At 29.6% G+C, this 127,743-nt stretch overlaps 2 protein-coding genes across 3 annotated transcripts; one reads left to right on the top strand and one right to left on the bottom strand.

Annotated features, from left to right (window-relative positions):
• The first annotated feature begins 587 nt into the window (after positions 1–587).
• LOC136973470 (laminin subunit alpha-1-like) lies at positions 588–24,488 on the top strand. Its single transcript, XM_067268203.1, is given in 13 exon segments — positions 588–857; positions 2,067–2,231; positions 2,304–2,342; positions 2,689–2,828; positions 4,633–4,821; positions 6,893–7,111; positions 9,732–9,918; positions 13,749–13,895; positions 17,755–17,905; positions 19,907–20,040; positions 21,483–21,682; positions 21,684–21,709; positions 23,898–24,488. Coding segments are annotated over 13 exon segments (2,010 nt in total). The 3' UTR covers positions 24,041–24,488.
• Positions 24,489–27,795: 3,307 nt separating this feature from the next.
• LOC136973468 (serine/threonine-protein phosphatase 6 regulatory ankyrin repeat subunit B-like) lies at positions 27,796–85,713 on the bottom strand. 2 transcript variants are annotated; one of them, XM_067268201.1, is made up of 15 exons: positions 85,589–85,713; positions 80,293–80,496; positions 80,126–80,224; positions 79,023–79,431; positions 75,529–75,686; positions 71,562–71,762; positions 68,538–68,639; positions 63,346–63,496; positions 42,245–42,645; positions 37,637–37,716; positions 35,010–35,118; positions 34,516–34,875; positions 30,317–30,520; positions 29,580–29,681; positions 27,796–27,961 (listed from the first exon to the last, which is right to left on the bottom strand). In XM_067268201.1, the coding sequence occupies exons 2-15, from the start codon at positions 80,416–80,418 to the stop codon at positions 27,881–27,883; spliced, it is 2,583 nt and encodes an 860-aa protein (XP_067124302.1). In that variant the 5' UTR covers positions 80,419–80,496; positions 85,589–85,713; the 3' UTR covers positions 27,796–27,880. The 2 variants fall into 2 exon arrangements, with proteins under 2 accessions (XP_067124302.1, XP_067124303.1); XM_067268202.1 differs by having other exon boundaries at positions 79,038–79,431.
• Between the last annotated feature and the right edge of the window lie 42,030 nt (positions 85,714–127,743).

Genomic DNA, 127,743 nt, shown 5'->3' with positions numbered 1-127,743 from the left:
TTAACATGGGTACAGCAGTCCATGCAGCTTCAACTCTATACCAGAGTTTATCTATCATACTGGCTGGTGAGTGGTCGCGTGCCAGTTTCTCAGCAACTATTGACCAGATATTCTCAGTTTGGGACAGATCTGGAGAACATGTTGACTAGGGCAACAGTCAAGCACCCTTTGTATTCAGGAAGGTCAGGACAGCATGAGCAACATGTGGTTGTGCATTGTCCTCTTGAAAGGTAGCATGATGGTGGCCTTGAATATAGGGCACAGCAACGGGCCTTAACACATCAGAAATGTAATGGCAGCTGTCTAAATTACCAGCTATGCAAACAAGAGGTGACCAAGATGTGTACCCAATGGCACCCTGTACTATCACTCCAGGTGCTGGACCCATATGACAATGACGAGTGCAAACTGGCAATGATCGTTTCCCTTGGTGCCTCCACAGACAGATATGGTCATCGTGGTACTGTATGCAGAACCGGGCTTCATCTGAAAAGACAACACGATGCCATTCCTGCATCCATATTCATCGTTGAACACACCATTGTAGGCATACCTGTCTCTGCTGCAGCATCAAGGAAGCCATAGCAATGGTCACCGTGCTGATAATCCATGGTGCTGCAGACATTGTTGCACTTGCTCTCCTGAAAATGACCCAAGTTCCTGCCCAGGGTACAAGATGGCCTTGTGGCTGTATGATCTCACAAGGCCATGCAGACAAGATGTCTGTCTTCTCAGGCACTAGTGACCAGAGGCTGCTGAGATCCTGCATGATGTTCCACATGGCCCTCCTGGACCCAACAATTCCATATTCTCGTGAAAGTCATGGGATCATGACCAATGCAAACAGCAATAGCACAGTACAATAAACTGCAGTCCTGATAGGCTTCAATTTTACCATGATCAAACTCTGACACATGCTGGTAGGTGTTCCTCCTTCTTACACGAGGCATAACAAAATCTTTACACAAGCAACCAATGTGCAAATGCCTTTTCCATATGAGAAACCCACTTTATGATCTTCCTTTTTTTACAGACTGTAGGTGGCCTTACTCCTACCTGCTTTGTGAGCATGCATTGAAATGCTAATCATTTGCATATCCAAGCATGTTGTACCTTTCATGCAAATTTCACATTTGTTGTGTGCCACCTTCATGGTGTAGTAATTTTAATGGCCAGCAGTGTATTTAAATTCAAAATTAATTTTAAAGAAGAATTAAAACATACTTCATTACATATTTAACAGAATTAAAGTTAAAATTTTTAGAAATAATTTATTTCTAATCTATATTAAAGAAACATTCTTATAAATGGTAATATAAAATTAAAAGATATAAATGGAAAATGATTTTTTTTCTTTAGAATTATAATTATAATGAAAATTTCTTAGATTTAAATTTTTAGTTCATTTATTCAATTTAAGTATTACTTGTATAAACAGTAAAAAAGGGTTTGTAATGTGTATGGGGAAGAGGCTCCTAAGCTTCAAATATGCAAGTGTGGTTTGGAAAATTTTGAACTAATGGATAAACAATGTATGGGGCATTCAAAAGATGTCAACAAAGAAAAATTGCAAGAAGAAATTGTTAAAAATCTACAAAAAAAAACACAATATATACAGTATAACCTAAAGTACCAAAAAATAAAACAAAAAAAGTACTGAAAACATGCAAGCATATGTTTTTGGTGCATGCACAGTTTGAACTCTGAAGCATAGTTCAAAATCCAAGGCAAATTTTTGTCGAATTAAGTGTTCAAACTCTGAAGCATTCGAAGTATGAGTACCACTGTATGTGTATACTGTATATGAAGCTACTAAAATTGAAGAATAGAAAAAACACCAAAAATTAAAAAATGATGATATAACTTAAATCGAAATAATTTGAATCTGATTTTGAACTATAACTTCATCTTTTATAGCTAGTGTAGGCCTATTGTTATTTAGTTGCGACACAATAGTTAATACTTTAATTAAGTGCTACCAAAAATTTGACATTAATGATATTGTCCTTATAAAGTAATTTATATTGAACTAAAAGAAGTGTTAAATCTTTTGTTTTTTCTCTTAGGATACTAAAATAGTTAGTTTTAAAGGTACAGGATATGTAGAAGTAATTAGCCATCCTTTAACCGAAGAAGGAAATTTTGGATTTACATTTCAGTCAACACAAACCACATCTCTTTTAATGATATCTACCTTTGAGGGATTTAGTACTTCAATGGATAAAAAAATGGTAAGTTAACATTTGAATTAATATAAAAAGAAAATCTTTAAATATATTTTAAAATTTGTAACACCTGACTAGAGGAAATTATACTATCAAAAATGGAGTAGTAAATCAGAGGTAATCTTTACACTTTAATTTTTTTTTTAATTTCTGATGTTCAATTTTATGTTTTTACTTAAATTAAAAATTTTTTTCATAATCTATTGTGTGTTAATTAGGAGAATTGAAATTAAATATTTATCATAAAATATATAAATCAGTTCTTTCTTTATAAATTTTTAATATAAAAGATAACTGAAAATTCTTTTATAAATAATTTATTAATCAATTAAATTGTAAATATTTTAAAATTAAATGTTTTAGAAGCAAAATTTATCACGGTTCTTAAATATTTTCATTTTTGAAATTTATTATATGCTGTAGTAAAGAAATTAAATCTAACATAGAAATAATTATTTTATAGCATTATTATGCTGTAATGCTTTTAAATGGAAAATTGGAAGCTCGTTTTAATGCTAATGCCGGTGAAGTGAGGATAACGAGCGAACAGAAATTTAATGATGGAATTTATCATTCTCTTAAAGTGGTTAAGAGAAATAGAAAGTATGTATATAAATATTATAATTTCGTTTAATTTTAATGAACTTATAATGGTTTACTTTTATTAACGAATAATAAAATTAGCTAAAAAGATTGTCCTTCAGACAAAATTTTTTAAATTACATTGAAAAAATTCAAATATTAAACATGACAATTTTGTAATAGTATTCAAATACTTTGTAAAATTTTTGTAAAAATTTCATTTGAATGGAGAAACTTATATAAGGAATATGGACGTTATAGAATCTTTGATCAATAAGTAATATTCAGCAGTTATTTTTATATTGAAAGTGACTAGAAGACTATGAAAGATTTATTCCATTTGTCTATAATTGTTCTCAAGAAATGAATAACTCAATTCTATTAGACATTTTTGGATATTTTAGTAATTGTGAAAAGAAGGTTAAGACACTAATATGCTTTAAATATTTGCTGTGTCAATTAATTTTAGGTTTTATTTTTAAGGAATTTTCTCACTTGTATGTTTTAAGTATTTTCTAAAATTTATAATGATAATATCATAATTTTTTTTAAACGTAAAGTAATATTGTCATAGATAATTGCAAATTGCAATAGATATGAATTCATTCTTCGTGCAATTTGAAGTTTAAAAAATAAATCAAGGTGAGATTAATTCTAAAAGGAAGAAATAATTGGAAGAGGAATAAAGTTAGTGGAGGTTTTCATGTAAGGAATAAATTTATCCTTTCGTATCATCTCCATCAACTTTATTCCTCTTCAGACTCATATTTTATAAATTCATGTTTATCAATGACTCGGTATTTTTGTTTTGTTTGTTTGTTTGTATTAAGTTATGGCAATGTAACACTTGGGCAATCTGTCTAGGGGGATGCCTTCCGGGAGGTCTTTTTAAGGGTAACTGCCCCCTATTCAGGCGTTACAGATGTGGGAAAAATCCGGAAATCTCCACCTGGCCAGCCTGTCCTGGCAAGGTGCAAACTCACAACCAAACTACCAGTGTTCAGGGAAGAGAACCGTTTGGCCACTGTGGGCCCTCAATATTTTTGATTATAGTAATATAGACAAACCAAAGCACAAAAATTTAACAATAAGATCTTTAGATGAAATACTATAAGTTTGCCAGATGAAATATTTGTTTAATAGTGTGAAAATAACATATGGTTGAACAAATTCTGATATTTTTGAATTTTTGAATTGATTTCTTTTATTGATTTTTCTTTCAACATCCTGCATACCAATTAGTTCTGAAGTCTAACTCAGAATAGAATAAGACTTTTCGTTAAATTTCGACATTTGAACCACTTTGAACCAGACACTAATTGTCTACCAACTGTGTATCAATGATGCTCTCTCTTCCTATATACTATACATAGCAAAATTACAATTTACTACAAGATATTTGAGTTTGTGAAAATTCTCACCTAAATTTGGAATATTTTGACGAACCTCAAAAATCCTATGGGATGAATTTCTGATTGCCTATTGAAACTGTTAATTATTTACGACACATAAAATTGCTTATCATTATTTTATGCTTGAAAATATGAATACTGTATGAAGTCATTTAAATATCAAATATTTATGTTTGAATATATAAATTTTAGTAAAAAAATTTTGTAGTTATCAGTGTAAAATTTTGTAATAGAAAAAATTATTTTGCAATTAAAAAATAATATTTTATGGCAAATAACTAAGATTAAAAATGTTAAATATTTTACATTGAATAGCTTTTACATGAGATGTAGAAAAAACAGTTTAATTTAAATTGATTGCAACAAATTATTTTTTCAGAAATGTTAATGTGTTTTAAATTAAATTCTTTTAGAATTATAATGATTGTTGATGATAAAGAAGTTGGAAATATAAGAATGCCAAAAGGATCTAAAACCATTGAAGCTCCTGATGAAGGTGGATTGTTTTTTGGTGGTGTTCCTGAAGAAGTTTTTATTGGAAATAGAACTGCCACTCGTGAACCATTTAAAGGAGTAATTAAAGATGCCATTTTCAATGATAGGTTTGTTGTTTATTGATTTATATACTTTGCAAAGATTTCATATTTTAGTTTATTTAATATTTGTAACTTTACAAAACTTTATAAAATTACAAATGTTAAATATAACTAATAATTAATACTAAACTTAATGTAACTTAAATATATACTACAAATATAACTTATAAATAATACTAAACTAATAATTTAACGTAATATAAATAATAATATAGATTTTTGCTTTAATAGATTATAAAAATCTACATCATTTTTTATTGTATGTACTCTTATTAACCTTTATGGACAAATTTCACTGTATAATATACATTGACCTTAAGGTAGATTTAACCCTTGTACTACCATGGGATCAATGACAACTTTACTCTCTATTTCTGAGTTTTATATTTTTTACAAAACTGTTTGTAATTTTTTTCCTTTTATGACTTTTAATACTTTTTCTCAATTGACCCCGTCCAAAAAGGATTTTCTGCCAGAGGTTTTATTTTGCAAGTTACATTAAAACTCATATCTGTTACCATATGGTGAACTGTGACCCAAAGTTAATTTTTTTATTTTAATAGGTTTCAATAAATTTCGCATTGTGTGTGTCAACTTTTGTGTAGAATTGTTAAATATTCATTAATTATTGTTCTCTATTGTTCCTGAACTTTCCTGATTGTCTTCAGATGAATCATCATTTGACAAACTATAGCAATATTTACTTTCAACACTTGGTGGCAGAACCATTGCCATAAAAACTTTGCTAATATAAACAGTACCTCCACCACAATCCAAGTGCAAACATGAATAGGTCAAATTGTGGCAGTACGCCATGATTTTGTATATACGCGCTAGTTGTAAGCCTAATATTAATTCCTCAGTCTCTCAATCTTTTGTTCTTTATTTCCCCCATTTCTCGATCTTTCAATTCTTCACTCTCCTTATGAGTGGGGCAGACCTGTTCCAGAAACTAAAGGAAGAGACAATAGAGAGTGAAGACTCCGAGGCACATAGATAGGCAAATAACAGTCATTCTTGATAAGGAGTTCAGAGCGAGCAGACTGCAAAACGAGAGATCCGAATCGTTCGTTTAATGGAACGGAGATAGGACCGGGATCGTCTAGGAGTGTGAAGAAAGAACTCCGTATGCTAAGATTGAATACAAGGAACTCTTTGAATATTCTCAGATTATTGACTGGAAAAGAAGAAATATACTAACCAACAACTTGAACGTAGTTCCTCGACCCGAAGACCTCAAAGACATACGGTGTCTTGGGTACCCCTATACTTTCCTTTCTATACTCCTAAATATCTATATTATCTCTTTTTTTCTCTCTCTATAGTTTGTAAGTTAGTTTTAAGTCTTAGTTATAATATTTCGGGAAATATCCCATTGTAACCCATTATCATGAATTGTGTCTCCATTGTGTGACACCACGTGTTTTGTGCTGTCATTCCTAGTTTACATGTGTGCAAGGTGTGGAGTTGGAATCCAAAAACAATCCTGCACATCTTCATGCAAGAAGGAGAAAAAAGTTTTATTAATATTTTTTTATCTATAGAAAATAAATAAAGTTTTGTTTTAGTTGTGTATCCTGTCCTTTCGTTGGTCAAGCACGCTCGCGTGATCTAACAACATGATTAAAAATAATTTGGCAAGGTTTTATGTTTGATTTTTATGCTAGTAGACTCTTGACCTTAGACAGATTTAACTAGTAAAGAAATAAATTTTGAAGGTCTTTGAATATTTCATAATTTCTTCAATTTAAATGTATAAATAGAGAAAGTTATGAATGGAAATGTAAATGGAATTTTTTACAATGGATTATCTTTAAAAAAATAAGTGTAATTATCTTTTATTTCACAGTTAGTTTGCAATTCAAAGCAATTATTAATTCATATTTTTATTTAAAACTAATGTAAGTGATTAATTTTTTAGCTATCAATAATTGTAAAATCAAACATGCATTAGTTGATAAACACTAAAATGTTTTAGCACTGAATACTTTAATTTAAAAATTTTTTAATAAATGAATTGATTATAGATTTTATTAAATCTATTTTTCATAATTCTAGTTTTTAATCTTATTTGTAGATTAATACAATTCAACAATCCTATAAGATTTAAAGGAGTAGGAATTGGACACGGCAGAAAGTATTATAGTGCCTTTATGGGACCAAGTCTGCCATTTAAACCTTCAGAACATTGTGCAGAAATGTCATCCTATACATTAGAGAAACAAGCTTTGCAATTTGGAAATAAACCAAATAGCTATGCCAAAGTATTTATACGGAGGACAGATTTTGGAAAAGAGTATGTGTAATTTTTGTTAATTATTACTTATAACTTATTATTTAAATAATAAAGTACTTCATATAATATTCCACTAATATCAGAATGAGAAATGGTTAACCAATTTGTAATACTTTACAACAATTTTTAGAATGAAGAATGTTTGTCATTCAGTTTAAAGTATATTATTGTATCAGACATGAACATTATAGAAAAATTTATTTAGAAATTAAGAAGAGTAGTAATAAAATTTTTAAACAATTGATCACATGCTTCACTTTAAAATTATATATATGATTAATTAGATAAAAAAGCTTATTTTTTTGTTAATTGTTTATTAATTTACAAAATACAATTTTATAATTTTTATTTATTTTTAATTAATTAATATTCCTTTATAGTTTTGAATAATAATTCTAATGAAAAATTAATATATATCATTTAAAATAAAAAATAACTATATGATTAATGAAACATTATCACTTCATTTTTAATGAATTATGATTTATTCAAAATTTAATATTTAATTTCCTAACAGATGTGTAATGTCTGTTAACAAGTATTCATGCTCTCACATAACATAAAGTTTTTATATAAAATCGCTATTGAAAGGTTTAAATTTTTCCACCAATTTTTTAATTTTTTCTGTATATTTTTAGAAACTATTTTTGAACTAGTTATACTATATTTGTACTATAAATATGTGAGATTATATAAAGTACAAACGAGTAAACAAGGAGAACTTTAGTGATTTCTTCAATGGGACAAATTGATAACAAATCTGCTTGATAAAGCAGATGCTTAGAAGAGGGAATCCATTTATCTCAACATCAAGACAAAGACAACTATCCAAATTAACAAGATAACCCTTTAATTTTCCTTGGAACATACAATACATCTAGGGAAACACACAGGAACGTACGGAGCCCGACAGTCCAATCTACCGAATGGCTTTAACACACAATTCTCCCGACAATAATATTCTACAGAATTCCCGTAACGCACAGACATAAAACATACTGACAATGAGTTTAAAGTGTACCTCTTCTTTAACTTCTTATCAGACAGGAAACAGTTCGAAAACAAAATCTTCTCGCTGACCTGGTTGCACAGTCCTAGTCAGGAAGCAGGAAACTAAAACTTTCCTGCTTCCTGACTATTTTTTTCACACACTTTCACACACCACACTCTTCCCTACTAATTCTTCCTTTTCTCTCCACTTCTGTTCTAACTTCTCCCCAAGACACACCCTGCAATAAATCTTCCACCCTTGGTTACACACTCTGATTTACACAACTCCTCTCCACTGAGTTGGACCCACCATGTGGCGAAGGGAGGGCAGGAAAAGATGTAAGGCACAACTATATTTAAACTATTGTAAAAAGTATATTTTTACAAAATAAAGTTTTTCGTGATATAAATTGTATGATAAACTTTATATGTGAAAGAGCAATAAATCCCATTTTCCTTTCCTAAAATAAAATATTTTTATTCTGTTCTAAGAAATTGTAGGATATTTTGATTATGAATATAAATATTCAGTTATTAAGTAAGTCTTCTTGTCCTTTTTCATTATATGTTATTTATTAATATTAGTTTACTGTGACTATAATCTATTAATAGAACTTATTACACTGATGTAATGTCTGGATGAAAAAAAGAAATTGAACTATTCTATTGGTTTAAAGAAAAAAAAAACTGTTTATTTGCACCTGTATGCAATACTTTCTTGCATTTCTGGACTTTTTCGTCCCCCATCAACAGGTGTTTTATATATTATAATTCTAAAAATACAAACAAACATTAATTATTCAATAATAAAGTAATACTTTAGCTGACTTATTTGTAACCAATTCATAAGTCTTCCAAGTTTTTTGGTTAATTTATCCTTCTCCGACTAGATGACGACATTTTCTGTGATTTCAACTTAACTAATCATAAAAGCTTTCTTTAATTAATTAAAATATAAATAAGTTCTTCTCCAACTTCTTACTCACCTCTCTGTTTCTTTAAGGATGTCTCTTTTCTTTCCTTTATTATTTCTTTAACTCTAGTCATAAAATTAGCTAAACTTTCTTCTTCTTTTCTTATTTCCCTGTTGTTGCTGTATTTAAATACATGATTATTAAGATGCCCTCTATATGTATAATTGTTTCACACTGGACATAATTCTTTTCTATTATTATTATTAATTCTATTTCACCTTGTTTTATTATATTAATATGCTCAAAAAGATGTCTTTTAAACATGTTTCTCCCTTTCTTTAATATTTTAACTGGCTCTTTTATTATTTCACAACTTTCTATATTTGATTGTTTTGCTCTCGTACTAAACTTAGATTTTTTAATCCAGATTTTACATTAATGTAATTAGTCCTATTAATAGATTATATAGTAAACTAATATTAATAAATAAATACTCAGTTACTTGAACAATTCGCCTATATCAATCCCCACATATTGTTCAACTAATTAAACTGACCAAATTAGAATCTGAAGCTAAAGACTATTAGCCAAGTTTAAAAATGTGGATTTTTGTGTGTATCATGTAAAAATTATTAATCTATTCAGCATTATTAAAATTTTTATCATAAAAAAACATTGAATTTGATTGACTGATGATTTACTTTTTTTGTTTTTAGTTTTAATGTTACATTTGACTTCAGAACATTTTATTCAAATGGATTGATGGTACTTTTAAGAAATAAAAGAAGAAATTCTTATTTTGCGATAATTCTTAAGAGAAAATATATCGTCGTCGACGTAAGAGATAAGAAACACAGAAAACTTAAAAGTCAAGGATTTCTAAGTAACGGAGTTTGGCATAATGTACGTTAAAATTTAAAACGATTTATAAATTATTCGTATTTTTTAAATTTAATGTCTAAAATTATTTTTATATATAAAATTTTTTAATAAGAATTTCCTTATACACAAAATTTCAGAATTAAATTCCAATATTAAATAAATTTTCAATAATTGTAAACCTATACATTCTCACTGGCATTTGTCTGTCTTATCTAACTCTGTTCTCTAGACAAATCACATTTTAGAATAGAAAGTAGAAAAATTTTAATATTGTTAAAGTAATCATAAAATTTACATATTTTTGATTTATATAGAGAGCTTTTAGAAACTGATGAATAGATAAATTAATAATTAATTTTTTTAAAATCAAACTTGAATATTTTATATAGTAAAAAGTTTCACAAGTCTTTAGTCACACAAGTATTTTAATGAATTATTGATTAAAATTAAAAATTGGCTGACAGTATTTATATTAAAAAATATATATGTTACAGTCAAAACCCGTTTTTAGTTAGAACGTGTTTTAACTAGTTGAAACTAGTTTATACTGGATGTCTTTGTTAAAACCCGTTTTGTCTAGTTAAAACTAGTTTTAACTCAAATTCATTTTTGACTAGCAGTAAATTCTAGTTTTAACTAGACAAAACCCGTTTTGTCTAGTTAATTTACTGCTGTACATGTTTTGATTTTAGATAAAACTAATTTTAACTTTTAACATTAGTTAAAACTAATTTTAGCTACATAAATATGTTTGGGGGAAATAAATAAAGTTATGTATAGTGATTCGGGGGAAGATGCCTAACATTTTGCTTATGAAGGAAATTATAACGATAATTTGGGTTTTGGAGGCCTCTAACGAAAATATCATATTCTTGAGCATGTTTTTCAAATAAAACTTTGGAGTATATGAAAAATAATTGTATATTGTGTTTGCAATGACGACTTTTTTACTGTCTGGCATTTTAGGCATCTCACCCCAAGTATCCGGGTGAGATGCCAAATGCCATTAGGGTGAGATAACAAATATAATTGCATAAAATTAATTTTCGAATATTTTAAACAAATGTAATTTATTGCATATGTAGTACAAAGTACTTCATAATAAGTATAACAGCGCAGTATAAGTTTTGTTAAGTTTCCACCCGTTCTAACGTGCTGTATAGCTAGCTGAAAGCTTTTTTCAGTCCAAAAACCTTTTTGAGAAGTCCTTATATAATTTCTATGCATATCCTGCAATAAAATGAGAAAACAAAAATTTATTAAAAATAGGCATATTGGAATTCAATTAACAAAAAATAGGCATGTTACCCCAAGAAAAATGTGGCATCTTTCCCATTTGTCGGGGTAAGATGTCTAGTGCAGTTACATGTTCTAGCACGTCCGATCGGGATCGGCGGTAGCTCACAATGGAAACTTTAGAATCTTAACTACATCACACATTAATTGTTTTTCGCAATTTTTAATAAATTCTATTTTAAATTTTAGTTTTAAAATGATTCTAGAAACATTTCACAAGAAAAACTTCGTTCTTATCTTGCTTTTATTCTTCTCAGAAGTAGAAAATGAGGTAACGGTAGCCAACTACAGCTTTTTGCACTCAATATTGGCCCAACGATTCATCATACAAACACATGACAATATCTGGCGTCACCGTTTGAAAATATCAAAAAGTAGGCATTTTCCCCCGCTTACCATCTTACCCCGAATCACTCTATACGTTACAGTCAAAACCAGTTTTTAGTTATGATGCATTTTAACTAGTTGAAACTAGTTTATGCTTGATGTCTTTGTTAAAACCCGTTTTGTCTAGTTAAAACTAGAATTTACTGCTAGTCAAAAATGAATTTGAGTTAAAACTAGTTTTAACTAGACAAAACGGGTTTTAACAACGACATCCAGTATAAACTAGTTTCAACTAGTTAAAACGCATTCTAACTAAAAACGGGTTTTGACTGTAACATATACGTGGTACGATCCAAAAGTTCGGGGAATGCAGTAATCTACAACAACAAAAGCATGTATTTGAAGTTACAGCGTATGAAATGGATTCTACCAAACCACCTCTACGTGTTCAGGTTAATTTCACCCATGTCATGTGATTAAACCGCGAGCGCTGCTGTTTTTTTCCGGAGATAGTTACCTTTGTCCTGCGACGTAATCAAAGTGGAGTTTCAAGAACAACCTCCAACATTTCGACTTCACCGTGACCTTTCACCGTAGAATCACCGTACACCTTTCTTAGCAATTTTAAAATCCTCGTAGGTGTTTTACCTAAATGCTGACAAAATTTAATGTTGGAGGTTGTTCTTGAAACTCCACTTTGATTACGTTGCAGGACAAAGGTAACTATCTCTGGAAAAAAACAGCAGCGCTTGCGGTTTAATCACATGACATGGGTGAAATTAACCTGAACACGTAGAGGTGGTTTGGTAGAATCCATTTCATACGCTGTAACTTACATGCTTTTGTTGTCGTAGATTACTACATTCCCCGAACTTTTGGATCGTACCACGTATATATTAAAGCTGCAAACTTGTCTTCATCTTTCATCAGTTACAATCACTAGCAACAATCTGCTTTTTACTTACAATTTTTAATTTTAATCAACTATTGTTGTGAATTATGGCATTGGCATCATTTCCAGAGGACATTTTTATCTATTTTACAATTTTTTGTGGAGGTGCAGCCTCAAATATAAGGTCATCTCTATAAGTGAAAATTGTTTTTCGATTGTCTCCAGTGATCGATATAAGTTATATATCGAAAAATGTCAATGAAAAATAAAATTTATGACTGTTAGCCATCGAGCTCAGTCAAACTTATAATCTGAAAAGTAAAATAATTTTTGAATTTTGCATACACTTTTGGAAAAAGTAATCATTTAATGCACAAAAATAAATTTACTTTGTCAAATTTACTTTGTCAAACTGAAAGATATTGTTTCAAGCAATTTTTTTGTCATAATGCTCTCAAATTTAGTACTCTATACATCATACTTTTCCTGTTAATAATGGAGTCATATGGTCATCTATTTGACTTCATTTAGGAGAAAATTTTTGAATTGAAATAACATGATTTCTGATCCTAACTAGAAATTTGTATATAGTTAATTGGGGCTTCCTGCATCTAAGCTTTCTATATCTGGCCTGGATTTTTATCTAACTCTGTTCTCTAAATTAAGGAGGGCAAGACAGACAGACAAATGCCAGTGAGAATGTATAGGTTTACAATTATTTAAAATTGCAGTCCAATAATAATAATAATAATAATAATAATAATAATTTGAATATCAGTAGGATTACCAAAATGAATAAATATTTCTACAGAAAGTTAGTGTAATTTAATTGTTTTAAAAAAATTGCATTCTTCAATTAGTTTTTTCCATATTTTATATTGATAACAAAAATATTGAGTTTGAAAAATAGATAGGTTTAATTAAATTTGTTGATAATGATATAAATTAAAGCAAGTTAATAATGATAAGATCATTTTTACAATCTATTTTTTAAATGAGTTTCATCTCAACGGAAGTCTTTAATATTAGTAGAAAAGGAAATTGGTGGTTTTTTTTGTCAAGTTCGATTAGAAAACACAATAAGAAATGAGATTATAATCTATAAATATGTAATTTTAGACTTAATTATTTATTTTAGAACGAATAATTTGGTCTCTATCTTTGCCTCTTATTTATCTTCCGACATAATAATAAAAATGCTTATTTTTAATTTATATGTTAATTATAATTATTTAGATTAATCTTCATTAAACTTTTAATCTAAATATTAAATAAAAGTTTTAGTTGAAAAAGAAAACTCTTGTAATATTATTTTTACCTATTATTTTGCAAATAGGTAACAGTAACTAAAATTAATAGAAATTTGACACTTTCCGTCGACGAAAACAAAATCTTTCATATAAAAGTTCGAAGAAAATTAGCATTAAGGAGTCCTTTATATTTGGGTGGAATTCCAATGGATTTATTATTCAATCATTCAATGGTGAGAATTTTTAATTTTTTACTCTAAATTTATAAAATTTATTCTCAATTTTATATTTAATTTTAATCATATTTTTAGATTAATGTTATCATGTTCTTAAAGATCAAATACAGTGTGATAATTCAAATGTTTGCCTTTTTCTTATAATGTATATGATCTAAACCAGTGTTTCTCAAACTTTTTGATCTGCGACCCCCTTTTGCACCTAAAAATTTCAAAGGACCCCCCCCAAAGGATGACTACGTGCAGGAAAACATCCCGGAGGGAGGGGGTTAAGTACCCTCTCATAGTTGCTCCAGTGCTGCCAGCTAAAAACGCATACTAACTAAAATAATATTGGAGTAGCCCAAGACATAGCCAAATATTGTAACGCCACGGCACTAGCGGAAATTTAAATTTCCGCTAGTGCTGTGGCGTTAATTTAATTTAAAAGCTTTCGGTCGATCGGTTTTTGGATAATCGACGCTCTACTGTATTTCTAACTCGACTCGCCTACAGACGCAACGCTGCTGGCGAACACCGTTCCAAATGACAATAGTTTAGGCCGAGAGCGGAACTCTGGGGATTCCCCAATAGCGCACAAATTTATGAATATTAGGCTCGTATTAAAATATTCATATTGTTTTTATTATTTATATGTGCAATTTATTTAAGTAAAAATTATTTTATATATTTTTTATTTCTATTATTTCTAAACATGAATCCATAGTAAATTTATAAAATATTTGAAAAAAAATTGATTTGGCATCAATTTTTCAGCGACCCCCACTTTGAGAATCACTGATCTAAACAATGAATGCGACATGTAGATAGAAACGTTCTATAAATTGGCCAACTTACAGTAGAGTTGAAGATTTTAATTTATATTTATTTTTACTTATTAATATTTTCTTAAGTCTAACATCTAATTAATAAATATAAAGTTATTGATTAGAAATTTGTCTTAAAATGCAAAATATCTTAAAAATTTATCAGAACAAGTGAAAAATTCTTGTATTAATGGAATGGACAAAAGACAGTAAACAAGGATGAAGGACTTAGAAATGTCTTGAATGTAACCTACTATTATCATTTAGCAATTTTTAGTATTCCAGTATTTATTTTGGGTTATTCGTGATTCCAGAAAAGTTAAATATCTTGTAAATAAAATTATAGAAATGAATCTTTTTCGTGAAAATATTGGACTCCGTATCCATCTTGATTTAATTTCAGTGCTTCAAGAAAGAACATAGTTTATTGTAAGGCTGTGTTTGTACTGCTGACAACAATGACCACAGATCTTAAGTGATAATGAAAGTGTGTCTTTTTTGTCATATTTGTTCATCACCCAAAATGTTCACATTGTTTATTAGTTTTTGTGTTAGAGCATGTGCAGTTTACATTAAGCTTAACATTATTCCGTAAATTTCTGCATTTTGAAACCAGACTTGTCTCTGTTTAAAAATGGATATGCAGAGTAAAATATTAATTCTACAATATTGACAGCTAAATTTATTATATATTTCTGGATATGTCATAGAGCCAAGATCTTTCTTCAATGCACGAGATTAGCCGTTCCTCCGTCTTTTTCAAACAGAATTGTGGGACATTTGTGCTGATTGGCCAATACCATTATGACGACAACAAATGTCAAATCTTGGATAAGTTTTGAACGACGAATGACTAAGATGAAAATGCAAGAATAATGATTAGTGTGAACATTTTATGAACAAAGACAAACAATAAAAAGATTGGGTTTGTTGTTGTTGTCAGTAGTTTGAACATAGCCTAAATTGCTGCATTTCTAATTTCTGTTTTCATTTTACCAACCTCGCTTCATTAAATAGACACCTACAATTGCCGTACTCGTTTTGCGTTAAGCACCATCTCGTATTAAATTTAATACGAGATGGTGCCTAATGTCTCCCTCTAGTGCCAAATTTATTTGTAATTCATTTAATTCAATAATTAATATTTCCAAAATATAGCCCGATTATTTACAACAATTGTGGGTGTCTATTTGCTAAGCATCGGGTTTCGGTAGATGTTTATACTTGCTTCGTTATGTTTTAAACGAAGCTTCATCTTTCCTAATATGCATTAAGTATACTTTTTGATAAAAATAATTCAATTTATTGGTTTAAAGTAATTTTAAGAATGATTTCAAATGAAATACTTGAAATTGTTATTTTATGTGCAAGCATGCTTTTATGATTGCCACCAAATAATAGGAATTACAGTAGTAAATCTCTCAGTCATATGTAGTAAAATGAATGGCAGCCTTTTGGTTTTCATCAAAAATATCATTCGTCACTACATGATTTCAATCTCTCAATGTATACTAGAGAGGTTGCGACCCATTTGAAACTTTCACACTTGTGCAGCAAGCAGAGGTATACGTCTAACATCTGAACTCCACGTAAAACACATTGCAGTACACGTTTACATCACACAATGTATTGCGAGATTTGTTGTAATATGGCAGATGCACTCGAGAACAATGAAGGTAACCAGCAAAGGTAAAAAGCAAATTAAACTATTTTAAAATATATATAGGATGTTTAACAACACTAAATAATAATTTTTAACTTTAATAGCATTGTGATTCCTACCATGTTGAGGGAAGTGATTGCTATAAATCCATATGGAGATGACAATCTGAAAGAAGTTTGTGAAATTATTTCTAGAACTTTACAAACAAATTATGCTGTCAATGCTACATAGAAGATGCCGTGAAAGAACAAACCTATTTCTACAGTATTATTATAAGCTATTATGAATACAACTATAAAAATTCTATAGGCACTTCACATCACTTGCAAAAAATTGAATAATTAAATAATTTCTGAAATAAAATCATCTGTTTTTTTACAATGTTATTCATAAATACTTAAATAATCGTTACTTTAATAAAATATGTTGTAATTTTAACCCAAAACAGAAAAATGCAGACTTTTAAGCTTAACTTCTACTTGCCGTGTTCAACGTTCCAAACATCAATGCTGAACTTTTAGGCTTCTAAGATGGCAGTGCTAGACGTTCAAAGTTCGTGTTTTAGAGATGATAACTTTGGCCACCTCTCTACTATCTAAAAGTTGATTCTTGTCTATGTGAGCCCAAGAAGAAAAACACTTTAGTTGAAGAGACAGAAGGGTTGATTTACCAAAATTTTATACAAATAAAAATACAAGGACTAATTTTTAATTTACTATTACTGATAATTTGTAAAGATTTTTGCTTTCTCTGTCTGAACGTTTTTTATATTTTTCTCAAATTTCCACCACCGATTTGTCTGAATTTGGGACGACATTTTGTTCTCTTGTTTCCCCGATCCATACACCCCAGCTTGTCTAACATTTTGACTTAGCCTATGTTTTGGCCATTTTGATCTTATAGATTATTAAATTCACCTGTTTGATAAATACAGTATCTAGGTGGTTTGTTCACTGACATTAATCTTTTGCTCCTTTCAGTTTATTCCAGTCTTATCTTTATTGCCACTGTTGTATTTGTCGGGATAATGAACAAGGAAGGACCGAATTTACACTATGTTATTCACACTGTATAAATTCGGTCCTTTCTCGTTCGTTATTGTGTTAGCTTTATCACGTCGAGTGCTCGTACGACCGGTTTCGCATTTTTGCAGATACGGATTGTTATTCCGATTTTGTCGTCAAATAAAACGTAATCCTTTTAACGATCTTCAAAAATGATTAAAATGGATTATATTACATTTAAATTTAATGCTTTTTTATCATTTAGTACCTTTAATTGAATTTATTATTAATATTATAAAATTTAGATAGACTACTGTGATCTTCTATAGAATGAAATCTAATGTAATTTCAAACTTTTTTAATAATAATATTTTACATTTTAGAAATCTAAAGGTTTTAAAGGATGCATAAGAAAATTTAATATTAATGGAAGATATGTAGATCCTTCTGTTGAAGAATCAGTCAACATAGGGCATTGTTTCTCTCATATCGAACTAGGAGCATATTTTGGTGGAGATGCTTATGCATTATATGGTAAATAAGGTTATCTAAATTATTTTGTAAGATATATAATTTCACAGTATATTTTTATATATGTAGAATTAAGAAAAACTGCATTTTTGAAACAGATTTTAATTATAGAACATAAAACAAGAATGATAAATAATGTCTTCTGATATTAAAGAAAGTAGAATAAAAATAAACATACAAACAAATATTGTAATAGTCAGAAATTTCGTTATTTTAAAATAAACCGAAAGTTGCTAGATATAAAATAACAAATTAGAGTAAGTTCATGTTTGTCTGCCAACCATTTCTTGGTTTAATGTAAGTTGCACTTACATAAAACCAAGAAATAGTTGGCAGACGAATACATCATCATGCTGAAAGTGGATAAAAGCAGAGTCCTATTTCTATTAACCTTAAAATGTATGTTTAATATCACTAATTTTAAGTTTTTATTGATGGATTTGGATATTATTATTTATTATAGGAATAAATAAGAAAATTAAATGCACTTCATGCCAAGTGTTTATCTAGTGTAATGTTAAAATGTAATGTACACTAGAAAAATATGTTGTAAATTATCGAAAGTACTAGCAACTTTGAATAAAATGTTGATTTAAGGCTTCAAGACAGAGTACATTACTTTTTAACGTTACACTAGATTAGAATAAATATATTGTATTTTTGTATTTACAACTCATAATGGTGTACACTATCTGCAGTAGTGTATAACCGTGTACAAAATTGTTAGAACAAAAATAAAACTTTTACATAACCCACTTATATACTATTGTATACCACACACCTATTGAACAGCCATTATTCTGTAGGCTTTAGTTCATAATTGCAATTTAAAATTTGTTTATAACTTACTGCATTACATAAACTTCATCCCCTTTAAATTGTCTTTTAAACACAGATAACTTGCGGGTTGTGTATAAAAATACAATAACAGTAATTGAAGAGACATAGCATCTCTCGTCGAGTATATAAATTGATGTTTCGACGTAAATCCTCATAATATTGTGTGTCTAAAAAAAGAAATATTTTACTGTATGCACGAAGTAACTCGATCTCTAGTGATGTAATCATCATATAACTTTCTAACAGATACAGATCATTCCACTATGCATTTGAGGTAATTTATGCAAACGTGATTCGGAAACCAGTTAATTATAACACGTTTGTGTAACTGAATATTTATTATTTTGGGATAAAGAAGTGTTTTCAAACAGATATATCACACTTTTACTATTTCTGTCTTCATTACAAACGACTTTAAATTTTTTCGACGATGCCACCCGGAATGGTGCACGTTTGTAAAACTCGTGCACCATTCCGTCTAACCTATCCACAATGCACAATTGAAGAGCTCATTCACTACATCGTGCATTCTCTCGGGAGCTCAAGTTATTGTGTATATATAGTACATAAATATAATTGTAATTATTGCTCGGTGATTCTGAATTAATCATTTGCATGTATTAAATAATTTTCTTGTAATATATGAGCCACAAAACAAAAAGTATAAAAATTGATAATATAAATTATTTTTTAACATTCTCTTTAAACTTTAAATTTAAATAAACATTGCAGAATGTGTATTTATATATCGATATATAAAAATACATTCTGCAATGTTTATGCATTAAATGCAGTCACTACATCTCGATGTCACACTAGTTTCATTTTAAATCTTTTATTTTTTCATAAATATACAATTTTTGTTTATAAAATGTTGTAAATAAATTTTATAAACAAATCCATAAAAGCATTTTATTTTGAGAATTTGAAAGAGTGAGAAATATAAACTCTGAAAAAATACTTTAAGTAATAACATTATTATTTAAATTAAACACAAATTACTTTAAAATTTACAAAAATATTCTTTCATTTTTTGTATTTCTTCAGGATTTTCAAAGATTTAATTCATGTTTTTTTTACTTATTTCACTCTTATAATTAAATTAATATGGTAATTCTTATTAGTGATCTTTAATTTAATATGTATTATTTAATTCTTTTGTAGATAATAAATTCAACCTTGGATCAAGTTTGGAAATTCAGTTATTATTTAAAACGACGAAGAACGACGGAATTTTATTAAGTCTGAGTGATAATTCTAAAGGATCAATTTTTGGTATTGAGCTGCATAAAGGAAATGTATGTTTAAAATTTCGTGTACATTAAAATTTAAAATTATTCATTATTCTTAGTAAAATTAAATATAATGAAGATTGAAAAAAAACAAATATATTAAAGATATTAAATATATCTGCATTGTAAATTAAAAATTATTTTATGTTTACAATGAAGCTAATATATTTAATAATCAATTAAAAATATCAAACAAGCAATGAAGATTATATTCAGTAATGATTAAGAATGAAAAGATTTATAAATATTTTCTATATAATGCATTCTTTCCTAATTAATGAAAGAACCCCCCCAATAACAAACCCTTAGATGAAAACAAAACAGCAACACACAAACATGATAAAACAGCGAAGACTGTATTTAAAACATACGAAATAATGGTGTTAAAAAGCAACAGATTAAAATACAAAATAAAATTATCCAATAAAATATGTAAGAATACAAATACACGACAGTGAGAGAATATAATGTAACATAAGCAATTTGTACAAAAATATCATATATATTTACAAAACAGTACTGTAACAATAGACGAACAATCAGTAAGAATATATAAAATTCTACATGTCTTTTTAAAACAAAGGAGGTCTTCCAGATCAACCATTGAGGTAACCACATATGTAAAAAATGACCACTGACTTATATTTAATCAACACTTTCGAATGGAAGGATTACAAGTATTATGGCTAGTAATACAAAGGCGAATACTTTCGGGAGATTAAAAAAACCGTCGAAAAACTTAAAATATAAAATCTGATTGAAATATGCTATACAATTGTGTAAATCGGGAAACTCCACTCTAGTCTGAGCCATACTTGCAGAATTAGTGTAAGGCAGTTTAGCAAGCCTATTACGAAGAGATATGCCGACAACATTAAATTAACTAATAACGACTCTAAACGATGGCTTTGCAGTGAATACTAGTAAAACATTTGTTAGTGCTCCTTTTTTTATTGCATATATTTATAAGGAGCCGACTTTTAGGGGCAACGAGTTAATCGTGCGTCGGAGACGATCTCGGGTCCTTTCGGAACCGGATGGCGACGGAAACTTTTCTAGATGCACTACGAACGACGATTAGCAGAGAATTCAATGTGGACGGGCGTGGCGAGATTCGAGCCCGCGAACCGGATGCGTAGTTAATTGTGATATAATGCAGCTCTCTTTCTAATATCGATCAATGCGAGAGAGGTTTTTATTTTTTGAATCTAATTTATTGTTACAAGGAAAACGAAAAGCCAAGTTGATTTTTATCTAAAATAAAATTTTTTCGTACGAAAGAAAGTTTAATCGTATCTTAATTTTACTAACTAATTTTATCGAACATTATTAAATTTTCTATTCGATACATTTTAATGTATTTTCTTACGTTAATAAGTACGGAAATATATTAAATACATGTTCTTATACCTTTTATACTAATTTATATTTGACATTTGTTTTTCTAGATAATTGCATCAGTAAATACTGTGGGGATACCATTGCAAGCAATTAAAAAATTTGACAATAAATATAAAATGTGTGATGGTGAATGGCATTTGATCAGAGTACAGTTCTTAGGACAAGAAATAAATCTAAAAGTAGATAAATACGACGTAGTATACGGCGTCGTCGGAAATAATTTAACTCCGGAAATGTCTTACCGCCGTTCCTCTTTTTATCGGAGGCTTGCCGGGTAACGTAGTATTATTTTCTTATTTGTTTTAAAATAACAGGTGGTTTAATTTCTATATATTTATTTCAATACGTCACAATTCTGTATAGCGTAGACTATCTTAAAAGTTATTAATGATAAAACTTAAACTCATTATTATTTACAATCATTAAAGTACATTGAATGAACTGTAAACTGAGAAAATTAATATTCATACAAAAATATTGATTATAATAATCATACAAATGGCTTGATCCTTTCTATTTAAACAAAAAACAGCTTTTCAATGAAATGTTTAATATCTTTTTGATTCCGAAGAAATTTTAATCGTAGATTCTTCTCTATTCTTAACTAAAATTATATGACTTTCTATCGAACATTCAGTTATTTCTAATTTGGGGGCTAAAAAATGATTTATTGTTGACACACAAATTTCCGATTTAAATGGGAAATTTAGTGTTACCGTACTCTTATTAAATCTTTCGTCGAGAATTTACCCGACTCAAATTCCGACGTATCTCTTCTTTGACCTTGACTTTTAATCATCGTTTCAATTTGCTCCAGCCTATTTGCAAAATTCTTTATTCCTTCTCTAAATGGAGTAATTTTTTTGTTTTTTAAAAACTGTTTTTGATGGCACAAGATTTATATTAAAAACTGGGCACAAGATTTTTATAACTCGGGCATAAGCATTTACGAATTTTGCATTTTAATAAAGTTGCGACGTAACCGTTTGTGTTATTTTGCATCAGACTAAGAATTTAAATAATATTCTTAACAGATATTATCATTTTACATTTTCTATAACATAGAAAAACTTAACATTTTTAGGGTTTACGAATAATAAGTTACTGGTATTATTTTTGCTGTATTCCAGCCTGAATTAATAAACTTTTAATTAGCTTTAGGGGTAACACATTATTAAACGTATTTTATATTATTATCAATTAGTCTTTCGTGATTTCATTTGTTAATTTGTAACAATAACTTGTGTCGGAGCTCGGCAGAAAAGTCGCCGACACCTTCGAGAACTACCGGCTTCCCGTTTAGTATATTACTACTTTGTTCGCCGTTAAGTTTCTTTCCGTTTTCATCGCTACAACAATTAAATTACATATTAACTATTATAACAAGTAATTAAAAAAATGAAAATTATATCAATAACTTATTACTCTTAAAATATAAATTAGAAGTTGAAAACTAATAGTATTATAACTTAGAAGAATTTAGAATGATATTCATAAACCCTAAAAATTTTATGTCAGAAAATGCAAAGTTCTTAAATGCTTTATATTGAGATTTTTACACACGAGTTATAAAAATCTCGTACAGTTTATGTTTCAAAGTATTATAATTTAATTAAATAATTTAGACCGAACCGGAAGAAAAGAATCGGTCCGAAATGGGACTCGAACCCGCAACTCCCGCTTACCGCGACGTAATTTATAATTAATATAGCCATTTCCGGCCGATAATTTCGGCTTTGGTTGGTGGTAGCTTTATATGTTGGCTGTCGTTGATGATTTATATAAAAGATAATACCAATCATTAATAATCTAAAATTAAATAATTACATTCTGTTTTGTGAATTGTATGGGAACCAAAATAATCCAAAAAAAAATTTCTAAAAGAACAAATATTTTGGTTACTTTTAAGACATTTGAACACTGTACAAAGAATAAAACCAGGTGAATAATTATAAATAAATATTTATGAGTAGAAGACTTAAATTAATGAATTTTTTTAAAATGTTTTTTAAGTCTTCACGGTCATCCCGTTCACACCACAGGAAAATAAAATTACTAATCAGAACGAATCTTCTTTATTAGATTTTCTCTGTCTAAATTGTTAAAAACAAAAGTTGATTCCCATACACAATTTTGTATCCTTGTGTAAATTGGATGAACTGAAGACTTCAATAACTTTTCATACATGTCTCTAATTACAAATATTGATTGATACTTTAGCATTGTTAATTGAAGTCAATTATCACGTCTAATAATAACCGATTATAATTTTTTTTTTAAATGCAGCATTATCAAATAATTTAAACAATTGTTAAAAGTAATTTTCGACAGACGAGTCGTGCTATCGTTCAATTAACAGAAGTCGCGCGATTTTATTTTATTATTTTATTTTTCCAAAATATATATTTCTTTGTTTGTTGCTATCGTATTTACACTGACGATAATACGTTAAATTTTTTCAGACGAAGAACCGCTCGGCATTCTCAGTTCCAGAGATAACTTTAAAGGATGCATTAAAAACATCGCCGTCAATCACAAATTAAAAGATTGGATAAATATGCATCGTCTAGAAAATGTTTTACCAAATTCTTGTCCTGTATTTTGAAGTATATTTAATGTATTTATAAAGTAAAGTAATATATTTCACTCTCATATTTCAGATATTTATGACTACGGCGTTTAGATTATATTTGCTAATTATCCAATACCTATTGGCAAAAATAGGACTTCGAATTCTAAAGGAAACTATTTAATTTATATATTAAAGAAAATATATTAGTAATTTAATTTTCTCGACATATCTAATTATTGGTAATTTATTCGATATAAAACAAATAGCCCGCGCTATTCGTTTTTTAACGTAAATAGAATGTGGCCGTAACTTACTTCCCGTATAGACGAGAGTTTCGTTAAATTTTATCGAATAATTTTGTACATAAATATAGTTTCGAGAAATTTAATTTAATGACGATTATTATTTTTTCCAGAATGAAAGTATAAATAGAATTTTAATATACTTATTGTAAAAATTTCAATTGACTTTATGCAAAACGAAATTTATATGTACAAAATTAAATATAAATCCATTTTTTTAAAATAATATCGTTAATGATAATTTCTTCAAAATATATTTTAATTTAAGAAAAGTTTTTTATAATAATACAACTTTTATATATATAGATTTTTTTTATTTTGCAATTTTGAATTTAAATTGAATAGAAATAGAAATATATTGTGAATTAAATTTTCCTTTAAAGTATAAAAATATAATAAAAAATTAAGGATAGCTTGTAACAAAAAAAATTAAATTATGTTCATACCTTGCAAAATTTTGTAAATATGCAAAATATTATTTTTGTAAATTGTAAAACTTGTAAATATGTATTTATTATAAAATGTATATGAATTATCAATAAAAAATTTTCAACAAAATAATTATTATTATTAAAAAAATAACTTTTATTTTTACTAAAAGAATTTTAGAATTCTTCAGAATGTTAAAGAGGTATTATTAAGAGTCAAAGACATTCTGAAATTTGAAAGACTTCGTAAAAATTCGAGCGTCGAAACGGAATAAAAAAGTTTTTAATTGATTACAAAACAGCATTAATCATTGTGAGTACTAACCTTCTGTTTTATTATTTATTATAGATTAATTCATTTCATGAAATTCAATAATCAAAGGAATTGAAGCAGATTTTTTTTTTCTTAATGTATAAGTTTTAGAAAATAATCCTTCTTTAGAAGAGGACGTTTATTAATCTGTAACATTATTTTTATCTCTAGAGTTATTCATTCTATAAAATATTTGTTTTCAAAACATAATCAAAACATAACTTTTTATAATGTATCTTGTTTAAGTCACAGAAAATGTTAATGCGAATGATTTAATTTGAAAGAATATAAATGATGTTTGTGTATGTTTCTTCAAGTTAAATTGTTCTTTCTCTAATATAATTCCTAAGAATGTGTGTGTGTGTGTGTACACAAGTAAAATTAAGAAAAAATGCTAATTCTAGTAAAATGATAATTTAGAAACAAAATTTTACTAATAAAAATCAGTAATTCAAACTATAAACTATTATTTATATATATAATGATAAAGTAAATTTAAATATTCTCCACTTCTAATACACCGGGATGATATACTCGAACGTTTTCTCCAACCTATTAACCGGATTAATACTTTTCAATATTTGCTAACGCTTTCGATGCCCCTTCTGGGCTCTTCCTCGGGCATTCGATAAACGTCGTAGCGAGCCGGTCGTCGATCTTCGTACTTCCCCTTCCGACGGTGTTCGATTACGTAATACGTCGAATGCCCGAGGAAGAACCTAGAAGGGGCATCGAAAGCGTTAGCAAATATTGAAAAGTATTACTCCGGTTAATAGGTTGAAAAAAACGTAAAGTAAATTTAGATTTATCATTCGATCGTATAAAATTACTAGCATAAGTATACGTTATTTTGAAAAGATTTTAATTTAAAAATACATACAAGCATTCTCCTCCGTAGAACGTCTTCACAGTTATATTTTTCCAGTAGAACATAATAAGGTGGCGTACATTGGTTGCGATGACATTGAGGTGGGGAGGGTGTCGACGAATGCCGACACGGTGGAAGGGGAGGTCGTCCGAATGTTTTATTCAAACATTCGGATGACCTTCCTCTCCCCTTTAAGTACATGAATTATTTTGTTCATTTACTCATGTTCTGTTGTTAATTGACATTTATTGTATACTATGATTGTGCAAATGGGGATGGGGAGGCAGTGGTGATGACAAATTGTATACAGGAGGTGGGAATAAAAAATGAAGCAAAATCTGTTGTCGCAATATGTGCACACCACCTAACCAGTAACATCTTTTGGTTGTCGGTATCCAAGCTTCATTATATTAGCGATACGTACATTTTATGTTCATATTTATGTCAATATAACATTTTAAACAAAATGATATGTGCGATAAGACTCGAGATGCATTCCAAATACAATTGTGGGATGTCGGAATCACAAGAAAAATACACCGTATGTTGGCAAAGTAAGCGGCATCGCGGCATTGTATCGTACTAACATCTTCTATGACAGAAAATTATATATCGTTTGTGATGTCAATAAGCAATTCTGTGATCTACAGAAATGCCAGAAACATTAAAAGAATGTGTTGCAGTTTATTCCTTGATTTTTTTTTATTGTAATGTTTTGTTTGCTTTTTCTTTTTGTAGCATATCCCTTTATATCTGTGTGCTGTATCAAAGCATAAATGTAATGCTTATGGTATGTCATACACACTGTACGTGTTAATGCTTACAAAAAACAACTGTTGCTACAACATTAACTGTTTGCTGTGCAGAAAGTTGTATTTTTATCATATTATATAAATAAAAAACAAGTATATGTTATATGCATTATATTGTGTTTTAGTTAAAAAAAAATTTCAACTAATTTCTGAAAATTAACTCTTTCCATCCTGTGGGCACAAAACAGGGCCTTTTTCTGAGCCCATTTTGGGTTTGGACAAGTGCGTAATGGGACGGTCGAGTCGTGAAAGACGAGGCCATCCGGAACAGACCACCCCAAAAATTTCCGGGCTTTTTCGACCCATTCGGATTTGATCCCAAGTACCCTAGAGTAACGAGCCGACATTGTAAAGCATCATAATTTTTATAATTTAATGGGAAATAATCAAAAGTTCTCCGAGAGCCTTTTACGAAGACATTAAGGAGAGGATGCTTGTACAGTATTTTCATATTTTAGAAATATATAAATCTGTATAAAAATACATTTAAGGGATGTAGTAATGATAATTTGTTCATAATTTTGAATGAATAAATCTAAACTATCCTTAAACATTAATAGTTTATAAAAATTTGATTACTCTTGTATTTATTTGGATTCGTATAAAATAATAAACTTATTATTAAATATTTGTAAAATTCAATGTTACAAATTGAAATATTACATAAAAATATTTATTTTATTTAATAATTGAAATATATAAAGTATTAAAAAAGATCTTACAACTGTTTAAGAGTTGTGATACAACATTTTTATACACATGTAAAGATTTTATGTAGATAATGCATATTAGAGAACAATAAGTTTATCAAGAAAACTTAAAACTCTATTTGAATTTGAATCAAAAATAAAGTTTTTATGATTCAAATTATTTTCGTTGAATTTTAATGATTTATGAATAACATACACGTTTTTTGTTCATAAAATATAATGTGCATAGTGCACTTTTTATTTGCATTAAATATGACAATATATAAAATGATTTGTAAAATTGTATATTATTGTTGAATATACAATACATATAAATAAATAAATCTTAGTAAAGATGACATGAATTTGTTTTTCATTTGTTTTTCACAAACATGTTACATGTATATGGAATTTATATTTAGAAGTAAATTCCAAATTGGGAATTAGTCCAGTTTTAATTTTCAAACAAGTAACTTTTCTTCTTCTTGAAGTGCTAAGATCTCATGTTTGTAGATGAAGAAATAACTTGCTGTGCGCATCCTCTAAATAAATAAATATATGTAATATTTATTAAGTTCTTTCAGCAATATACATGGCTTGGTCTAGTAAATATGCTTAGTTATTTTATTTTAACATTGTTAAAATAAAACAAGTCCACAATGTAAAAGAAAGAAATAAAAACCGTCATAATGTTAAGTTAAGAAAGTAAGAAAAATTTAAGTTATGTATAGTGGTTGACTCATATTATAAACATACAAAAACCATTCTAACCAATTTAAGCAGGTATATAACTATGATATACAAATGAAGAGAAAAGATTTTCATTATTAACATTATCCAAACTGAAGAAAGATGAATTGAATTTAAGATGGTGTTTAAGAAATTTAAGCATTATTTTATTTTTAAGAAGCTTAAAACTATTTAGATTTAATCTAAATTTTAAGAAAATATGTATAATAATATTCTTGTATGATCATGTCACTATTAAAATTAAAATTTTGTTTTTCCTTATGATTTCCAAAATATACTGAAAGACAACTGATTTAAAGTATGCATTAAGTTTCAAGTATTCGCTAATTTTTTACTGTTTCTTGTCAATACGTCGAAGACTAATTTATTAAATAATATAGTACTATGGTCCGATAACAAGTTTGTTTCTTCAGACATTTTCTGCAAAATGGTAATAATGATCATTTAAGTTATAAATTTGGAGGTTTTTTAATCCTTCTCTAATAATTTATTTCTATAATCATACATTTTTGACAAAAAAGAAATTTTAGACATATACAATGATGATTACCTTTGTTTCACCCACTATATCAAGGTAATTGTAGTTATAACATCACAGTAAAGCATATACACCCAATTCTGTTTTACAAAAACTTTTTTTACATGATTTTGAATTAATACGATCATCCCATATTCTAAGAAAATTTTATATCATATTACAATATAGGCAATGCTTGCTTCACATTGTTCAGCTCTATGTTGTGTTTTCTTCCCAATTAGAACATATAATTAGGGAAATTTATGTGTAATTTCAATAGGGAATTTGTTTTGTCTGGTGTTTAAAGTGAAAAGTATTATTTTTTGGTAGTTAATTGTATAAAAAATTTAATTAATATTGAAATAAAATTTGTGCACATATTAATTTTGCTAAAAAGTCAATAAAGGCTACATTTATAAGTTATAATTTTCAAACTTTTGACTTATTAATTACAGCTGAAATATTTTTTGGTAGCCCTTACACCCATGGAGCAAGAAGACAATGACCAAGATATTCTAGAAGTATCAGTGGTATTGCTGTTTTACACAAACTTATGTATTTCTTATCAGAAAGTGACAATGAATAACATTTTACACGTAACTCATTATTTTGCATAACTTTTGTGTTTTTATGAATTAGCAACATGTAAAATAACATGTACAAGCACATAAAAATGATAAGATTCTAACATGATTTTTCATATGGTTTATTGTATTATTTTTATCAATTTTTTTTGTTTGGATTCAATATATTTTTTATACACATTCTTCAGAAACATATCTATCATGTAAAAACAGAATTAGGTGTACTCAAAATAGTGTAAAGAAAAAATCTAAAGATAAAATTATTATTTTTAAATTTAAGTCAAACTTTTATACTTATTTATAACCTACCACATCCCTTGCTGTTCTTATGGCTCCTGCTTTTATCAGTATTTTTCCAATTTCTTCTATACGAGGCATAGCCATGGCGTAATGAAGTGGAGTACGACCAAGCTGAAAACAAAACAAAAATAAATATATAAATCAGAGTCATTTTAATAACTTTTATTTTTATCAGAATCAAATATTTTATTTTTTCATATGCTGTTTACAATGTTAATATTGCTTATAAATGAAAAATTTCCTGACTTTGAATTTAGAAAGAGTTTAATACTCAATTTTCTCAAATATTTGTGACCATAAATTTCCTGTTATTAAGCCATTTCTCAAGAACCTGTTCATAGGATGATTATAAAATTATATACAGATTATGGCATTGTCAAGTTGCCCCTTGTGTTCCAATCAGAGCACCAGTAACATACTGTACAGTTAAAGGATGTTAGCGTGAAGTTGTAACGATGTGGTATTGTGTTTGCATTGAACTGTAGTGTTTGTTGATCTTAATTGTTTGTATTCACACAGTATATAAGAGGTAAAAGATCATGGTCTTATCAAAGAGCAGAAACTACATGGGGAAAATAGATTTGAATTAAAAAAACTGGCAATTTTGACTTAACTCAAAGTGATCAACTGATACTGGCACGGTTTATAGAATTTTCCAAATAATATGGTTGTATTAACATTGTTCAACTTAGCAAGGTTTTACTGTATTTTTAATGAACAAAATTATGTAATTTTTTTATACTTACATTATCAGGTACATGTACAGATGATGTATTTGCTTTTACTAACAATTGAATTATATTTATATTTCCAAAAAGAACTGCAATGTGAACTGAACATCTTCCTTTGTTGTTTTTTGATGTTATCAATGAATGATCCTTCTCAATTAATTTATTAATTCCTTCTTGATAATCATGACGCACAAAGGTATGCAGTTCTTCACGATTTTTCTAAATAAAAAATTTTATCGCTAATTAATTTTTATATATTACATTAACTAGCATCCTAAAATGATATATTGATATATCAATTATTATGAAAGCCTATTTTTAGATATACAAAGTTTCAATTACTCGTGATATAGTTGAAAAATAAAGACACTAAATGTAGAAACAAATTACAGTGATGTAGTTAAGCATAATCAATTAAAATCAATTAATCAGTAAAATTTTAAAAAATAGTTACTAATACTCTCATACTCATTTTTCGGGAATATTTTACATACCATTTTTGCTTGATTCTAAAACACATCATGAATTTTAAGATTTTTTTAAAAAATGAAAATCAAGTTATTTATTTAAAAACTTTAAGTTTTAAGTAACAAGTTAGTGTTTAGCTGCTCTATTTCCATTCTCTTCTGTACAGAATAATTATTTATTTTAATATTGTGTCATAATGTGGTCTTGAAAGCATTTTCAACATTGAAAAGTCATTTAAATAGAATGTTCATTAACAGCAAAATCTGCCTTGGAAGTGAGGAAATAGAGTATTTTAAACAGAGAAAGTGATTTGCAAAATTTTAAATATATGTGATAATTGCATTTTAAAATATATGATTTAATATTCTTATTTTTATAGTATTTAAATTAAACTAAACTTTTTATTAATATGACTTGTTGATATCCAAATTTACACTTTATTTTTTTAAAATACAAGGGTCGTTCAAGGTTAAACGAGACTTTTGGACCTATAATTTTGAAAAGTAGCTGTAGAAAATCCGAAGAAGGAGTAGCATTATCCATCCTAAGATTTCGATAGCAAGCATGATGTATTTTGTGCATGCATAGCAGTTTTAGCAATCATAGTGGAAAGTAATATTCTGCAACAGTGGAACAGCAGCAGTGCGTAATCAAATTTCTAGTGAAGGAAAAGGTTATATATGCTGCAATTTTGAGAAGATTGAATGCACAGTATGGGGAACAAATGCTATTGTAGGCAAGAGTGTATGAATGGTGTCAAAAATTTGGTGAAGGATGAGAGCTGGTGACAAGTGAAACACAAATATGTTCATCCAACTGCAGTAACACCAGTGAATATCGCATGAGTTGAGCAAGTTACCCTGGAGAACCGTGAGACACATTGCAGACGAAGTGTCCATCAGTGTCGGTAGTGTTCAGAAAATTGTCCACAAGCACTTACTGTTCCACAAGATGTGTGCCAGATGGGTTCCCTGACAGCTGACATGTGATCAGAAATGGGTACGCAAGGAGACACGTGAGCAGCTTCTGAATCGGTTTTGTATCGAAGGTGATTAGCTCCCAGTAATTACCATTTGTTTGGGCCCCTTAAAGAGCACCTGGGAGGAACGAAATTCCAGACAGATGATGAACTCTGCAGCAAGTTGTCCTGTGCTGGCTACTGATTAATGATATAACATCAGCCCACTTCTATCTATGAGAAATGTATCAGTACATCACCTACCCGACTGCTGGGAACAGTGTCTACGTACAGATGGAGAGTATTTCGAAAAATTGATGTAGTTTATACATGTTTTGGACATTCCTTTCGGTCTGTAGAAATAAAAGTCTCATTTAACCTTGAACAACCCTTCTAGTATAAGGAGATGTTACTAAGCCTCCCCTTTAACAATAAAACAATTTAAATGATACAGATATCAAACTGGACCTAAAAATTTTCATTCAGTATTGCACTTTTCATCATATTTCATTTAAAACTGATAACAATATTAATTCTGAACAAAATAGCGAAAAAGAAAATAATGTTAATGTTAAATTTAATGTTTTTAAATTTTCAATTTGTCTTTTGTCAAATAATTTAATCCTATTTTAACAATTGTTCTACTTTCAGTTGCTAGTATATAACATATTTTCTGTAATAATTATATAAAAATAAAAATATTATGTATTAAAAGCATTTGTCTTTAATATTGTCAGTTAACATTTTGTTGCAAATAAGCTTATATATATGGGAAGTTTTTCTACTAACCAACACTAACAGCAAAAATTCTAAGCAGTGAATAAAGTATTTTGTTGGAGGTTCGTTGTGAAACTCCAACAAAATACTTTATTCACTGCTTAGAATTTTTGCTAAGTCTAACTACAACTTTATTGCAGCCCTTCACAACATGCTCTCACTTTGCACCCAAACTTGACATCTCCCTCCAACTTTGACCCTTAAAATTTGTTCTTCACAACAAATTTTATGTCTCCAGCCATCTGTTTGGGCTATCTTCCCAAGCCACATATATAACATTTGAAAATTAAAATATAGAAAATGAATATTCACAATAGAGAAAAGAGAAAATAAAGTTACTAATTTTACAAAACAAAGTTCACAAATAATAAATTTGCATGTAAAATAAACAATGTAACAAATGACAACTTGTCGTCGTAGGGTAAGGAGCATTTTTAGCTCCCTAAATGAATCTTTTATTGACACAGTTAAATAGATACAAAGTAGAAGTGTTGAACACGAGATCATGTTAGTAACAATCGCATGGCCTTTTTTCCATGTTTATTTAGTTGATCAACTAAATAAAGGTGGAAAAAAGCCATGTGATTGTTACTAACATGATCTTGTGTTCAACACTTCTAAAATAGTACAACACGGTTTCACAACAAATTAACAGATACAAAATAATTTTTTATAAAATATAAAATATTACTATTTTAATCATGTAAAAACATGCAGACAGACTTAATGGGCAATGCATAATGCAAAAACAAATCAATGTGGAGTTCTATATAACAGTTTAAATGCATAAATGAAATGACTTATTTCTGAAACATTATTGGACATACTTAACATCTAATATTTAATGCACATTATATCTACAGAGCCTATTATGATGGACAATATTTTAGTGGGTTGTATTGTTTAGACAACATTTTAATTTTAATTTTTATTTACTACTGTAATTAATGATATAACATAGATAAATTACATCATTAATTACAGTAGGGTAAATTAGTAGAAATTGTAAAGTTGTGTGTTACATTATAACATAGATATGTTATATCATTAATAATATAAATTAAGTACACAGAAGTTACATTGCTTGGGAAATTGATATATTGTTAACAAGCATTAAAATTGGGATAGCTCAATCTCTAAGAAAATGTGAGGAACTTACATTCCTATTGCAGATATTACATTCAACATCATAACTAAAGACTACTTATGACAGGCCAAAAATAATTCTTCTGGAATAAGAAATCAACTTCTCCTTTAATTATCTTTTACAATAAAAGATGGTACTAAAATTTATGCGATGTGAAGATTTAGCATCATAGATATTGTAAAGGGGTGTATTATATATCACAACGTCTTTACTTGTAATATGTAATAATTGTTGATAATTTACAAATATGCCAAATAAGATTATACTGATGTTTGTGTTTATTATATTTATGTTTTTTATAAATTAAATCAAATTCAAATACAAATAACTCATTTAAAACAATAATACAAACTGTTTTGAAGTGTCCAAATTATACAAAAACAATTTTTTATGTATAGTTTCTACTCTACTTAGAAGTTACTTTTAAGATGATCTTTTTATAGCATTCTTTTGATTAAATGATTGACTAAATTTTTAATTGTATTATTTAGCATGAATGTATAGCAAACTTGACTTAAAACTTCACTGCTAGCCCCCTATATTTACAACAACAGACAACCTATTTCCAAATATATCTTTGCCATTCAATTTAATCATGGAGTAATCATAGATGGATTTCTATCCTGTGAATTATCAAATGATAATTCTTTGGTGTTTTTCTAGGAATGATTTTATTCATTTTTTTTCTCAAATGCTAGTCATTTGACTATAACCAAATAAGAATGAAATACTACAAAGAAATACTGAACAAGTTTTCAAGATCCTTGTAAGTATAAGTTGTATCGTTTGACTAAAATTATATATACTATAGTGTCACTCAATAAATTTTCATACCAAATATTCAGATCTTACATGTTTACTTACTTCAAAATCTGCAATTTCTTGCAAGAGAGCTCTTATTCCTTCTGATTCTGTTTGAATTTGAATAGCAGCTAGAAGATCTTTTCCTTCTGAATCTGTTACGGTAAGTAGGTGATCGTATCCTTCGTGAACTAACATTTGTAAGAAGGCCGTTTTTTGGGAGATGAATGCATCAAGAATATAGTTATCAATCGCAGCTACGTTATTGGTCATTCCGGACTCTACAGCCACATCCCTAGCCGTATGATAATTCGAGTCTCTTTCTGCCAAAAGTAATTCTGCTTGACTGAGCAAAGCATAAAAACTTCCATCAGGATGAGCTCTGCTAGCAGCAAAATGTAGTACCGTTTGGCCTTCTTCATCCTATTCAAAATTGAAACTAAAAATTAAATTCTGTATAAACAAACATGATAGAATTTAATTGTAATCAAAATTAAATAAAAATGTTAATATTTTTATTATATATTAGCAGAAATTGACAAAGGATCAAGTTATACCTTCATTTTGGTATGATTTTCAAATTCAAGTGTAACATCTTGAGTTTCATTTTCAGGTTCTTTATTCAAATTATCTAATGGAGTTGTTTGTAATTCAGTTTCATTCTTCCTACAATTAAAATGATTGATATATTTTTCAATGTATATAAATATGTACAGAAACATTACATCTGAAAATTATGAGATTAGCAAAACTATTTATCAATTAAAAGAAGAGATGCTACAGAGAGATTTTGTCTAAATTCATAAATAAATTATTAGGTATTTTTTTTGTGTATTCAAAATAAGATACTGTCAAAGTGAAATGCAAATGTGATTTATATATATTGTTGTATTGCTGGAGTGCATACACAAATAGTCATAAAAACTAAGATCAAGATCAATTATCCTATAGGAATACATTAATGTTTAGAGAAGACATGTTCTTTGAATGTTTAAATAATCATTAGCATAATCAAAAACTTTTCAGCTTATTTCATATATATAAATTAAGAGGATTTTAAAATAATTTACATAAATAGGTTACACAAACATTTATCTAAATTAATACATATTACTAAAGAAAAAACTGTTATTTTTTCCTTATGCGGTATAACAAGGAATGTTTTTTTTACTATATTATACATATAATAAAACAGATAATCTGTAAATATGAGGTGAAATCAAAAAGATACCAGATTTGCCCTATAAAGATTTTAAATACTTAGCTTAATTTAAATCTGGCTGCCATTCCCTTCAAGGTAGTCTCCCATGCATTTATACAGTAATCCCACCATTTCTGTTACTCCTCAAATGATCAGAAGTTATTGTTTTGAAAACTCTAAAGTACTTGCTATGATTCAGGCTAGATCTCAACCATATTGAAATGCTGCTTCAAGTTTCAATTTCATTTTGGAGAACACAAAAGAAGTTGTGAGAGGTGACTTTACCATTGTGTTTCAGCAAAAATGCTCACATTTTGAAGGTTGTATGTGCAAAAGCATTCTAATAACAAAAGAGCCTGGTTATATAAATCTACAGTTCTGGTTTTTTGTGACAAACATCCTCCGCAATCAGACTTTTACTGTAACATTTTGAGTTGAATTCAATATCAAATTGGAAAAATTTCTGGTACACAGTCCCTTTATGACTGAAAAAACAACCAATAAACTATGCTCTTCATCATGCTCCATCACTTATCTTGTCTTCTTGGCTCTCAGAGATTATACAGGGTGACAATAATTAACCCGTACAAGTTTTATAGGCTTCTTGAAATATTTCAAAGGTATTTGTGGCAGATTTTCAAGTTTATTTTGGAACTTGCACCACAATGTGAGATTTTGTAACACAATGTTACAAAATCTCATGTAAGCATTTTGATTTGAAAAACTCAAAACTACATACAGATTGACACTAAAATGTCTAAGGTGCGAATTCAAAATGGCAAAAAAGACACTACTTCATGCTATTATCAAACAGTGGAAACATTCTGGTTTCTTTTTGATCGCAATGATATTTACAGATTTTCTGAAATATACTGATTTAATTTTGAACACAAATTAAATCTATTAATACTAATTTGTATTAATAGGTTTTTTTCCTATTAGATTTAATTTTTTAGATTTAATTTGTATTCAAAATTAAATCAGTATATTACAGAAAATCTGTAAATATCATTGCAATCAAAAAGAAACCAGAATGTTTCCACTGTTTGGTAATAGCATGAAGTAGTGTCTTTTTTGCCGTTTTGAATTGGCACCTTAGACATTTTAGCATCAATCTGCTATGTAGTTTTGAGTTTTTCAAGCCAAAATGCTTACCAAACCAAAAGATATTTTTCTTAAAAATGCCTTAAAAGAAGAAATAATTATCTTTTTGATCTTTTATTTCAGGGCCCTCCAAAGCAATTTTGGCATCTGAAGTAAGTATGAGAATGTTCCTTGTGTATTACAGTGGCTTCAAAATTTTTTAATAATTATTGTATAATATAGTTATATGTTAACAATTTAAATTGTGCACTGTACAAAATTATCAAAACAACAAAACCTAGAATACAGAAAAAAGAATATCTGAAACAAATGTATATTCATCACTGATAAAAATTTCAGCTGTCTTGAGATGTGAAAGAGAAGACTTGTTCACATAAATATGTATCAGATAATGAGTTTCTAGCTATATTTGATAAATGGATCTAGTCAATATTTAAATTACTTTGTTTTCTTCAAATTTTCATACAAGTTTTACTTTACACAAATTTTTTGCCTTTGAAGGATACATCATCTGACATTGTGACAATTTTTGGATTCATCACTTTACCTAACAGAATGACACTGATTTATGTGTTTACTTTTAATTTAATATAAAAAATTGGTATGTATATACGTGAACAAATATCACGAAACCCAATAAATTTGTAATATTTATCGGGTTTTCAGAATATTCTAAATTATTTAATAAAAATTAATTTAATTATAATTATTAAATTTAATGAGAGATGGTGCCTAAAGTCTCCCTCCAGTGACAAATTATTTAGTAATTAATTAAATATAATCATAGAAAAGTAGCCTAATGTAATCTGGTGGTTGTTTGGCTTTAAAAAAATTTGTTTTAAAATTTATATTTTATGAGAAAGAAATAATAAAACTTACTCATCAGTGTTTTCAGATCCATCATCATCATCATCCATATCATCATTTCTTTCTTCAATTCTTTCAATTTGTTTAGCTCCCTAATCAAGAAAATTTAAGTTGAATAATATGAAATGAAAATTGTAATTAAAAATATAATTTAGTAAATACACCCAATTCTTTTTAGGTATTTTTTTACACGAGTTTGATTTAATACAGTTTGGAAAAGAAATTCAATCGTCTTTTTTTACACTCTTCTCTTTCTCAATTTTCAACAGACAGCAGAGATCTCTTTGAAAGAGCTGTTGCATCATTTCGGTAATCTTTAAAGATGGCAATTTATAAGGATTGAATAAAAAGTTGTCACATAAGTCTTATAGTGTTGTAGCTCTGTCACAGATCTTATCAAAGATACAAAAATATTGAGAGGTGGTGTTGGTGTCATTTAGCAGATGACAGATTATCTTGTCTGCTTGCTGATGATGATGCCAATTTATAGGAGTGATCATGTTGTTCATTCCTTTTGTTGAAAATTTCTACTTTTGGGCTTCACCATATTAATCTGTAACAAAGAAGGACTTTTCATATTATTGTCAAGATTTTCATGTATTATGCACAAAGCTTTTGATACATCCTTCAGGGTAGCTAATTGACCAATTAAACTGTTGTGCTGTTACATTTTGGCCCATTGTCTTTGTTCTGTTATGCCCAAGAGCAGTGGATTAATTCCCACAAGTGCCTAGTTTATACTATTCACTTGTTCCTTTTGGCCAATTTCTTTCTTTTTTTTTTTGTGCTTTTGTTTTGTTCTATCCCCATTCTCACACCAATAATAAGTTGGCCTAGTATTTTCAGGCTTCAAATTTCAAAGCAACACTGTTGTGGGTTGAGCTGTTCATTGGCTCATTGTAAGCATTTTAAAACCTTAGAGGGACATCTAAGATGTTTCCAGATGGTTGATGCAAGATCATCAAAGTAACAAACAAATTTTGCATGTTAATCCCTACAGATACCATTCATCATTCTCCTAAAGATAGCTTGGATATTATATAATCTGAATTAAAGAACTTGAAACTGTCAGTCCTGACAGACTATTCAAAAGTGCAACTGTCTATTTTGCTGATCAACTTTACCAATAATCAGAAGGCAGATTCATTGTAGAATAGTAATATACTTTTTATAAGCTAGTCTAGAGAACCATTTATCTTTGAAAGTACATACACATTTTTCTTTGTAATAGAACTTCAATTTGACCAGTGAAGAAAAAGGATGAGTGGCATATTAAGTTCATAAGCTCTAAGATGTTTAACTCTTTGAGGCACACGGTTTCAAAGAAAAAAGAAACCCTGGTTGCACAGAACTTTTTTAATATAAAAAATATTGAAATGTTATTTATTATTAAGTCCTTTATTTAAATAAAATATTAAACTGTATGACTATGAGTAACTTCAACTTTTTGAGGTGAGTAAAAATATATCCCACCATGCATAAAAAGCTAAGCAAAAGGTGGGACAGTTTTTAACCCACCTAACCCTAAAGAGTTAAGAGATATTAGTAGGTGTTCAGACTATGGAATTACAGAAAGTCTGTAAAGGCTAAAATTTAATAGAGGAATGTAGGCTTAAATCAAATATATTAGAACTATTTGGAAACTCAAGCCTTTGGTTAATGAATGGATGAATATTAGTAACCTTGGAAACATAGCACCCGTGCATTACACAATGTCATGTTTCATTTGACAAATCCAGCCATTTTACATAGTTTTTGTTTGCTGTGATTGTTTCAATAAGTCTGCTACTATTGAATTTCCTGCTTAGTGTGATTTCAGCAGAATCATATTTTTTTGAAAGCTGAATTTCATAGTGTAATTAAAATCCACTGCAAAATGAATACAATGTATGGACCAGAGTTTATGAGAGTGACAGTTGTGTTAGAGAGTGGTATAAAAAATTTTGTGATGGACAAACAGGCATGCATGATGGTGGTGGTCAAGAGTGGCCATCCATAGAGACTGATAGCCTTGTGTAACAAATTGACAAGTGTGTTTGCAAATGATGTTGCTGTACAATTTCTAAACTTTCACTGAAATTCTCTCAAGCATCTCAAACAGTAAGATTGTCACACATACACTTAGTCTATATAAGATGGGTGTCAAAAATGCCCACCTGTATCCACAAAACCCAAAGAATGTCTACTGCTTTGATACCCATGCCTATACACAGCCACTTGCACAAAAAACCTTCTGTAGCAATTTTGTTGGGATTACTTCCACATCTGCTTTGTAGCCCAGACTCTACCCCCTAGCAATTTTCATCTTTTCCTACTGATGAAGATCTTCCTGGGAATGTAGCATTTCCACACAAGTGAGGAGTTGATAAACGGTGTAAATGACTGGCTCAGCTCCCAGATGACAAATTTCTTTGAATAGGAGATTCAGAAACTTGTCCTATGCTAAGTGCCTGAATTTACAGAGCAAATATGAAAAGATAAAGGAGAAAGAAAATATGTTGATGTTACTTCTTGACAAACTGCTCACTAGAGGTTGATTTCTTAATAGCTCTCCTAGATGCTACTTGATCTTGAAGTAGTGTTATGTCCCTAATATAAGTGACTACCTCGGTTGAGGTGGTGGTGAAAAGGGTGTATTTCTCAAGGTGAGGAGAGAGAGAGGCCTGTAGGTACTTCTCCAATAGGTACTGTACCTTGGTGAGTGATACTTCTCAATCACCAGTCACAACTTCTTTCCTTCCATAAAAAAGGAAAAAAGTTGCAAAAGAATGGAATTATATCTTCTGAAATTTTTTGACAATGTTTTTAAACATTTAACTAAAATTGACTGGTTTATCATCATTAAAATATTTTAAATGTATTGTATTATTTGATGATTGTTGTTATTTCTGCATGAAATGTTTTCTTGTGCTTTCAATATTTTTTTATCCTAATTGCTATAATATAAAATTATCAAAACTGACAATTCAAGTCAATTTTCTACTCGGTATATTGTTTTAATTTTCATTGGTTTTAAAGTAGCCTGCTATTGATATGATTTTTATCTTTTATTGGGTTGAATGTACACTTTTATTGATCAAAATTTGATATTAATGCTTTGATTTCAATGGTATTATTTATATACCACCACTCCTCACTTAATGACAGAGTTCTATTTGTAGCTACAGCGATAAGATTAAGATTTTAAGAAAGAAGATTTCTGTACGGTTTCACGTATCTAAAAGCCTTTTGCTGGTGTGTGTATCATCACTCTAAACCAATTAGTTACAAACGTTTTTGAACCTTAACAGTTCTTCTTCAGGTAACAATCCCCTAACGGAATGCGCTTCGATTCTAAGTTGTGAAGAAATACAATCCGGAACATTGTCCTGTCCCGATGACGTCAATCTGGACTTGTGCGCTACGCTTGTCGTGCTCTAATTTATCGTTTTATCTAGTAGGGCCTGCCATGCCGTCTATAGAGTTATCTCATCCTTGTAGTTAATGCAATTACCTCCATTAATAGTGTTAAGACATATGTAGATCACCTCCAGCCATTTGAGGTGGTGGTTAGTGTGGTGGGTGGTGTGAATGACCTTTGCCTGGGTGAAAATGGGTTCAATGTCAGGATCTGACGAGTAAATGGCTAGAGCAGTGTTGTTTCTTCCATGGTTAATATCAGCTACATGCTCTTTGATAGTCATCGGGACGGGACAACTTTCTGGATCGTATTTCTTCACAACTTAGAATCGAAGCACATTCCGTTAGGGGATCATTACCTGATGAAGAACCATTAAGGTTCAAAAACGTTTGTAACTAATTGGTTTGGAGTGATGATACGCACACCGATAAAAGGCTTTTAGATGTGTGAAACTGTACTGTTCTCTGGTGTAGATGTTATAACATCTTTCGAAGATTTCTGTGCTGAGAACTGGTTGTAAGTCTGAGCAGTCATTAAACAGATAGGTTTTCAAGTAAAGAGTGACCATATTCTTCTTGTTTGCATAAGCCCTCAATTTAATGGACTTCAAATTTGACAGATAAAATATTTCTAGCATAAAAGAAAAATTTAGAACTTTTTATTCGTGAATAATAGAGCATGCTAAAAAAGGTTGAGTCAATGAGTCAGTATATTCTGATAATATTTTAATATATCATGTACTGTACATTGTAAGTTTGTTACTAATAAATGTTTTTAAAATACATTCAATTTAATGAACTTTAGGCAATAGCAGACACCTGTTCCCGCAATTAATCCATTAAATTTAAGGCTTATACACTCAAACCTCTTTTTGTGCGGTCTATTTTTGTGCGATTTTTTATTTGTGTGATTTGTTTTGTGTGATTTTTTGTGTGCGGTATATGAATTTCAATCAAATTGGTATACTGCACAAAAATAATTGCACAAAACACATTGTACGTATAAAAAATCACACAAAAAAGACACCGCACAAAACCATTAAATTTAAGGCTTATAATATTTATCAGTTGATCATCTGATAAAATAAAAATATGAATATAATGAAAATTTGTATTTTTATTATTATTTAGATTTTGTGTATATTATAATAAAAATTGATAGCTTCCAACAGCTGTAATAATAATAATAAATTTATTTTTTCTGTTAAAATACATACTTACTGTTGTATTTGCAGTACCATTTACAACTGGAGATCTTATTTTATCTTTAGATTTACGAGAAGCAAAATGATAAAGCCAAGTTGCAAGATAGCCTATTGGATCGGCCGGTCTCTTCTGAGATACTTCAGTTAAGGCTTTAACCAATATATCACCAAGAACATTAGAGAGATATTTTCCGTCTTCAGTTTTTTCATCAAATGTTATTGGTTGTTCTTCAGATTCAATATTTGAAGTATGTTTATCTGCATTATTTTTTTTAACTTCTGGTTCTTTATTATTCTGTTCATGATCTACAGCTGACTCATCTTCTATATTATCATTAACCAATTGATTTTCTTCAGTTTCTTTTTCATTAAGTTCTACTTTATCTGCATTTTCTCCACTAGAAGGTGGTGTTAATTCTAATTAAATAAAATTTTAAGTAAGAACATTTAAGTATAAAACTTTTAAAATTACAATAACACCACTATAACTAAATCACTATAACACCACAGATACCTTTAAAATCCAGTCCAACATTTAATCAAATGATGAGAAACATATATATATACACTGACAAATGTTTTCAATCCTAATTGGATCTTCTTCAGGTCAAAAATGTTCTAACTGTGGAACACGTAGAAGAACAAGACACAAAATTTAAACTTATTACATAAATTTCACATAAAGTGTAGACAAAATGTATAAAAAATGTTTGTCAGTGTATATACATATATTTGTGGTGTTATACTGATTACATGTCCAGTTTTAAGAGGCTACCATACAAATTATATTTCTTTATACATTAAATTCTTGGCAAACATTCAAAATTTATAAAAGAAATTTAGTAAAAATCTTCTGTTTATATAAATACTAGCCAAATCATTTGCCATTACCAAAAGAACTATGATGATTATACTATGATAGACATAATAAAATTTTATCCAAAGCTAGGTGCAATATACAATGCATCCAGTAATAAAACAGTAACATCTTGTTGGATAGTTTCATCAATTAGATTTATTCTGGATGAAAAGACAAAATAAATATTGTATAGATTTAATTGATTGTTTCCATTACTAGTTTCTGTGAATTTTTTTTAAGCCTAGAATTTGTGGCATTTTTTCCCCCCAGTAACTTACATCACATTTAAGTAAAAAATTAAATAAATAAATTTTAATAAACCAACCAACAAACACCTAAATAATTGGGCTAATATATGGCTATAATTAACTAATAAATACAAACAAATTTTGGTATAGAGGTAAGCATTAGGTGCCATCTCTTATCTAAATTATTGATAATAATTTAGTGGCACCTAACACTTACCTCTATACCAAAATTCATTTGTATTTATTATTTAATTATAACCATATATTAGCCATATATATAGGTTTTTTAATATATCATCAGGCTGTGAGATGTATTATAATTTAAAAAAAAATTTATTTATATAATTTTCTAAAAAATAATCCTAAGCCCCCAATTCATAAACTTGGATCTACATATTTTAAGGAGTCTGCAAGTTGGTAGTTGAGAATCTGCAATTATTTTCAAATCTTTTTCAACATCACCAGAAAATCTGCAAAAAATATATACATAATAATTTTTTAAAATATGGCAGTTTGTTTACATAATTCATAATTACTGTAAAATTCCAGTTATTTTAGGGGTTATCACACTAAGAGACTTGAGACCATTATTTTATTATAACGCTAACCATTACCATATACATCATTTAACTCGACATCTAAAATGCATTTTGGTACTACATAAACAGTATATTTCTATGTCGAGTTAAATGATGTATATGGTAATGGATAGCGTTATAATAAAATAATGGTCTCAAGTCTCTTAGTGTGATAACCCCCAAAATAACTGGAATTTTATAGTAATTAAGAATTAATTAAATTAAAAAAAAGGGGATAAGAAGCTAGTTGGTAGACATATAATGGCAGTTTGTATTAAAAAATGTTTCATTTACCTTCTATTAAATAAAATATTAACTAAAAATCTAAACAGATAGAAGAGTAGTGAGGAGTCCACCAAAATCTTATCTGTAATATAATTTAAAGTATCAGTCAGATCTAATAACTTGAATCACTTGTGTAACATTATACATTTTGTCAGCTATGCCAGTTTCTGTTATTAAGCAGAACAATCATTTTGAGCATTATAAATTAAGATCTAATATGATTTAGAAATAACTAGAAAATCTTTATTATTGTTTCAGTATGATCAGAGTTACTGAAAGAATTGCACATTGAAGTGCTAAATCAATTTGCAAAAAATATGGCATACAAAGTAAAGTTTGTTGATTAATTATAGATTAAAGAATTAATGCATTGTTTTCCTTTATTCTCTGTAACTCATAGTTTCTGTAAGTGTAAAAATGACTAGGACTATTAATATAAAACAGAATAGAAATAAAAATGACACCAGAAATAAACATATATATAAGTGTTTAATTTTTATTGAACCATATATATATGCTTCAATTGGAGTACTTTAAGAAATTAATTGGAGTACCTTTGAAAAGTGTTCAATAGTATCCCAGTTGATACATTTATAATTATAAATGTATATTTTATGATGTGCTGAATAATAAAGTTAATTATAGTGTCCCAATATAAATTATAATAGTAAGAAATTGCATAAAAAGTGAGATTTAACAGAGATTCAAGTGATTTTTCATGATAAAAAAGTAGGAAAGATATGATTTTTTAACACTCTCTCAAAAACTTTACAGATTATATTAATTTATTATGTCAGTTTGATAAATAGAGTAATAAAAACAGTATGCACAATAAGAATGAGGGATTAATAAAGATGTAAATTATACAAAATATTCATTTCAATTTTCATTTTATTATAGACTTCTCATCAAAATTTATAAATAACTTTTTCTTTGAGTAATCATTGATAATATAATTTACAGTACTGAGTCCAGTTTGGGTATAGCCATTTAACTTAACTGAAATTATGTGTATCTGTTGTGTTACAATTAACACACAGATACACATAATTGCCTTGTGAAGACAATAGCAAAATTAGAGGAAATGTACTTGTAAATATGAAACCCTGCACTGTCACTGTTTTTTATACTTCTTGTTCTTTTCTGATGACTTGGAGAAGTAATGAGAAGCATTCTCTTCTTGTTTTCAAAGTCTATTTGCTCATTTCTGATCCATGCTCAACATCATCTTCACAACTATGTCATAGCTTGTCCAATTTTAGCCTTTTTAAACTCATTGTTCTTCAATGCTTTTCTTATTTTATCACTGTGTTATAATTCTGGAGATCTTCATTAGTTTATTCCTTTTTCTCCTAAAGTTTTTCAGCAGTATATTTCCTTAGTTTAAACTGATTTTACCTTAAGTCTCTTTTTTATTTATTTATTTTTCCTCTATCTCTTCCTGTTCAAGTTTTCTTCTTGTTTCTCTTTCCTTCTTTCAGTCATCTTTCTTTTTTATTCTACTTATATGCATTGCAGCCTCTTTATAAAAAATGATTTTGCTCAAGTTCCAATTTTAAGATTTTATTCATTTTCTCAGTCCATCTTTGGTGGTCTAAAGACTATTCACTGATGCTACTGAAAGATGTGATCTTTCAGAGACTAAGTGGTAGCTTGTCGGGGAAATACCATCTTCTAAGTCTACATTACTAAAGTAAGGGCTGTTCTGTCCTTCCTCAATCTTTTCAATCCAGGAAATTTTTATTTTCCCAAAAACAATTTCAGAGAAAAAATGTTTATCTAGTAGTAATCAATTCTTGTGACTATTCTTTTTGATGGGTCATATGCAGGAACATCTTTGGTCACTTTCAATGATGAATAGTCAGGTGAAAAGGCAAGACAATCTTCCAGGATAGTCTCACACTGAAGTATCTTCCATTCATCAGAAATTAAATTTTTATTCAAACATGGTACTGAGGAAATGTATTATACAAATAAGTAATGGCTGTAATAAACTCTGGTTTAAATATATTGTGATAGCTCAAAACAGGAACAATTTTTTTAGAACAGTTAGTCAATTGTAGTTTTGAAAGCACATGTTCTGTGGCCTTGTAATAAAATCTTTCTCTTTTCCTTGTTTTTTACACTAATTCTAGTTAGATTTTATCTAATTCTAGACACAAACTTGGGATGTCATCTGGATAAGTTCCACCACAAATTTTGAACTAATATTACTTATTTTTAAAAAGCACCCTAACAAACTTCTGATAAGAGCACAGTTTTTCTCATGAAGTACATGAATTAGTGGCTTTTCTTTCTGAAACTTCTTTAGAAACATTTCAAATAGTATTGATGTACGTACTAGAAAATTAAACTGACCGAGAGTCCTCAATAGAGAATCTTTTACACACTACAGTATCCTTTTATACTATTTGTTTTCTGCTATCTTTTAGTCTCAGTTTTGGAAGCATGTTTCAATAACATTCTTTTATCAAGCTTAAGATCAATTTGATTGTCATTGAATTCTTTCCTACTTAGAGGAAATAAATGAAAAAAGTTAATAATCAAATCATCAACTTCCTGTCTGTATTCTTTTATCCTTTTCACAAGTATATTGTGAGCAATATGCAAAATATAGGTTCCAATTTGTACAAGAGGCAGCAAATCAATAACCTTCATCTCTTTGCAAATCAAATAAAAAATTGGCTTTGGCCCATTAGGCCCATTTCTGCTAGCAGTTATTAGGTCTTTTATATTCAAGTTTGTTTATCATAATCATTTATGACATTTTAGTACAGTTTACATGAAACTTGGTAGCTATTTCATCATCTGGAAACATTGAATGAAGTCTGACAAGTAGATAAGTTTAGTCTGAACTTACTGTTTTTGTAACAAAAGCAGAATTTATATGGTGTTTATTGTCTTTTAGGGAACACACACTCAATGACAAATTTGTGACACAGAAACTGAACAGTTCAGACCAGTGATCTGAACTCTTTGACATCGACCAAGATGTCAAGCTGAATCCTTTTCAGCTTGTGGCATCACAGTATTTTGAATCTATGTTTGAAGTCCACTGAATAAGTCTTTAGTTAAAGAAATATGAAATCTTGATTCTGAATGATGGAAACATATATTGTATGACAACTGAAGATTTAATCATTTTTACATTGTCTTTTCATATCACAACTCTAAAGTGACACCATTGAAGTTTTTCAGAGGTCTGGCTTTAGAAAATCAGATTTTGTTTCGCATTGTGCTCAAACTTCACTCTTATTAAGATCTGATACTGTACATGAAAATGATATTACACTTCCTGAAACAAAAATAAAACAAATTAATTGAAACTGCAACTCATTGAAAGTGTTAAAAATCATTATTGTCAAGCACAAAAAAATGCCCCTTGGTTGTGTTTCACTGAGACAGAGAAAGATAAGTTCAGCGTACCTAGAAACTTCTGGATAACTATTACTATAAAAAGTGGTGCATACATGGACCCATGGAGTGAATGTCCAAATTTGTATTCTTGTAAATCTGCAGAAATCTTTTAAAATGTTAAATATTTCTTCCTTCCTTATTACAAATAAAATTTATGTAAAATTACTCAAATTAATTGCATAACTTCCATTAGCTTATCATGTTGAAAGTTTATGTTTAAGACAAGGGAGAATAAGACTCCAAATATAATTAAAAAAGGAAAAGTAGAATAAACTGAATGTCTGGAAACAGAACTTGTTGAAGAAAACATAGAAATATAATTAAGAATATAATTAACTTGTTACTTTAACGCTGTTATTAAGCGTAACTTTGTAAAACCAATCCTTGTTTCATCCACCCTGCAAAAGATATTTTACCTATATGCTAGTGCTTGGGATTTTGAGGTATGTTCCTTTAGTTTGTGATGTGTTAATTCTAGTATTAAGAGCATACATTGATGTATCTTAAATGATGTTTTAATGTATATATAAAGTCGTTCAATAATTTTAAAATTAAAGGAAAACAACCATTCTGCTATGAGTGTCGTACGAGGACTGTATTTATAGATACCGTAATAATTGTCATGCACTTTGTCTCATGCCAATCCGTTAAATGTTGTTCGCAGGTGTGTGTTTTAAACCAAGGTATGTTTTACCAGTAGCAAAATAATTTTATGTTCGGTTTATAGTTAAAATTGTAATTTCTTATGTTGCTTTATGCCTTCCTTTTTTATGTTTAGTTAGCTGAAGAGGGGCAAAGGCCTTAAATGCACATGTAAAATAGCGTGCTATCTAAATAAAGATGAAAAACTCGCCCAGTGTTGATTAAGAAAATGCAACTTCATTGTGCCAGTATACCAAATATAAATAACAACACGGTTTCGATTGTACCAAAAAATAATTAAGAATATTGTTTCTGATTTTAACAAATATGACCCTTTGACAAGAATGCATTCTTGTCAAAGGTTCTCCATAGATTTTAACGTAGTGAGCATCACTAATAGAACAATCTGAGGAACCATCACATAGCCTTACATTATCTCAAGTCACTGTTACTCTCTTTGTCAATTGTTTCACCAGATCTGAAAGTAGCCCCTAAAAGTGAGAAATACGATGAATGAAAGAAGAGTCAAAAATTCTCATCAATACTCTTAAAAAAAGATGACAGTGGACAGCATATGATTACTAAAATAGTAAAATATGACGCACAAAAAACGTTTGCAATGTAATTGAATCACAAATGGAAAGTGAGTCACTTTTCCTTGATAACGACTAAAGAGAAGTTGTCACCAGTTGCTATCGTAGAAGACTCGGGTGTTGGAATTGACAACTAAAATTTATCACCAAATAACTAATTAGATAAATGTAAAAGTTTACACAAAACAACTGTGTATTTACATGGGTTAGTAAAAAGAAACAGATTAAAAACAGCACTTGCAGGTCATTATTAAGAAAAAGGACTGAAATCACTTAAAAAGAGAATGTAATTTTCAATTTATTTATTTAGTGTATGGCTACACATCTAATTCAAAAAAGAACAAATCATAAATGAAAGAACACAAATCATAAATGTAAATCTAAGTTAGAGATATAGTTTAAAGCACTTTCAGTCACAATCAGGAAGTCACTCAGTTGTCCCGGAAAAGATCTTACTGGACAATCTTCCAAGATATGGTGTATAGTCTGTCTTTCAGCACCACAGTCACACTGCGGGGATGCAACTTTTCCCCACCTAAAAAGACTGTCCCTGCACAACCCATGTTTGGTCCGAATCCGATTTAACACACTCCAAAGATTTCTGGATAACTCAAATCCAGGTGGTCGCTTTGTGATACAAGGAAGTTGTCGGCCGTCCACCGGAGAGACATCAGCCCAGAGCCTTTTCCAAGATTCAGTGAGGTTGAAATTATTGGAATGCAGGGATTTAGCTCTTAATAGGGGGGGGTGTCTTGATTTAAGCCGGTTTATGCTGAGGTCATCAATATCCTGATGAATCGGGAGTTGTGGATTAGATAATATTTTCCTATATTCCCTGAGCAGAGTGCTATCCCTTCGGAGTGTAGATGGAGGGATATGGCTCAGAATAGGTAACCAATGGACAGGAGTTGATTTGAGAGTACCTGTTATGATACGTAGGGTAGTATTTAGTTGGGCATCCAGTTTATTAATGTGAGTACTGTTTATCCATACCAGTACACAGTATTCTGCTGCAGAGAAAACCAAGCTAAGAGCAGTAATCCGTAAGGTGGACGGCGAAGAACCCCATGTGGTTCCACATAACCTTTGGAGGATGTTGTTTCTGGTATTAACCTTTGCAGCCAAATTCATCAGATGTGTTTTAAAGGATAAAGTTCTATCCAGAGTGACACCAAGATATTTCGGGTTCTTATTATATTTCAGTAAATTATTGTCAAAATAAATCTTTAATTCTTCATTTGCCAGCTTGTTATTAAGGTGAAAGCATGTAGCTTCAGTTTTTGTCTTACTCAGTTGAAGTCTCCACTGGTGAAAATATTGTCCTGAGATTGATAAGTCCTCTGTCAGGATCTTTTCAGTAATTGCAAGGTCTTTATGTCTCGTGGCAATCACCCAATTTCCTTGCCTTCGTTTGAGGCAAATCAGCTATGTAAAGACTAAAGAGCAGTGGTGCCAGGACAGAACCCTGAGGTAGGCCATTATTTAGTTTCTTATCCTACTTCTCGAATTTCCCATGACAACTTGAAAGGGTCGGTTACTTAACATCTCATCAATTATTTTAACCATTTTTAAACAGGGTATCACTCGGAGCAGCTTATAGATTAAGCCATGCTGCCAGACAGTATCATATGCTGCAGTAAGATCGATGTATACCGCAGATGTTTTTAATTGCCTTTGATATCCAGCCTCTACAAAAGTAGTAAAAGCTAGTACCTGGTCCGTACAGCTCCTATTCGGTCGAAAGCCAGCCTGTTCAACCGGAATATTCTCAAAAATTGTCTTGCTCAGTCTGTTGTAAAGAAGTCTCTCTAAAAGCTTATACATCACACTCAAGAGTGAGATAGGTCGATAGCTCTCTGGTCTATCATTAGGTTTTCCAGGTTTCAGGATAGCTATGATTTTAGCTTGTTTCATAGCGAAAGGAATATTACCTTTCTGTAGGATGTTAGTAAAGAAACGAGCAACAAGAGAAATAAGAGACAATCATACAAAATATAATTTTTGATAGTTATTCTTGTACCACTTATATTTTGCTTTTGTTTGGGAAAAATAAATTTATAATTTCTCAAGAAGTCTAAAAAATAATCAGCTTCTATAAATAAAATATTTTTGCAGGAATCTGTCCTTTTATATTTCTTTATGAAACCACAATATAATAAGCTGCACGTAAAATATTTGATCCTAGTACGAAAAATACCAATCATACTAGTCATTTAAAAGTACTTCATGATGATGATATACCAACTGAACACATAATTGAATTTATAAAATATCTTTTTACATTTCATAAAAATTAATTAAAAGTTACTGTTTTTATTTATATGTAGGACACGAATGTTTTTGCCCTTTGTATTACTTCACAAGGGTCATGAGTTCATCAATTCACTATTTAATTAATAAAGGCTAAAATTCAATTTGGTTTCAATCTGCACAAAACAGAATCAAATTAAATATTTTTTAACAGTTAATTCATTCATAAAACTGACCCCTTGTAGCCAGAGAAGGAACAATCTGTAAATGAAATCAAAAGCTTTGCTTCTGGTACAATAAGGAAATTATAGATTGTCATATTTTTACTTAATTTTTGTGATTATAAAATGACCATTAAGTCTCTTCATTAGGGCTGTGTATATATGTTGTATGTATGTATATACTTTATATTTGAAGGGCAGAGTGTAAAATGAATTCTTTTTTAACAGTTTAATTAGTAGTAACAAAATAAATTAAAACAGTTTAGAAGAATTTTTTCTGAACTGCAATAAAGGAAATTTGGACTACTATAGGAAAACAAAAACAATGCATTTAAATTTAATAAAAAAAGGAAAGCATGATACTTTGAATTAATTAGAATTAATATCTTAATCGAATAACAGAAAAAATACTGAACACTTTTGGATTGCAATTAATAGATTGTGTTCTCATACAAATGTTTAATAGTTAGCACAGATTTCAAAATTTAACATCTGAACGAGATATTTCCAATATTGTTATGATTCAATTTCAGGAGCTAAAATTTAATCCAACCAATTTTCTTCTTATTTGTCTTTTAAAAATTTGTTAGTGACAAAATATGATTAAATAATATAATTGAATTCCAAATTTTCTGGAAAATATAAGCAAGGCTAATGTATTTTTTTTATACACCTTAGTGTCAATTATGAAAAAAAATTTTTTTTGCAATTTTAGCTAATAGATTAGACTATTCCTAGAAGTTCATTGTTGTAAACTCTAAATTTAAATATGTATTTACTAATAACAAAGCTATTGAATAAGCAGTTTAGTTTTATTATATTGTTTCTTAGATAAGTGTAGTTGAAATATTACATGCTTCTTATAATTATGTTAAACTAGGGGGTGGGCCTGGTGTTGCTTGGGGAAAAGTAATAATACCGAAGATTAAGATTATTACCTTACTCGTTTTCACAGAATGCAAGAATTGGGTCCCCTGTTTCCAGATTAATTAGAGAATTTTTAGATGAATCTAAACATATGTTTGATTTCCCGCAAAAACGAAAAAAACTGCATCTGCGTCTTGCACGTCGCTTTCTCTTAACAATTCCATTGTTACATAACACTTCCATTGTCACTTAACACTTCCATTGTTGATGGAAGTGTTAAGACTTAATCCTGTCCCTCTCCCCCGTAGGGAGGAATTTCGAAAAATCCCTTCTTAGTGTGCATCCTTGTGATGTACCCTAACTGTGTACCAAATTTCAACTTTCAACTCCTTACCGTTTGGGCTCTGCACTGATGATTATTATTATTATTATTATCATCATCATCATCAACTCATCTCGATTATATATATAGATTTATATATAATTAGAATCAAATTTAGCATATAATTTAGTGTCAGCGTCAAAATTGGTAGGAAAAAAGCTGAAGTCTACTTATAAGACCATTCTTTCTGTATTTACAAATTACAAAATAAACACTGTAATGGATGATGATATGTATATACAGGGTGAACCAAAAGTAGATGGACAGTAGGTGTAATAGGGTTTGTGTTAGGGTTATACTATAACAATGGTGTATATTTAACTTGGTTATGATTAAAAAATTTTTCAACCATAACCATAAATTACATCAGAGATGCATTTCAAGAAATTAATACCACATACACAATGATACTTGTTCAAAAATGTTTGTCATAACATGAAATGGTGAAATGTAGACTTCAAAGCTGTGTAAATTGTGATGGACAGCAGTTTGAGCATCTTCATTGTTAAAAGTGTATTGTATTGTATTAGTAAACATAATTGTATATAATCTCAAAATTTGTATGTATATGTAATCTCAATAAGTGTTATCATTTACTGTCCATCAACTTTTGGTTCCCCCTGTATATACCAAATTTAATCTTGCTAGAAGTATTTTCCAAGGTAACCCCTTTTTCTTTTTTAAATTTTACTTAGTTAATTGTTGATAGATTATCAACAATTTCTTTTATCTCCAGGATGATAAACATATAATTAAAATTTACAGGAATAAAAGAAACTTTTCACAAAACAGAGTCAAACACTCTAATTTCAGTGTACAGAGAAGTAAGTTTTGCATGTAACACAAAAGTCATTCGACCATTTGCTTGAAAATTAACAATTACTGTATTAAGAGATCTTTTTCTGTCTCAATATGTAAAACTTGTTAAAAAATAAAAATTCTCTCTGACATTGACAAAATTTAAAAGTGTATCATTGATATTCTATTAAACACTGCACATATAACCTATATCCAGCCAGAATACATTTGCTTTCTTCTAATTTCTTCTTGCTGGATATTACTTATATGTGCAGTGTTTATTAAGAAATTCCCCATTTTGAGTAGTTGAATTCATATTCTATTCCTGTGAATTTTAATTATGCAAGGAATTCAACAAATTTTTTTATTAATCCTTCAAATAGTAAGCAGATGGTTAATATAACTTTTTGTGTAATTTTATATGCAAAGTAGCAGATAAGCCTGGCATTGCTCGGGCAAAAAACATCATATTAGTTTTCAAATGAAGTATTTTAATTTTAATTCCACAGCACTTCTTTATATACGATGTTAGTTGTTTTGCCTTCTTTGCTAAGAATGGCCAAATCTTTAGCAGAACTAACTCTGGAGTATGTAACATAAAACTGACCATGCGAGAAACAATTCTCTCTCAGATCTATTCCAGCTTTTTTCAAAGTTTGCCCTTGTGCTTTATTAATCGTCATAGCAAAACATAATTTTACGGGAAATTGAAGCCTCTTGAATTGAAATGGATAATCAGTTGAAATTAAAGGAATGTGCAGAATAAATACTGATTCACCAACACTACAACCAGTAATAATAGTTGCTTCAACCACATTCTTATGTTTTAACTTGTAGCCTTGTACCATTACATAGTTTTGGAGGATACAAATTTCTTAGCAACATGATAGGAGCTCCAATTTTCAAAGTTAATTTATGGAACTGAATACCAGAAGGCTTCAGAGTATTTAGAAATTCAACAGGATAATTTACACTCTCTTCTTTTTCTACAACTGAACTTTATAGAACTATACATCATTTCATCTGCGTCAAATTTTTGTAATAAAAATTGATTGATTTCTTGAGCTCTATCGTTCTTTGGTGATAAAATTCCTCGCTCCTTCAGCCATGAAATCAGTTTCTTTTGCAGATTTACTAAGTTTGGATAGATGTGTTCAGTTAACGCTTCCAAATCGCCAGCTAACTTGCACAACTCCTTAGGAATGGTAATATAACCTTCTTTTTCTTTTAATTTTCCATCTCCAATTTGGATTAGTAAATCTGCAAACTCTTTCGCCTTAGCATCTCCATTTAAATGAACTCTCATATTAGTTTTCAAATGAAGTATTTTAATTTTCAGCCATAAAGAGGACGACTTTAAACAGGCATTCACCTCATCAGCCCGTGTACCCCTTGGTGCAACAGGTAGTGTTTGCCTAAAATCTCCACATAACCCAAAACCGTTGCACCGCCCATCACATCATTATTATGTCGTAAATCCTGGAGCGTTCTATTTAAAGCTTCAGCTGCTCCTTTATGAACCATGGTGACTTCATCCCAGACAACAATCTTACATTCCCGCAATATTTGAGCTATGGCACTTTGTGTTGATATGTTGCATACTGGGGTCTCCGAAAAATTTAAATTAAATGGTAATTTAAAAGCGGAATGGGCTGTTTTTCCACCTTCAATTAAAGTAGCCGCAATTCCAGAGGACGCAATGCCAATGGCAATTTGTTTATTTGCTCTTATTTTGGCAAGTATCAGATTTATTAAGAAAGTTTATCCAGTTCTGCCTGGAGCATCTAAAAATATTATATTTCCTTTTCTGGAATTAATGCTATCCATGACTTAGTCAAATATCTTTCTTTGATCATCATTGAGCAGTGGTTCATTTTTGGACACCTTTTCTGATTGCTCAATTACATCAAATGCCAATTCCTTTAAATAGTCGTGATTTTGAATTTTATTGTTTGATTGCTGAGGCTCTGGTAGTCCATATTCATTTATTTGCAATCCTCCCATTTCAAACAAAGTTTCTTGTAGCAGCAAAAGACACTTGTTGTAAACCTCATTCATATCAATTTGAATGTTCAACTCCTGAAACTCGCGATTCAATTGATGCTTAACATCTTCACCTAAATAATCCTTATATTTATCCCATAATTTTAGGGGATCAGACAATTGGCAAAACATTAGCATTGTAGCAAATAGCTCTCGAATTTTCTTTGGAGAATCGCAAAGACTTGCCTCTTCCAGTGTGTGTTCCCAGTGCTTGTCATCTTCTAGTAATCCTAATGTTCTACATGTGTTTTGAAATGTAGGATGAACTGTGCTGTTAACAGTTTTTAGATCTAAAAATGATGTAGGTCCTCTTACTTCATGCAGCAACATGTGAAGATAATAGCATTCTGCATTGTTCGGGTGTACTGTATAAACTCTACCTATGACATGATCTTTCTTAATGTCAGTGTAATTAGATACATTCATTCCCTTTTTTCTTCTTACAAATTTACCATTTTTCAATATGTAGTATGCTGGAATTTCGTTATTTAAAAGTGTTTTGGCAAAATCATCAACCTTACACAACTCAAAAAATGCTAAAAGCGTTGTTTTTGGAGGGTTACTAATTTTGTTTTGAAGAGTATTTTCAGTAAAATAGACCCTTTGACCATTTTCTAGATGTACAGCAAGGTGCATGACAGGGGAAAAATGTTCATGAATAGGAAATCCTAAGATTCTCCAAGCAGCATGAGAGCTACTGATATAGCGCCCAACTTCATATTTAGTAATCTCGTCATACTTATTTTCAACTGCAAACACAGCCTGGTCTGAACCCTTGTTAATGTACTTAGTAATGTACTTGATCGATTTCACTGAATTACATATTTCCATATTAATATGTGTGTTAAAAGTGCGACTTAACACTGGACTGTATGGAACTACCCATCTGTTATCAAGTACATTATTTTTTAAAGTTACTGTAAATCCACCATCTTCTGCTGATCATCTTCTATATTTCGGGAAACCATCAAAACCATATTGTGTTTCTTTGGAAAATGGTTTGGGAAAGCCTTTACTGCAAAATCCATCCTTCATACATGGAAAATTTCTGTTGAATGAGCCATATGGGCCATGAATCATATGTGCTTTCACAATTTCGTATAACTCAGGGTCTTTCTCAGGATCTGGAATTTCGGGACTCACAATCATGTCAATATCATTAGGATTAACAGATTCCTCTAAGAAAAATAAATTATGACTATGAGGCAAACCTCTTTTTTTGCTGTTCAATAGTTGACATATAGCTTTTACATTTTCCAAAAATAGCACATTTAGTCATTAGTTGCATAAATTTCTTTTGCTTCAAATGGAAGACTCTCACAATTAACTCGTTACGATCTTGAGCTTCTTGGCCAAAGAGCAAATTACCTTTAATTTCGCTCCACTTTGGATTACATGTAAATGTAATAAAAAGATCTGGTTTTCCATAATGGCGTACATATGCTAAACCATCCTGAGTTCGCTCATGCATATACCTATCACCTGCATGAAATGTTGCTGGTAAAATAGTCATTTTACCCAATTCAGAAACCTCAGCATCAGCTTTACTAATAGCATCTTTGAGATGCGTGTAAGTTTCTACTTGCAACCTGGTTTGGTTTCTTCTTATATAGCCAAGATGTTCCATTTCAATTTTTGCATACATGTCAACCAAAAACTGATTGAACAATTTTTTATAATATAGTATGCGATTCTGTGAATTTTCTCTAATCATAATTTGGTACGCATAAAAATCGAAAGCTGATACTGTCTTTGTAACAGGAAGTTTACTAACCGGATCAACTTGAGGAATATTAACACAATACCCATCTTCTCCATAGCAAAAAAGCAATGGGTACTGTAATGCATCATAAGAGCGTTTCAGGAATGTGCATCAACTTATTATCCCTGCTTTGAATGATAATGTCGCGCTTTTCAAAAGATTGTCCAACAATCACCAAGGCAACTTCATCTCCAGTTGGTGCATTGAATCGTCCTTTATGTTCACCAGCAGGTCGTTTATCAGGGTTAATTACAATTTGAAAATTTTCTCTGGTTGAATATCGTTCAATAGCTGCTTTAAACTCTTTGACATATGAATTATGCTCATGAAGAGCCTTTTGTATTTGAGAAACTAATCATTTATCCACTCCTGTGGAATTATTGCACCTAATATTCACCTCTTCTTCATCGTTGCCTACAAAATATATTTGAAGAAATACAGGTTGTTGTTCTTCTGATGGCAAAAGACTGCCAATCCTATGATATATTTGTCCTTGGATCTTAAAAGTTGGCATATAATTCCCTTCTCTCACTTCCTTACTGCCGAATGAAGTCATTTGGAAACATCCATTATACTTTCTTGCATTTTTTAGAAAATTTTTCAATTCCTTTTGCAGTTCTTTGCCACTTCATTCATTTATTTTGTAAGAAAGATTACTTAAAGGCTCAGGTGCTTCTTTGAATCTGGGCAACATAACCTTTCCATTAGTGCAACACATACGAGGTGTCTTATAGTTAAACTTTTTGGCACTGCAAAATTTGCATATTTTATTCATCTCTCCTATAAACACATTCTCATCATCAGCATAATCAATTTCAGCTCAGTATTGAAAAGCAGAACATTTCTTGTTTTCCCACTGTAAGGTCTTTACTGTACATTTATTGCTTGCATGTTTTTTTGCAGCTTCTTTACAGCTTCTTTATTAGCATTGGGATTCCTATCAAAATGCCTCTTTACAGCTTCTTTATTAGCATCGGGATTCCTATCAAAATGCTTCTTTACAGTTCTTTTGTTTGCTTCAGGATTCTTTTCTTTAAATTTTTGTGATGCTTCTCTTATTTTCTTTTTTTTTCCAGCACCCGTGAATCTTGCACGTAGCTTTCTCTTGTTGCTACATTCCATTCGTAATTTTCTAGTAAACGAACTAAGTATTTCTAAAGAAAGGTCGAGAAAAACCGAACTAATGTTTAAATTTGAAAATCGAATGTTCTAATATTGTTCGATTTTCACGACATGTTCTAATTATATCGTTTGGTTTTCATCAAATGTTCTAAAAAAGAAAGGTTGAGAAAAACGTTATAGTCAACCTTACCCTTACCTTACTTTACATTATAGTCAACTTTATTGTTAATGGAAGTGTTAAGCCTTAATACTGTATCTCTCCCTGGTGGGGAGGAATTTCGAAAAATCCCTTCTTAGTGTGCGTCCTCGTGACATACCCTAACTGTGTACCAAATTTCAACTTTCAACTCCTTACTGTTTGGGCTCTGCACTGATTATTATTATTTTTATTATTATTATTATTATTATCAACTTGTCTCAATCATATATATAGATTTATATATAATTAGAATCAAATTTAGCATATAATTTAGTGTCAGCATCAAAATTGGTAGGAAAAAAGCTGAAGTCTACTTATAAGACCATTCTTTCTGTATTTACAAATTAAAAAATAAACACTGTAATGGATGATGATATGTATATACAGGGTGACTGTTTGGGCTCTGCACTGATTATTATTATTATTATCAACTTGTCTCGATTATATATATAGATAAAATTTTTTCTTATTGGTTCCATGCTACAACGGCTTTGCACTGCAAAAATTTTTTTCTTTTTCTTCTTCCCTACTGAGTTTATATGGAGATTATAGCCTTAGTTCGCTTTTTCTCTGACTGGCATTGCTGTCTACCTAGGTAAAGCAGCCTGTTTGTGAAATGTATCTCTCGATAATTTGTAGGATAAATGTCCGCATTTGGCCAATATATTGGAGACAAAGATCATATTATTGTGATATCCACAGAGTGACTGTGACCCAGCCCCTGACGGGCTGCTCAACTCATGCTGGCGGGGGGGTGATTGTAAATCAGAAACGGCTTGCTGGCGTTTCCTATTACCACTAATACTAAAACTCAAAGTAAACGCCAGCACATGCACTACAGTACTGCTCATACTGAAACAGTTTATGACCTCGAACGCTTCCAACAACTTCTTACAATCTTCATTACATCAGTTTGTGGGCTTTAGTCCAACTCGGAACTAGTCTCAATTGTCCACAATCATGCCTTTTGTAACCTTTCACGCAAATGTCTTTTTCTCTAAATTCCGCAAGTTTCCTATCAATTCTCTTTTTAACTCTTTCTTTGCACTCTCGCTTGTTTTGCGTAAGATGTCACTCTAAATCACAAAGTCCATGGCTGTCCATCCCTCTTCCTGCAACTCAGATAAAGATTTCCTGTAAGCTTGATCCCCAAACTTCAGGTCAAATACTTTCGGCCACGACTCCTGTCCCGATTCCCCCACTTCCTCCTCAACTCAGCAGACGCTTTGAACTGTCCTCTGTTTTTGCCTACTCTTTTTCTTTCATTGTCACTGCTCTCGTTTCCTTTTGTTGCTTCTCTCAATTCCTGAACTTTCCCTAGCTCTCTTTTTCTTACTTTCCTTCTCTAGTTCTTTCCCGTCTCCAATACTTCTTTCACCGATATCAGAAACACCTGTGTGTTCTTTCCTTTTTATCTGTAACCTCTCTCCACTCTCTGTTATAGAGTCAGTCCCTTTAATAGTACTTACGACTTCCATTTCATTCCGCCTGCTTTCCCCTTGTTCTTTTTCCTCATCTTTCTCTCTCAGTCTATTTCCTTTACACAATCTCTACGTCGATGTCTGACTTCTCCACATAAGAAACATTTTATATTTGGACACTCTTTTAGTTTGTGCCCTCTACCCAGGCAGTTGCCACATAACCATCGTATTCCTTTATAATCTACTCTGATTCTGCACCCCCTAATTTCAATGAAATTAGGAACTTCCTTTCGCATTACCATTGTCACGACTCTGGTTCCGTTCAATATTTTCAAATTTGGCATATAATACTCCGTTTCTACTTTTCTGACTTGTCCATACTCATTTAGTTTCTGCTCAATCTCTTGTGTCGTGATTTCATACGGTACTCTGTAAATATATACATTTCACATTCCCTTTTACATAACTAATATCCAATGATTCGTCACCAATCTGACACTCCATAGCAAAAATCTCCCACTGAACGTCTGCATTTGCAAACGACATTATGCATTCTCTTCCCGAGATCTCTTCCATTTGAGTAATTGCCTCATTGTTGGATAAGTGCCGCAACAGGGTCTCGATGATTGTTAGCCATGTCACCGCCGTCTTTGCTGTAAACCATAAAGATAGCTCCCCAATTTCACTGTCTCCCATCTTGTGATTAGCCTTTCAACTTCCACCAAAACAAATCGTTAAACACGATACAAAACTTTACACCGTCTCCTTGAACACTCACGTGTTAACAACAATCAATTGGTGGTATTCCTTAATGGACTTCATGTCCACTGCAAAATTAATAATATCAAATCATATATGTAATCAATTCATTTAAAAATTATAAAATATTGACTTTAACTCCAAAAGATCTGATGTGAAGAAAAAACAAGCTTCTTCAATTAATTAACAAAACTGTCTATTTCAATGTGAGCTCTAATAGAAATGGTAACTTTAAATCATGTTTAAAATACAGTCAAACCTTGATATAGTCCACTCCTAAAAAAAAAACCTTTCAGTGTTAGTGAATTACTAAATATACAATTTTTTATTACAAATGAGATTGAAACTCTCAAACTCAAACCAATTTGTAGATTTCATTATTATATATAAGTCTTATTGTTTGAACTCCTTCAGTTTAGCACCACAAAGGACTTAGTTATTTTTTCGTCTCTAAATCTGACACTGCGTTAAATTGAGGTTTGATTCTTTATGTATGACAAATGGAACAATTAGATTACAGTAGAAGTTACCAATACATTCCAAGACCCCTTACATAAGTGGAAATTTGTGTAAAATAGCAAACTCCATTAATTATTAAGTATCTCCTACACTAACATATATCTATCAGGCATTTGTAAATACAATAAATAAGCATTATATTAACAATAAATAGCATAGATAATGTAAATCATAAAGTTTGTTTCCAAGAATTTTTTAAGCTGCTTTTTTCTTTTTTCACTAATTCTAAAATGTTAATTTTTTCCTCTAAATTAGGTACTTTGTGGCTTTGCTTTGGTTTAACAGAGACACTTTGCTTTGGCTAACAGAATCACTGATATTACATTGACAACAGGTTATAAGAGAGAACTCTAAACACTGACTTGCATTGGTCTTTGTCCAGTGTGTAGTGCTTCGTGACTAATTTTTTGTTTCGGTTTTTCCCTCAACCCTTTCCGTTTCTGTTTGTGGCATCACCTTCTCCAATTTACCTTATGTTGGCCGCTGGATTGGCCAGTAGAGGTCACATGAGGAGGACATCCGACATCCGTTTGGCACAATATAAAAAGTCGTGACCCACGTGTAGTAGCACTTTTTGTTTTTTCTTGTTCCCGATTGCGGTGTTCTGGCCACATGTGGATATACAAGATTGAGGCACTAAGCATGAGAGGGCCAAGCATGGAAATAAAGCAGGAGAAATAGCAATCCATTTGCATCCAACTAAGGACAGTTTAACGTCAAGTTACGACGTATTCAAGAGAAAAATTGATGGAGGATTCATCTGAACAGATTAGTTTGTAATTTTTTCTTTGTTACGTGCCTTTTGTTGTCCCCTTTCATAATGTGTCATAAGCCCCCTTGAAGGAGAAGAGGAAAGAGAGAGAAGCATGTAAACATATGTAGCATTTTATTGTACTGCTTGGATATTGTAAAATTTGTCAATTTTGAGATAGATTGCACTCTATGTATCAGTATATATATGGTGATTGTGCCAAACGGGAATTAATTAATTAATTAAAAGCTAATATATCTGTCAAGCCAACTTGTCTATTGTTTTTTTTTTGTTTAGCCCTGCAGACCTCGTTCTACAAGGACTAACTACAAGTGCAAAGCAAGTGAGTCACAGCACCTCTTTCTCAGAACAAGAATGAGCATGATTGGGCAAGATGCTGCAAGACTTCATTTACCTTAAAAATGATGAATGCAATTAATGGAAAAAACAAAATAAAATTTATTTTTTGGATTACCAATAGCATAAACCTAACACTGTATTAATGAAAGATTTTGTAATTTTTAATGAAATAAAACTAATATTTGAATTCATATGTAACTGTAATAAACTCAGCAGTGTACTAAGCAAGTTCAATTGGGCACTGGAATATTTATATCAAATGTAATTTTTCCAAATCACATAAAGGAATACTTCATACACTATTCCATGTGGAAAAGAATATTATAGATTATACTTTGTGTGTTATACATTAAATAAATTTTGGTTTTTCCTTTTTATCTAAAAAAATTTGAGATTTTAACTGGTGTTAGTTTTATTAATGACAATAATATTCAATTATTGTTAAAACTATGTATACTCAAATAAATTTATATAACCAAAGTTTAGTTTTATTTATCTCATACGTACATTTAGTATTTCAGAGTTCTGAGAAAGATTGGAAGTACAGTTACATATATTATTAATTGCTTTTTCTTAATCAATATTAAATGATTAAGAAGTTTTGGTTAATTCTGCTTTTCACTTTTGGTAATATAGATGCTAGAAATTCCTTCTGTGGCATCTTACATAAAGACAAACAGACATTTATTATACAATTACAGCTAAATAATGTAGGTATTTATTAATTTCCAAAAAATTGTTTTTGGTTCACAGATTCAAATTTTTTGCTTTTCATGTTTTGACTGGATGTAAAAAATTATGACCCATGCAAGAGTCGTACTGATTTAGCTGAAATATTTCATTTTTGACAAAAGTCAACTGTTCAAACTGTACATTTTTTGTTTTGACAAATTGTAATTTTTGTATACAAAAAATAATACAAAACAGTGAACTAAATGCCTCCTGCAATAGGGTTAAACACCCTTTGTACCTTGACCAATAAATAATAATAAATTAATATTTCAGATATAACTACAAATGTCAAGAAATCAAAATATTTACGTTTTTCAATTTCCTCCGTAGGTGGTCTTTGCCAAATATTAATTGTGCTGGGCTCTTCGTTGCTGTCAACTGTAGTCTTATATCCCTCGAGAAGATTTCGAATTGTAACTTCTCCGGGATGTCTCATGTAAAATTCTGCAGTATGCCCTGCCTAAAAACAAAGTTATGTTAATTTTACATAATTTTCAAAAACATTTCTCAATGACTTTTAATGTAATCTCATAAATAGAATCATTTATTATGAAAATGTTAAAAAAGTTAACCTCAACATTTACTAGTTTTCTTGTTCTGTAATTTTATGGAACAGTTCCAAAAATTAATCAAAATAACTTGAATATCAAAAAGCCAAAAATTTTTGCTCAATAAATGTTTTCAACATCAGCATTTCCAGAATCAAAGCAAAATTCTCAAACTGCTTGTTTTTTTATTTAAATATGTTTCCAAGTTTTGTTCATTTCCATATGAAGACCTAAAATATTTTCAAAATAATTCATTAAATTTTAAATTTACAGATGAAATTGTCCTAAATTAACTACTATTATAATGAAAGTTGGTTATGTGCCATTTTCAAATGACTCATTATTAGAATTAACATTTTATTAAAAAGTTCCATTTACCCCAACATTCTTTAATTCAATTTAATGAGTCATTTCTTGATATTTTTTCTGTCATCAGTCATGTGCCATACCGGAATCAAAGTTATTTCAAATTGTACAGATGTAGAGAAAAATGTTTTATAGGTTTGAATTTAACTAACACAAAGTTTAATTGAAAATACATGAACTGCTGGTTTAGTTTTAACAATTAAACAAAAAGGAAAATATGGGAAACTTCAACTTTAAAAGACTGATGAAGAAACTATCATCCAAAAGTTCAAAATTGTCTGAATAGTAGTTTCTTCTGGGTTGTATATAGAAAATGTCGAAAATATATAACAACTCTGCATCAAATGTGTCACAATATATTGTCTTTGATTTTAACTTCAAATGCCATTACAGAAACTTTAATACTCCAAAATCAGATTTTTAAAGTAATGATTGGTTTAACACTTCATTAGCATTAACGAAGTTTAATGAAACATTTTCATTATGGTAATGACAAGAAAACTTTAGAAGAATGCATCTTAAAATCTTTAATTATTATAATATTTTGAATCTGAACAAACAGAGCAATGCAAAAACCCTGTTTCATTGGTTTTAGCATAGAAAAACAAACAATTCCATAGTATTTTGGACTTCTTCAGAAAATAGTGTGGGGCCGGGAGTTGAGAATATAAATAATAATAATAATAATTACTGTTTTCTTCCTATTCGAAGTCTAATTTTTGTTTCTAGAATCCGTTTTTTTTTTGTGTTTTGTAAATAATTTAACAGGACAACTAACTTAAACGGACATCTGTTGGAAGTTCGCCCCCCCTGTTGGCAAAGTGGTTGTCGAGTTAAAGTCGTTAAACCCGTGATTTATCCGGTAAACAAGATCGAGATGGTAAAGAAATGGGTGCGCGAGACGATTTAATTGTCACATTCCCGACCTAATTGACAGATCCCCGATCGTAGATCGTGGGAGCAACTGAGGGATCGACCGACCGGGATAAGTTTGGGTCATCGGGTTGCACCGAGTTCAAAGCGGAATCTGTCCGGCTTTCCATCGGAGGAGGCGGTATTTGGGGCTGAGTGGTCCTGGCTGCGCCTTCTCCAAGTCAGAAAAACACATTTAGATGTAATTTACGGGACCGTCGTCCGGGGAAGGGCTTGACCCGACTCGGACAGGGAGCGGCCCGGGAGGGGGAGTTCGGGGATCTTCGGCGACCCCGCGGCCCGAATTGCGTCCCTGGCAACAGACCAGGGACCAATAGAGAAAAAGAAGACCCTCGTTCGGACCAGCCAAAAACTCGGGATTTCGGGAAAGAAAGGTTATAAAAAGCCTGAAACTCCCGGGACACGAGGAGGCAGAAGTGAAGGTTGAGAAGAGAAGACCCAAGTCGATGGATATCATATACCGGACTTCGAGGACTTCGAGCGTTTTCACCCGTGAGTGACTAAGATTAAGGGACCCAACTTCCCATCGTGGTTCTCCGAGGGACTTTTCTCCCCAGCTAGCCTCCAGTGGGAACTTTCCTCTACGGTAACGGACTCCAAAACAGACGGTGAACCACCTACCAAGAGGAACGGACTAACGAGACGACACTACTCTTATTGTAAGCATGTTTTTGTCAAAATAAACGCGTTAAAATGGAAAACACGGTCTCAGTGTGAGTCGTCTTTGCGTTCAGCAAACCACTACCCCCATACGGTAAAGGTCCTTTCGAGACATCCTGACCTAAAGCGAGTCGGGTCAACTTCGCCCCTTTCACTAAGAGGCGCAAATCCTCACAGTTGGTGTCAGTTAAGTGGGATTCGAAGTCCCAAGAAGAAAAAAAAAAAAAAAAAAAAAACGGATTCTAGAAACAAAAATTAGACTTCGAATAGGAAGAAAGCAGTAATTATTATTATTATTATTTATATTCTCAACTCCCGGCCCCACAATAGAATTCACAAAAATACAAAACATATACATAATTCAATATATTCTCAAACACAATAGCATTTGAAAATGTTTCATTCGATTGGACTTAAATATTAGTTTTCTAATACAGTACTTTGATCTGTTTATTTTTCTTTTTGATTCTACTAAAGCAGTTTTTCCTGCAATGTTGATGAATATTCTGTTATTAGAGTAACGGAAACAAGTTTTCTTACAGAAATATAATGTCTCCATTCTATTTTTTTTTACAATTATTAATGCTAAATTAATTTATTCATTGACAACAAGAAAAACACACATTTAAAAATCCAGCAAATAAATTTACTAATAAAAACGTTTACGATTGATTTAATCGATCTTCCTCGGTTATGATGAAATAGAATGTGAAAATAGAATGTAAATTTAAAAATAAACAATAACCATGCTAAGGCTACATACCATCTTACTTCCTGTTTGCCAATATTGATGATGTGCAAAAACATCACAATCATAAACTGGAACTGGCACACCTTGTGTGTTATACATCATTCTTTGAATTTGAGACCAAAGTATAGTTACAAGGAAGAGGAGTACCCATGGGCAGTCCCACGTCAGCAATATTTTGTGAGCTGGTGGTGCAACAATTAGAAAACAACATTCTACCCAAATTCCAACACCTTATTATCTTATATGCTAGATATGTTGACGATATCTTCATCTTGTGGCAGAGATAACCAAACTTGCAGCAATTTTTAAAAGTGATCAATGATAACCCCTACAGATTATTCCTACAATTAGACCAAGAGAGTGAAACAATGGTAAACTTTTTGGTCATTTCCATCTCTTACAAATATGGCAAAAATTTTGACCAAGATATACAGAAACCTTGTTTTCAACCCATTTTAATTCCACATAACTCTCTGGATCCTCTCCACATCAGATTGACAGCCTTTAGATCCTTGATAAGAAGGGCATATACACATTGTACCAGCATAAGTGACACTGTAACAGAGCCGAATTATGTCTTAAAGATCGTGGAATGACAGGGTTATCCGATAGAAATGATTCAGAAGTTGATTGCAACTTTTCAAACAGCAAAACAGTCAGAATGCATTGGGGGTACAGAAATGAAGAATGGTTTTAAATTATATCCCTTTTTTAAGAGGAATACATAAGAAAGCAGCCAGAGCTAATAATCTTCAGGTTGTATATCGACGCAACCCAACAATATTCAGAATTTTAAAGAATGATAAAAAACTGTATAAATCATAATTCAGCCACAGGGATTTACTCCATCCCGTTAATTGACCAATGTTTCAAATCAAAACTGATCTATGTGGGTGCCACTATGTGCAACTTACAGCAACAGCTCAAAGAACATAAATATACAATTGATAAAAATCATAACAACATGTCGCTGGCAGCTTACACACATTTAGGTGCATCACAACATCAGCACATTTAGGTGCAGTGGGAGCAGGTATTCATCATCAAACCAGCATCGAATATAAATACTATGAGACATCTCGAAAGACTGGACTGGATGAAGTGCACAAAAAAACTGGTTGCATCAATCATAGAGATGCCAACAGCTTGGCTACCATATGGCAGTATTTTTATGAAAGTTAATTTTATTAAGGGACATTTATTCGTCTATTTTTACTTTTTATTGTTTATTTTATTTTTGTAGTTATTTATTTATTATTCGCAACTATGATTTCAGTTATTTATTTATGTATTTATTTTAGAATTCTGGTTATCATTTATTTTTAAATTTATGTTCTATTTTCACATTCTATTTCATCATAACCGAGGAAGATTGGTTAAACTGATTGAAAATGTTTTTATTAGTATATTTGCTGGATTTTTAAAAATGTGTTTTTCTTGTTGTCTAATTATCCAGTTGATAGAAAATATATTGATATATTTATTCATTGTAATTTCAATGAAAAAGTAATTTAATGGTAAAATGATGCAATGAAAACTCATTAAATTTGATGCACATACAAATTCCAATTTAACTTCCTCCATAAAATATATCAGTTATTTTCTTATTTGATGATTACTTTGTCCAAATAAGAAACGTATATATCTTATGGAGAAAATTAAAATGAAATTTGTATGCCGTGGATTGTTTTTTATCTGAAACTTTTTCAAAATGTTTCATTAAATTTTATCTTGGCATCTCAATCCTGTGTTAGATGACTTATTCCTCAAGGCAGTTATTAACATAATTCAAAATCTACATTAATAAAATAGCAAAATAAAAATGTAAAATTAATTTCTCAGTTAAGATGTGTGTGCAGCATATCATTCACTTATTATTCATTTAATTAAAAAAACTGAATTAGAATTATTATTATATTTTTTAAGAATCCATCTCATATTTTGGCTGTTTCTATTGTAAGAAGTTTTAACATTTATTTAAAATCTTAGATAAAAGTAAAAAAACAAACTATTTCAAAGGTGTACTAATGTGTTTTCAAGATTATAAATTCTTAACTGCCCAGGAATTTTTCATGGGCAGTCTGTCCTGATGCATTGAACCCTCTTAAATAAAGATTATTAAGTTTAAACTTTGAAATAAGCAATGAATTCTCTTATGTCTTATTCAAAAGATAATTATTGATAATTAAGAAAATAATTAAATTAAATTAGTTAATATATTTTTAAGTTTATAAAAACGTTACCTTATCAGTAACTTCTTCATCAGCTCCTGAATTTTTTAATATTTTATAATAATGACCACCATCTCTCATAATAGCAGCATAATGTAAAGGTGTTCTTCCTTCCTAAAATATATAAATAATAATTATCATAAAACATTAGAAAATTTTATATAAAGTGTATATATTATATATATATATATATACACTTTATATAAAATTTTCTATAACAAAAGGTTATATTAGCTATGATAAAAACTGAATTTTAAAAAAAAAAGTTGTATCAGTTATAGTTCTTCCCATAAATTAGTTTTGGAAAGAACTAAAACTGATAAATGATAAAAGATCCAGTTCTTTTATCATTTAAAAATACATAAAACAAGCATGGGATATTCTTCACCAATATTATAACTGAATTCTGTACATTTCTCAAAAGGAATCACAAATAAAAAATATGTTAATGGAAAATGTTAAACTCTAAGAATGTTCATAAAAATAAAGATGAAAGTATTCACATTTTATCTATAACACAAGGCTTCTTCAACTTACAACAGATTCAAAATAGAACAATAGAACAATAGTCAAATGTTATAAATTCAACTTTTTAAATAATTCTATCTGTAAATAATTTGTTAAAAATTGTAAAATTATTTTTAGGAGAGTGTCTGGATATTAATTGTTGGTAAAAAATAAAATGTTTGGGAAGATGCAAAATTAATCAAGCCTAGAAGTTAATGAATTAGTGAGAGGATGTTAGAAAAGAAAATTAAAAGTGATGAGAAATTCAGAAGAAAATAATATTCAAAGTAGTAAACCACATCCAAAATTTAAATATATCTATCATATTTTTCTTTGCTAATAACAATGAACTGACAAGGAAAGTAAATCAAATGACTACCTGACTTAAATATTTTGTTCTTATTTTGAAACTGTGTCTTTCTATTTTGTTTCTATTACATGATGAAGTGTAGTATATCGACACAAGGCTTTTCTTTACATCCTGCTTTTAATCCACTTTTTTATTTGCCAAGACATGTTTTGGGCAAATAAAAAAGTGGATTAAAAGCAGGATGTAAAGAAAAGCCTTGTGTCAATTATACTACACTTCATCGTGTAATAGAAACAAAATAAATATTTCATGTTTAAAATAAAAATTTATATAAAATTAAACCTATAGTCAAATATCTTTCATCCTAAGCATTTTCAAAAAAAGGAATTGATTTTAAGCTATTAGATTTATATGTTCTATTGCAAACATATTTATAAGAGTGAGTGGCATATGGTTTATGAATGTATCCTGTGACTATTTTGGATTTGAATCCTACTTTTTCTTTGTAATTTTTATTTTTGAGGGAAAGGTGGATTACATTTCTCAATTACCAAATCTTTTATTATCTGATTAACTTTTAATCAGAAAATAAAGGATTTTCTGATCCACCTTTCTCTCAGCAACCACAACTAATTATATCAACACACCTGAATTTTTGCCAAGCATAAAATTATTTTATTTCTCAAACGTTTTCAATCTATTTATTATAGGCCATCTTCAGGCTTACAATTACCATTCCAAAATGGAACAAAACCTGTTTTTCGAATAAGTTTCATTTTAAATTTAAAGATTTAGAACAATTGTGTATATGAAAAGATAAATAAATACAATAAATAAATAACAGTAAAAATAAAATAAAATAGCATAAATAAATAAATAAATAAATAAATAACCATATACAAGGCTAAGTATAACTATTACAAGTTTTAAGGGTTTTTAATCCCTATGCTTTTTTCTATCATGTACAGTACTTCCATGCTGTTGGAAGCACATTAGCATCCTTGGTATTTAGGCAGCAGTTTTTTATTTACTTTTATATATTTCCATCTTTTCCATTTCTAATGCAATGGTTGGAGATTGGACCATTTTAATGATTTTTGCCTCATCCCATTTTACATTCGCTCTTTCTGTTTGCACCATGATTACTAAAATGGTGTTGTTGTGCCCTTTATTAACTTTGTACCTGTGTTCTCGCAGATGTATTGCTAAGTTTCTTCTGGTTACACCCACATAATCCTTTGCTACTCCTAATTGTTGATTTTCAAATGGCATTTTATAAACTGCAGCTTTCTCTTGCATTTTTACTCTGTCTTTATCATTCCTTAGTAAGCTGTAGATGCTGGGTGCTCTTTTATATACCATTTTTGCATTTTTATAAGTACTCAATTCATTCATCACATCTCCTATATGCTTATTGTATGTGAATTTATTAATTGCATCTACTTTAGTATCTTTTTTGCCTTTATGTTGTCTGTAACTTTTGACCAGGCCTTCAATTGTGCCAGTTTTGTAGCCTAAATCTGTTGCAATTCTTTTAATTCTAGTAATCTCCTTGGTCTCGAACATTGGTGCAATACAAGAACGCTCTTTTAATAAGTGCCTTAAATGTGATAACTTGTGTATGTATGGATATAGGGGAGCATACGTGAATTTTAAATACACCACTATTTGTACATTTCCTTGTTTAAATTTTATATCAATGTCCAAAAAATGGAGATGAGTATAGTTCTTCTGTTCTAGCTTTAGAAAAATAGATAAATGTTCAAGCTTTAAAATGATATGAATGTTATTGAAAATAAATGTTTCTTTGTATTTTTGAAAAAATAGGAGACCTTACTTTTGGGATTACCCTCGTATAATTTTTTGTAACAGATTCTTTTTCATATATATCCTATTATAAAGTTCTTTGTTTGTGACTTTCTGCATCCATCCTATTTGTAAGATCTTTCAGTAACAGTGTCTTTCAAATGCTAATATTTTTCTTTCCATATCTTTTGTTATCACACATGTCTCACAGGCATACAGCATGCAGAAGATGCAGGTGTTCAATACTTTTAATTTATGTATATTGTGTTCATGTAATTTTGTCAGTATTATTTATAAAAATATAATTAAAGAGTGGAAACATTTTAATTAATTATACTGTATAATTAACTAAAAAACACTTGTAATTTTTATCTGTTTTTAAAACTTTTAAGTAACTTAATGTTAAAACTTACATTATCTGGTCCATCTAATGTTTCGGGAAAATGATTTATAATATATCTAAGGATATCAGTATGACCATGAAGAACAGCAAGATGCAAAGGACTTGCTCCTAAATGGTCTCTACTTAGTGCAAATCTTTTTCTCGTTAAAACAGATTTCACTTCTCCCAAGTTTCCTCTAACTACTGCCTCATGAACAGATCTAATCCGAGCCTGAAAAAAATGTGAATTATATTACAAATTAAATAAAATTTATTTTCCAAATAAAAATTATTATGAAGCAAGTAATGTTAAAAATAACATCTAAATTTCAGTACCCATAATATTTTAAAATAAAAATAGTTGCAATGACAATGAATTTAGAAGTTTTTTGAATGAATGAATCCATTTATGTATGTATTAATTTGTTCATTAACAATAAAAATGGTTGAATTAATGTAAAGTTTTAATTTTAGTTAAAAATATATTGATTTATAAGCCAGAATTTTTGATTACATATAAATAATTCAACTGAAAAATTTTTCAATACCATTTATTTAATTAATCACAACTTATAAATTTAATTACTCGAAACTGGAAATATATTAATAAATACTGCTCATATAACCAATACCCAGCAAGAATAAATTACATAAAAGCAAACATTTTCAACTGTGTTCAATGGGCATAATCAGGCTAACTGACTTTCACAGTTCGAATGCATCTGTTAACACGTTGACTGCCACGTGACTTTTCAGGATTCTGTTGTAAAACGCCAACTTAATTTAATTATATTATATTATTAAAAACTCTAATCAGAGTACATAGTAATAATCAAAAAGCATATAGAATGTGTTTTTCTTAAAATAAAGGTATTACGAATTATCTCGTAGTTGGCTTATGTAACAGAAAGCTCTTCGCTAAAGCCAAACTACGAGTTAATTCGTGCACAGACACGATTCGTCCTGTCACTTCGCTACAGCCAATCGGAGATGTGCGTCTAAATTCATTAGTAATAAATCGGATATAGAGGCGAGCACATCACATTTACGTCTTTTTTGAGAGTGTTATTTTTTATTTATTTCTATAATCAAATATAAATATCCCAATATGGATAAGAAAAGACCACTGACTAAAAAACAACTTGATTACTACACTAATCTAAGTGATTCAGAATCTGACAAAATTTTTGGTGATGATGGTAACGACAGTAGCGATTATGTACCATCTGAGGATTCAAGTGAGGACAGTGATTATGACGTCGTCTCCGAACCTGAAGATGAGACTATTCTCGAACCTGAAGGCAATGACGATGCGTCTCAAGCAACCACATCAAATCCAAACGATAATTTGTGGACAGAAACTCAACAAAATCCTGAACTATTTATTTTCCAAGAAAATGTTGGTTTGAAATTGGATACGACAAACCTTACAGTGCAAATGCTGGTAGACCTATTTTTTTCGGAAGAATTTCTTGCATTACTGGTCGAACAAACCAATTTGTATGCTGCACAAGAAATTGCAAAACATAAAGAAATAAAAAATGCTATCGTACTACACAGCTCTAAGAAAGACTATTAGATGGCCCAAAAAGGTTGCATTACATATTATAGAAATATATATACATAATGCGCACAAACTCTTTCAAAAAGCAACTTCTTCTAAAATAAAACTTATAAAGTTTAGAGAAGCATTCGTCAAAGCGTTGATTGGAGAAGAGATTCAACCAGTTTCAAAAAAAATTAAATTGCAAGAGCTTCACTATTTACAGAGTATCCCACCTACTCAGAAAAAACAACATCCGACAAAGCCATGTCGAATTTGTACCAAAGCTAAAAAACGCCGAGAAACGCGTTATTTCTGTCCAATCTGTCTAGACAAGCCAGCCCTTTGCGTAGAAGATTGTTTTAAAAATTATCACAAACAATAAAAATATTGTTTTGCTTTCGATTTTGAATAAACTTTTTATGATTATATTTTCTGTTCATTTATTAATAAATGTTCTGTTCATGTAAGCCAAACTTGATTTTTTGTTCTTGCCCCTGAAGCTATCTATTCATATTTACACTGATATACTACGAATTACATCGTAGCTGCACAAATATGGCAAGGAAACAAACTACGATATAACTCGTAGGTGGCGTCCTAGGCAAAAACGGTAACTACGAGTCATCTCGTAGATGGCAGTCAACGTGTTAAAAACAAGTAGAGTGAACCAAAAAGTTACTAGGAATAGGTGATTGCCATTGTGGGATCCACAAAAATCTGTAGGGGGATAATTGTGGGAACGTAGGAGTGTGATTATGTGATTACCACAGACAATACGAGACAATGAAAAGACACATATAACTAAGTTTATGTACAAAATATATACAGAATATATATGTTACAGTAAAAACCCGTTTTTAGTTAAAATGCATTTTAACTAGTTGAAACTAGTTTTTACTGGATGTCATTGTTAAAACCCGTTTTCTCTAGTTAAAACTAGAATTTACTGCTGTACATGTTTTGATTTTAGATAAAACTAGTTTTAACTTTTAACATTAGTTAAAACTAATTTTAGCTACATAAATATGTTTGGGGGAAATAAATAAAGTGATGATTGGGATTAAAACATTTGTATTATTTAATATGATATTTATTGAAAATATTGGTCACACATCTGTGTTATTAACATTAATTAACCCTTCGTCCCTGAAGGCACCGATCGATCGGTACCCTGGCTTTTTAAGCAAAACTTCAAGGGTACTGATTTCATCGTTACTTTGGTAAATATCGATTTTTGTAAAATTTATTAACAACAGATATAATCTCATTCGATATGAAGTGAATAAAGTATAATAATTCATTATATTAGTTGATAGCAGTATAAAATTTTGATTTCAAACAAATGTTTGATATAATGTGCGATAATTTCACAACAAATAAACATACATGCATAAGTGTTATATCGAATTGTACAAAACAATATTCTACCTCTTTCTGGCTCAGTGCCAGCAAACAACTATGTAACTAGACAATGTTAATTTTCACAAAATGTTACAAATTATCAAGTTTATGTGTCAGTTCTGATATATATTATTTTTTTTCTTATAAATTTTTCTAATAAAATGTATTGAAAAATATCGTATTTAAAACTAGAGATATTAGTAAATTAAGTGATTTTTTAAAACAATATCGCCTGACTGACCTATATTGCCTTAGGAGGGATTGCAAAATAAACGTAAACAAGATGTCGGGGGGAAAAGGGTTAAAGCAATATGAAATTCATCATACACTATAGGAACGTGTTAGCTGAATGACCTTGGTCAAAACAATTTTTACTAAGCCATTTTGTTAAAACCTGTTTTGTCTAGTTAAAACTAGTTTTAACTCAAATTCATTTTTGACTAGCAGTAAATTCTAATTATAACAATGACATCCAGTAAAAACTAGTTTCAACTAGTTAAAACATGTTTTAACTAAAAACGGGTTTTTACTGTAACATATACATGAATTCCACAAGTAGGCCAACTGTAGTAGTTTACACAAAGGTCTTTCCAACAATTCAACATGTGGATCTGTAATATTCATCGGTCAATATTATATTCCAACAATTCATTAACTTAAACACTGGATCTAATGTCCCCAGCAGGTAATTACTTTGATGTGGATGCATTTTAGTTCTAAAATTACTTCAGAAAAGTCTTACACACACACAGTTTCTGAGAACACCAAGGCACCCAAGAGTCCAAACCCGAGAGTCCAAACCCAGAGAGCAAGTTGCCAGTCTGCACACCTTAAATAACCTCATGCCGTTCCTGCAGTGCTGCCAAACAAAACAAGCCAAAAAAAAGAAAAATATAATAATAAAATTTTGACAATGTATACCCCAGAAACTGACAATTACTGCTGAAATGGCATACCATCCATGTATTAAAAGAGGGGTGACATAAGAGAGAGCATATTATTATCCACATTATTAATTATAACTAATTAACTTAAATGAAATAAAACTTACCATATATGTTGGAACTAGTTCCAAAAATTCTTGAACTTGTTTATCATCTGATGTTCTTCCAATTAACCTTTCTCCCTGACCAGCAATAACAACATGTTCTAGACGTAAAAGATCTTTATCTTTTATCCAGTAATCAATCAGTTCATTTAGCCTGTCCCCTAGCCAAGATAAATTAAATTTTTTAATTAATATACATAAAAATATCAAAATCAAATAAGAATAAAAATAAGTGACAGATAACATTAATCATATTTATACTGATAACTTATTAAAACTATTTCTTCAAATCAATCAAAATTCACTTTATTAATCAAAAGTTGTTAACTATTTTAAGAATTCTCTAAACACCATATTTTAGTACTAAATTCAAAATATACATTTAACTAGTAGTATTTGTATGTGAAAATAAATGAACTATATAAAAATAAGTTGAGCAATCAATTAGAAATACAACACCCTCATTTTATGGTCATTTCCTGTATTTATTTTACCTCCACATTTCCAATTAATTTAAAATATAAAATTTATAAGTATGCAGGGAGTCATGCTGCCTGTCACATAATTCATAGTTTGTGAAAATTTTATTCATCTGGTGACTGAAGTGGCATATAGCATCAGAACAATCCGCAAAAAAAAAAAAATGTCACTCGCTGAAAATTGATTTTGAGAAGACTTTTGAAACATGAGTTGAGCAGCCACAAAGGATTCAGTTTTAATCACATGTGCTACTCACACTATAATACAAATTTTACTGTTAATAATCAAAAATAAAGTCGCTTGAGAAACTTAGTCATAGAAACTCTGTTTTTTTATATTGTGGATTGTTCCTTCATTTCTGGTTGGTATAAAAAGGTACAGTAAGTGAAAAAGTAACTTGGCAAATACAAAATGTTTGGCAAATGAATTGGCAATTGCTATAAAAATGCCAGGGTGACCCCTGTGTTTGCAATGCCATATTTAAATAGAGTATTCTTTTTATCGGCCATTTCATTGTAATATTATCCAGTTCATTTCCAAAAATAAAACCTCAATTTATGACATTCTTAACAATGATTTTTTTAGAGAAGCAATTAAGATTGAAGACAGATAATTTTAATTTTCATATAATTGTAAAAAGCTATGAATTTTCTTTTTTGATATTTTAAATTATAGATACTGTATTATGCTTTGTACCCATTTTATCAGAAATTGTCATCTAGTAATTCCATTTTATTTGCGTAAATAATCTTTCATTATCCAACAATTCTAAAATTATGTTAAAGAACATAAATTTTACAGAAAAATTTTAAAAAACGCACTATAAAATTTAAAGATGGCTTTATATGTTTATACCAAGCAAGAATTGATAAAACAAATTTCGCAAAATCAAGAATATGTTTCTGATTTTTAAATTTGTTATAACATTTTTGTTGTATTTTTAGATTAAGCATATGATCCAAATCTTGTACTATGATTCAATAATAATAGTGAGATAAAATATTCTGTCAATTTATTTGGGATTATTTTATATTGTTTAGCTGAAACATCATTAGAAATAATGTATAAAGAATAATAAATGTTTATAATTATTAATTTGTTAATGCTATTTTGTGCATTGATAGGCTTCAGGATTTTTTTAAAAAATTGATATGTTTTAAAAAGGAATGCACAGAATGTGATTTGAATTCAAAAAGAACATTTGTAGATTGATAAGACTTTTGTCAATTAAGCCATCTAAACACTCTGAGCAGATTATATATAATATATATATATAATCTGGTTTGCACAAGATAAAGATTTGAACATAATAACTTATACAACAACCTAATCTAATTTGTAGTGTTGTAGTGCTAAACAATTTGCCAGATTATATTTTCATCCAAAATATTCTAAATTAAAAATTAATTTCTTTTTAAGTATTAAATTTATCATGAAATGGCAGCTTAACTGCCTACTTCTAACCGAACTGCTTTATATCTAATTATTAAATTAACCATAAAAAAACAATAAAATAATCCAGCAAATCATTTGCAATTAAAGATTTAAACATCTAGCTATGTTCACGCACTAAGTTTGTTTTAGCTAGATTTTTTTTATTAATTCTACCTAAATACATTTTTAATATTATAAAACCGAGTAAAGATTTGAATCTCATTGCAAATCATTTATTCAAAATTAAATTAGATGATTTTGATGATTAAGTAATTTTTATAGATAACATGTTTTTCTATAGTAATAAAAGTATCTAATAAATAAAATTCTTATCTCAATTATCTCTAAATTAATAAAAAAATAAGACAATAAATTTGCTAGTTTGATATACAGGGTTAGCAAGAAACAAGTTTCTCACTTCAGAGAGCTCTGAAGTATGTTTTACTGCTCAAAATGAGACAAAATTTGGACTACAGATAATTCAAATAATGCTCTTGATATTTCTTAAATAAAAAAATAGTACAAAAATCTGTCGATAGATGGCGCTGTAACAGAGAAATATTGAATATGCAGGCACATATAAATGTTGAATATGTAGCACAATATGTCCTCCTTCATTTTGAACAATGTGCTCTAATTGCAAAATTATGTTTTCCACAGCTGAACGCAGTTAGTCTGTCAGAATATCCAGAACATGGCTCCGAATGCAGTCCTTCAGATCTGAAACAGATGCAAGTCTTCTACAATAGGTTCTTCAGGAAATCCCATAACCAAGTCTTCAAGATTCGCCACCTATTGACGGATTTTTGTACTATTTTTTTTATTTAAGAAATATCAAGCGCATCATTTGAATTATCTGTAGTCCAAATTTTGTCTCATTTTGAGTAGAAGAATGCACTCCAGAGCTCTCTGAAAAGGGAAACTTATATCTTGCTAACTATGTACATAAATAATTTATGTTACATTAAGAAAAAATTTATTTAAAAATAAAAAAGTAAATCTCTATCAGTTTTTCTAAAAGAAAATAATTTTATGGTTTCTCATATATAGAATACATTCTATTTAAACTAGGTAATCAAATGAAAAGTTTATTTATGAAGAGTAGACTTGATAATGCTGTGAGCTATGCTAATTAATGCCTTGTTTCTTGCCATAAGAAATATGTAACTCTTGAACTTTGTTCTGTATAGACCCAAAGGATAACATTTAAATTCCTCAATAATATTACCAAGTCTATTCCTTGTTTAATCACTTTAAAGCTAAACAAAAAATACACAGAAAAATATGTATTATTTAATTTATTCTTACATAAACTAAGACTGCTGTAATTTATATTTCAGGGCTCAAATACCTGATTGCTGTGTGTGATAAGCACTGAAATATAAATTATAATGGTAATTGTTTATGTAAGAAAAAGTTAAATAATATTAATGTAAGGGCAAGAAGTAGAGTTATTAATAATAAGAAAAATATGTACTTTAACTAAAAATAGTTTATAAACAGAAACTTGTTATTTTCATGTTTAAATGGAGTCTATCAAATATTAAAATTTAAATTTTGTTTAATATCTTATATTTACTTACATGTAGTAACTTTACCTGTACTGGTGTCAGTTGATGGTGTCTGCATAGCACTTACAATCTCTTTTTCTTCTTTTCTTTCAGCTTCTAATTGTTCAGTATTTTGTATTTCTTCATTTTCTGTCTGAATCGTTTCAACATTTTTTTTCTCATCATCTTTTTTATCTGAAGTTTCTTTTGTTTCTTCAGCTTGAACTTCTTTTTTAATAGGTTTCTGTTCTTTTTTAATAGGTTTCTCTTCAATTATTTCACTAGGAACAATATTTGAAATATCCATATTTTCATTTGGAATTGTAACATCTTTGTTTTCTATCACAGAATCTAAACTTGGAGGAATCACTGATGATTCATTTACAACTTTTTGTTCTGGTTTTATATGACTCTGAATATAATATTCCGCAGTTCTTCCTTTCTACATGCAAATTATTTTTTTTTAATTAGTTTTTGAATATAAAAGAAAAATAGAAATAAATTAATAAAAAAAATATATCAAAGAGAAGTACATTCTGATATTACAAAACAGAAATTTTTAGAGATAAATTCTTGTTCAATTTTAATTTTTTTTTTTTTTTTCATTTCTTTGAGAACTGTTGAAGTGACTAAATATATTTTCTATAATTATGACTTTTTTAAAAAATTATTATTTTTAGATGAGATGAGGTTACATAAAGTAGAAATTATGGATAAAACCGAAGAACTTAAGGAGATGCTTTATATAATAAAATAGAATGTGAAATTTTGAAATTCTATAACACATTCATAAATGTTCAATGAATAAAATATTGAAAAAATTTTCCATATCTATTTTTCAAAACTTATTTGTTAGCTGTAATTTTTGTACATAGATTACAAATTACTGTTTTAGTAAATAAACTTTTCTTTATATTTTTAATAAACTTAAAGAATTTATTAATATGAATGAATCAGTAAACTTTTATAAGTACATATACAGAAAAAGTTCACAGAAAATTACTCCAGAAGCATTTGAGTTTAATAAAAGCCTTCAAATTTTTGAGACTTCAAAATTTTTACTACTAAAAATGATTACTATAAAGCTATATAATTCAAACTGTGGAATATTAAAGTATATAAGAAAAATTACAAACCTGATCTAATATCATTGGATCAGCACCAGCATCTACTAACATTTGATATAATTCTTTATTGTTGTTTTGACCAGCTATATGTAAAACAGTTCGGCCAGCCTGTTATTTTCAACAAAGTTTAATTATTTTAGATAAATAAAATTTTAAACAGAATGAAATAAACTTACTTTATCTTTCATATTTAATACTGATGGAAAATTAGTAATGAGATATTTTGTCACTTCCAACTGATTTTTCTTTACAGCTAAATGAATAGGATTGTTTCCAACATTATCTTTTGCTCTTATAAGCATTATATCTTCATCAAGTAAACTTTTTACACTTTCAGTATCATCGGTGCATACAGCATTATGAAGAGAGTCAATACTTGCCTGAAATTAAAAATAATACATCATATATAATATAAATATAAATTTTTTAATAATGATATTTTAGTATATAATTAAATTCATAAGTAATGTAAAAAAAACCACAAGATAAATGGTTTTTATCATTTGAATTGAACCTGTATTAGGTATGCTATTTAATGTTTTTAACTTTTTATTTTCTAATTATGGAATTTTAAAGTGAGCACTTTATTAAAATATCTCAAGAATATTCACTATGAAATTAAATTGTTTTTAGTTTTATGGTATTAACTTCTCTACTATTAATTCCAAATATTATTTATAATTTTAATTTAATCTGGCCATTTCTGTATTTTAAGCAATGTGCTTACATGTGTAATTTCATAGTTATAGTTGATATGTAATCCAGGAGTTTATTCAGGATGCAGTTATGTTAACTAAAGTTTAATGCTTATTATTAACAATTTCTTCATTTACAGTATCACTAATATATTTTATCATCCTATATACATGAAAATTAATTAGGTTCTCTTTTAAAGTTCTACATGTATATAGAACATTACAAAAGAGAACCTAATTAATTTTTTCTGTAACAATACCTAATAGAAACAGAATAAGTTTTTCAAATACTTTGATTTATTATTTTATCTTTATATTTGAACTGAATTATTTCTTCATCAAACTAAAATTCATATGAAACTAAATTAAGCTTTTCAAGTCCTGAAGAGTTGATTCCAGGAGATTTGACATTTTTTACTCTCAGTCATATCAAAATGCTGTAACCTATTTTTTAATCTGTTTTAATATATGAGGTGTGGCTAGAAAATAACAAGACCAAAGCTGGAACTTTAAACCTTGAGTAGTATATTCACTTTAGTTGTGTTCCCCTTCAATGTATGATCCTTCTGCTTCTGCACAGTGCTGCATTCGCAACTTTCATTGATCATAACAGTGCTGCAGATCATCTTCTGTAAAGCTATGCAGATGCTCCGTCATTTTTTCTTGACAGCAGAAACAGAATCAAAATGGTCTCCCTTCAGAGCAGACTTGACTATAGAGAAAAGGTAAAAGTCACATAGAGCTAGTACAGAGGTGAGTATAATGGGTGTTCAAGTAGCATGACTCCCTTCTTGGCCAAAAACTGCTTCACTGACAGAGCGGAATGGGCTGGTGCATTGTCCTGATGAAGGATGAAACCATTTTGTCACAAGTATCTCCACTGTCTTCTGACCCTTTCCAAAGATTCCAGAACTTCTTTATAGTAATATTAGGTCACTATTGTGCTTTCTGGAACCCAATGTTCCAAAATTACACCCTTAATGTTGAAGAACACAATGAGCATGGCTTTGAACTTGAACTTTGTCATGCTTATTGTTGCCACCTTTTCAAAATTGCTGACCTGGACAGCAGGTCAGGTCTGTTCGAACAGAAGTCTCTGACGCATGCGCAATGTTATTTTCCATGCGAAGAATAACCTGCATGTCAGTTCTAAACCAGTTAGGAACTTGTGTAGGAGAAACTTAAGTTAAGAAATGAAATAACTTAGCTTTAATTAAAGAGCTGAGAAGCAAAAAAAAAAAAAAAAAAACAGAAAAGGTCGACAGGTTGCTACGAAATCCCAGACAAAATTAATTGTTAACCCGGAGAATGAATTAAAAACCAGACTGTCCAGGTAAAAACCAGACGGGTGGCAACACCACTAGTCATGCTTTTTTCATCCTTGGTAACTGTGGTGTCTTCTAGTGCATGGATTGATGCTTTGTTTCAGGATCATACTGGAATATCCAAGTTTCATCGCAAGTTATGATGTCCAGAAAGTTTGGCATCTCTTCAATTTGTGCCAAAAGGTCAGGACAAATTCACTTGCAATTCTGTGTCTGCTCTGGGGACATGGGACAGCAGCTGTGGGACAACCTTAGCACACACCTTTGTCATGTTCAGTTTTTCATGCAAAATCTGCTTCACACTCGCCTTATCCATGTGTGCCACGTCTGCAATCATTCTTATGCTCATTCTTCGATCACTTCAAACGATTTGTTCCACTTTTTGTACGTTTTCCTTTGTTTCTGATGTGCTAGGCCATACAGAACATTCATTGTCTTTCACATCCTCTTGACCCTCAGAAAATCTGTGCCATTTGAACACACATGCATAAGAAAGACATGCATCTCCATATGCTTCACATAGCAGGTGCAAAGATTCAGTGGCAGTTTTTTCAATTTCACCAAAAATTTCATGTTGATATATTGCTCCTCTTTCAAGCTGACCATTTTTCCAAAACATGCTAACAACACATCCACTCACAGCAGGCACTCATGGCAATCTAATAGCAGTAACAAGTTGAGACTCGCTGCACTTGTTCTGACTTGTTCAAGGTCATTTACCCACCCATTCACTCAATTTGGCCCATTTGTGCAACTGTTGCATGCAGGCAATCACAGTCTTGTTATTTTTTAGCTACATCACATATACCCCACAGTTGAATGTCTTGCTGAGTAAATATGGCCTTAATTTAGAAGTCAGAGAAAATATTAAAATTTTTGCCAAATTCTGGGAGTCTGCTAGCGAATCTAGGAGAATTGACAATCCAAAATTATTTATGTAATTTGTTTTAAGTATTTTAAGTTTTAGTTGGTAGTTTTTAAAATTTTATTATGCAAATATCTATTATAGTATAGTATTCAATTACATACTTTGATTTTCTGTTAAAATAATAAATTGAATAAATTCACTTTAAAGTATGCTAACATCATTCATGTCTTAAATATATCCAAAATAATTTCAGGGGGTTATTATTGATATTTTGTTTACAGAATATTCTTAAGATATATATAACCATCCCAACAACCTGATGTATTAATAATCAACCAATCATCAGCCGAATTAATTGGGGAGAAATTATGCTACAAATATTAAATTAGAAATTACATAATAAGAACAATTACAGGTAGACATTAGATGCCAACTCTTAATGAAAGTAGTACCTATAATTTAATTTTAAATTTAGAAGTTGTTCTTATCATGTAATTTCTAATTTAATTTAATTAAGTTTCCATTACTAGTTTTGTAGACTAAAGAATTAAAGGCTATTGGCTTTCTTCAGTAACACATCACACAATGAGCAATTTCTAATTTAATTAACCTGGCGTTAGAACACGCGGGGGGTCGAACACGGTGGGGCGTGCAAGGTGCACCTTTACACCTTTGCAACTTTAGTCGTGTGGGGTGCACCTGCACCCCACGCGACTAAAGTTGCTACTGAAAAAATCAAAATTTTTTTCGCAATTTTTTCGTTTTTGACGTAAGTGGGATTGTGTTTCTGATGTATTAATCAGCAATACTACTTAAAATATATCAGTTTTGTTTATTTATAACGAAAACAAAAAAGTATTACGTTTCGGGAATTTTTCAGGGAAAATAACGTCAACTTCAAAAGTCTATTTTTCGAACTGTTAACAAGTCTGTTGCTATCTAACCGTTGAATCGTGTTCCCGTATGTGTTTTTTAACTGTCCCAATCATTAAATGCTTTGTCACAAACCCCGGGCCAAAAATATTTCAGTATTTCCAAAAGTACACCCCCCCAAAACTCTACAGCAACTAGAGATAAAAAGGAGGATTATCGGCAGATAACATCGATAGTTAACTTCTTTTACACTGTAATTAGTTACTTTCTTTGTCTGTTATTAGATCCACCAGTAAAAACAATTGTCGGTAAAATTCCCGCGAAATGCCACGCCCCCGCAGACTACCACTTTGACTTATGTAAACAGTCGCTATAAAATCGCTTGTTTTAATCGTTTTTTTTTTTTTACTTCTAATTTGGTAACGAGAAATTGTTTGACGTTATTTAGACAAATAAACATGTTTTTATGACAATTTACCAATAAATATTTTCAGAAAACTCCACTTTTCAAACTTTCAATGCTAAGTCTATGGGACACCTTCTTTCTGTTAATTGGCCTTAAAAATCTTATTTATACGCCTTCTATGCTCTTATTCGTCATTTGTATTATGACTGATTCGATACCAGGCAGTGACCGTTTTTTCAGTACACTAACTTGGCTCCACCCTGTCCAGTGGTTGCACTAATAAAACTTCTTCCGTTAGGCGCGCGGGGTGCAGGTGCACCTCATGCATTTTGCTGTGTTTTTTTTATGAAAAGTTTTTTTTTCTGGAATTTTTAACTTTTTCACTGCGATCTTCAGTACTTTGAAGGAAGGTACTAAGGGCATCATTTTTGAGCATTCATTACATGAAAAAATACACGCGTTTAAAAGTGTTTGGGGTGCACCTGCACCCCGCACGCCTAACGCAGGATTTGTAGCATAATTTCTGCACAAGTAATTTAGCTGATAGTTGGTTGATTATTAATACATTGGGTTCTTGGGATGTTTATATATATATATATATACCATGCTGAGTAAAGCAATAGCTGTGTTGGAATAAGCCAGTGCGTATTGAATATGTCACCGCAGTGTCATGGGTTGTGGGCAACTATTGGATGATTATATCTAAAAGTTTAAATGTGCCTGGAAGGGAGGAATCGCTTGGAGGTTTGGGTGACATAAGTGGTAAGCAGAGGTTGTGGGTTTGACTTCCTCTTTGGGCCAATTCTTTTCTTCCAGACTATTCTAAATTTAAAATTAAATTATAGTTACTGCTTTCATTAAGATGGTACCTAATGTCTACCTTTAGTTATTCTTATCATGTAATTTCTAATTTAATATTTGTAGCAAAATTTCTGTCTGATTAATTTGGCTGATGGTTGGTTGATTCTTAAGATATATTAATAGAATATGTTCTTAATTTTGTCTTTCGACCATCAAAATACTTACAACTTAAGCTAATTAATTATTATTGCTGTTTTGATTAATGACATTCGTTTAAATAATATTTCAAAACTAGTAACATAATAAAAAAAAAAGATATAAATAAGATTTCAAAACAAAAAATAATTAAGAGTAAATTTTTTATTTTAAACAAAACACTGTATAGTATTCGGATATTGTTCAACATATTTTTTCATTCTTTTAAAAGCAATGAATAACCTTATACTTCTTAATTCAGAATGATTTACAAGTTTATTTATTAAAATCACTGAAATATTTACTCACAAGACAACTAGGAAGATTTCGAAGAAACTGGCGAACCTCTTCATTCCATGATGTTCTACCCACTAAATATTTTCCATATCCATCTAAAACAAACTCTTTCAATTGAGCCAAATCTGCTTGCTGAAGACTTAAATTGATTTTTTCTGATATTGCTGAAGGCACAATAGCTATATGAATATTCAAAAATATATTTTATTTGCTTATAATAGTATTAGACAATGAATGACTGCCATATCCATATAGAGTAAATAAAGCAAAGTAAGCAGTAAGTAAAATAATTGCCATTAGTGTCATCATTGTTGATTTTATTACTAAAGTTGTACATAGACTCTATAATATTTAACAACACAGATTTGAGAGTTTATTTCTTATCTCTTATTCACTGGAGAATACTAACATATGCTAAAATTCATAATCTGCTTCAAAATAGTTCTTTGATAGTCATTTCGCAAAAAAGAGAAATTAGAAAAAATTTATCAACTTTCAAGATACAAATTTAGCCTAAGTTGGTGTGTCTAATGATTTCAATTAAAATGTGTATTGATGTATAGAAAACAAGATAACTAAAGGTGAGGTATACAATATCTGATGGTTTCCCAAAACATTGTGATGGCTGTATGTTTTACACACTGCACATACTTATTTTCTGATTTTTTAAGACATTCTTAGTAAGTTTACACAAAGGAAAAGCTGTTAAGTGTATAATTGCAATTTAAAATCAACAGATAACTGTGCAAGTTTTAAACTGAGTTTAAAAAACAGATAATCTGCAAATTGTTCACAAGAAATTACAATATCAAATTTCTTAGTCTTAACACAGTCTATATGTCAATAAAACTCAAACTGTATATCTGAACAAACTCAGAAGTTTGAATTTTTATACTGTAATTAAAATCATCATGTGAATAGTTATATAACTGAAATTTCAACAAACGTGGTATTGTGGCTGTACGCCATATTTTTGTACATATGAATTTTAGATTTAATTAGTTTTAATAATTTTCTCTCCTTCTTAACCCTTCTTTCTAACTTCCTTTGTCCATTGTTCTGGCTTCTGGGAACGCGGGCTTCCCACTCCCCACCCACCAGGGGGTCGTGTGGAACAAAGAGTTCGAGTGGAGGACGAGTAAAATCTGGGTCACGAAGAGTCACTTTTTCTCCGGCCGGACACGAGGAAGCACGGACGAGAACAGCGAGCTCGTGAGAGGGAATTCCACGAGGGCCGAATAGAGAGCCGTGAGGTGAGGATCCGGACCGTAGAGTCAAAGACACTGACAAGAAATTATCCTAAAAGATATTTTTTACAACGTTGACGAACCCAGAGACACGCAGAATAAACCACCAGCCGGCATCGGAGTTCAGCGAGAACAAGGGTACCCCACTATCCTATCAATTCTTCTCACTTCCTACTTTTATACTTTTCTATCCTTTTAGGTTTAAGTTAGTTAAGAATCGCGCGGGTTTTATTAGTATTGTCGGGCAAGTAGTTGCCAAGAAGGTAAGCTACTTGGGTTATTGTTACAATCGGACAACAAGAGAAATTGGACTGAGGGAATCCAAAAAGAACTTATTTGTATATATTATTAATCGCGAAATTAAATTCGTTTTAATTGAATTCACGTGTCTGTGTATTCCTATCGTGCTTCCCATTTTACAGTATATCCAGAAATTAAGTTCTGATTGCACATCCCGACAGAAGAAGGCCATTGCTGTCATGGAGATCAAGCAGATGTCAGCTGAATGTTTTAAATTTTGGTTATTGAGTTTAAGATTCATAATCATGTGTTGAAATGCCTGCCAAAATTGAACTCCCCACTACTTGTGAGATATTCTCAGTAATCAAATTTCTGAATATCAAAAATATTCTGGTGGCCCAAATTCATAAACAGACATGATATTTATAGAGCTAAAGCAATGAGTGAGTTGGCTGGGTGGTTGAGGCAGTTAAGACATCAACCTACCACACTGTGGATCCAGAATTGAGTCCAAGTGAGCAATTTTTTAAGCATGATCTGTCCTGAATATGTTGGGCTCTGTCTCTCACCACTCAGTTACCCCTATTGTGAGTTTGGCTGAACCTATGATGGGTATGATTAAAATGGCCCTTTTAGTGTCCACAGGATGGAAAGAGTTTAAAAAAATAGATATGAATAAGTGATGGGATGGTCGGACTGGTAAAGACTTTTCAAGAAAGGCAGACAAAATGTGCATTAAGATGGAAGATGTTGCCAACTGATGTTCTAGTACAGTTGGTGAATGAATAAAATTTGATCAAACACAGTTCACCATGTCAAAATTAAGTGCAGAATTCCCCCAAATTTTTCATTCACATGTACTGTACATGAAATTATCCATAAAGATCTTCAATATCACAAACATTGTTCAAGATGAATGTGTAAACATCTCACAGGTGAACACAAGAAACAACAGGTGATGATAGCAATCACCATCTGTTGACCAAGTATGCCAAAAATAGTGGGAGTTGTTAGACCACACTGTGACCAGTAATGAATTTGGACTGCATACTCAACATTAGAGATTAAGCAGCAATCAATGGTGTAGAAGCTTATTGACTTGCCTAAAATAAAGTGAAGCAGCTCATGTATACTATTTTGGGACAGGAAGGGAATTTGCTAATTGAGTTCCTGCCTTGTGGAACAATTTATTGTGATACCCTAAAAAATTTATAGCAAGCTATTCAAAACAAAAGATGTGGTCTACTGAGCTGAAGAGTGATCTTTGTTTTGTGATAATGCATGGCCACATTCTGTGTGCAGTCACAAGAATTGATGAAAAATTGAAGTGCAAAATTTTTGAACACTTGTATAGTCCCAATCTGGCCCCTTATAAGTTCCACTTGCTTTTGCATTTGAAAAAATTTTTCAGAGGACATTTCAACAGCAACAAAGAGCTGCAGACAACTGTGTATGATTGAGTCTAAGTTAGCAGGAGACTTATTTGACAAGAATTCTGAAACAGCTTATCCATGACAAATGTCGGAATCTTAAATGACAATATGTTGAAAAATAGGGTTATTGTAAATACTGGTACATAGTTACAGCTAAGTTCTGAAATAAATAAAAATTATACCTTATAACTTCCAGCAGTAAGGTGTGAATTTTATTTATTTTGAAATCTTCTCCAGTTTCTATGATAGTTACATTACAAACTTAAGTTCAAAGAAATAAGCTTCTATTCCTTTCTAACCTATCAAGACTTAATTTATAAACATGTCTTGTATAAAGATTGATGATATTACAAGAAAACTAACTCTTCATGCTGACAGATAGATATAGAGCAAATTCAGTTTAATAAAATAAATGCTACAAATAATTATATTCTATTTAAAATGGAATTGGGAAAAAATTTAAACATTTAAATATTTATATAAAACATATCTACAATGATCTTATAATTATATACAGTAGAACCTCTATTATCCGGACTAATTGGGGATAAAGGTAGTCCAGATAAGGAAAAATCCGGATAATCGAAAAAAATAATAATTGACAGTGCATATAGTATAAATAATTTTTTTTTGTCTAGATTTACATATAGCTTCAATATTAAATTATTTTTATTAAGAAATTCAATTAACAATTTTTGTTTAAAGCTAGCTGTTCTTTTTGAAGCTGCTAAATCGCGAATACTTTTAAGACATATAAGTTGTCCTGAGTTACACTCGTCTTAGCTCTCAAACCACTTCATGGCGACATCTAAACACTGAAAAACTTCAGAATATGTAGGACCAATATCTCTTACTTCACAAATCTCTTTGTCTTCTCGATCTTGTTCATCTGAGGCAGATATTTCTTTAATTATTTCCTCATCATTCAAAATTTGGAATCCAGGATCGTTCGAATCACAATTTAACCACTCGGTTACATCTTCTTCGTCACATTCAACACATATTGAAATTTGTGCTATTGCTTCCGCGATGTCTTCTATACCACTTTCTACTGTTACTGGAATTTACTAATGGTGTTTTCAAAATTTTGTTTCATGCATTCCATCACGTACGTACATAAACAGTGTCGCAATTCGGCAAGTGCAAATCAGCAAATTCATAGAATTTTTGTTTATTTTGAACAATCCAGATAATCGAAAATCCAGATAATAGAGGTCCGGATAATCGAGGTTCTACTGTAATTTAAAATATATTAAAATAAATAATATTTTTAATTTAGTGATTAAATTTTAAAGATCTTTGATTTTACTCTAAATTAAACTTGAGATAATCCATTACATTAATTTATAATTAAACACATCATTATTGAATCAATATTATAGACTTAAATCCTTAAATTCCAACTCTACAAAATAAATAAAATTGGAAAACTTTTTCTCTCTTTAGTAATATTCATTTTATTTCTATTTATTAAATGTTAAATATAAAATTTAAAATATAGATACCACTATTAATTAAATATTTAATAGTAGTATTCAATTGAATAATTGTTAGAAATATATTTGGAATTATATTAAGACAAAGAGAGAGGTCATTAGAAGAATGAAAAGATTAATTTAACATTGAAAATAAATTAGATGATTAAAAAATAAATATACTTAAATTTATAATTTTTGCAAATTTGTGAAAAAGAAAATACACCAACAACTGCCATAAATTTAGTAATTATAATATTTAATTAATTAATTAAATATTATAATTAATTTTAATAAGAGATGGCACCTAATGCCTAACTCTAATGCTAAATTTATTTCTAATCTATAATCATTTATCCAAAATTTAGCCCGACCGTTTACGGCAGTTGTTGGTGTATTTGCTTATGATATTGGGTTTCGTTTGACGTATGTTTGTGAGAAAGAAGTTTCAATTGTCGATTTTAGTAATATATAAAAAATTGAAGAATATATAACAACTCAAACAGAAAATTTCTGAATTTCTTGTAAACTGAGGAAAATACTTTTAAAGAAAAAGTAACTTTATAAAATAAATATTCTCCACTTCTAACACACTGGGATGATATACTCAACGTTTTCTCCAACCTATTAACCGGAGTAATTACTTTGTTTAGTGTGAAGATACGCGCACCGGTAAAAGGCTTTTAGATATGTGAAACTTTACTGTTCTCCGGTGTAGATATACATCTTTGGGTAATTATTATATACTCATTTTAAAATATTAAGCCATTTATTTAATAAAAACAATTAGCAATAAAAAAAAATTTTATAAATATGCCATTAACTTTCTCAATTAAAAATAAAACCAATGCTCGCAGGTAATAAAATTATTATTGCAAATAATGTAAAGTTTATCTTTGTTTAGAGTTACCACAATTTTGGAACATCAGTCCCAGACATTCACTGTAATTATGGAGAAAAATATCCAGGATACATGACTAGGAAAGATAATAAAAATTTTAGTGTTATGAAGATATATGATTTGTATGATACAAGATTTTCTATAAAGGTGTAAGATATAAACATCAAAATAAAATGTCAAAATACAGATTGCAGAAAGTAATGATGAGAATGATTGTTCTTGTTATATAACTATTACGTTGTACTCACTTTATGTAACTGTTATTAATACAGGTGGGCCAAAAAGTCACTTTACCATTTAAAAATAAAATAACTTTTTTACTTTTAATTATTTTATAAGTTTCTTTTTAACATTATAATATACACATCTTGGAGATTTTTTTGGCCTAAACAATTTTAAATAACCCGTTTTCCTCTTCACAAAGGCATGCTCTTTCTATGGCACTCTCCATAACTGCTTGCAAAGTGACTCTGTTTATTATTCAAATTTCCTGACAAATATTGTACTTCAGCTCAGCAAGAGTTTGGGAGCTTATTAATAAACATTCTCTGTTTCAAATATCCCCATAAAAAGAGATCTGCGGCTGTCAGATCAGGGGAACGTGACAGCCAATGAAACTCTGCATTTCTGGAAATTATGTTTCTCCGAAAATTTGCCTTAACAGCTACACATTGTTCTGGCATTAATTTATTTTGGATACTTAAATAGATATCATTTGATTTTTAGATACCATTTGTATTTTTGTTGTTGAAAAACATTGCATTTATCTTTCATCAAATAATTCATCTGTGTTTATTGAGTTTTTCTATTATTATATTGACAAAATTTGCAATTTATTCTAAATCAGCCCAGCTTATCTTGAAAGGTAAACAAATTTAATTAAAATTTTCTGTTTAATAGATGCTGGATTTTCACATCTCTAAATATTGTATATTAAATTTTAAAATATTTTCATAGAATTTTTTCTATCAATTTGCTCACTTGCTTAGCAGTTGTTTTGCCAAGAATGGTTCAAATTTGTGTTGCAGTCTTTCTTTTACTTTATGCTCCAAGTTAGAATATTTGATTAAAACTTCTTTAAGTGGTTTTCTTTCTATTTTTCACTCTCTGCCTTGTGACAACAAAAAGGTCTGTTTTTTTTTTTTAAAGCATATTTATTAAAAGTTTGGTCAGGTCCACAATGAGGTCAATTGGACAGTGAGGGATAGGACCCAACATATCCATGACACCCATGAAAAGTTCTCAGATTTTCTGCTTTCCTAAAATTGATCCCTGATCCACAGAGTGGTAGGCTGACATCTTTGCTACCTTGGTTGGATGGCCAAGGTGGCAAAGATGAGAATATGGATGTGTGAGGGGCCAAAAAGGGGGAATCATTAATTCCTTGTCAGAACAGAAAAGGGTCTTTTCTGCATGTGGGTGGTGGAGGTAGAGGCACAGACACAAAATGCCTTTAGAAAAATCCATTTAATTATAACTAAGGATCTGCTTACACAGGTATATGGTGGGTTCTTGGTTTAATTAACCAATGACCGAAAAGTCCTGTTTTCCAGCATTTGTTGTCTGATGTGAAGACTCTCAGAGATAACCCTTAACGGGAGGTGGCTAGTGGCTAGTGGCTAGTGGCAAGTGGCGAGTCAGACGAATTGAGTGATACCAATTTTGCTTGCAACACATGTTCGGTTGTTGGCCTAATACAAGAACTGGGTGTCAATGTTGTCTGTCTCTGTGCTGTTGACCTCTATATCCTGTCTACTACTGTGCGCTGTGTCTTTGAAGTTCAAGGATTTTATCAAATTCTTCCCCGAAACCTCCTCTCTCCATTGGTTCCAAGATTTACTTGTCACTTTTCAATTGGGCCTTTCCCCCATTTCTAGGTGAAACAAGATCAATTCAAGTTCCAGTAAAAAGTCTACCCAAAACGATCTTATCCATCACCTTTTCCAGATATACATTGGAGATGTCATTAGAACCAGGAAACCTGCACTTGTAACTTTAGCCTACTATTCCTTTTTTGTTAATCTGTGTCTTTTTAATTTAATTTAACTTTATCTATAGCATGCAAGCACTGGTGTCAAAGTTCTGACTTTCCAGTTTGACACCGATAGGTAATTTAATATGCATCTGAGTCACATTTGGGACTCACTTGTTTCTTTACAAAAAATCATATCTAATATCCAATATTTTTTTACATTCATTCTTTAAAACAGTCATTTTTAAAACCAATCTTGTGACAGTTTAGACCTGTCTAGGACCTCACAGATATTATATTATTAGATTCCAATTAAGTAAACACCCACTAATTCAGACTGTACAATTTGGACAAATTTTTTCGAAATAATAATTTAAGGCTTTTTATTGAAGTGTTTACTATATCATTACAGTCTAATAAGTGGTGTTTTATATCTTTTAATAATTTAAAATTTCTTGAAAATAGAAAAATTATAATTAATGTGTTTTTAATATCTGGAAGTCTTTTCAAAATGTGTATTATGTTTCTGTAGTTGGTAACTTACTAAAGACTACATTGCTGTATACTGTATTGTCATGAAATTTTTTCAGCTCCTTTTCTGTAATAATAAATTTAGTAGTATAGTCTCAGCTTGTTAAAATTTCTGTATGCAGATGATTGTAATAAACTACTGTACTATAAATCTGTATTCTTGTTTTCTACATTGTTGGAGAAAATATCCCACTAACTAAGACTTTTATAAACTTGGATAACCTTCATCCCAATTAGTCCAAGTTAGTGGAGGATTTACTGTACTTGATTACCTTTATAATAGTTGTAGCATTTCATGCAAAACAAGAGACAACTTAATTAATTGGTTTACAAAACAAAAATCTTTTAAAATTGTTGGACATTGTTTATCTGAAAAAAAATATGACTTTAAAGTTTCAAATACATCTAAAATTCTTTGTATTGCAGGTAGCAAGCTTCAAAATCTCATACTACTATAAACAAAATTTTTTTTGGCTGAAAATAACTGGCGGAAAATAAAATCCCAACACCAAGGAAGAGTTGTGCTAAATAAACGAAACTTGGTAGGCATGTTTTCATATCTGAAAGATGACATCTATTCAAATTTTGCACTAGACAAAGAAGAGTGGCATGAGTAGTGCCGCTATGAACATGCAAATCACGTTTGTTGTAAGTATGCAATGTAAACTTGTTAAGCGTTATTTATCATCTGGGTTGAATGTTGTGAGTTAAGGTTTGAGTCAAGAATGCCTTTAAGGAGACGAAGAAGGCAGTATCAGCAGCTTGAACGAGGCCATGTAATAGGGCTATGAGAAGGTGGATTTTCTTTCTCTGCATTGCAGAAAGACTTGGCAGGGATGTATCCATTGTGCAAGATTGTTGGCAGCTGTGGTCATGGGAAGGTGCTGTCTAAAGAAGACCTGGGTCTGACTGCACACGGGCCACTACTGAGAGGGAAGACTGCCATATTCGCTGCATAGCATAGCTGTGGTGCATCGTACTGCATCTGCAGCAGAACTGTAGTTTCTGTTGGAGCCAGAGTGACCCAGTGAACTGTAACAAATCAATTACTTGAGGGACAGCTCCAAGCCAGGCGTCCTGTGGCGTTCATTCCACTAACTCCAAATCACTGCTATCTGTGACTTCAGTAGTGTCAAGCAAGAGCTCATTGGAGGACAGAGTGGAGATCTGTTGTGTTCTCAGATGAGAACTGTTTCTATCTTGGTGCCAGTGATGGCTGTATGTTGGTTAAGAAGAGGCCAGGTGAGCACTTGGAACTAAGCTGTCTGTGGCATAGACACACTAGACCTACACCAGGAGTTATGGTCTGGGGAGCGATTTCCTATGACTGCAGGAGCACTCTCGTCGTTATTCCAAGCACTTTGACAGCAAATTTGTATGTCAGCTGGTGATTGAACTGGTTGTACTGCCATTCATGAACAATATTCAAGGGGGTGTTTTCCAACAGGATAATGCTCGTCCTCATACCACTGCAGTCACCCAAAGTGCTCTACAGAGTGTTAACATGTTGCCTTTGGCCTGTGAGATCACCAGATCTTTCTCCCATCGAGCATGTATGGGACATTATTGGACGACAAATTCAGCATCACCCACAACCAGCATTAACTGTTGCTGATTTGACTGACCAAGTGCAACAGGCATGGAATTCCATCTCACAAAATGACACCCATCCATACCATTATATGCAGTTATCAAGTTGCAAGTTCCTCCCACCTTTGGTCTAGCATATCAGGACGAGATTTTTGATGGGAAGGGGAAAAACCTTACTTCGCAATCTGTTTATGTGGAAATTGTGGATTCTGAATTAGAAATTTAAATAGCAAATAAATGTACTATTATATGATGCTCTTTTAATTTGTCAATTTTTTTTTACTTTTTTAAGTAGACACTTAATACTTAATAAACAGAAATGTATAACAAGCAATCTTGGAGATGGGTCTCATTCAAAAATTGAGAAGTACAAATATTTTTCTTTCAAAATCATTACATTTTCTAATTTTGATTCTCTTTCTTATGATTTGATAAAGTCTTGCAAAAGTTAGTAATACAGTAAAACCCATTTAAGAAGTTCCCATCTAAGAGGTTTATCCTGCATAAGAAGTCTAATTTCTTCAGTCTTGGCATTTACACCATAAGATGTATGTTAAAATGTCCCTCATAACAAGTTCCTGCTGTAGTAAGGGAATCTTGCTATTCTATGTTACACTATGTTATGTTATATGTATTACCTTAATATTGAAATAAATTTCATTATTTTACATATAAATAAATATTAATATAATACTATATTTTACATTTAAAGAAATTTTATTCTTTACAATTCTTGCATAAGAATTTTCCCATCTAAGAAGTTTTTTTAGAGTGGTCCCATCAAAAACTTCTTAACAGGATTCTACCATATATATAATATACAGTGGGTGATCGGTTAACAAACAGTTCAGACTGAATAAATCAGACAAAAAACACTTTCACAAAAGATTTTTATGTTCGGACAACAAACAAATGTTCAGATAATGAACACCTCACAGAACAAACACAGAAAGAAGCAACATAAAATAATGAATACTGATTAGTCTTCCCTTGTTTCCAGATGGCTTGAACAGGTCTACAGTAGGCACAATCTTAGCTAAGAAAGATATACTCAAGAAGCTCAAGCAACTAAAGGAGTAACGAAAATCATATCAGAGAAACAAAAATGTGATATCATAAAAAAAAATGGAGAGATGGCTTTTAATTTGGATAAAGGAAAGGGAAATAAAAAGAGATGTAACTAGTATCACTATCATTCAAGAGAAAGCTAGAAAAAATTTTGGAGAACTAAAAAAACAAATTCTACATTTGCCACATGAGGAGATAGAATTCAAAATGATTTGAGATATGCCAGTTCTCCTCAACGATAACATTAAAAACGTTTTGAAAAGAAAAATTTGATATTTTTGAAGCTATCTGACTCATTCAAAAGGCGTGGTCAGAAGTCATTCAATGACAGTTGAATTCTGATGGCCAGATAGCCGAGCAGTCAAGGTGACAGCCTACCATTCTGGGGGAACTGAGACCAAATCTGGATGGGTCGAAAATTCCCCAGGAATTTTTTGGGGATGGTCTGACTGGATATGTTGGCTCATCCTTCACCACTCGGCCGTCCCATTGGGGACCTGGTGGAATCCATTTGGACTTGCTACAAGAGGCCCTCTTCATGCCCACAGGGTGGAAAGATGTAAAAACAGACAGTTGAATTCTGCTTGGTGAAAGCTATCTCTCTCCTGCATTCAGGGAGACAGAGATGATATCTCTGGAACTATGGATGAAATTGTGACAACTGATAGAGATTTCAAATTAGAAATGAATGAAGATGACATTAAAGAGCTCATAATGGAACCTAAAACTGATCTGAAGTCAGAAGAACCAAGAATCTCAGCGAGATGTGTTTTATTCTGAAAAAAAAAAAAAAAAAAAAAAAAAGTAAAAGAAGACCAATGCAGACATCTGCTATTAAAGATCTTTTGAAGTGAGAGGATGTCAGAATAATGGTCTTAGAATGGCATTCAAGCCAAGTTCAGGATAACAGGCTCGGGGATCTCTACGACAATGCTATTAATTACTTTCAAAAAATCCCGAAGAGGGAAAAGCAATCGACATTGGACCGATTCTTTAACGCCCCATGAACAGAAAAAAACATGACATAAAAACTCAAGACTGTGTATGTATATAGTATTATTACAAATAAATAAATGTAGTAAGAAAGTATATAATTTTTTATTTATTTTTTGGGTAGAATGAATTAATCAAATTTCCATAAGAATCTACGGTAAATCAATAATCGGGTAACAAACATAGTCTTGGAACAGATTGTGTTTGTTAACCGATTACTCACTCTATTATAATAAAATAAAATTTTATAATCATATATTATTAATTAACTAATCATATATAATCATTATATAGATATTAAAATTAATATCAAATCACCTTAAATCCAGTAAAAATAGAATGTTTATTAATGGAATGAATGTTTTTGACCATGTTGAATGGCCATCTTCAAGTCTGTAATGGATTTAATGAATAGAACAGGAAGCATATTTGAAATTAAAAACAAATAAAATCTACTATCTATGAAAAAACAAATGTATTCCATATTTTTTATATCAAAATTTATCAGATTTTGATATTAAATTCTTCTTTCTAGTCATATTTTACATTATATTTGTGTAAACATTTAAGAAAAATTATATAGACATTATTCAAGTTCATCATAAAATAAAACTTTTATGATAGAAAAGTCATGCTTAAAAAGTAAGCATGCTATACTTCTAGAAAATTTATTTTGATTCTAAAAAGGAAAATTTTACTTAAAATGAAGATAATACATTTATATTACTGTGTAAAAATTAAGATAAAATAATATATGAGGCATATAGTTTCAAAAATGGCTAAGTCCATTTTTTTAAAAATTAGATAAGCACTTGATCTTATGTATTTTTCTGCTCTTTTCAATGACGATTGTTATAAATTTCTAAACTATCAACAAAAAGGTAAGAAGGGATAAAAAGGAAGTGAAAATTGGAGGTTAGTTTCAAATACAATAATATTCACAAACCCTATGTTTCAGACTCAGAAAAAGTGGAGTTTGCCATTTTTTAAACTATATGCCTCATATTTTGATATGAGGCATATAATTTGACACTACTATAAGTTATTGTTAAAACTTAAATCTACTTAGTTTTTCTAGAAGTAATCACAATGACACTTCTGAAAGAAATTTTTATGTACTATAGTATAATTTGCCATGTATTTTTAGACTTGAGATACTGTATATGTAGATAACTTCTAGTTAAAATCTGAAATATTTTCTTCTCTCAAAATATAAAAATATATTACAGTAGAGCATCGATTATCCGACTCAATTGGGGACAGGGGTTGGTCGGATAACTGAAGAGTCGGATAACCGAAAAGTATGAAAAAATACATTATTAGTATAGTGTATTAGGCCTGGTTTAAATACTAGCCTCCCTTTCACGGTCAAGCCAGTGCTGCCAGCTAAAACATGCAAAAATTTAACAAAAATAATATTAAAGTAGCCAAGACATAACCAAATATTGTAGTGCCACATCACTAGCGGACATTTGAATTTGCAGACTAGAACGCGGTCGGTTAACTGATAAGTCGGTTAATCGGGGGTCAGATAATCGATGCTCTACTGTACATAATTTAGACAAAAATTCTTCAAAGGTATAAATATAATGCATTTATTGTATGCATAATTAATATTTTCATGATTGGATGAATCAACTTTCTCATGTTACAAATTTTTCTTAAAAAAAAAAATGAAAAGCATTTACACATTTGGTCTTAGATTCTGAATTGGAGCACCCAAAATTGCAAAGAAACCTTTTACACATTATCATAATCTATTTTATTAATACAGTATTTAATTCTACTATCATATGACATAATAAATTAGATACTTAGCTAGCTCATAATTTTCTTAAATTTTTTATTTTTCTTTCTTAATTTTCTTATGCATTTAGAAAATTAATATTAAAATGATAAACTTGTTTTAATACTTAAAATACAAGTATTTTTGTGTTTTTGCAGAAGTGATGGCTCTTGTAAATGTTGCTGCAGAAGTGTAGGAGCAATTCATGTTTAATGTTTAAGTAAAACTGAGATTTTAAAATACTGTGATGTTGGAATGGTACTTTACTATACATTTAATATTTTAAAACTGTATAGTTATATTATTTTCTAATACTAAATTTTTAAGGCAGGATGCAGAATCACCTGCATTAATTTTAAAGAGAGGTGCCTTTTGATGGTATGGCAGGTCCTACTAGACAATAATATGTAATTTGCAATCATACTGAAAATGGAATGCACATTCGAACTTATCTTATCGTTCGATATTATTTAAACATCTTGAAATGCATGCGCATATCGTATCCCAAATTGAATACCATTTGATAGATATTCAAAGGTTAATGGCCAGCTTGTTTGGAATAAAATAAGAGGCCTGAGGAAGAGCCCAGAAGGGGCTTCAAAAATGTTTGCAAACATCGACCTTTTGCATTCTGGTTAATTAGTTATTGTGAATCGCTCCCTTTTTTTAACTAAAACTTTATTTTAATAGTTGTATAATTGATCATTCCAATTAAACGTTATGCTGGACCCATGAAAGGTGTAGATTTATTTAATTTGATGTTATACAGTTCCAGTGATGATCATTCCAATGTTAATTAATTTAAATGTTATATTAAAAGAATATGTAAATTCATTTTTAAATACTTAAAAATTTATTAAAAATAATAAAAATTTGAAAAAAGAATATTAAAAAAATAATTAGAAATAATGCATAATATTTAGAGAGTCTAAACCAGAGGTTCCCAATCTTTTTCGGTTTGCGGCTCCCTAAATAATCGGATTTTTTCGCGGCGCCCTTAATACATCAGATTTTTTTCTAAATTTTTGACTTTCTTGAAAAATTGGAAAACTTTCCTTTTCAAAAGCGATTATCCATTTAACAGCGAAAAATTAAAAACAGATACTTACTATTTTCCTTGGGATAATATAAAATATCTAATTTCAACTGTTTCGGTAATATCTATATTGAGACTGGACAACCACCATGTGGTTAGGTTAGTTGAAAAATAAATTAAACACGAATTTTAAATTCACAAACAATTTATTGAACGTTCATTGTTGATTAACATTATTAAAATTATTAATGGGATGGATGGGCTTGATGTTCACTACACAACTTCTCAAATCTCGGAATAAAATTGGATATGGCGACCCTCATTTCTTGTTCAACGTTAATTTTCGAGCGATATTTACTTTTTATTACTGCGACTGCCGAAAACCCAGCTTCGCACAAATAGGATGTTGCAAACGGAATTAATATTCGTAGAGCTTTACCACTAAGCAGTGGATATTCCTCTTTTACTGATATCCAAAAATCAGAAAGTTCCATGCTACCAAATTTTAACTTTAAAGTATTATCGCAAGACAAGTCAATAAGAGATTCTTCTTCTAAAGAAGTAAATTCAGATGGAGTCTTGGCTCTAAATGGGTCTTGAATCCATGTAAATTTATCAATATCTGCTTCAAAGTATTTTTCGAACTTTTTTATAAGCTCTGATAGGTGATCAACAAAAATGGATTTTATATTGCAAGACAAATTAATTTCATTGGAGGTTACAAACTGGTGCAACAAGGGAAAACAATCACTGATACACTCTTTATTAATTTTTATTTTCCATAGCTGTAATTTTTTTCTGAAAGCTGAAATCTTTTCTGTTTGCTTTAAAATGTGCATATTGCGTCCTTGTAAGGAGAGATTCAACGAATTCAACTTTTCAAAAATATCACATAGGTATGCGAGTTTAATCAAAAAGTCTGTTTCCACAAAGTGTTTGGCATACTCATGTTTTTCTTCTTCAAGGAAAGCGTATATTTCTTGCCGTAATTGGAACGTACGAGACAATACACCCCCGCGAGAGAGCCATCGTGAGTGGCAGTAGTACAACAAAGATGTGTATTCGGCTCCCATATCTTCACACATTTTTTAAAAAAATCTTGCTTTCAGTGGCCGAATTTTTATATAGTTTACTATATTTACTACACGTTCTAAAACTATATTTAGTGGAGGACTCATATACTTTGATGCAAGTGCTTCTCTGTGAATGATGCAATGGGTCCAAACTGAATCTGGAGCTTTGTTTCGAATAAGCGCCTGCAATCCTCCATAAGAGCCGGACATTGAACGACCACCGTCAGTACAAACACCAACGCACTTTGTCCATTCTAAATTATTTTCAACCATAAATATATTCAGGATCTCGAACAAATCCTGAGCCTTTGTACTTCCAGTAATACTTTTACAAAAGAGAAGGTCCTCAACGATTGAATTACCATCTAAGAACCGTACGTAACAAATCAAGTGTGCGTCCTTATTATTATCTGTGGCCTCATCGAGTTGCAATCCAAATTCACTTCCTTTTAATTTTTCAATTAATTGTATATTGAGATCCTCCCCATGTGCCGAATTCTGCGACTAATGGTATTGTTAGACAAAGGGACTTTTGAAAGCAGTTTTCCCGCCGACTTGCCAATCATAATGTTCACTAAATCTACAGCAGCCGGTAGAATGAGTTGCTCTGCGATGGTATGGGTCTTTTTACACTTAGCAACTCTATATGCAACTTTGTATGATGCTAGCAAAGCATTATTTGGTATTGACATATGTTTAAAAATGCTGCCTTTTTGTTGTTTTAATTCAATTAACTTTTTGGTAAAAAAGTCGCGAGGTCTACCAACAAAGTTAGAATGGTTGGTTTCTAAATGTCGTTTTAACTTACTTGGAAGCATACATTCTGGTGCCAAAACTTTCATACACAACACACACTGTGGTCTCTCCTTATCATTTTCGTTTATTGATGTAAAGCCAAAATCCAAATAACTGTCGTCATATTTACGACGTTTTCGCCTCTCGAAACCTTGCCACTTGTTTCTGGAACATCCTCTCTAGATTCAGCACTATCTTTATTATTCAAGTTTAATAAGAATTTGTCCATTTTTAGGGTGATCAGAAAAATAACTTTTGAAAATTAACTTAACCACCACACTATTAAGTTAATCGTTAGTCCAACAAACAAAAACTAATGCGAAAACTAAGATAGTGACAACGAATGAACAGAAATTCAACTTGCTACTGCGCTCCCCACGCTTAGCGGCTAGCTCCACACCCAAGCTTTAGTGACTAAACCACTAAAGCATGGGTGGGGAAAGAAAACAATGAAAGACTCGAAAGTTGCTAAATTCTTGGAATTTTGACAGCATACACGATTGTTGGCGCAAAAATTCGAGAATTGGAAATTCCAAGAAAATTGCCGAATTGAATATTTCGCGGCGCCCTTATGACGGCATCTCGGCACCCCGGGGAGCCGCGGCGCACACTTTGGGAATCACTGGTCTAAACAAAGAAAAAGACCACAATGCATTTGTTTCATGTTTATTGAATAACTGTTATACAGATTTTAGGATGAAATTTATTTTAAAAATACATAAATGAAGATTTATGTCTTTCTGTTATCGTTTGTATGCATTATATACAAACACAAAAAATATTAGAAAAATCAAGCTTTTACTTGTGTTATTTTGTCGTCTTTAAAATAAAAGAAATATGAAATGTCTTAAAAATTGATTAAGAATTTTTTTAAATTTCAGGTTGGAAAATTATTGTGTAACTGTGGAGTTTGTTTGTGTTCCAATCACACCCACTTACAAAATGGAATTACTCCATCATTCTGACCTTTTGATGCGGATCAGTGACCTCACGATTATAATAAGTTAAATCTCTTTATTTTTAAAAGTGAATTTAAACAAATAAAATTTTTACAGAAATTTATTAATTAAAACTCGTGGAAAATTATACATTTTTAATTTTTAACATTTACGTACTGTACCTATTATTGAAGATTGATCATCATCATCAGTATTTTTAGGTTAAAAATGCATGTTTCATGTAACTGTCAAAAAAATAATAATAATAATGAGCAAAAATTATTGTGATGTTGTCGCAATGCTGGGCTGCAAATATTTGATTTAAATATATGCTCTCGATTTTAGTAGTGTCTTCCTCTGTTCGTCATACTTTTCGTGATAACAACAGTCATACTGTTTATCTATCTAACACCATTCTGGAATAATTTTGAATTGAAATCATGTGACTTCCAGTCCAGATCAGAAGTTCGTATACAGTTAATCAGGGCCTCCTGCTCCTAAGCTTTTCATATCTGGTCTCAATTTTCATCTAGCTAACTCGAGATTAAGGAAAGACAGACGGACGGGACACCAGTGAAAATTTGTAGGTCTGCAATTTGAAAATTGCGGCCCAATAATACATATGATAACAATTCCAGTATCAAATAAATTTTGTTTTAGTATTTTTGAAAATTGGAACTCATGAAATCATTTTCCTAGTATTTTTGAATTATATGAATGTAATTAAATTCAGTTAAAGATAAATTTTTTAAAATATAACAGTAAAATTTATTTTAACATTTGAGCATTACTCCAGAATCCAAAATTCTAGTATTTCTTTAAAGAACATTTTCAATATGGGACCAAGTTTAAAAATGAAACTCTCAAAACTAATAAATTGTGTAATCTATATAATAAATAATTTAATGTATTCAGTAACACAAAAAAACCTTTCACACTTTATTTCTAACAGTTTAATCACTAAGTAAGTACAAACATTTTCGGCCATTTTGAATGGCAAAACGGCCGACAAAGTGTGAAAGATTTTTTGTGTTACTGATTTTAAGCAGTGCTAGCTTTGAGTGCAGAGAATTAATTTAATGTATTAAGAAAAATTTTTAAATTTATAAATAAATCTATTGCTAAAAATCATTGAAATTATTTTATTAATAATTTCAATTTTAATTACATTTTTATTATATGAAAAATTTATTATTACAAAAATTTAGGAATTTTATCAACATTTTTTACATTTTAAATAATTTAATTTTTTAATACAATAGTAGCTAAGAAGTATTATCCAATCAAAATAGCTTTAGGCTTAAAAATATATATTATATTACATTATTTTATTCAAATTGACTACAAAACCTGGCATCTTATTAGAAGGATAATAAAACAATAGATAATATCTTGTTTAATATTACATCATGTTAATATTCTTTTTTTTTTTTTTTTTGACATTAAACATTTTCATATCATTTAAATTGAAACAAATTATTATTTATCAATGTCTTATATTTTAAACATAATAAGTAAATTATTAGAAATCACAATAATTCAGTTTAAATTTCATATTCATAAGATTATTATTAAAAATTATTAGAATAATTTTTATATAATCAGAATATTTACTGGTAAATGATTTTAAATGATTTACTCTTTGTTGAATAATTTGATTTCTACAAGTAGTCATCAATTATAATTATTACCAAAGTTACTACTGGATGATAACTTCAGTAATCAGCATTGAATTATTTAATAAACTACACAACACTGGTATCAAAAGCATATAAACTACATTACTACATGGAAAAATATGTGTTTCAAATTCCCATCATCATCTCTGCTAGAAATGCAGAAAACATTAGAATCCTTTTATTCAATATAATTAATATTTTTATACTGGAAGATATAATTATTGATAGTCATATCTAAGTCATCCGTTATTGTCTTGTCCTGTAGTTAAGAAAAACTGTTGTCAATGCTTCAAAGTTATGCAACCAATACATGTATTGAACTAACTTTCATTTTTAAAAAATGAAAATTTCTAATTGATGTTATGTAAGGATTAGATTCATGTAACTTTCTGATGTTTACTAACAAACAAATATCAGAAGGTTCCAAAGCCTAACTTTTATTTCCTTACTTTTTGAATGAAATCTAGATTTTTGTTTATTAAAGCAATAAATAATTAAACTAATAATTATGAATTTTTAAATATATTTGTTTTGACTTTATTCCTAATTAGAAGAGTATTAAAACTTCATTTAAATAAAAAACTTTACCAGTTAGAATGAATAAATAAATATTAAACAGCCTGCTTATAAGAAATTTTATTTTACACCTTGTTTCAAGCAAGTTTTTTGTATTACTGGTATATTAACATGGAGTTGAAAAGTTTGCTAAATTATTAATTAAAAATAATTAATAAAATCTTTTACATAAATTACTTGTAAAGATTCCAAATTATTTATTTTATATCTTAAAACATATTTTCTTTTTTTTTATTATTAGAGATTTGATGTATAATTAATTACATTTCTACATAAACCAACAAAATTTTATTAAAATAAATAAATTCAAATTTTAACAATATTTTATGAACAAATTAAATAATATCTTTAATTTCACCTGTACAGTACACTCTGTTTGTGTGTTTCAGACCTGAAGACCCCTCTTCAGCAGGTTTACAACATTCTATCTTAATGTTTTTCAAATTATGCTGACTTAGGTTGGTTAATTTTTGATGTATATTCTTATTCCCTTTTTCTATTAGAAAAATAGAACACAATCTGAAACACACAGAGTGTACAGGTGAAAATAAAGATATTTTGTTTTGACTTTTGACTAAGATCTCCATACTAAATCAAATAATCTTTTATTACAATGATTTTGATTTATTTATCATATATTGTTGATATAATTAATATAGTAATTTATTTGATTTATACTACTATATTATTATATAATCAATTCTCCTTACTATATTTCCATCATGTAATTTTAATTTATCCACTTTAACTCTAATTCTATTCCATTTACTTCTAAATATAATAATAAATATTACAAGGAATTAACCAACGATCGCCTGAAAGATCGGGCTAGAATTTGGCTAATTAAATGATTATTATAAAGCAATTTGTCACCGTATATTTTTCCTCTTGTTTATTTAATACTGGAAGATAATTAAGTATGCTTGTTCTTTTATATTTAGATAAATGTTACCTCGCATATCTAATATATTTTTTGATTTTTTGAAAATAAAATAAATATATCTAATTTCAAAATATTGCAAAAATTTTTGTATTCCAGATTTCCTTTGTTAAACATATAACAAGCTATTTCGTAGCTTTACAATTTTTAATTCAAATAGACGTACAAATAATATTATATGATTATGTACAAAACTTGGTAACTACAATAAATTTTTTAAAATTATATTTTGCAATTATTTCAAATCTTTCTATTCATTAAATCTCAATTAAATCAAAAAAAGCCTTAATTGAAATTTATACAATTTATTTTTTAACAATTTTATTCCCAGTTTATCTCACTCTTTTATTCACATTTAAAACTAGTATTGAGCAACAGTTTAGTATAGTAAAATATATGAAAATGTATGAATTTAATTTTATTAAAATTTAACATAATTATTTATTGAAACTTAATGTAATAAATTTTTAATAAAAATAACTAAAATAAGTTTGAGCTGAAAAAGTTATCTATTGATTTTGATTATTTATTTACTTAATTTTTTGATTAAACTGAGCATCTGAATTTATGTTAAATTATATATAAAAATATAGATATATTTTTTAATATACATATCTGCTTTATTAGCAATAATAATTTAATTACTTCATTATTTCTAATGCATTATATCTAATAAAAGAGAGATTATTTTATAACTAAGAAGAGAGTTGTTAGTTTACTTAATTCTTTTGATAATAAATTTAGAATTATTGGTTAATGTTACATATGGTTCCAAAATGGCGGCTCATCTCTGATTCCAGCAAATAGAAGAAAGGAAACAGTGGGGTCGCATGTTCTAACCTAACCTAACCTAACCTATTCTAATAATTTTGTCGGTAATAATTATGGTAATTTATTAGAATAGGTTAGGTTAGAACGTGCAACCCCACTGTTTCCTTTCTTCTATTTGCTGGAATCAGAGACGAGTCGCCATTTTAGAACCATAGGTAACATTAACCGAATTATTTTCTGTAGTTCCTTTATCTAATATACATTTAAGTTTTCTTCAATTGCATCTTTATAAAAAACTTTTTCACTAAAAATATTATTATTCTTTATATTAACAAAAAATAGTATTAGTTAAAACAGTATTCTACTACCTAGTTTTTATTCCTATACATTTGCCATTGTATTTCAATGTACTTATTCATATTCCTCTATAATTAATACTATACATTATCATTATGCAATAACAGATATTATATTAAAAGTATGATGATAATTTATGGAATAATTACAGTTGCCATATGTCCTGATTTGGAAGACTTCACCCCAATCACAAAATTTTTTCTGAAATGTCTAGATTTGTCCATTTCTATCCAAAAATATTCTAATTTGTATTAAAAACAGTTAAATAAGAATTTCAGATGATAGTGTCTGCAGATGTTGTACATGTATATGTCATGTGTCCTCACACATGTATGCCTTTAGTAACCTATGGCACACACAGTGTATTCTGTTGGCACTGTGTAGTCTGTGCAATAACTTTAAAATTATCAATAGCTTTGTGCAAGCATCAATAATGAATCAATGGTTACATTTGGCCATAGTTTAGTATTTATTTTTGTTTATTTTTTTACTGTTTCTTTCCTGTAGGACTAAGATAATCTTTATTTTTAATCATATCCATCATGAGTTTGGTCATATCCATAACAGGAACAGCCTGGTTTTGTAACAAAAACTAAGTTGAAATATATAAGGTTAAACAATTGGTTCAACAAATAATAAAAAATGCTAAATAATTGGTAATTACATAAAATTAGTTAAATTAGAAATATTCTCTTGTTTTTCAGGCCTATATAATAATAATAAAAAATATCATATTTATATTATTAATAAAATGGTCAGGCTAGATGTTTAGATATAATGTTTGAAATGTTTGATTCAAAATTACTTAAATTATCATTCATAAATCTCTGCATTCTGATATATTTAATTTACTTATATTTTTCTTATTAAATTATTCAGGGGGATGAAACTGGCCTTCACTAAATAAGAACTCAGAAAAGCAAACAATAAGGGCTCAAATATATGTTAATCCTAAGCATTTTTGCCTTTTATTTTTTAATTCCAAAATTTTGCATATCTGTTCAAAAGAAATTCTAATTTCTAGTTAAATTTATAATTTCAATTAATCCTTAGAAATAGTAATGAAATATCTATTTCAGTTATGTCACATTAAAATGGTTCAACGATTTATGATAGCACATCCAAGTTTTGAGATCTTCAAAGCAAACATTCTGTCATGTGATATCTTACCATGATTTGTAAAGGATGCATCAAGCGCAGTGCCTGAGGGCGAGGCTGCCCGATATATAAGCTGTGAAACCGAAGGCACCCACCTCTTTTTGGTCCTGTTCTGTACTTACAAATATACATGTTAAATAAATGTGTAATGTGTTAAGCCTTGTATCCATTTACTTCCTCAGACACTATTATTGAACTATTCTCAAACTATTTAGTAAGATTCACAGGAATTTTACACATTCATATCTTTTTCAATTTTTTTCAAATAATCAGTATATAATAATATATCATCAGCAGAAATTTTTATCTTTTTTTGAGAATAGATAGCTGTCTTAAATTTTCAAAATAACGAAAATCTGATTGATTTAGTGTGGTTATAAAAAGATCAATTTTAGAATGAAATCCAAGAATAATTGTCTGTGCTCGAATATAATTAATATTTTTTTCTTGTAATTTATTTTGGATATTGTTAAATTGGGAAAACATCTGCTAAATAAAATATATGACTTTTTAAATCTAATAATTGCATTTCATGAGTTCATCAATTTCATTGACAAATTCTATAACTGTATCAAAAATTTCAACTAACCTCTGTAAAGAATTCTTTAGACAGCCAACACACATCTGCATGAAAATGCAAATTATTATATATTTTGTCATTACTATAATACAACTAAATGTTGTCTGTGCAAAACACAATGCACCTGTTTGAATGTTCTGAACTTTTTCCTTCAAATGAGCTAGAAACCTCTATATTTACCAATCGTTGCAGGTGCTTCATCACAAGCTGTTGCAATTATATTGGAAATAGGTATTTTATATTTGTCAAAAAATTTTTCAAAACAAAAGTATTTTCATCTGTTATGTAAGTCTCTAATCACTCAGCAGTAAGAAATTCTTCTGTTATTTCCTCTTTTCTTGGGCTGTAATAGCAAACATGAATCATCAATATCAGGGGCAAATCCAGACCAAAATTTTTGGGCATGCTGAAAGTTATAATAAGAATAATAGGCCTATCTCCAGCACTAAACAACAGGCAGAAACATTATTCGGTATGAATAAAAAAGTATGGACTATTACAAAGCCCATTATATATACACATGAAATATATTATAATGAAAAAGTATTAAAAATTTATGATAATAATTCAATTTTTGTGCGCCCTTGACACTGGGGGCCCAGGGCTTAAGCCCTATTAGTCCCTATGTAGATCTGTCCCTGTACACAATACACGTATGCTAATTGGGTACCACAAACTTTCGATACAATCTGCCATGTTAAATGCTTTGAATGACATCATCTGTGCACACTTGTTTTTTGCAGAAAACCTCCACACGGGCAAACAATAGAGTTCCCACAAGCATCACACTGACTTAAAACGGCTAGCCACTAGCTACCAACATAAAAGAAAACACAAATGATAAAAGACATCAGAATAAATTATTATTGGATATTTGTTCTCATATTAAAAATATATTGACAGTCAAACTTTCTCTTAAGCATGAGAGGCATGCTAAGCAAGCCGAGAGAATTTGCCCCTGATCAATATGTTCATTCTTCCAAACACTGCCTCATCTAACTGAATGATGAATTTATTTGTTTGTAGATCAAATAATAAAGACTTTTTTTAATATCCTCAGCCATTTCATCAATGCAATGTTGCATGGTGTTATTACTTAACAGAATACTTTTTTATATTAGATCTGGGTCTATCTTCATACCTCTCTTACTGCAGGTAAAATTAATTTTTCACTAACAGTATGAAGATATCCTCCTTTTGAAATTAAAAGTGATATGTTGTAAGATGCTTCCATTGCCCCTTCAACGTTTTTAGAAGTGGATGGTTTAAAAAATGATTCAAATCCCATTTTTAAACTTTAAAGAAATTTTTCTTTAAAATTTTTAAAATACTCTAAATTATTTCCTTTTCTGTTAGGATGCAGGCTTTCAATGTGCTCTCTCATTTGGGTAGCTTCATAGGATCATTAGTAAATGTTTTTTCAGATGAGACATAGAGGCATTGTATCATTTCCTGGAGTAAGATTAAACCCTAAGCTTAAATAGTTTTTGGAATGCTGCTGGCACTTTTGTTTTGGTACTGACATTTTTATTAAATTCCTTAAAATTAAATAAAAATAATGAAGCAATTGCATCTGACAAATAATTATTATTTATGTAAATATATACTTACAAGTATTTGCACAAATTAATATATCTTTATAAAAGTAAAAAAAATAAAATAAAATAAAATCCAGCTGTTCCGACCCTGCTGTCAAGTGGGACTAAGGCCAAAGAGAAAGAATATGTTTGTATAAACTGTATGTACCATAAAATAAATATAAAATAATGTCTGTTTAAATTTTGACCTTACTTGTTGCACTCTAAATCCACACTAGAATGTTGTTCACTGAAACAAAAGGAATTGCATGTGATGGTCACGTAGTGTTCATGTGAACAGGTAGCCTAAAAAGCTTGTATTACATTGTAAAACTTGCTAGCTGTACAAAAACACTCAACAAGACTTCTGAACAATAAGAAAGAGTTAAAATAAATTTATTTAGTTAAGAAAAATGTATTTTAAAATAAAATATAATAATAATACAACTTAGATCTTATTTAATTGATCCTAGTTGACCAGTAATAGTTCATCGATCCTCAAAAGAGCCTTAAAGGGTCATTGACCCCTAGTGTTGCCACCTTTTCAAAATTGCTGACTTGGACGGCAGGTCAGGTTTGTTCGAACTAAAATAGCTAGAAAATATAGTGTTAAAAGTGCTTATATTCCTCCATTATAACAGTTGGGTTCATATGTCAAGGTTAGTGACATCACAGAAAAGGTGGCGCTGATGTCAATCATAATGCTACTTTCACTATGGCTACATAATATCCTTTCATACAACAACATTGAAAGCAATTACATTTGTGTTTGTAAAGTAAATAAATCCATAGGAAATGTTAATCAATGTTAAATGTTAATTTCTTGGTGGCATTTTAAAATTATATAGATGAATGGGAGAAATATGCTACATCCTAATGTTTCGTTTAATCTTAATTAAGCCAGGACAAAATAGAAAATTTCTTCGGTATTGTCTGGCAGTATGCAGGTTGTAATGACCATCCTACTGCAAGTCAGTTCTTCACAATTATTAATTGCCTGAGCTTCTATAATTTGGCAGGGTCACCTAAAACAGATAAGAGATAAGAGAACTTGTTATATTTTCTTGCACATGCAAGAAAATATATCATCAAGTTCTCTTATCTCTGTACCTAACTTATCATAACTCGATAAAACAAATATTCAGAAAAAAATTGATGAGTTACTTGATGCTGGAGACATAGATGCTGCAGATAAGTATATTTCTGGTAGCAATTGGGTAGTAAAAGATCATTCAAAAAATTTACATACCCAGAACCTTTTAAGATGTGATCACTTAAAAAATATCGACCAACAAATGTTTTCGAACCCCTTATGGGCTCTGCTTCAGGTTCCAATAAGTTTCTAAACGGATGTTCGATGTTCGTTAAATAACAGTTTGTTACGCACATCATTTAAATTTTAGTTCTATCATGTGTTCGAATAGATTTACAAAAAACCCATGTCCCGCATGCGCGACCAGTCAGCCTGTCTATGTATAACGGATGACTAGAGCATGTTGTGAATTAACTCCTGCCAGGCCAAAGATAAAACCATCTCCTCTTTAAAATTTATGCACGTGCTGGTGTTGGATAATTTAAATATGTGCATGGTCTCCAACCACTTGAGATGTTCAATGGGAGGTGAGTTATGGAGGAGATGTGCCTGGGTGAAGTCTGCTACTGTATCTGGATCAGTTGCATAAGTAGCGAGAGCCGTGGAGATTCTCCCGTAATGAATATCCGCCAGGTGCTCTTGTATCCTGACGCTCAAAGATCGTTTAGTAGAGCCTATATATATATCAGGTCCCTATCGCACTTGTTATCCCTTAAAGGGATACTATACATTCTGAGACGTTGGCTGGGGTTAGGAGGGTCCTTCCCATTACGTAAAATGTTTATTCGTAAATCCATTCGAACATACGATCAAACTAAAATTTAAACGACATGTGTAACAAACTGTTATTTAACAGACATCGAACATCCGTTTAGAAACTTATTGGAACCTGAAGCAGAGCCCAGAAGGGGTTTGAAAATGTTTGTTGGTCAATATTTTTTAAGTGATCACACCTTAAAAGATTCTGGGTATGTACATTTTTTGAAGTAATTCTGGTGTAATGGGTAGTGAGTTATTTAAAAGATCATTATCCATATATCAGAAAAGAAAGTGACTCACATTTAATTTATTATGTATCTGATTATGTTGCTCAAAAATATATTTCAATAGTTTGTTCAAGTGTGAAAATTGTTTTAACATATTGCTTGAGTCTGATATTCCTAACTCTAAAAATACACTAACAGAATTTACAAGAAAATTTGATAAAGGTGGTTTATCATATCCCACCAAACATGCACGCCAGCTAAACCAGTTAGGGACTTGTGTAGGAACTTAAATTAAGAAATGAAATAACAGCTTTACAGAGCTGAGAAGCAAAGAAAGAAAAAAAAAAAAAAAAAGGTTGACAGGTTGCAACGTGCATCAGCGTAAGATGGTGAATTAATTTTTGGTGAGAGTGTGAAGTCTTTCGCTGTTAAAATAAAGTAAAAAATATTTGCTAGTACTTTGTTTCATCATAATTTCACAATTTATATGAAATCCTGGACAAAATTAATTGTTAACCCAGACAATGAATTAAAAACCGGACGAGTGGCAACACTATTGACCCCATTGGAAACCCCTGCATTATATAATGTTTTTGTGAACATCCCTCACCTTGTAATGCATCAAAATGATTACCTGCATATCCACCACCCATATCCACATTACATCATTTATGGACAATCCCACAGAGCACTGATCTTAAAGATACAGAACTGTGCTAAAGTAAGAGTAATTTACAAAAAATAAGTATTTGATAACTATTGCTACTTTCATTTAATTAAGAAATAATTCACTTGTAATCCTGCCTACAAATCAATCAATGAATCAATCATTCTGTTTGTTCTTATTTTAATATATTCAAGATGATTCTATCAAGATCTCATAGATCAGAGATGGTAAATCTTTTTGAATTTGAATGTAGTGTAGTAGATATAATTAACTTAAATTATTTTAAAACATGCTGCATTTATACTTCTGTGAAGATCCTAAAATTGCGCCGGGATTTCGATTGTTTACAAGATTGCTACATCTGGAAATTTCGGAAGGTCAATTGGAGCGAGAACGCGTGTCGGGCTACAAATCCGACCGATGTAAAGCATTTCTTCTAAAGCAAACGCAGCGCAATAATAAACAACAAAGGGGATGTCACGGTGCTCGTACAGAAGAGCCGGGATGTAAACAATTAACAAAAAGGGGAGAAAGAAGAAAGACATATGGTCAAGGACACCTGTTAGACCATGTGAGCCTGGGACCATCTCGAAAGGGGGGCGGCCACAGAACGTTTGGCTGATCGGTTCAGCCAGATGTCTGCGAGGGGGAGCAAACAGTGTAAATTATATGAGTAGCTGTCAACATTCGGGCAAACTTGGTTTTCGTCTTGCTTAGAAACAAGAGACTGACCAATCGAGAAAAGGAAAAAGGGACCCAAGACCAATCAAGAGGAGAAGATTCGAGGGAAAATCGTATAAAAACCCCCAAATCAAGGTCGGAAGAAGAGACGACGGAGCTTTCTACCAGGAAGTGAATGACGGGACTCCAAACCGCCACCTACTCCTTCACCGACCCCTCGAACTCTTCTGCCTGACTGCCCCGGGGCTTCACCGACAACTCCGACAGCACTCCCCGATCGCCGCCATCCGGAGCTCCTTCTGCGGCAGACGATCTAGATCGCAACCCGTATTGTTCTTTGTAAGTTTGCTTTGATGTTAAAATAAACGATTATTGTAAGACACTTGTCATCTTTGTCTCTGCCGCCACCACCCACGTACAATCGGTCCCTGGGTTTTTCCTGACGCGCAATTAACTAATTGCCCCCATATGTCGGCAACTTACACTTCAAACTATTTTTAAAGAAATAAAGTGTGAATATACTTTAATTAGAATAAATTTAAAAAGCTGATTGATAAGAGGATAAAAATATACCGAAATGAATATAGAACCATAATAAAAAACTGAAATTATAATAAAATGAAATATATGCAGTAAAAAATAAATAAAATCATATGACATGTTGAGTGCCAGACAAGAGCTAACTTGCCATGGGTTTGCCATTCTTGTTATTGACTATTACTTGGAATTTTTTAGTTTCTCTGTAACATTTATTTTATATTTGATCCAATTACTTAAAATTTAATTATATCAATAACTAATCCTGCTTATTTCCTACTAATTTAACAATGATATTTATAATTAATTGCCTCCACTTTTGAGTCTTCTAATCTTTTCAGTTCTACAGGTTGTCTGAAAAGTCTGGAATCAATGGGATTTACACTATAAATGCTTTATTGCCTACTTTACCTTTATTCTTTACAATATGGCCCCAAGTGTCTATCCTGATTCTCCATGCAATTTCTGAGTCACTGTACCATATTTCTTGGATTCTTTTGAGCTCTGACGTGCTGATGTTGATCTACATATTGGATCAACATCAGCACAAATATTTTTACCACTGGTTCCAGCACAAATATTTTTACCATTAGTTCTACACTTATTGAACACCATGTGTTATGTTTACTGATACAATATTTGATATGTATGCTGTATGCTGTATGCTGGTAATTTTCTCTAAATATGCTTTAATTCGTTGAAAATATGGTTCTGTTATCAAGCGTCTATGAAAAATTCTATTATTTTTCTAAGCTTCTAATTACATCTTTCAAAAATATTCCTGAATAAATTTGCCTTTCTTCTTCTTGAAATAATTTTTGAACTGCTCTTGTTAGTAACATTCATTTCAAATAATATAAGGTGACTAACCATCCTCTTTTAGGGAGGACAGTCCTCCTTTTGTAAGTTCTGTCCTCCCTCAACACCTGACTGTGAAAAAATAAGTCGCGAAATAAACCTTGACAACTCACTTTAACATTAAGTCGACCAACTCGACAACCCATGACTAAAAAAAGAAAGTCAACAATTCATGCTAGTCAATATAAACCTGTGTGATGATATCGCTTATTCGATATAGTGTTCAAGTTTGCTCGAGCGCAGGCATATTACAATTCAATAATCCGATACTGTTTTATAAAACAGTTAAGAAGGGTGACACCCACGGTATGATTTGGGGTGATACCATGATATCCGCCCCGGGTGTCACCCATGATAGCTATGCCACTGCGCATGCAGTAGAGATTATTATAGTGTATTATTATTGCAATGAATAAAATGTTTCTTTTATTTACAATATTTTTTCCTTCAATTTATGTGTCCTCCTTTTCATTATAAAAAAGTTGGTCACCTTAAATAATAATAATAATAATCATTCATATATCCAACATATAAATCCACAAATATCCTATATATATATCCTCTACACTTCTCAAATGCTTCAGATACAAGGCAAGCTAAAATTGCTTTCATTCAATTCCTTGCTAAAAACTTACTATACTTATTAAAATCTCATTTGTTTTGAAAATATATGTGCATATTGTAGTCTTCATAAAGGTAAAAATAACTGATTCTGTCCGTTTTTAATTTTTAATTACTTAATTAAATTACCATGTATAGTTTTTACTGTATATATAAGAGAATAAATTAACATTGTATAAACAGTAAAGTTGGTTTCTTATTGAGATATCTTTTAAGACATTAATAGCAATTTCATTATAGTCAAAATTTTTTGGAAAATTTCTTGAGGGATTTAAACAAAATGAATTTCATATAATAAATATAATTCATCATTTTTCTAGCTTAGGTTACATTGATCATTTTCTTTTTCATAACTTTTAATGTACTAGAAACACATTTTGTAATTTAAATTTTAAAATCAATTCACTGTTTAAAACATTTCTGAGCAAATCTGTATTAAAAAATGAAATTTTTATTACTTTGATTGTGATTAATAATGTTCTTTTTTTTTGTTTTATGTATTAAAAAAATTATATTTACAAAATTCTTGCAATTTGTATTAACTACAATAGTCCATTAGTCAAAGTTAATTTAAAACATTCAGCTGTTAGCAATCATATCAACAATAATTAGAATAACAAAATTTTTTAAAAGTTCCTGCAATATAAATTATGCTTAAAAATATATGTAAATGTTGGCATAACAAAAATATGTTATTAGAACTAATTCATATGTTAGCATTATTAAAAATGATAAATTGGTAACACAAAAAACCTTTCACACTTTGTTTCTAGCAATTTAATCACTAAGTACAAATGTTTTCAGCCGTTTTAAATGGCCTCCTTCAGGTACAATAAGGTCGGTTGGAACGTCGGTTAGCAGATATTTACGTGATATCAGTGTTTATGAAGGTTTCTTCTACTAACCGACATTCCAACTGACTTTATTGTACCTGAAAAAGGCCATTCAAAATGGCCAAAAACGTTTGTACTTAGTGATTAAATTGCTAGAAACAAAGTGTGAAAGGTTTTTGTGTTACTGATTTTAAGTAGTTCTAGCTTTGAGTGCAGAGAAAAAATGATAAAATGATTCATTTTAGTTTATTTTATATAATAAAATAAAACTGAAAATCTCATATCAAAAACATCACTGTCTACAATCAGGCAAAATTTTACTATTAATTAAAATAAAATTATCCTATGATAAAACCTCCAGACTTTTTTTGGACTAAGTTTATGTTCTATTATATAATTTCAGGCTTAGGTTTTGTTATATATTACTATAACATACTTAATGATTTTTAGGCTAGAAGAATTTAATTTTTTTCTAGTCAAGAATTCTCTTAATCACATATTGCATAGTTTGTGTTGCTCAAATTTGTACTCTTACAGAACACTGCAATCAAAATATTGATTTTATGAAATTGTATCAGTTACTCAATGCCATCTCAAATATTCATACAAAACTTCTTAAAAATTATTTTAATATATTTTAGTAGAGAAAAATAAATAAATTATTTATATATTTATTTTTCTAAATTACTATGAAAATTATGGTAAAATATTTTAAAATCCTAAAACAAAATTCTTATTCCAAAGAATTAATTCATTAATTAATTGCAGCATTGTTATACTGTATATTAATTATGTCTATATTAAAAAAATGAGCAACTCTGTCTATAAAAATAAAATATAAATACTGTAATGCAATAATTACTGCATTTCTATACTCATTACAGCATTAATACTTTAAATTTATTTTTGTAATTTGATTTTATGGTAGATAATATGTACAGGTATTTTTTAACTAGAACCAGCTTCTCAGTTCTATTTACTTAGGTATATGTTATATATACAAACATATTTTGCTATAAAATTTTCAAGGAATTTATGATTCATTGTTTAGTTAGCTCAATAATTTGGTTATTATTTTGAGTTATTGTTAGAATTATACTTCAATATATTTTGTAAAAAATTAAATTAATTTGTTAAAAAATTATGTCTTTAAGCAGCACAGTATTTCTTAAAATAGTATGCAATAAACATATCTTTTTATCAATTCCATGCTGAGTAAAATATACACCGTATATTTCTGCGGATAAGACGACCTTCAGATAAGACAAGGTATAAATTTTCGTCAAAGTTTTATAGTTTTTTAGTATATATCTGTCCTATAAGATGACCCCCAAACTATCAATGGCCTATGAATTTAGTTTAGATCAGTGATCATCATCTGGATAATAATACTGTATAGCGTATACAGAATTATGTCCTATTTGTAATTTTTCGAATGAAAAAATTTTATTTTCTGCCTTGCTATTGTTGCAAACATTTGCACTGATTCAGGCATTCAGGTAATGAATGACCTTGACTATTCACAAAAATGTCATATGGGCTATTCTATTTTGTGGACATGCCCTACTCTCCTATTAGACGACCCCTGATTTTGGGGGCCATTTTTTATGATTCAACTATCGTCATATCTGAGGAAATATACAGTATCTTATAAATTAAATTCTATACTTTAAGTTAGTAAGTTCAATCAGACATTTAAGTAAATTTCGTTATTTAAAGACAAAGTTTTCAATAAATATTTAAATTACTTGAAATACTTATGTCCAATAAACTAGCAAATTTAAACCTAACACATTAAATTGATGGCTCTTGCTGAAACAACATATAAAAGAGCAAATCAAGTATTTTATTCAAGAACATTTAACTTATTATTCATATAATTGAAGTTTAATTACTTTTTATGAAAGAATTTTTGTAAATATCAGGTTCAGGTTCATTGCTATCAAATGTTGATATTTTTTATAAATAAGTTTAGGCACATTTGACATGTACATACAAAATGCACATGCTTTTGCATAATGTCACCATACACCACATTATTGCATTAAATGCATTGCATGGAATTATTCTGAATACATATAATATAATCTTTGAAAACTTTTCCATACTTCAGAATGAGATTGTAAAAAGATCAAAAAATATTAAAATTAGCTACCTTCTAAATTTTTCACACTTGTGGAATCAATATACACTCACTGTAGTGTTCCCAATTTCTGTTGACCATTTTTTCAATGGAGGAATTCAACTTAACACATGATTTGCACTACTAAAGGAGTAGAATCATTTTACATGTTAACAAGTGACATGAAAATTCTTCCACTGGCAATAATGAACAATGGTGGACAATGTGCTGACATTGAATAAGAAGTGCACAATGTGCACTAATACATTTTGTGTACTCATGCTGAATGTCTTTTAAATCAATAATTATATTTCTACCAGGCTATGTTAAGTTATGAATATCTGATTTTACCCTTTTTTCCTTTTGAATATTATAAAACTAAATACTATTGATTGTATTTTTAATCTTGAAACTTATAGTAATGTGTACTGAAGACATATTTAATTATAATTTTTAACCATTTTTAAGAAGTCAATTTAAATTTAAAAATTAAATTACATTTGGATCAATTTATAATAGCAAGAATATTTAGAAAACATCGGTTTTGTCTAATTTGTTAAAAAGAAATAAAGTGATGTTTTTACAACTTCTAATGTATCTATCTCACATTTTAACAAACTTTTATGATGAGTATTGAAAATATTTCCAAATCACAATTTTATATAGTGCATTTAAGAATACAGAAATTTTCATATGTATGCATATTCTTAACTCATTTATTTAATGTCTTTTCAGTATAAAACTTTACTGAGTTAATTATTATTCTATGTTTAAACTTTATATTATTTTAATACATAATATTACAACTGCTAAACTGTTTCAAAACTATGAATTTCAAGCATATATCATGTTAAATATTATTTATTCAAACTATATAATAATATAAAGCAATAACGTAAATTTCAATGAAATACTGTAAATATCAAATCAATAATATGGTATTTCAAAATTCTAATTAAAACTTTATTATTATTGCTTAAAACAGTTGTTACTTTAAGTGTAACATTAATTAATAACAATTTGTTCCAACATTGACATTATTGTTAATTAACATTTACAAATTATAATTAAGATGTTATGTAATATATATCATATGTACAAAAATTGATCTGTAATCAATTTACAATGAAATGCAATACTGAATTTACAATCAATCCATTTAAAGTTCATATCCATTGATCAATTTTACAAATTGATATGGATTCTGAAAATTTCACATGATTTAGGAAGTTTAATGGGCTGAAATTCACAATGATCTCAAAGATCAAACAGAAATTTTGTTTTTAAATAATGTATTTTCATTATAATAATATCAATATTGCAAACAGACACCATTCTTAAAATCTGTCAATGAATAGACAGTTCAAACAACAACATTTACAGTAATACAAAATTTCTGATGATTATAAATTTATAAATGCTTTCTATTTGATTCAATAGACATCATTAATTATTGATCTAATTCTTTATATTTAAAATAATAAATTAAGCTTAAACTTCACTCTGAAAAATACAATAGACTAATAATATTGTAATAATGATCTCAATGTTAATATATCTATCAGAATTTAACTAATAAAATTTTAGTAACAATTTTATAAAATTACTGATAACTTAACAATGTTATTAAATTAATATATGCATATATGTACTGTATATTCTAATAAAATATAATCTGTAATACATAATTGATGCTATATTAAGGTATTATAAACTTACATATAATATTCATATTTATTTATAACATCTTTTTAACCAGTATATTTTTTTAAATATTATTTCAGTTTCCAGTTCTTTAATCTGTTTGCACTAATACTGTATGGTAAATATTGCTTCATCAAATTCCAAAAAAGTTTTCTACACTGACTATTGTATTTCTGACTCTACCTTTTAGCTGGAGAAATGCTATGAAGAATAGGACCATTGCTGTTGACTGCGTGTTCTCGCCTGTTTTGACCGAGTTTCGCAAATTCTTTATAGACGATCCAAAATAATAATGCTTTTCATTGTAATCTCGATACCATAAACTTCTGGTTTATTGAGTCTTAAATCCTTTATATCTCCTCAACACTTTCATTCATATTATATTCTAAAAACAAAATTATGATAAATGCAATTCATACAATTATACACAATTAAGAATTGTATTAAAATATAAAATAACATCAACTATGGTCTCATTACTAGTCTACATTTTAAATTATGGACAAATTAATTTCTGTTCTAATTATTTATCTTTTAGTTGCCATAATTTAAAGTATAAAATAAATCATGCACTCTAAATTGTATATTATAAAATTCTAAACTAAAACTGCAAAATAACATTGATGTTTTATATAATAATGCATTAAATCTCTGAATATTCCAATTATTTAAATAATTATTGTAAGAATTACAGAATATTCTATAAGACGTTCATAATTTTAAATTATTCATAAAATATACATTATTATGCTGTACTGGAACAAACAATTCAGCAAATTTTTTGTATAAATTATTTACAATAGTGAGGATATAATCACTACTATACTTGAAGAATCACCATTTTGCTTCACATTTCTCTTGTAAGAAAGCATATATTTTATTATAGTTTGAAAAACTGGAAGGTATGCAGACTACATGATAGTTACTCATGAGAAACACAAAAAAATTGATTAATAATGTATCTGAAAAATTAAACTGCTTAATAAATAACTATTCATCAGAGAGATGAGAAAGCAAGTACCACTTAAAAATCTTACAATCATCCAATCATCACTTTTGTGTTAGATTTGTCATGGAATTGACCATTTATGAGACCACTAGTCACACAAAACAATTGGAGAAGTAAGAATTGTAAATAAAAAATTATTTTGTTAAAAATAATGTACTGACTCAATCCTTTCTGACATTAAGATTGAATAAACATAAATTTCATGTTGTTATTATCAATATCCAAAAGTATTAATCACAAATATGTGGATCACATAAATTGTAATCTTAATTTCTTTTAAAAATACAATGAGATTCCTTTTCGTCTCAATAGAATAAATAATACATAATTAAAGAGATCTGAAACAATGTGTATAAAAGAATTTCATAATAAGCTTCTTCTTCTGTAGAAAAATTTATGATTGGAATCGTACACATTTTTTAACATTTTCTTATTTTACATATAAAACAACTAAATACTCTTATTGCAATTGGAATGCTACACAAATGAATTAAGTTCTTTTATTGAGAATTTAATACAATTTTTCCAAATAGATAAATTGGATGGATAATTAAACCTTTAACTCCCATATCTGAATCCATTGAAATTTTTTTCTTTGGAATTATTTATGCAAAAATAAAACAAAATATCTGTTTCATAAATTTGTTAATTATCATTATTACTTTGTTTACAGAAGATATACAATAAATATTTATGAATTGGTTTTCTCTTTTTAGATATTTCTGTCGCTAATATAAGCTCTAAGCAGTGACGTACCCAGGATCTAAACTAGAGGAGGGCAACTCATGTTAGTTTTGAGGAAGTCGGGAGGGAGAGTGAGATTTCACAACAGATGGCTCTAGTCTAGTCACAATATTCATTATTCAAACTGATACTAAATTGATACATCTGTGCTGTGTGTCAATTACTACACTTTAATTTTTCTTCTAGGGAGAGCAGCTGCCCTTCACTGGCTCTGCCCTTGGCTCTGAGCAAAACCACTGATGTAATAAAGAAATCTCTAAACATATACAAGATTTCATTTAAAAATTGTTTAAAATATGTTTTTAGAAATGTATTAGCATTCAATATTTTTTTTCTTAAAAGTAATATCAAGCTAATACTGAATACAAATACAATATACTGTATAGTTTTTGTTTCTTCCATAAATATAAGATGGCAATCATCAGCAGTAAATTGTTCTTTTTCCTAAAAATAAGCTGATGGTATGATACTATTAAAATAATTTTCAACCAAGATCATTTGAATGAATTTTAAATGCTGATAAAAACAGTTTTTGTCACCATTAAATAAAGAAAATAGAATCTTCTTATAGATGAATATTTTTAAAAATTTCTTTAAGCAATAAATTCTGTTTAAAAACATGAAAGAGATATTTTTTTTAAAAATAATCATTGCATAAAAATATTTGATACAAATACTGTATATTACTTTTTCCAGTATAATAAATACTTTTTTTCATCTTGTAAATATTTAATGATAAATTTCTTAAATCATAGAATTAAATCAAACTTGTTAAAATTATATTGAGCTTTTTATTGGTTTTTAAATCATTTAATTTTTAAAATTATTTTTAATTATATTTGTTTAATCCTAATGATTACTTGCTTAAATGACCCATGTAATTTTTAATTTAGAATTGTCTATAAAATTGTGATCTTAAATATGATTCAATGAATAACTGTCACCTAAACTAGAAGCATTTTATCAATTATCCTTGAAACAGAAATTTTGTAAAGTATAAAATGACAGATGACACAAATTTGAACAATCAGATGAGTTTAAACATTTGAACAACCGAGTTTTAAACTGGGCTATATTACTATTACTATTATTAATTAAATGCTAAGTAATTTAACCATAGAAGCAGGCATTAGGTGCCATCTCTTGCTAAATTTACTTAGCATTTAATTAATAATAGTAGTAGTAAAATAGCTCAATGTAATCTGGCAATCAGGCTTTAATATATAATTGTCAAGTTTATGTTTATATTAGTTTCAAAACAAATAAATAAATAAAATTAATTCAAATATGTCTAAATAACAGAAATAAATTACTAAAGAACAATTATCCAAAATTAAATTTTTAATTAAATTAAATAAAAAAGAAAGTAATCCTTTCTTTTTTATTTAAAATTTCCATATTTTCAATCATAATTATTCAGCCTTATTAATTACTTTCATTAACTTTAAATTATATTATACAATCATTTCTTTTCATTTAGTCTTAAAATTATTATGTACTTTAGTACCATGATTGTTATTAAATAATTACAAATTTAGATCACACTGTTAAGTTTTAAATTAATAACATGATAATTTTTTGAAAACATTATCCATATATTTCAATATATTTGTAAACATTATTTTAAAAATTGTATTTAAATCCATATGTTTTAACAAAATTATTTAATATCATGTATTTAATTAATCTATTTAGTAGAGAAAATTAATTAGAAATTGTAAAACACAACTTTAATTTAAATAATAAAAAATAATTTAAAAAACTGTTCCCTTCACTAACTGCATTCATATTAACCATAACACATTACCTTTTCTCAATGCAGTGAATGTTTATTTTTCTAATGGTTTTGGCCTTCTTAATTGACCTTCTCCAGGAAATACCTTAAATTTACAATTTACAAAGAACAAAGTCATAACTTATTAATTAGAATAAGTTATGATTTTGTTCTTTGTAAATTGTAAATTTAAGGTATTTCCTGGAGAAGATCAATTAAGAAGGCCAAAACCATTAGAAAAATAAACATTCACTGCATTGAGAAAAGGTAATGTGTTGTGCGTAAAAAACTGTTACTGTGATTTTTGTATGTTTTCTATAAAATTTGTTAAAGAATACATTTTCATTTTTAAAAGTTAAAAATTACTTTTAAAGTATATCATACTTTTGATAAGAAACCATTTTTTATATTATGTTTAAAAATATTAACAAAATTCAATGCGTTACATAAATTTCAATAATATTAAATCCAAAATATTATATATTTTTTTAATAATATATTAAACACTTTTTGTTTCATAAATAATAAATTATTTTATGTTTTATTGTGAAAAATAACAAATCAAAGTAAACAATAATGATACATCATTTTAAATTTTATCACTTAATTATTAAATAAATTTTAAAATATTACATTTAAGAGAAAAAGTTTTCCTTTTATTTATATTTCTTCAAATATTTAAATATTATATTACTCTAAATTACAAATTGCTTTTAATATTTCATTAAATATTTAGTTATTTAAATATTTAGAAAAAAATTTATAATTCTTCACAAAATAAGATTTAGTAAAAAAAAGCGTATTATTTAAATATTTTATAAATATAAAATGTCAATATTAGTATATTTGTATAAAATTAAGAATGAACAGACAAAATTTATTGAGTAATTAAACTTTAAATAAGTTAAATAACTTATTATAAAAAACGAATTCATAAAAATTTATTTATAAAACTAACTGAAGTAGTAAAAATGCATCCATTTAAATCTGAATGTAAATTACAGTACCGTTGTTTATTGTAGACAAAGTGCTATGTATCTTTAATCAAGAAAATGTTTTTCTATTGCATAGAATTATTATTTCTAATTATATAGAAATAATAATTCTAGGAAATTGTTTATAAACATTTTCAAAAAAATTCTAGTACATAATATAAAATTTGAGTTTTATTTTAAACAAAATTAATAACAGAACTATCAAATATTATTACTTGTATATCATAAACACCAACCTTTTAATAAAAATATGAATGTAGAAAACTAACAATATTTGGTTTTTGATTGCCTTAAAATATTAAAATTAAATACTTTAGACACAGAATGTTAAAATGATTCATTTTAAATTTGAAAAATCTGTTAAGGAGAAAATTCTTAGCTTTTTAAGTAAGAATGTCTAAACATTTAATTGATAAAAACTAAGAAAATTTCTTAATGTAATTAATTGAGAAAACAAAAATTTATGATGATATTATTTCATTTATTCTTTATAACTTATTAAATGCTGACATTTTGACAAATATTTTAAGTAAATATAATCTGATAACAACAAATAGTAAAAGTAATTGAATTTAATTGTTTTTAAATTTTAATTTAATTTTTGCTGTTTATAATTCTGTAACTAATTTAAAACGATTAGAATATTTAATCAATTTTTCATTAAATTACTTTCTTTTGACTGTGTATTAGCATATCCATCAATTATTCAGTTATTAATCTTTAATGTAAAAAAAAATTTTTTTTTAATTTTATAAATGAATGTTTAAAAATAAATCTGTTCTCCAAACGTAAATATTATATATAAATGGTAAAATGAGAAAAAACAAATAAATAATTTTAAAAGTCAAAAAAAGTTTAATCAAAAAACATTTCTAATTGTAATTAAATATTAAAAATAATGTGTCTATATTAATTAATTTTTGGTAAAAGTTGACACATAAAACTTCTTAAAAATAATTTTTATTGTAAATAGATAATATATAAAATGAATTTGAAAAATTTAATTCAAAATAAATATAACTCATTAAAATTTAAAAATCAAAGTAATTATAAAATATGAAGAAAGATAACTGATGAAAATTTTATTAATTAAATGTTCAATTAAAAAAAGAAGTAACTGAACAGTTTGGTTATATATTATGGACTAAAACTAATGTTGATTAAAATATGATCCATTTTACCTGGAAAATATTTGTTATATAATAATTTTGCTGGTTGTAATTTAGTTAATTCAAAAAGAAAATTTTAATCAATTAAAAGAAAATTAAAAATGATCTAATTTAAAAAAAAATATATTATTTCTCACAACCATCAGTAACTTTAAAAAAAAAAAAAATCTCTATCCCGATTTGAAAAATAACACTTTCGTATATCAATTTTAAAAAATAGCATAAAAACATAGTATATGTATGTAGTTTGATAATATTTAAATATGACCATTTGAAATGACCATATTTAAATATTTTAGTTGGTGTTTTACCTGAAAGATATTCTTCTAATATCCATGCATATAATTACTTTCTAACATTTATAAAAATAAAAATTTTAAATTCACCTCCTAATTTATTACGTGAGGCAGCAGGAGGTTCTGATGTTGTTCTTCTACTTTGTTTAGTTCTTGATTTTATTTCAACTTTACTAGGAATAGCAACATGATGAGTTCGATAATATTCCGGTGTACGTCCTTGCTAAAAATAAATATAATTATGAAAGTAAGTTTGATAAAATAAGCAACATATTTCAGACTGAAAACTTAGAAAATTTTAATTAAGTGAATAACTGATTATGCATACTTTATTATAAAATTGTATTATATATTAATATATATACAATTGAACCTTCCAACCCAACACTTGTGAGACCAAAGAATTGTGTCAGATTATCAAAGTTGTCAGATTACTGAAACAGTACTCTAAAAGTGCTTAAAATTGATTCATTAAAAAAAAGCAGAAATCTTATATTTTAATGACAACAATCATTTTTCAGTGTCTGCTTTCAAAGACAATACTTGATTTAACAAAGATAGTTTTTTTTTTTGAGAACAAACAAGTTTGTTTATTAATTTTAGTGCTTCAGTATGGATAATTATTTCATTTGTCTTCCTTCTGCGACGACCGGGTAAACCAGCCAGTCCGATTTTCAAATTTTATTGTTCAAACCTCTTGAGAGATAACGATCAAGATCAGAGATAGCGATCAAGATTCGAAGGATGTACAGTCTTCCGCCATCAAACTCGCTTCCCTCCTCTCCAGATCCGACTTCTGAGTCACGGAGCCCGACTCATCACTCTCCGTTGCAATTGGTGATCGCAGTGGACGAGATTGGGAGTATAAATAGGGGGGAGATCTCTGAGAACGAGGTGGCTGAACATCGGACGACGACAAATGTCCCGTCGAAACCGAGTCGAAAGCGAAAGCCATCTCGAAGACGCCGACGCCGCTGAAGACGAGCCTGACCACCCCTCCGCCCACCGCCCGAGTCCACCGCCAGTGTCGAAGAACCACCGGCGATCGCTATTGATACATCGACGAGGTATGATTCCCCCAACCATTGTGAACTCTCTCTCTCCTGCGATTAGGGACAGGATGCATAGCTTCGCTGTAGTAAGTTCTATATTCTAATAAATCATTATCTGTGTTGTCCTGTTATTACGGATATAGCTGTTTCTTATCGACGACCCCACACACTTCCTCCACTCGACCTGACAATTAATTACCCAATCCCGACGAGTCGGGATATCATAAAAATTTAGCCATCCTTGACAGTGGGGTGGGTCTTGCTGACCTGTTCGCCGAAGAAAAAGGAGGTACGACTCCGTCCTACCTCT

This window comes from Centruroides vittatus, unplaced genomic scaffold (assembly GCF_030686945.1).
Source record: "Centruroides vittatus isolate TY-2023 unplaced genomic scaffold, ASM3068694v2 contig_3176, whole genome shotgun sequence".
NCBI classification, from domain to species: Eukaryota; Metazoa; Arthropoda; class Arachnida; order Scorpiones; family Buthidae; genus Centruroides; species Centruroides vittatus.
The sequence above is the reverse complement of the archived record's forward strand: the minus strand, read 5'-3'. Positions and strand labels throughout refer to the sequence as shown.

Coding starts and splice junctions, on each gene's coding strand:
- LOC136973468 (XM_067268201.1), bottom strand. CDS start 80,418: ATGCTTATAAGAGCAAAAGATAATGTTGGAAACAATCCTATTCATTTA. Junction 63,497..68,537: donor ATGAAGAAGTTACTGATAAG/GTAACGTTTTTA, acceptor CTTTGTTTTTAG/GCAGGGCATACTGCAGAATT. Junction 30,521..34,515: donor AAGAAATTGCAGATTTTGAA/GTAAGTAAACAT, acceptor TTTTTTATTTAG/AAAAATCGTGAAGAACTGCA.